The sequence below is a fragment of the Canis lupus genome, chromosome 27 (assembly GCF_003254725.2).
Source record: "Canis lupus dingo isolate Sandy chromosome 27, ASM325472v2, whole genome shotgun sequence".
In the NCBI taxonomy this organism is placed as follows: Eukaryota; Metazoa; Chordata; class Mammalia; order Carnivora; family Canidae; genus Canis; species Canis lupus.
The window spans coordinates 31,840,776-31,958,182 of record NC_064269.1 but is presented as its reverse complement, the minus strand read 5'-3'; the positions used below and the strand labels follow the sequence as shown (position 1 = coordinate 31,958,182).

Genomic DNA, 117,407 nt, shown 5'->3' with positions numbered 1-117,407 from the left:
ATATGCAAAAAAGATATATATATATTGATATATAAAAATATATATATATTGATATATAAAAGATATATATATATATATTGCAAAAAAGAAAAATAGAAAGGAATCAAACCATATCAAGACAAAAATACATATATAAACATATACCTATAAAATATATATAAACATATGTATCGCATGTATATGATATATATGATATATATCTATATCAACACAAAAAAGACAGCAACAGAGGAAAAGACAGACAAAAGAACTGTAAAATTAAGAGAAAATATTTTAAAAATGCCAGTAGTCAATCCTTCTCTATTAATATTTACTTTAAAAGTAAATGATTTAAACACTGTCCTAGTCTATTTGGGCTGATATAACAAAATATCTCAGAACAGGTATACATTTTAATTTAACAGAAATTTATTTCTCAGAGTTCTGGAGTCTATGATGTCTGAGATCAAAGTGCTAGCATAGTCACATTCTTGTGAAGTTTTCTTTCTGAGTCATAGCCAGCATTTTCTTGCTGTGTCCTCAGACAGCAAGGGGCTAAAGATCTGTCTGGGACCTCTTTTATAAGGCACCAACCTCCATTCATGAAGTCTCCACCCTTATGATTTATGCAGTTCTCAAAGAGTACTTACTAATACCATCACCTTTGGGAATTAGGATTTTGACATATGGATCTATGGGAGAGGACACCTTCAGATGATAGTACTCCTAAATCAAAAGGCATGGAATGACAAATGAATCAAAAAATCCCAACTATATATCCTGTCTGTAAGAAACTCTCTTTAGATTTAAGGACATATATATAAGCTGAAAATGAAGGATGGGAAATGATAATCCAAGCAAATAGTACCCAAAAGAGAGCAGGAGTGTCTATACTTATATCAGACAAAGGATACTTTAGGTCAAAAACTGTCAAAAGAGATAAAGAAGGACATTACATAGTAACAAAAGGGCCAATTCAACAGGAAGATATAACAATTATAAATTTATATGCACCTAATATCAGAGGACCTAAATTTATAAAGCAAACAGTGACAGAACTGAGAGAAGAAATAGACAGCAATGCAATCATAGTAGGAGACTTGAATACTCCACTTCAATAATGGACAGAACATCCAGGCAGAAGATTAATAAAAAAACAAAGGACTTAAATAATGTGATAGACCAACTAGACCTAATATACTTGTACAGAATATCCCACCCAATAGCAGTGGAATACACATCCTTCTCAAGCATATATGGAACTTTCTTCAAGATATTAGTTCATAAAACATATTCGGTCATAAAATAAGAACTAATTTAAGACAAATGAATTGACAGATTAATGGATGAAGAAAAAGTGGTATATACATACAATGGAATATTTGACCTTAAAAAGGAAGAAAATTCTTCAATGTGCACATGGGTGAATCTTGTGATATTATGCTAAGTGAAATAAGCCAGTCATAGAAAAATATCACATTATTCTACTTATATAGGGTATCTGAAAATAGTCAAATTCATATAATTGAAGAGAAGATAGTGATTGCCAAGGGTTAGGGGGGTTGGTTTGAGGAGTTATAAATCCAGGGTACAAAGTTTCTATTAAGCAAGATGAATAAGCTCTACAGATCTGCTGTACAACATTGAACCTATAGACAACAAGACACTTAAAAAATTAAGAGGGTAGATCTTATGTTAAGTGTGCTTACTACAGTAAAATAAAATAATAAAAAGGAATTTTATAGCTTTTCTGTCCTAGACTCATGGTAAATGGAACATATAACAGTGGATTATTTTTGGCATTAACACAGAAGAAATATTTGAATTGGTAAGTGAAATAGACCCCCATTCCTGAGAGTTGTGACTTCCTGGTCACCATGTAGTTCTCAGACCATGGCTGACGTACCAGGTTAGCATGCTCATGATTAGAAAAGTTTATTTTACAAATGAATGAAACAAAGTGTTTCTGTTTGCTAAAGAAAAAGAGGGGGGGGGAATAGAAGAGATGCATAGAAGTGTGAATGTGTCTGAGCAGCTTATTAAATGTAGAAGTTTGAAAAGAAAAAACGAGAAATGAGGCAATTGAATATATGCATATATATGTACTCCGTTTTATTCTAGAGAGAATTAATACCAAAATGTTCAAATTGATTCGATATAAGAAAATTTTCTTTTTTTAAAAAATATTTTTATTTTAGACAGACAGAAACAGAGACTGCTATATATTTCATATAAATAAATATATATACTTTAAAAAGAGGTTATGTAAAAGCAATAGATTATGCAAAAAAATAGAAATTGTTTGAGTATAAAACAACTTTTGGCAAGACATTGACTGGAACATCGTTCTTTAAGAATACTTGTTTGGGAAGCGCTAAATTTGCTTCATTTTTTCTTCTGACTCTTAATTCCTTTTATGTTTTCAAAGAGATGGGTGCTACTAGCCCTTATACTTCTACTAAACTTCATAATTCTAGCCACCTTTTCCTGGATAGCATGTGTGTGTATAGAAATGTGTGTACCAGTTTAGAAACTTTATCTCCTCTTTCTCAGCTCTATGGCGACTTCTTTGCTCTCACTTTTGAGGTCTAGTTCACTCTTAGGGGTAAGTCATAGCACTTATGATTTTCCCTCAATATTTTTATAATACAAAATCACTATCTTTAGGAACTTTTTCCAAGACTTCTTGTAAGGAGGAAACTTCTCTCTCAGAATGTTTAAAAACTGTATCTAAAGGCAGAATGCAGATTATTTTTCTATTATGTTTGTGGTCAGAAGTGGTGGGCATTATCCTTAGATGAAATGGGTAGAGACAAATTTTGTGTATTGCTTTCTCCAAAGTAAAGGAATCAGAGTGTTTCTAGGCAAGCACCATAAAAATCTTCTGTATTAACTGTGAAAAGAGCACATTTCTTGAACAGTATTTTTCAAAGCTTAACCTCATGTTTTAACAACCCCAGATGACTTCTGTTCCTGGCTTTCTTGTTTGTTGGTTAGCTTTCAATGCCTGAATTCAGAGAAATGAGAGATGGAAAAACCCCCAACAGGTTACCTAGTTTATTTCTCTAGAGAAATTAATAGATGAGTCTCATAATGTAGTCCCTAGCATCAACCTAAGGATAACTTGAGGGGTGGGGGGTTACATTTTTAAATCAGAAAAGGTTGGGGCCAATTTCAATCTCAGGATGAATTTAGAGTCCACCAAAAGATTTCCATATCCTACCTCTGCTGTATTTGTGTGTGTGTGTATGCATATAATCATAACCTGAGCAATTAAGCCAAGCACATCCTGACATTTTAATATTGAGCTTGCAAGGGGAAGGGAAGATAAGAAAGAAGGAGTCACAAGACTGGAAGAGACCAGCGTCAGGGGAAAGGGTTGGCCCTTGGGTTAGTCAGTTTTGAGATGTGGGCTGTTTCATGACTTGGAGTGAGCTGTTCTCTTCAGCTGAGGGCAATTTTGGGAGAGGGACTCAGCCCACTGAAAGCTCTCAGCTGCTGGTATATGCGGGATTGAATGCCTCAGTCCTTGAAAGGATCTGAGCAAAGCACCATAAAATCAATTTCAATCCACACTTGCCCTGTTACATCTACTTGTTTCATACAAAATGTTCCAGAATTCTACTGAATTCCAGTTGGTCTCCTTTTCAGGAAAAAATTACAATCTAGTCACTTTTTCCTAGATGCTGTGGCTGTTTTATAGAAATGTATTTCCAAGTTTTAGTGTAACAATGATCTCTTTCTCAGCTCTATAATTTCTCCTTTAGTATATTCTCATGTCTGAAATTTAGTTCAGTACTGGAGCAAGATAGAATACTTATAAAGGTTAGTAGGACAAGCTATAGCCCCTGTTACTGCAGATGGTTGTAAGGTCACTATTAAGATTCCTTTCACTCTTCAACTACTCTTAGTTAACACATATACTGGTCTATGTGTTTAATTTACTAAATGAAATTGATCCCCATTCCTGAGAGTTGTGAACTCATCACCGTGCCCTCCTCAGACCTCGCTGGTGTATTTGTCCCTTTGCTATAACAATTGGGCAGAGAAATGCCAAGAGATATTCCAATAGATTACCTAGATATCCGATGTACTCTCCCCTTCTTACAATTAGAAGCCCTATCTTCTGTTGATAAACATATTCAATTACCCCCTTGAGAAAAGATGACCCTGTTACTTGCTAACTGTTCTTTTCTCATGAAGAGACTGATGTGAACAGCATCTAGAGTTTTTTTTTTTTTTTTTTTTTATTTATGATAGTCACAGAGAGAGAGAGAGAGGCAGAGACACAGGCAGAGGGAGAAGCAGGCTCCATGCACCGGGAGCCCGATGTGGGATTCGATCCCGGGTCTCCAGGATCACGCCCTGGGCCAAAGGCAGGCGCCAAACCGCTGCGCCACCCAGGGATCCCGCATCTAGAGTTTAAATGGGACTTTTTCAATGTCTTGCGGTAAAATTGTTCTCTCTGTATGAATCAGGATTTCCAACCCACAGATACTAAAATTATAAGAAGGGAAAGTATAAATTCTTCATGTGGGTTACAAAAACGACAAATAGAGACACTCCTGCTTCTTTATCTTGGTTCTCAGACCCAAGTAGTCTTCCTACTATGGACATACCTCTGCATAATGTTGGTAGTTCAGAGTGTTTAACACATCATGGATAAAGATACCTCATTCTGCAGAGAAAATGGAGTGGATTAATATGTTCTGTTCTGAATTAGCACCAATCGCCAAGGATTCTTATTGCTGTGGTGGTGGGGGGGTGGGCATAGCAGAAGATATATCCAGTAGTCAGAGAGGTAGCCATGTCTGGACTCCAGAGGAGGGCCATTTAGGATGAAATAGAACCCTAGGTCATGAATAAAAAAACAGAGGCAATCTAGGCAAAGTTTCAGGGTTCAAAATCAAAATAAATTCAGTATAGAATTTTCTTCCATTAGAATTCTATTTCTAATAGAACTGGGCTAGAGCATTAGAATTTAAGAAGTGAAAGAAAGGCTAGAAATGATGGAAAATCAAGGTACTCAAGAACTCAGAGGTAGAGCAACAGATTACTTGCAGATTTTCTTTATTGAAAAGGTAATCATAGGGATTTAAATAGTGCTTAAATATGCCACTAGTACTACTATTTAAGTATATAATTTTAACTCTTCTAATATGTGTGATTTTATGACTATGTAAAAATACAGCTGCATGAGTTCTAAACCCAGTTAAACATAAAAGCTGAGATAATGAATTTTCTTTATGTAAAAATGAACTTCCCTGGCTTATTATTTTGAAACTACATGTTTCATCAGCACAGGTATATATAGCACAGGGAGAATTGAGGAAGAGTGGAATAGGTACAAGCTGGCTGGTGCTATCAGCAGTTTTTGGCTGTAAGTCCTGCTGGCTGCTTTCTAAGTATAAGTGAGAATCCTCAAAGAAGAATTGTCTTGCCATTTCTTAATATGCAGAGTGTAGTACATTGCAATAATAGTAATAGTCCAATAGACAATAACAGTAGAAATAGCTAACATTTATTAAACACTTGTTCTATGCCAGACAGTGCTTTGTGTACTTCACACATATTTCACTTATTTAATATTTACAACAATATTAAGATGGATACTAGAATAATCTTATTTTACAGATAGGGAAATTGGGGCCCAGTGAGATTAATTATCTTTCCCAAGAATTTCAGTTCTAAGTGGTGAAGCTAGGAGTTCCAAAGTTCTTATTCTTAAACACTATGCTAAAATGTAAGATGGCTTTAATGGGGTGTAAGAAGAGTACTCTGCCCGTGTTTAAGCATTTTTGGTTCCCAGGATATACTACTCCATGAAAGGCCTTACTTACCAAGCACATAAAAGGGGAAGAAAATAAGGCTTGTGACCTGTCACTTCATGTGTCCTAGCTCTGAAAAACAAAAGTATCTCAAAAAAAGAAATGGAACAGAGAAGGTGGAGAGATAAAAATTTTGACTGACTTGAAACTACATTAAGACTAGCTTCATCAGGTTGGAAAGTGTGACTCTATACAATGAAAGGTTGGTACAATATAGGGACCATTTGTACATAACCCTTTCTGAAAACTGGCTGTTATGAGGTCAGTACAAGTGTATTTCTCAAGAGAATAAAATTACCTGCCCTTGGAATAGTCATTTAGTCTCTGAGCTCTCAAATTGCTCAGCATAAAATGAGGAGGTTGAATTAGGTTATTGCTGAGCATCTTGACAGCTCAAAAACTATTGTATAGTTGAAAAAATAAGAAGTCTGGATCTGGAAGACCCTGGTCCCCCTATTTACCAACTAAATGACTGTCACAGATCTGATTCCTGGTAAACAGACTCTAAGACTTGGAGATTTGTGTGCAGATGGTTTATAGGGAAGTACTTTTGTGTCCAACATGAGAGAGATGAGGAACATAGTTCTAGGCATGGTGAACATTTGAGCTTTTGTACAATTCCAATCAATATGTCAGTCAATTCTAGGAGGAAACTTTGAGGCTGAGATGACCATTCGGAGTAGTCTGATAGTGAGCTTTTAGACAATATCTCAAATGGGATTTACTCTTTTTTTTTTTTTTTAGAAATAACTAAAGAAAACAGATAATACATATGAAACAATGATTTTCAAGACCCTGTACATCAAGCAATGAAAGATGATGGTGATCCCTAAGGGATGAGAAACAAGCAAATTGAGTCCCGTGATTGGCTCAGTTTATTGCCTTAAGAGAGCTTCCAGGGCATGGCTCAGGGAGCAGGGAACCAAGGTGAAATATGGTGGACATTTTAAGTCAAGGTGAATTGAAAGTCCTAGGAGAATATGGGGGTTACAATTTACATGGAAAATTGCTGGAGAGGAGAGAGTTACTGAGAGGGGGATCTCTAGATATCTGGCTATGCAGAAGAGAACTGATTGGCACATAAATATAAGAAAATAGTCATCCAAGAGGAATAGAGGGAACAGCAGCTGGCACTAACTCAGTGTTGGTATTGTTGCCTATTCCTACCACCCAGTAATGGGATATTGGGTGCAGCACTCAGAAAGTCTTTCCTCAGTGTGGAGGAAGCAATTAGCCCTAGACTAAATACTGAGTTGGTCTCATTTTAAAAGCAAAATTTAAAATGATGAAGCTTTTCCCAGGTGATTTAACCGCATCCCACAAAGCTTAAGAATACTTACAGAAATACAAGATTATCCAGAAACAAAAAATAAAATAAAATTTACAATGTCTTGTGATTACCCAGAATTCAAAGAAGTAGGAAATTATGATCCATAACAAGTAGAATGATCAACCAATCAAAACCAATATGGAAGTAACACAGATATTAGAATTAGCAAACAAGGACATTAAAATAGTTATCCTAACTATATCTGAAATGTTAAAAAAGTTAAGACATGGAAAATATGAAAACACCCAAATCAAACTTCTATAGGTGAAAATTATGTCTGAAGTGAAAAATGCACTAGATGGGATTAACAGTAAATTAGATTATTGAAGATTAAGTTAGCAAGCCTGTAGACACATTAAAAGAAACTGTCAATAATTAAATACACAGAGAAAAAGCAACTTATAAAAATGAAAGTATTTCCAAGCACATGGATGGAAGTAGAGGGCATTATGCTAAGCGAAATGTCAGTCAGAGAAAGATAAATATACGATTTCACTTATTGTAGAATTTAAGAAACAAAACAGATGAACATAGAGGAAGGGAAGGAAAAACAAAATAAGGCAAAATCAGAGAGGGAGACAAACAATAAGAGATGTTTGACTATAGGAAACAAACTAAGGGTTGTTGGAGGGGAGATAGGGTAACTGGGTGATGGGCATTAAGGAGGGCATGTGATGTAATGAGCACTGGATGTTACATGCTACTGATGAATCACTAAATCCTACCTCAAAAACAAGACAAATAAGGAAAAGCATAACAAGGGACATTATAATAACTTTGGTCAAAACCAGTGATAAAGAGAAAAACTTTAAAAGCTGCAAGACCTAAAAGACACAGTACATACAGATGAATAAAGAAAAGAATGACGACAGATTTATAGCAAAAATAATGCAAACTATAAGACAGTGGAACATCTTAAAAGAGAAACAATTTACAACATAGGATTTGATATGCTGTGAAGACATATTTCAAATATGAAGGCAAAGTTTCAAAACAGAAAGAATCCAGACGACCTTCACTATAACTAATGTTAAAGGAAGTCTATCTGGCAGATGAAAAATGGGACCAGATGGAAATCTAGATGCATACAGAAGAATGAGGAGCTGCGGAAATGGAAACTACTATGGCTAAATGCATGAGATGTTCTTTTGTATTATCTAAGCCTTTTAAAAAATAATTGATTGTTTAAAGCAAAAATAATAAAAAATAACCAATAAGATCTGTACTATATGTAAAGCCAAAAAATAACTGGACTGTTTAGACTATATATAATGAGATTACTGTGATAGGTTTAAGTCTATCATTTTGCCCTTTGTTTTCAATGTCCCATTGGTTTTTTTTTGTTGTTGTTGTTGTTCCCCTGTTCCCCCATTTCATGCCTTCCTTTGTATTCCTTGACACTGATGCAAATGAGGATGAGTCCTATAGGTACCTCAATGTATTGGAAAGTTTACAGGCCGTAGGATAGAAAATAGAACCCAGTAGAACTTTATGGTCTTTCTAAATTGAAAGAGCAGAGAGTAAAGAGAAGTGGCTGATGATCACAGAGAAGAGTACAAGAGGGGAGAGAGATGCACACAAGAGAGCTCTAGAGATCTGTAGAGAATTGCACGCATGTCCTTAGCTGGGAATCATCAGCTGTCAATATATCTGGTGGCCAGGGGAATAATATCTTAGCCTGAGTGATACACCACTGCATTTACTAAAATGTCTTCAGAAAGTTACCTCTCTGAGTCTCAATTTTACCATCTAATAAATATCATCTATCTTCTAGTCTGTTGTAAGACCCAATGAGTTATCACATGAAAAATAACTCAGAAAATGATAAAACACTCATCATTATATTAATATGATGATGGTTTAAATTAAATAACACATGCTATTATGATGAATGTAACAGTTTCAAAACTGGGTGATCACTCCCAGGGATGACTAGCCAGTCTTTTTTTATTCAGCTTTCATTGAAAATCCTTTGTGAACAGAATAAGGTACCAACCAATAATTGCCATTTCTCACCATAATGTTAGTCAAAGAAATATACATAAAAAGAAACTTTAATTAAACTATGAATTGGGACGCCTGGGTGGCTCAGCAGTTGAGCATCTACCTTTGGCTCAGGCATGATCCCAGAGTCTCGGGATCGAGTCCCACATTAGGCTCCCTGCATGGAGTCTGCTCTCTCTCTGCCTATATCTCTGCCTCTCTCTCTCTGTGTCTCTCATAAATAAATAAATAAAAATCTTAAAAAAAATATAATCTGAATTGAGGGCACCTGGGTGGCTCAGTGTTTTAGCATCTGCCTTTGACTCGCATCATGATCCTGGGGTCCTGGGATCAAGTCCCACATCAGGCTCCCAACGGGGAGCCTGCTTCTCCCTCTGCCTACGTCTCTACCTCTCTCTCTCATGAATAAATAAATAAAATCTTTAAAAAATATATGAATTGAATAATATAATTGTAACTCGACTCTTTATATGTATCCTTGTAAACTAGATACTGGCTTGGGTAGTGTGATAGGAGGTGGGCAGATTTAATCATTACTAATTCCATAAAGTACTTGAGTTTTGAGCTGGATTTTGAGGAATAAAAAAGATCATTCACTAAGGAAATGAAGGCAGTGGGCCTACCAAAAGGAATGGATGTAAAAGTTGGGCATGCACAGTTGCTCTTCTCATGGCATAGAAGAGCAAAATCTGAAGTGGGATTGAGATGTCCTGGGCTCTGTCTCAAGCTACCAAGCAGGGGACTCTTGGGCTTCATTTCCTCATTGGCAAACCAGGCATAAGGGAGTTATAGAATCTTGTCCAGCTCCAAAATTCCACTATTGAATTGTTAAAAAATCTCTGGCGATTGTGAAAACAGACATTTTCTTGGCCCAAGTGAGCTGTGACATCTTAGGAAATGATGGTATTCAAGAAACTGTGATGAGAGTGCTGAACCAGGATAGAGCCTGGAATCTACACAGAAAGAATTTAGGACCATTTAAAGTTTGGGAGCAGGAAAATCATATGATTAATCATCTATGCTGTTTGAAAAGCCTGGAAAACAAGAAATAGGAGGCAGTCATTCACCAGTCCCAAGGTAGAATCTAGACAAATTATGGCTGAGTGTCTTCTGAGTTTCATTCTTCTATGTAGTTAGGTTTCTAATCATCACTAGGATATGATTAAGAGAATGTGCTATTCTGGATTAGGTGGGCCATGACTGAAATATCTCAGCATTTTTTTTTTCCACGAGAAATCAGACTCACAAAATGAAAGTATCCATCCAAGAGTTTATTATGTAATAATAATCACACATCTTAATTCTCTTTTGACCTTTCACCACATTGCACTTTCACTGCTTATTGATCTGGGGGGCAGGAAGGAGGGCAACAGCCAGACAAGAACATTTAAGAAATAAGCAATTTGTATGTGTTTATGTAGTTCGATGATGCTACTGTAAAGGAATACAAAACCAGGCACCAGGCTCTGGAAGGAAAGAGACTTTTTTCAATCTCATTTGCCTCCTCGGCGATGCCGGAAATAGCGATTGTAGGCAGCATTGTATCCATAAACCATGGCGTAGCGTTCGCAAAGCTTGAAGTCATCACAGGCTTCCCGGTTGAGCTCATAGGCGGGCTTGGTGGTTTCTCTGATCCTAGAAAGTAGGGAAGAAAAAAAGAGGTCCAAAATGAGAAGCATAAATAGAGTAAGAAAAAAAAAAAAAAAAAGAAGGGGGGCGGGGAGAAAGAATAAGAAAATATAGGAGAGAGATCCTATTCAGCCCCCAATATTGGAGATACTTAACAGGGGGAAAGGTGGAACAGGGGGATATATTTTTTTTTTTTTAACAAAAATAGAAATTTTCTTTCTGTCCTTCTTTCCCTCCTCTCTACCTCTGCTTTCTGGGTCTTTCACAAGCTAGTCATTTTGAAATTCAGTTGTCTGTATACTGTTTTTAAATTCTTTGATTTTGGGACACAATTAGAAATAATATGTATGATTAAAACCTGTTTCTCATTCCGTTCAGATCCAGGATGCTGGATCAATGTGGAACAATTATCTCCCCTCATCAAGTTTTGTTACCCACCTCTCCTGGGCTTTAGCTCTCCATCTCTGTTGCGGAGATATAAATGTATTGGCATTTCTCCTGTTAATGAAGGGATCTGAAAAGAAAAAATAAGTAGTTGCAGTTTTAGGGGAGCAGTAGTTGAAAATATTTCCATAAATATTACCTGACGTAAATATATTTGGAAACTCATTCATTCATGCATTTTAGTTAGGTAACTAGAGATCTACAAAAGTTAGAGGGAAAGATAAAGCAGATTGCACAAACTGCCTGATTAAAAGAGATGAGCATATGTTTTTTAGGGACTTGTTACATAGGCCACAGCAATTTTTGTTTGCTTATTTCACCTCAGGCAATCGCTTTGCCTTTCTCAATTTGGTATTCCTAGTCGGTGTTTTTAATTCCTGTAAGGAGAAATTCTCTCTGTCCTGAGGACTTAGAAAGCATAACTTTAGATTACCAGAAATGGACTATGTAAATATTATGACAATAATGAACAAATTGAAAATGAGAGTGATATGTTACTTCTTCCTATACTCAGTCTTTGTAAGTCCGGATATTCAACAACATTCAACATAATGCTGACGGCTGCGGTTTCCCAACTGACTAGGCCTCTAATTCCATACTTTGCCATTTGTCATTACTTCTTGTTTTCCATCCATGTGGTTGATGTGATGCCAGCTTAAAATGTCCAAATGCCTCCAACTCTGATGAATGCAGTTTTAATGCCACATTACACTATTTCAAGCTTAAACAATTGCTCATCTGGTGATGTTTACAGCCATAAGATTTTAAAATTTATTTTAATTTTCTAAAAGAGGCCCTCATTCCCTTCCCTATATTAGCTCCATATATTACCATTTTGTCTATTTAAGAATAGGAAGAGGGATTCTTTGATACATGAGGTTTAAATAAAGAAATCAGATATTCACTTACTAATTTCATAGGATTCCATACTTTCATGAGATTCTGGAATAAAAAACGAAAGATTCCCATGATTATTATTTATCACACATGGCAATGGCCTAAATCTGGGGAAGGAAGGAGAGAAAAGAGCCAAAAAGATGTAAAGAATATATTTAGCAGTGTGGTTATTACAAATTTCAGGCATTTAGGATTTATGAGTTGTTTTTCTAGCTCTGTCCTTCATGTGAGTATCTCTACATTTTAGTTATTTTCTGATGTTGAAGGAGCTAGTGGCTATGGTCTTGGCTAAAATTTCCCAGAACTCTGAGGTCTTCAGGCTAGCGCAAGAAGATAATTTAAGCGCTATATACAAATTTCCAGAGAGACTTCTCTGATTAATTTGGGACCTGTCCAAGAGCAGGGTTGAGAAAGGGACAGAAGTGTCCAAAAAATAGCACAGGTCCTCCAGCCAGTGTGGGGAGATGGTCAGCCGGGCTCTACCAAGATAGGTTTCTAAGAGGTTCCTACAGCCTCTTAAGAACCTGTGTTAACCTGGCAGCCACAGAAACCACTGGCTCCAGCTGACAACTCACACTGGGCCTGATGCCAATTGGAGAAAACTGAGATGACGCCAAAGCAAGTTTTCTTCTTTCTACCACTTTCCTGTGCACATTAGGTAAATTTGGCAATCGGAGGTTTCTATTTGTAAGCAAGTGATTTTATTTAAAAAGTTAAAAAGGAGACGAAGAAGCCAAATCCTCTGCTACTGAAAGCATGTGAATAATTTCAAGAGTCCAAAGCACAATACAAATGGTTGTTAATGTAATTGAGGTTTAAGGACATCTAAATATCCAGATAATTGAAACATAAGATTGACCAAAAATAATCTTGCTTCAGATTTTCTTTCATAAGCCTTGAACAGACACAAATATAATTGACAACACAGAGAAACATAGAGACAACATAGAGAAACTATAGAATTTATCTTTTGACAATCAAAATTATACCATCTATTTTTCTCTGAGATTCTTTAAATGCAAACTTTGTTTCTAAATTAATTCACTGAACACATGTAGTAAGTTTAGGAGATTGTCCTGTCCCTGCTGAGGGCTAAACTTAATACCTCCTGTGAAAACTAATTTCCTTAAAGGTGAGTGATTTAACAAATATCTTTAACCAATTGTTACCAAAGTATAAATAAACATCCCTAAAAATGAGAACTCGGGGGCTGGGAATTTGATACCTTCTTTCCCAAACAGCAAAGTTTCTAGGTGTACAATGACTTACTATAGACAGGACGTGCCTGTTATGTTGCCTACCAAAGTCTGGATATTTAGGATGTAAAAAATACTTGATGGAACAAATCAGTGTCCACAGAGCTTGGGAAAAATGTTAAATTAATGGTACTTTAAGATTATATTAGCAAAAGAGGGAAGAAGAAGAGGAGGGAGAGGAAAAAATTGAAATAAATGGAAATCAGAGGCAGAAAAGAAAAACCAGAGAAAGGCTTCTCACCGTAGCACAAAGCTGCCACGGCCAAGGCAGCCAGAATGGAGAGAAGGAGCAGGCTCTTCATGGTCTCTCCGTGGTCCTGTGGGTTGGTCTCACTGGCTTGTGCAGTAGCAGAGGGGAGAGAGGCTCCTGTAGGCTGTTAGTGAAAGGTTGTGGAGTTTTTATAAGAACTGGAGCCGCAGAAAGGGGAGGAACCAGTGGGAGGGGGCCAGAGAAGGTGGAGACTGGCTGGCCCTAAACTAGCACTGGGACTTTTCCCAAATACTCATTCCTTCCAGATATTATCTACTCTGGGTGGGCAGTTTTCCCTCACTCCTGGACCTGGCTGTGTATAGCAGGATGCTGTCCTGGTACAGAAGTTGTGGCCGCCCTGTGTTTGGGGCCAGCCCCGGGCACAGGTCCGCAGAGAAGGGAGTTGCCACAAACACGTGTTTGCCTCTCTAATTCCTTCTCTACTCTCCTGGCCCTGATTACAAGTCTGGTCTGCAGACAGAGCTGTAGTGTTCTGCTTGTTCCCCTGATGGATGGACGAGAGGTTATGGGGGCAAAGGACTTCACCTCATAAATTGGTTCTAATATCAACTTATTTTCCCAGCAGGGTTGAACTAACAATCCTGCATCAATTGGATATGTGTCTGGTGATAGGCACCTTTTGCATTTTTCAAGTGCTGAGCAGGGCATCAATGCCTACCGACGCCACGAGTTCTGTTCCCTCAATTGGCTTCATTGTAACTTGCTCTTCCAGTTTTGTGACTGGAGTACAATCCTGTGCCCCAGGGCTCTCTTCGGCTGGATATCACTGATCTAAAGTGCAACAAGGATAAGAGGGTACCCATCCCTCATTTTCTGAAGGCATTGTCCTGGTAATGAACTAATCCAATATGCTCTTAGCCAGTGACAGTTGAGAGGCAAGGAACTGTGCTAGGTGCTGTGAGAGATCTAGAGACAAACAAGACACATCCCTAAGGAGTTAAGTAATAGCTACTTACTATATTCATGTTGTGCTTTGGCTGTCATGTATCCTCAAACATAGATTGTCACAAACACATACTTCCATTATACCCTCAGTAGAAGTGCTGTTTCTTTTCTTATGGGAGGAGGATTGTAATTTGGTGCCTCTGGTTATCTTGTAGACAGAGCTGTTTTTGTTTTTTTTTTCCCCTTCCTCTTGGACAATCAATCAGAAAACCTTTTCTATCAAGATGTGTCTATGCTGTCTGGTACCCAAGAGTCCTCTTGGCAGACAGAGAGATTTCAGTCATAGAGCTGCAGATTGTGTATGAGCTAAAGTAGCAGGACCTCTCCCTTGGGTTGGAACAGCAAAAGGATTGGGATGGGAGTGGGTGGATACAGTTTTCAATAATAATTTGTTTCAAGGAGCAGTGATGAGTAACAAAGTGAACTGTAATGAGCCAACAACATGGCTCATTCTTTTTGTCTTATTGGGATGGATTTTCTCCCAGATTCCACCTTCTGAAGAGCTTTTGTAAATACCAAAGCATTCCCTGTTAAAGGAAATAGTTGGGAATCCTTGTGATCTGAAGGATTTGTGAGTTGTGAAGGACCAATAAAAGGTAGGGTTTCCCTCCAGATTTTTTTTTTGGTATTAAGAGATAATATTCTTTATGATAAAATCTTAAAGAAGACCTCAAAAAGAAGACAATGTATGTTCATCCCTGACAAATTCATCCATCATGATTCTCAGTCCCAAGATTGGTGGTTGTTTCCCTCTTTAAATCACAAACTTGCTCTCAGGTTTGGCTTCAGTGCCCTTTTTCCAAGATAAATCATCCAAATTGTTATATTTGCAAAAGCCAGTTTACTACATTGCATTTACTACATTTACTACGTTGCTTGTTTTGGGAAAACAAGCTAGCTGTGGCTTGTTCATGTAGCATTTTATATGTATTCAACTCAGTTGCTAACCCCCAATTTATATGAAATGAAGCAAATTTGGTTTCAATGTTTCATCCCTAAAATCAGTACAGTAATTCACCTCCCCCTACCCTATCTCCAGAATTAGAGAATTCTCTTTTTCCAGTACAAACATGTGCTTCACAATGTATACTAATTTGGTCTTTTCTGGCCAGATTCCACGTCTCCTCCACTCCCAAGTTCAAATGGTAACAGTGCTCAGTTCAGCCCTCTGACATCACAATTGTTTATTTTACACTCTCTGAATCCAAGTGTGAAAATCTTATGCTTCTCTTTCCAGTGTAAGATTCACATTTTTTCACAAGTTGTTTTCATTTCTGCTTCCACTGGCTTTCCTAAACTTTTAAGCATTTTTCCTTATCATCTTGCTTTTTTGCAAGGCTAATACTTTCTGTTGGAAACTATATCTCTCTCTCACCAGTCACTTATCTTCCCTTTCCACTCTTTTCCATTTATTTATGGGTTTTCTTATGCTAAAAACCATTTTTATATAATTTGTAAAACTTAATAATGTGTGAAAATTCAGAGCCCTTCTCCCTGTCTCAAAGATAATTTTGTATGTACCAACTCCAGTCATGTGTTTTTATGAAGAGGATCAGACTAACTCAATGGGGACTTTGTATTGGAAAGGATTGAGATTGACTCATCAGAAAAAAGAGAGAGAGAGAGAAAATGAAGGTAGACAAAAGTGGAAGGAGAGAAATGAGAAGAGCCTTAGAGACTTGGTTTGCTGGATGGGAGAGGTTTAGGTAGAGATTGAGCTGTAGAGAGAAAAGCTCTGAGGCAGCTGTAAGACTGAGATGTTAAAAGTGAGACATGGGAAAAGACAAATCAGAGGTGTTTGATTATGATTAGGCTTGTCTGAGACTGTAAAAGATTGTTTGAAAAAAATAGAAGATTGAGAATTGCGAGAAAATATAAAAAAATTTTAAATTAATGTTGGCTGCTAGTTTTTTGTTTTGTTTTTTTTGGGGGGGGGTTTGAAGCAGAGAGACAGAGCACCTGTGCACACACATGAGTGAGTGGGGGTGGAGGGGGCAGAAGGAGAGGGAGAGAGAGAATCTTAAGCAGACCCCATGCACAGTACAGAGCTGGAGGCCAGGCTCGATCTCCCGACCCTGATATCATGACTTGAGCCGAAATTAAGCATTGGACGCTTTATGGACTGACCCACCCAGGTGCCCCTAATTTGTATTTTCTTAATTGCAATATCTTGTAAAGACTAGACCACATGACGCTCCAATTTATATTTGGGTGAAATACAAGTTTCTTATAAATGAAAGACATTTATGTAGATATTTCTCCCTAAATAAAGAGGAGTATTCTTTAGCAGAGAGACTATTTGCAGATACTTCCAGGAGTGACAACAAAGGGAGTAGAGATAGTGATATGTTTGGCAGCATTTTTAGATTGTACAGGAATCTTCACAGGTGAGATTGGCAGTGTGGTATAACACAGACCACAGAAGCCACAGAGCAATATAAGATTTCCTATTCCACCTGCCCTCACGAGAAAAAGAAAAGTGTGAGCATGCCCTCCACAGCCAGAAGTAGCCTCATATTTTAGTCAATATTTCATCCATCCATCCATCCATCTATCCATCCATCCATCCATCCATCCATCCATTTAACAAATGTATGGAGTATCTTCTATATGCCAACTCTAAACTGTAAATATAATGGAGAAAAATATAGATATGGACCCTATTCTCATGAATCAAGTGTGATCTTAGATCACAAATTTAATTAGTGGTTCCTCTTTTTTAAATATTTGCTTAGGCAGCCAACTGGCCCTAGAGAAGTCTAAGCGATAGGCTTTATCATTGCACTGACTTTTTATGGGTACTCAAGAGCATTTATTTGCAGAACGTTGCAGAAGGCACTGATGATGAGATCAGATAATTCTGAATTCAGGGAAAGAAAGGAGGAGAGGAAAGGCTGGCAGACCTGCCAGGAACTATTATTGTTGGGAGAAGCTTTTCAGAAAAGTATTTACTGGAGGACGTGCTAAAAGAGTTATCCCCTTTCCTATAGTGTTTCTGTGACTCAAATCATGACATTGTAATAAAAAAGCAACTATTTCCTACCAATTCTACTTCCTTGGGTCCGCCGTCCTTTCTTATCCATTCTTTCTTTTTTCACACTAGTAGGTATTTTGTCTCCTTAAGGAATTTTCTTGGCTCCACACCACCCCCCCTTTTTTTTCTGTTCCATGAGATTCAGCTTTATTTTCAGAATGTTGGTTTTATGAGTTCACAGTACTATTTTACTGGCAGCACTAAAGCCCTTAGTCTTGCCAGTAAAGGAAAAAGGCAAAGAGGAGGAGAGTTAGGAAGCGCCATCCCTGAAAATAAAAAAAATCACTTTCTAGGATAACAAAAGGCAATGAAATGAGAGACAGAAAAGTAGGCAGTTTCCTAGGACATCGCTGACCTCTTAATTGTGTTCTTTTATGGAAAATCCCTTGAGTCTTCATATCATCAGTTAAGGAATCTGATATAAAGATCTTAGATTCCTTAACTGACAGAGCTTTCCAAGCACCAAATCCCTAAGTCCTTTCCTTAATTTGTCTCAGCTGAACTAAGTGAAAAAAAATGTTTGTTAAACTCAGGTATGGGAGGGACATCTAGGGAATCTGGGGAAAGGCAGAGAAGCCTGGATATTAAATAAACTGGGCTTCTAGCTGGAAACAACTGTCACATTTTGTTTTCTCCCCACATAGATCATCTCTTCTACCCTTTTCCTTCCCATTAAAAGCTTCAATTTTTAAATAAGATAGCAGATGTGAAATAATAATTATATAACTATCCAAGTAGAATTATCATATGTCATAGAGGTACTATGATAAATTTTTTATTCATTATGTTATTTACTTCTCATAATAATCCTACAAATTTAGTATAATTAATTAATTATACTAAATTAATTAAGTTATAAATGAGAAAATTAGGGCTCAAGAGGTAATATATTCTTTCCAAAGTCACATTGTAACTAAATGGCAAAGAGCTATTTGATTTCAAGAGTTATCAGGGGATAACTCTTTTAGCACGTCCTCCAGGAACACAGGGCTGTATGATTTCAAAGAACATGTCTTGAATCATTGATACAACCATGCCCTATTTCCCAAGGTCTGACACTTGCTAGAGGATTCTGTGATTGTGTCTACAGGGATTGTTGAGTCTAAAGTATCAGAGATAAAGTTATAAAAAAATACATATTTAAAATGCTAATTTCTTCAATGTCTTTTGAAATAGGACAACAGGAATTAAAGATTTGCATATGGCAAAAAAAAAAAAAAAAAAAAAAAAAAAAAAAAAAAAAAAAAAAAGATTTGCATATGGCCAATTACACCCAGATAGTTTAATGACTTACAAAATCAAAGAAAGAGATGACTCTGGTATTCAAAATCAAGTCCCCCATTTCTCTGTTCAGTACTCTGCACAATAACTTGTCTGTCCAAAGAAGCTCTAACTCAAGTATGTTGCTTTCCAAGCCTTTCAGCTTACTTTAGAAATCACCACATCTGTGAACACTCATGTTTGCTGTCTACTGACACTAATAACTCTGGTTTGGTATGAGAAGAATACAGTCTCTGCAGTATCTGCAAAGTCCATCCTTACTGTTATTTAGACTCCAAGCAAAACCAGAATCTAGGCTCAATTTACAACCTGCTCCTTCAACTCAAAGTAAAACAGAGAAAGCTTCTATGTCTCCCATCTTGGCTGGACATGAAGTTGAGAAAGGTTGGCCATTTACTCATTAGGCTCTCACTGCTGCTTTTGAGTGAGATGTGAAGTTAGACTGTGGGGACTTTCTCCCCACAAATGATGGCAAGGTGTCCTTTTTGACCTTTTGACTTTTTTGGGTGATTTTTCCATTTTAAAAATAAGTCTCCATTCTCCCAAAGACTTTTAAAAATACAGTATGTTTGAATTAAAATAATGAACAGAATCCTGCATTTTGTTACTGCATAGCTGTTAAATAGCCCAGTGGTCACTGGGAAGGTATATTCAAAGCAAAGGCAGTTTTAATTTTAAAGGCAAAAATCTTCATAGGAATCTATTTGTAATCTGAAATTGCTGCTATAAAAGTTTCTGGTCTGTGAATAAATCAATCCCCTTTCATGACTGATGATGGTCAACATTTCCTAATGCTGGGAGCCATTCCCTCCAATTTAGGAATCAGTGTGGCTGCTATTGCACACTCATTCAATTGCACACTCATCAGTTCCTCTGTGGATCTGGAACTAATTATCTTCACCCCACCTACCGCCCCTTTTTGAGGAGGGAAAGGAGACCTTTCAGATCTCTTCTGCTATCATCCCATACTTGCCACATCCTTGTATTCACCTTTCATTATTCCAGCTCACCAACAGAAAATACCCCTTCCTATATTCAGGAACTTTATGACAGCAAGCAATGGACTCAAATAATGTGTAGGAGTTGAAGAAGATGTTGGTGACTTGCAGGAACAGGAGACTCAAAGGTAGAACTGGCGAGCTGGGATAGGACATGAATGAACCCATGTCTGCATGAGTGAGGTGGACACAGAACAGGAGTATAGTTAACATTTGTCAAGACGGGATGGGAAGAAAGAGGATGATAGCTTTGCTCATCAATCATGGTATAGAAGAACTTGAGAGGACAGTTATAAATTGTAACAAGTAGTTTGGAGGAAGATTAGACAATAGCTTCAAACAACAGCCAGTGATTTAATAGAAATTTAGCAAACACAATAACAATAACATTATTTATTAAGAGAATTAAAAAAAATCTGATGTGAGAAATGAAAATATACTCTTTGAAATCCTTCAGTTAGAGATAGATGTCTGGATGGATCTTGTATAATCCAAAGGTATTTCAATTAAATGAGGATTTAAATCATTCTGGAAGTGATTTTAACTTTAAGTAACTGACTAGAAGAAGATCTGGTGGCTAGCTGCATGAATCAAATCCACCAAATTCCTTTGTACTCTAGCACATTTTCGCCTGCTTTTCCACTGATCTCTCAAACAAAACAAACACCATATTGGGTGGGTCTTCCAGCCTAGGGATGTGCTTTTTGGAATAAGAAAGCCTATGAACACAAGTGTTTGTTGACAGATAAATGGATAAAGATAATATGATGTAGACACAATGGAAAATGATTCAGCATTAAAAACTATTTGCAACCATGTGAATGAAACTGGAGGACATTGTAATAAATGAATAAGCCAGACACAGAAAGACAAATATTGCATGATCTCACTTATATGTGGAACCTAAAAAAGTTAAGACAATGGAATGGTAAGGGCCAGGGGTAGAAAATGGGGAGATGTTGTTCAAAAGGTACAAATGTTAGTTATGAGATAAATAAGTTTTAAGGATCTAATGTATAACATGGTAAGTATAGTTAACAATATTGTACACTTGAACTTTGCTAAGAGATCTTTAAAAGTGTTCTTACTGCCCTAAAAAAAGAGATAGCTCAAAAAAAAAAAAAAAAAAAAAAAAAAAAAAAAAAAAAAGGAGATAGCTCTGAGCGGTGATGGATATGTTAATTAACTTGATCATAGTAATCATTTCACAAGGTATTTGCATATCAAACCATCACACCTCAAATATATACAAGTTTTATTTGCCAATTATATCTCAGTAAAACCAACCAAGACAAACAAACAAACCAAACCAAACCAAACCAAAACAACAGCAACAAAAGCCTGGATTTGAATTCTGGTTCTGCCACTTACCCCTTGTGTGACATTCCACAGGTTAAAATTCCTGAGCCTCACATTTTTCAGTGACACAATTAAGGAGTATAAAACCTGACTCACAGGACTGTTGGATGGATTAAATAAGACAATAAGAGTAAAAAACCAAAAAAACAAAAAAGAAGACAGCAAATGTAGAGCTCCTTGAGTAATGGCCGACATGTAATGCTACCGAAGTATACACATTTAATAAATGTGATTTCAAAAAGATTGGCTTAACTCCATTGGTTTACTTTCATGATTTCCCCAGCAGTTGCAGACTAGATCACAAAGGATGGACAAAGCAGAGGAGTGAATGCAGAGTGGGAGTGACTCAATCAGCAAGTTTTCCTCCAAAGGAAACCAAATTAGGAGCTGGGAAAGCTCAGTTTAATTCTGACACCACCATGTAATGCCTCTGTGATTTTTGAGCAGATAATTTAATTCTCTTTTCAAGCATAAATTGTAATAGACTTGTATAATTTTGTACTTCCAGATTATTTCATCCTTGAAGAAGATAAACAAGATAGAAAATTATCCTATAATTCGGCATTTGAAGGAACACTATGTTCTTAATGCTATTTTACCAGTAGTGCTTCCAGGGCTGACTGGTGTTTGGATGTCAACATTTGGGCCTGAAAACCGCCAGCAAGATGTCTTGCAAAAGTTCCATTCAAATCACTGTCTGCTAGGAGGCCCTGGCAACCGTTGTTTCCCAGTGTAGTCAAATATCTTCATACATTTGTATCAGATGTGGATATGCTTTGAAATCTTTGGGACAAAAAATATTTTTAGTTTTTTTTCAGCCCGGGTTTGGTCAGCAAGAGAAAAATCTCATCAAAGAGATATGTAATTCTGCAATTTCTCTCCTTTGTTTCATGATCTAGTCATTGCCAACCTCAGAAATAATTGGATGAAATTCAGAAAAATGGTATTTAGAGAGAACACAAAGGAAAAATTTCCAGGTTACTATTAGGGAGAGCATAGTGCAGAACATGCCTTTGCTGATCAAGCTACGAAGTGAACAGGCTATGAAATAAGAGATTGTTTCCACATCCGATTTCTCCCTGAAAGAACCATTATGGAAAATCATGCAATGAAATGTGGGTTGGGATGACCTTAGGAAATCCAACTTGGTTCTGCCTGCTGGGGCATTCACTTAACCATTCAATAACCAGTGCTTATCTGAATTTCGGTGACCTCATCCCTACTCTGTCCCTTCCAGTTTATCATTCTCTGTGTTTCCTGTCTTTCTCATAATCTTAGATTATTTATTTCCTGTCCCTATGGAATTTGGAAAGAAACTTTTATATTGTTGAGGGAGTGAAAGGACTTTTCACTGGAGTTCTTCCTCTGGTGTTCGACAGGAGAAAATGAGTGGGTGTAGGAATGGGATACAAAGGAAAGGAAGATAAACTTTTAATAAAACAAGATGTAATGCAGTTTTTGTTTTGTTTTGCTTTGTTTTGTTTTGGGAGAGCCGTAGAAGGGTAGGGGAAATGAACATGGGCTGGGGTGTGGGATTAGTAATGATGAGAGATCGGTGTGAACACTTGTTTGTCTTGCTCGTTCTCCAGACTTCTAGGTCTTTGAGGTTAGCCTCTGCATCTTATTCATCTTTAGAACATACAACTGTGGCTGTGCACTGCTTGAATTAAGCAAATTTCCCTCTCACAAGTATCCCCAGTTCTCTGGTGACATAAAACAGTGGATAAGAGCATGGGCTTTGGAGTCAATGGAAAAGAATGTAGATTCTGCTCTGTCACTTAGGGATCTCTTGCCATTTCCCTAAGTCTCATTTTCTTTATCTAAAAAAAAAAAAAATAGAAGTGATAACAGAAAACTTAGACAGTTGTAGCTTAGATAGTTGTAATGAGGATTAAATGAGATAATGCATGTGAACATCTAGCTGGCATAGTGCTGGCATATAGTAAATATACCATGAAAGTAACTATTATTATTATTATTATTTCAAACTAGCTATGTGACCCTGGATAAGTCATTTTCTTACTGTAGCATGTGAGGGGTGACAATTGTTACACACACTTTCATAAAGATTTAATGAGATAATACTTGTAAAATACTCAGTGTCTGGTTGGTCATAAAATATTAGTTCCCTTCCCACTACTCCTGGTTGTCTTTTCTGTTCTTTTCATTTACTCTTTCCCCGCATGTAACTAATATGCTAGCTAAATGGAGCAACTGGTTCCTGAGATGCCGCTTAATGTTTGCTATCACACCTTTGCTCGTTTTATGGTTTACTCTCTTTTTTGGCATTTCTGTCTTTGTCCCTAGAAACCTTAGGCATCTTTGGAAGCTTATCTCAAAAACCTCTGACTTCAGGAGATGGATTACTTGAGTTAGTTTCCAACTGGGTTATTTTTCTTCCCGTTAAACACTCCCTTAATACTCTGTTTTATTTCTCTACTACTATGTATCTTCCTTTTTGAGTTACAGGCATTTCTGTTCTCCATCTTGCCTCTTACCCTCTCCCCAGCTGTTGAGGGTACAATCACTAGTATCCAGACACATTCATTCACCAGACTCTAGCTCGTTATCTAGGAAACAACCATTTCTAGAAGACTGAAACCTTTCCATCTGGAAGAAGAAAGAATTCTCTTGCTGAAGTCACGTATTGAGTTAAACGTCTCTTGTATGCTCTCACAGTAACCCGAGTAACATTTCATAGATTTTTTCGGATTCAGTTACAGAAAACTGAAAATGTTTGTTCACATGACTGCATTCTACACTGAACTTTAGACTTCTCAAGGGAAGTCAGGGCTTGTATTTTATTCATCTTTGTAGCTCTTCCTAGTCCCATACATGTCATCTTATCTGCAAACCTAGTACAGTGCTTGAAAACCACAAGAGCTCAGTCAAGTTGTCCTTAACAAGCCACTCCAACAGTCATAACACATACTCAGAATATCTCTGGCCTTTAATTAAAATAGGAATTTAATTCTTGTGAAGACAAGGAATTGATATAATTTGAAACATGAAATAATTATATAGCATGCTAAAAAAAGGAAAATGCTCTTTTAATCATATTTTTTCTATCTTTGCATTATGCAGCAATCTAAGTATTGAATTAGCTGATTATCTTCATTATGAAATAGAAGTATTCCTGAATGGTTTCCAGATAATAACATGGTAAAATTAAATTACAGCATAAATACATGAAAAAGTATATTCTATCTTCAAGGGAAGTCACTTGAAATGCAAGAATTCCTCGGGAAGAATAAAATAAATAATGTACCCTTGCTGTGTGTGAAATGTAAGTTTTGCCCTTATGTGCTTTTTCTTTTAAATTTTTACGCATTAATCTATTGGAGTAGACCTGTACTTGGAACATGAGATAAAGAAACTGACTCCTTGGTACAGCACCAAATGTTTGCCAATTATAGGTGTGAGAAAATTCAATGGAAGGAAAACAAGAATATGTGAAAGGTTGCCAAAGGCAGAATTAATTAATTAGTTAATTAAGTGACAATTTCCACTAAATTAGAAGTGAATAATATTTTTAAAATAGTTATTTCATTTCTTTCCTTTCTCCATTTTTTTTCTGGTTTGCCAAAACAAGCCTCTCATCTATGCCAAATAGCTTAAAACAAAGCATAATTTTTAGTTTGAAAAAGAAAAAGATGACTGACTTATCTATAATTAATACACAGAGAGTTAATTCTAAAAGAGAGAGAGTTGGGTGACCCAAAAGCTCCTCCTTTACCTCGATAATGAAATTTTTTTTTTTATATTCACTGAACATTTTACTGAATAGCTGAGAGGAAGACACTTTTATATCATTTTCCCTTTTCCCAGAAGTTGTGCTGTATTTATTGGAATGAATTTCAGCACTTTCTTCCTATTTTCAGATGACTATGACATATGAACTTTCTCACAAGGTCAGCAGCCAGAGCTGGAGGATTTGTGGGGATTTGTATTTTGAGGCCAAAGATTCTTGGGAACAAAAAGAAACTTAGATAGAGATATTGGCTGTTCTCTAATGCTGCAGACTCTCCAGAAAAGCAGTTTTTAAAATACTTAATATTTTTTGTGCCAGAAAAAAATGGACAATGGCGCAAAAGTAAAAAATGTTCCTGGAACAACTGGAAGCCTTTGACCTTAGCAAGTCTGGCAACTTTAAGTTGGATTCTTCAGCCCCCACATTTGGTCTTCATATTGGGCTTTGTACCTGGACTCACCCCTTCCCAGGCCAGGCACAGTTCATCTGGCTGTGCTTTTTCCTGTGTGGGCTCAAAGATAAGTAACTAAGTGGACTCACTGCTCTTCTTGCCAGTGTATTTCTCTGCTGCCCAAAAGAAAAGCAACAACATAGGCTGTCATGAGTAGATTTCGCAAGTCTTACTTGAAACAATGATTTCCATATGGTGTAAGATTAATTACTTAGACACGGGGCAGTTGAAGGACCCTAAGGGATCTTAAGTGTCCTGAAAGAAAAGGTCAAGAAAGGAAAGGATGTGGAGATGTTTCAATGAGCTGCTAAATAAATCTATGCAGGTCATGACATGTAGCCTATTATTTAAACTACCTAGACCTTAAATTATTTTTTAAGGAGAAAACATTTCCACTAATGGTGTGCATTAAAATTGACCAAAAAAAAAAAAAAAAAAAAAAACGAGAGAGAGAAGAAAAGAAAAGAAAGAAAACATGCATAAAAAAGAGACAGTTCTTACTATTCTTTAGAGAGGATCAGGAATAAAGGGTATGCAAACAAGTGAACAAATCTATAATAAAATTCACATATGCCTGTAAATAAAAAATATGGCCTAAAATATTATCTTGGTATAGGAAATATAATTTATTTGTTTTTATAAAGTTCTTATGGGGAGATGAAGGCTTAGAACTCTCCACTGACTTGTCTAAAGGGCTTGTATGCCTTGGGCTTTATCTGACTTAGAACAATTCCCTGTGTGTGTATTTATATGTCTGTGCAAGTACCATTGTGTTAAATTATATGTCACTTATATTAGATTGTAGATATCTAAAGAGCAAAGATTATACTTAACTTATATCTGTATTATAATGTAACATATGGCAGGTGGCCTGGCTAATAGTAAGCCCTTAATAATTATTATATGTAAAGCAGGTTAACGTAGTGACAGGTTTTTAAGTACAATAATGATAATTTGTTCATTTATTCTACAAATCTTATAAACTGCCTACTCTATTCTAGATACTATATTAATTAAAATCCATATCTCTTCTCAAGACAATTACTGTCTATAGAGGGATAGGAGATACATAAACAGATAATTAAAAATACTGAAAATCTTTAATCAGTTGTATAAAAAATTATACTGTAGGAAATAATCCTAGTATGGTGACAATTTTAGTTAGTGTAATGGGCCAAGATCATCAATTAAGGTACAGACTATCAGAATAGATTTTTATTTTATTATTATTTATTATTATTTTACAGAATTTCAGGGATAAACAAATTCTAAAACTAGATATTTAACACACCCTTGTTTTTTTAATACACCCTTCTTTGAAACTCAGAAATTGCCCACCAAAGAATGCTTGTTGTTTTTCTACCATATTTTCAAAAATATTATATTTCATTACACAAAGGAAGCTTTAGTACCAGAGTACTGATATTATATAGGTTACATTTTCTGATTATGATCTAGTAAAATTAGAATTTAATGTCAAAATGATAGCTAAATAAAGTCAAACACTTGGAAATTAAAGATATATTATCAAATAATCCTTAGAAAAAATGAAATAAAAGATTAAAGGAAATAAAGCAATGCTTCGATTTGAATAATAATGAGAGCACTAATACCAAAATTTGTGAGAGCCAATCAAATTGGTGCTAAGAGGGAAATGCATAGCTTTACATACATTAATCAGAAAAAAATAAAAAAGAAAAGTTGAAAACAGGTGAGCTAAGCATGCAACCCAAGTTGGAAAAAGAGCAAGAGAAACAACCCAAGAAGAAAAGAAGGAACAAGATAATACAGATAAAATAAGAAATCAATGAAATATAGAACAAAATGTTATATAGTAGATATTTATATAAACTTACTATTTGAAAGATAAATAAAGGAAATATCTCTGCAAACACAAAAGTAGTAAACCCAAAACTGGCACAAGAAGAAATAGAAAATGTGAACATCAAAGAAATGAAAATGGCAGTCAAATACCTCTCTTCCAAAATACTCCCTGTCCAGATGGCTTTCTAGTTCAGACATACAAATCTTTTGAGAAATAGTTTCTATCTTATACAAGCTGTTCTACAAAATTTTTTAAATGTTAAAGATATGTAGCTCACTTTATGAGACTAGTGAGCTCTTCATTGTAAAACCAGATAAGAACTACAAGAAAACAAAATTATTAGGCCTATTTTATGAGTATGGATACTAGAATCCTAAATAAAATATTAGTTAACATTGAGAAAATATTTAAAAAGTCTACATACTGATCAAGTAGCTTTGGACCAGGAATGCAAGCATTTTTAACATTAGAAAATATATCAATGTTATCCACCATAACAGATCAAAAGACAAAAATTATGGAATTATCTCACTCGATGCAGAAAAAGCAACTGGTGATGTGCTTCTTTTGATTTCACATATATATTTTTTATATATTTATTTTGTATTTATATATTTAGAAATAGAAATATAATATAAATCTTACATATAATTATATATATTCTTCCTAATTAGGGATAGATGGGAAATTCCTTCAATTGGTAAAAGTTACATGCCAAAACCCCAAAGCGAACATTCTTCTTAATGGAGAAAGTTAAAATGCATTTCCTTTACAACTAGGGATAAGAAAAACATGTTTACACTTATCATTATTATTTTTCATAGGACTGATAGGCCTGACCAATGTTATACAGAAAGAAACAAAGTGAAACAAAGGCTAATAAAAAGGGAAGAGAAAGAGAAAGAACATTGTTTTGAGACAGTGCTATATGAAAAACACAAAAATAACCATACATTCAACAAACTGTTACAATCAGTGAGAGTTTAGCAAACTTGCCTATAAAAGATCATCTGAGCAAGTACCATTTTTTACATTAGCAATAATTGAAAAATATACTGAAACTAGAATACATTTCACAATACCAACAAGAACTGTTGGGTATCTTTGAATTAATTTAATTAAGAATATATAGACTCTATGAAGAAAACTCTATGACTCCAACAAGAGTGATGGAAGACAATCTGAATAGATGTAAATCTCTTCTATGCCTATGGATAGGGTGATTTCCTACTATAAAGATATCAACTTTCCTGAACTTTCCCTATAAACTCAATGCAATCCAAATAAAATTTTCAGTTGTAAATTTTGAGATGTCATAATCTCTCATAGATTTTACTTTTTATTTTTCACATTTAGATCTTTAATCCATCTGGAAATGTTCTTGTTCTGGCTCCATCTTTTCTCATTGGTTTGCAATGTTCTCAAGTTCCCATCAGGGAGGAACTCTTTCTAGTTTCTGTATTCTTTAATATCACTGTTTTTCCTGTGCCATAACAATTCTCCCAATTTCCCAGGACATCTAGTAATTTTGCTAAATGGAAGAAAGACTAATTTTTCTCCTTTCCTTAAAATTATTTTGGCTATGTGTGGCTCTTTGGCTTCTCATCTGCTTTTTTTGATTAGCTTGCCAGATTTTATTTAAAATCTTCTTGGGATTTCATTTAAATTTATCGAAGAATTTGGGAAGAAATGACATCTTTAGAAAATTGAACCTCTTCATCCATGGCCATGATATGTTTTAAAATTTCTTTAGTTGGTTTATATTTATTATAAACATTCTACTTTTTTTTTCCTGCAAAGATCTTACATTTTCTTTGTTTGATTTATTATGACTTTCAGTGTTTTTGTGAATGGCATTTTAAAAGTTACATTTAAGTATAATTTCTACTGGTATACTTAGGAATATGGAGGATTTAAAACAATCTTTATTTTATAACATGGTAATCTTATAGAAGTCTCATATTAGTTAAAAAACTTTTTTTCTTTAAATTTTTTTTTCTAAAGATTCCTTCAATTTTCTGCATAGGCAAATATATTGACAATGCTATTTTTGTATATTTCTTTCAAAAATATATAAAATATATTTTATAAATCTGAAAGATTTTTTGGTTGTTTGCTTTATCACCCTGCTAAGAATAAGGTAGATAGTGGATATCCTTACCTTGTTCTTAACTTAGAAGGAGATCCTTCTTGTGTTGCTCTTGATTATAATGTGATATATTTATAGATTTTTTGTGAGTATCCTTTAACAGGAGACAACCATTCTCTTTTAACCTTAACTTTCTGAGAGTTATTATTTTTAAAACCAAGGGGGTGTTAAATTATATCTAATGTTTTTTCATCTGTTGTAGTACCACTGTTTTTCTCTCCATTAACCTCTTAATATGGTGAGTTACAATAATAGATTTTCTAATGTTGGCCTTATTAAATTATTTTGATTTCCTTGATTATTAAACGGTTTTAATGCCAATTAAGTTATTCCCATAATTAGCCACTGTTACCATTAACGTTTTAGACAGCCATTGCTTGTTTTGACTTACACATTTGTTTACCAATCCCCTTGCATTCAATTTCTTCTCTTTGTGCAATTTTCTGAAGTAAATCCATTACCAACAAGTTACAGTATTTGTCTAAAAATATATTTATTTTGGGGCGCCTGAGTGGCTCAGTTGGTTAAGTGATTAACTCTTGATTTTGGCTCAAGTGATGATCTTGGGGTGGGAAGATCGAGCGCTACGTGGATCCTGCTTGTCCCTCTCTCTCTCTGCTTGTCCTCCACCCTGGCTTTTCTCTCTCAAATAAATAAATAAAATCTAAAAATATATTTATTTTGTCCTTTCTCTGAAGTGATAGTTTACTGAGAAATAAAAATTTTAGTTTGAAATTTGCTTTCCCTAGTACTTTCAAAATATTTTCACACTATCTTCTGGCTTCTTCTGATACTGTTTCAAAATCTGAGGTCAGTCTAACAGTTGCCTTTTCATGTCAGTGATTTTAAGATTTTTCGCTTAATTCTTTGGTGATCCATTTTCTGCTATGATATAGGTAGCTGTGGCTCTGTTTCTATCATATGGCTCAGGACTGCTTCTGTAATGTGATGAATTCATGTCTTTCTCCAATTCATGCATTTTTAAAGACATTATTTCTTCAAATATCGCCTCTGCCACACTTTCTTTAATGCCTTTTCAACTTTTGCTAATTCATAGTGGATCTTCTTATTTTATCCTCCATAAAATCTATCTATTATTTATTTATTTATTCATTCATTCATGAGAGACACAGAGAGACGCACAGACACAGGCAGAGGGAATAAGCAGACTCCATGCAGGCAGCCTGGCGTGGGACTTGATCCTGGGACTCGATCCTGGCTCTTCAGGACCGCACCCTGGGCTGAAAGGGGGCGCTAAACGCTGAACCACCCGGGCTGCTGTTTCCTCCGTGTGTCTTAATACTCCTTTATACTGAATTCTGAGTAGTTTGCTAAACTATTTCCTCCTATTTGCTAATTTCCTTTCCTTAATTTTTATGTCTGTTGATGAGTTCCCTCATATATTTTGTGTCTCTAGATAATGAGTTTATTTTATTTGAGCTATTTATGGGAGTCCTAATCAACCAAGTCATTAGATTATCTTTCCAGAATTGTTCTACTTTTTATGCAAGTGCCCAAGGGAGCAGAATTTTGTGCTTATTTATCAACTTGAGAGTTCTCAGATACAAAATAGGGATATATTTAGAGTTCAAACCCATCTTTGTTTGTTTGTTTATTTTAGTGTATAAACAACAGAATTTTATTTCTCTGAGCGCCTGGGTGGCTTAGTTAGTTGAGTGTTTCTTTCTTTCTTTCTTTTTTAATCAAACCCATCTTTGGAATAGGCCTAACTTTTTGATTTCTCATGGGAGGGTTTTTTGTTTTTCTTTTCGTTTTAAATACTCAGATACCAACAAGCATCTATGTAATCTTTCTGTGCTGCTGGATTGCTGGATGAATTTCTTTCTGGCCATTTACTGACTCATTTATGCAACAATATATATTACATATTAACTCTGTGCCACACACAGTGCTAGATGCTGGCTGCTTGCAATACAAAAGTGTACCTGATACAGTTCTCAAAAAAACCCAGAATGAAAAGTGGCTTAGTTAGTCACTCAGGTGTCATGGTAGCAAAAATGTAGGCACTCCTGCATTTTGGGACAGCAGAGCCTCCTCAGGAGTTAGCCAGGTTCAGTCTGTGCCAGGGCATAGATGCTACACTTCCTACTTCAGATTCCAGAATCAGGAAGTTTTGTTGGTTTGTTTTTTAACACTTCTCAATGGAAAGAATGAATGACTCATTGGCATGAGTCACCATGGTTAGTCTGTACTGCTCATTTCTGGAGCCTCTGAAAAGCCTCAAAGCTCAACCAAGGCTAGAATAGTAGCCTCAACACTTTCTCCTAGTTCATGGGTCTGCCATAGTGGGGTTTCAAAATTCAGATTGCTTAGAATATATAAAAAGGGGAGAACCGATATTAGAGGCTCATTCTTCACTGAAGTGGTTAAATGGGGTAAATACGAGATTAATTAGCTCCTTCCTCTCTCTACTAGTTATAAGTCTTGCCCCTTATTAAAATTGCAACAGTGCCTGGGTGGCTAGGACAGCTGAGCAGCCATTCTTGATTTCAGCTCAGGGCACGATCATAGGATCCTGGGACCCAGGCCTGAGATGCACCCTGTAAGGCACTCCAGGCTCAGTGGAAAGTCAGCTTCAGGATTGTCTCTCTCCCTCTGCCCCTCTCCCCTGCTTGCTTTCTAAAATAAAATAAAATAAAATAAAATAAAATAAAATAAAATAATCTATAAACAATAACAATATAAACAGAGGTTTACAAAGATGTATTCAACAACTGTAATAATGTAACCACATATCTCACAGCCACTTCCCATGTCTGGTGCTCTCTCTGTAGCTACTTTTCTGGGTATTCATTCTCACTTTTCAGTCATACATATTATTCTTAGACATTGACCACCCTGATACATTTATACTGATTTCTAATTGTAGACATAGTTTCCTTCTTCTCTGGGGCACAAACTCATTTTTATGGCATGGGTTATTTCTTTTGAACTGACTGATTAACTTTTTTCATTTCAATGTGTTACTTTTGTTCATTTTTCAAACTACCTATTTATCAAACTGATACTATGTGTTGCTACTGATTGCAGAGAGGACAAGCAAAAAACTCAGGAAAACAAATAAATAATTTCATAGGAGATAGCGGTAGATGCTAAGAAGAAATGGAAAGATTATAGGAATTGCTTTGAGGGTCTGCACCTCTATACCACACGATCTGCAGCTCACTTATTCACATTTGAATGTTCCTTTGGATTAGCTCACCCTCATCTACTCCCTACACGTGCATATCACAGTATGGTGCTATGCTTGTGAGCTAGATGGATAAATCTCTACCCTATGGAACATATAGTCTTGTTGAATGAGATAATCATGAAAATGCATAATTATAAACTTCAATAAATATAATGAAGGAAAAGTACTTCAAGTTAAGAAAGTATGTGACAATAGATCCAGACTTGATTTAGGAGGTAAGGAAAAAATTTATTGAAGAAGAATGTTTGGGCTGCAATTTGAGATATAAGTAAGAGTTAAATGTATACAGGAGGCAGTGAAAACAGGAAGAGAAAAACTGATACAGTAACTGTATACGCTGTAAGGTGGAATGAGGCTTTGTGTGTTCAAAGGCACAAGATCTTAAGTGTTCTCACTGCACACATGCACACCACATGCACACAAAGGTAGCTGTGTGAGGTGATGGGTGAGTTCATTGACTATGGTAATCATTTCACAATGTATATTTAAGTCATTATTTTGGACAACTTAAAAACACATTGTACAAACCAAATATATACAATTTTTTACTTGTCCATCATACCTCAATAAAACTGGGGGAGAAAAGACACAAGGCTTGGGAATTAGGCAGGATCATGTGAAAATGCCAAAGATACAACACTTTTAAATATTTTTTAAAGGTTTATTTATTTATTTGAGAGGCAGAGAGAGAGAGAGAGAGAGAGAAAGAGAGAATATGGTGTGGAGAGGCAGAGGGAGAGAGAATCTCAAGCAGACTCCACGCCCCCTACAGAGCCTGATGTGGGGCTCAATCTCAAGACCCTGAGATCATGACCTGAACTGAAACCAACAAGTGGACATTTAACCAACTGTGCCACCCAGGTGTCCCTTTAAATCTTAAAGCTAATTGAAAATCACTGAAGAACTTTAAGAAGGAGGAGGGAGACATAGTAAGATATTGTTTTAAAAACATGAGTCTGGCTGCCGTGTAGAGAATAGTCTGAGAAGGGGCAGGAGTTAATGCAGGAAGATCAGTGTAGGGGGCTATTGTAATAGCCCAGTGCCAGGTGATGGTCGCTTAATCTAGGATGATGTTGAAAAGAAGGAAAGGAGGAGGGGTATAAAAATTACTTAAAAGGTAATGTTGAACCAATAAATGGAGAGGTAAAGGTGTGGCGTCAAAGACAGATCCTTTGTTTCTAGATGATTACAAGTGTTGCTGATCTAAAACAGTTCACAGTTTTAGGGAGAAATGAGAATGAGTTGAGATGTTTTTGTGATATCTAGATAGAAATGTGGAACATGTTGTTGTGTTTAGTGTCTGATCTGAATTGGAAAAGCAAATTTAGGAGTCAGTAGCCCATACAAACGAAACACATTTATTTTTCAAAATAAACGAAAATATACCTTTCCCTAAATGGGTTCCCACCTGTTTTCCTCTATAAAATGAGCTGTTTTTTACTCAGGGTTGAATGGAGGAGATGAGTCCTGACAAATCCCTTTGCTTACCATATCCTAACTCCTTCATGAGTGATAATAATAAAAACCAAACAATAAATATACTGTGCAATATCAACAAAACAGAGTTACCCAGAGAGAGTTTAAACACACAAGTTCATTGGGAAGATTTGCTCCGAGTAGGCGATCAATACATATTTGTTGTTTGACCAAGTCACACTGAAAATATTGCTAAATCACTTTTTAAATGACAGCTTATAATTGGGTTTGTTGTAAAAAACATGACTGTGACCATAAATATTCCCCTGTAGGAAGACAAGAGAAAGCTCTTCCTACTCTGGGGAGGCTGACTTTGGCCACACAGTTCAAGTGACCTGGGATAACCTAAGACCCAGAGTTTCAGTCTGTCACTTAGTCTTTGGTGGGCCATGGGCCTTCTCAGCTAATATAATTTGACAAACACAAAGTGTTTTATGAGAGAGGCAGTGTGGAAAGAACTCTATAATTTTGTAAAAGATTTTGCCAACGTTTTTAAACACTCATCTTCTCAAATGCTCTGCCTCAGTCAAATTAATTTACAAATATCTCCTATTTTCCATGCCTTTTTCCATTCCCTCTCTAGAGACCATGTAGTCAGCATGAATTCTGGCTGTAATACCCTCTTGGGATCAGGCTGAGGAATTGTCTGGAGGGACAGGAAAAGACGCCATTTAAGGTTCAAATTCAAGTTACTATTAAGGAAAGAGAGAAAAGGGTCAGAATCAGAAGAACAATGTTAAATGTTGGGTCCTATGATAGAGTTCTGGGCATACAGGGAAAATGTAGCAAGAAGTCGAGGGATCAGCTGAAGTTTCTCCCACTGGGGCTGGTGTGTGGCTATTTAAAGGCTCAGCATCATCTCAGACATCTGTGTCCCTGTACTGCACACCACTCCCCTTTTTTAGGATACTTTCCTCTCCTTTTGTCTACCTAACTCCAGCCCATTTCCTTTGGACCAGCTCAAGTCTTATGTGGCATGGGGTCACTGATATAGTACTTAATTGGCCTGGGAATAACTGGACAAAAATCTATTTACAATAAAAATGCCACATCACTGTAGTCTGTTTGTTTTAGGTGGTAGATTTTGCAACCTTTTATGTGTCTATGCATTTTGCTCTTTCTCCCAACATTTTCAGAAAATTTTTCTAAAGTTTTTTTTTCTGGTTTTATGGCTTATAAGCCTGAGAGTGAGCATCATGTTTTACTTGTATTGTTTTATATACTTTGGAATAATAATGATAATAGGGGCACCTGGCTGGCTTGGTTGGTTGAGCATATGATACTTTTTTTTTTTTTTTTTAAGAGCATGAGACTCTTGATCTTTCAGTAGTGGGTTTGAGTCCCACATTGGGTGTAGAGTTTACTTAAAATAATAATAATGATGATAATAATAATATCTATTATTTATCCAGTCCCAATTATATTCAAAGCTCTTCACCTATATTATTTCTAATTTTCATAGAAACCCTTTCAGTTATGCATCTTATCCCCATTTTGGGTTTGGAAAGGCTTACCTGCTCAAGGATAGAACCTGTAAATGTTAGAGTTGAGACCAATACTCAGATTTGAGTTTTCCATTATTCCAGGCTGTATTTGAATATCTGTTGAATTGATTAACCCAAATTGTTTGTTACAGAGTTTATGTCACCCGTCTCCAAGAGCTTCTGTGGCCATCTCTAGAGCTGGTATATACAGGAATCAGAGAGAGAGAGAGAGAGAGAAATGATAGATAGATAGATAGATAGATAGATAGATAGATAGATAGATGATAGATAGATAGAAATATGGGGAAGGAAGAGGCCCACATTTTGTGCCTCCTTGTTTCACATGGGAAAGGCTCCAGTTTCATTTTTCATTGTTGGTTATCACCTTTCTTTGTTTTTATCTTGACTGTTCTTATTCCTTTTCTTATTCACAAACATTTACTTAAAAAAAGAAAAAAAAGTTTTCTTACATAACACTTTGACACTTCCTCCCACTTTCTGGATTTCATTTTCCATCAGTAAAATGTCTAATTTATACATACAGTTTCCCAAAAGCTCTTTAGGTAAATAGCTAAATTCCAAAAATAGTTAATTTGTCCAGCAGGGGCTAATTTGTTTCATCTTCCTCAGGGGGAGAGGGGTGGAGGAAAAGAGGAATGGAGAGTTTCTAAGAGGAGAAAATCAACAAGTTCCAGCAAATTTATTCTTGGAGGCAACTTAGCTAGTTTTCTATACTAAAAAGACAAACTCCATGGAATCTCTTTCTGAGTGGTCACTGTCATATGCTCATATATTTTCAGATTAGCATAGATGTGGTGGAAAGAAATGATTGACCACCAGTTTTTGGATGTATCCCAGAGATTTCTAAACTATTTATTGAATTCTCAATGAATGCTACATGATTTTATTTTTATTTATTTGAGAGAGGGAGAGAGAGACAGAGAGAACGTGAGTGGGAGGAGAAGGGGGAGAAGAGGAGAAAATCTCAAGAAGATTTTGTGGTGAGTGTGAAGTCCAACTCGGAGCTCGATCTTAAGACCCTGAGATCAGGACCTGAGCTGAAACCAAGAGTCTGACGCTTAGCTGACTGCACCACCCAGGTGCCCCTATGCTATACGCTTTTAAAAGAAAGTTAGACACATATGTAAATTAATAGTGGCAATAAGATATGATCACTGCTGTATTGGTTGATACACCCCTGTATCATGTACTAGGGGAGTCCAAGGCCCGAAGGAACTTCCAGAGAGACCCATTTGAGTGTGGCCCTTGGTGGCTAATGAGGAGCTGCCAACTAGGGAAGGTGCGGTAATATTCTATGTAGAATGACTAGCTAGTACCTTAGTACAAACTGGGGGGAGGGGAGAGGCAAAGAAAGCTTGTGAAGTGCATGTCTCCCCACTTCAGGATATTCTTCAGGGATCGTAACTGACGCTTGCTCTGTGCCAATGATGTTTTAAGTCCTTAACTTGTGCTATTTCACTTGGTCTTCACAATAAACCTATGAGGCTAGTCTATTATTATTCTTATTTTGCATCGTGGAGACTGAGAGACAGAGGAATTAGGAAACTCATAAATGCTCACACAGTTCATATGTCGTAGAAGCAGACTGACTCCAGAGCCTATATGTGTAACTGCCGTGATGTATTGCCTCCTACCAGGCTCTTCCAAGTGTTTGTTGAAGAACTAGAAATAATTGTTAGTGAGATTTCTTTTGCAGGTCACTTGTGAACCTCGCTAATCATAAACCCCTATATCTTAATAGCACTTTACAAAATCCATGAGGAGAAAAGGAAGAGGCAGATTCACATGGAAAGGAAAACTCCTAAAAGGTGGAAGGGAGAGGACTGAATGCAAACTCAGCCCTAGATCTTGTTATAGAACCGAAGGCCCCGTAGGGACAGTAAGTGATAAAGACCATCATCCTTAGTCAAAGCCAGGAGGGCAGTGAGTGCCAAAAAACATGGAGCGCAAAATGAAGATTAAAAATGGATCTCACTCACTGGGATTATTGTGCCAGATTTTTTTTAAAGATTTTATTTATTTATTTGAGAGATAGAGACAGGGGGTGTGAGCAGGGGAGAGAGGGTCAGAGGGAGAAGCAGGGAGCCCAATGTGGGGCTGGATCCCAGGACCCTGAGATCAGGACCCCAGCCAATGATGGAGGCTTAACTGTCTGAGCCATCCAGATGCCTCAATGTGCCAGTTTTTATAAAAGGAAGATAAACGATCCTACCAGGGTTCATTTAATTTTTGTCACGTCCAAATTGTATTACTGTTAACTTCCCTTAAGAACTTCTTGTATTCTTGGCATTGTTATTCCTAAAGCAGTCAGGCATTCTTCAAGGATCTGGGGCAATAATTATACAGTGGAGCCCCGGATTCCAAGGGTTTTGGGGAGCAGATTTGTGAGACAAGAGTGAAAAGGAAACAAGAAGGAGGATGTTTATTTTTAATAAAGAGACCCTGCCCTAACTTCCTGAACTCAGACCAGTCTAGACTTGTTTTTTCCATTTTACACAATGTCCGCAACAACAGAATAAATTTATTAAAACCAAACAAACTGGGGGTTGAGTTCTGGCACCAAAAGTAAGACAGAAATAGAATCAGCTGCTTTTGAGTTGAGTCTAATGACTGATTTTCAAACCAGTGGGAGATTTAGGCTGCACTGGCCTTAACTGAACCAAAGTTATTTTCATTATGAGGAGACAATGAGGAGGTAGAATGTCTGGCCTGGCGCCCAGGACGTGAACAAGTCAGTTCTGCACTCCCTTTTCTCTAATTTTCAAAACCCAGAATGCTGGAGTTGAAAAGAACCTTTTCATCGGTCATTTTCTTCAACATCTTATTTTGTGTGGAGGAAACTGAGACTCTGAGAAGTCAGATGTCCTCCTGTTCCCCCAATTGCACTAGATTAGAACAGTGTGTCGGTCGGTACACTACCGAACGGTACCTACACATGAGGAGATTCCATTTTGGCTCTTCTGTGAAGATAAATGTGGAAACAGTTCAGTTTTCACACACTTGAGCGTGAATTCACATAGTCAACTGTATTCATTGACAGATTCTGTGTGGGAGGGTGTCCGGCTTCCTCTTCTCTTCTTGGCCTTTGGAGGCTGTCATTACAATGCTTTGGCATCAGGACACAGGTGTGTGTGTGTGTGTGTGTGTGTGTGTGTGTGTGCATGTGTTCATAGTGTGCTTGCTTAGAGGAGTTTCTGAGTCCAGGCCAAAGTCAGTGCATATTTCTACATTTCCGAATGCCTTCCCATTCCTTACTTCATTTTTTCTTTGCTATAGATTTGTGAGGAGATAGAAAGTTAAAATTAACTCCATTTCTCATGTTAATGGAGTGGGATAGCCAGGGAAAATGATGGGAAAGGGAAAATGAGGCACAGTGGCATTCCCAAGGGGACCTGCTGCATTTAATGAAGAGGTCAGAACTGTTTCAGTTTCCTAATAGTAGGGCCACACTCTCCCACCACTCCCTCCATCAGTATGATTTAGAGAAGTTGTATGATAAATGGATGCTGGAAGGTACATGCGCTCCTAAGCTCTTTTTTTTTTTTTTTTTGAAAAGATGCTTCTAGTTAATTTGCTTCAACATGTTGGGCTGATTTTGAAGAGACATGTAACATTTGGGACCCATGTGCCACTTTTTTTCTAGATCTCATTAATTTAAAACTTAACTCGCCCTTTCTAAAGACGCAGATCCTTTCATGGGCCTCTTTGTGATGAACAGTACTCCATGCCAGAGTCCTCTCATGGACAATATTTTTTCCTATGACACATTATAAAAGTTTAGTTGTCTTAAATAAATGAAACCTTATAAGTTTCTTAAGTGCAGCGTAAAGAACTGATGGAAGAGATACTTAGAGAAGTGTTTTTTTTTCCTTAGATTTCCCATTCCCTCAGAATTTCTTCCCTTTCATACAAATGAAAATGTATGATGGCCACTTTGCTCCAATCTTAGAGGTTTGGTCTCTCCAGAGGAAAAAAAAAATGAAGCCTCTAATCTTGATGGATTTTTTGGTATCTGTTTATTTAAGGGGTGTGTCCTTTACAGAAACATGGTGAAGAATTCGTAGAAGTGCATGAGAAATTAATATGATCTCTGCAAACACAACAGTGGTTGCTGTGGTTTGGGTCTAATTCTGTTTTTGGTGACTAAGAACTGTAACTAATATATGGTCTCTTCTGAATGCATCCCTTTTAAGATCCTGCTTGATGGTTATCACAGCTTCCCTCATCCGTTCAATAGTTATCTAGTAACAAAGTGCTTTTAAGTTTATCCCTGAAATTTCTCTCTCTTCCTGGAACTTGAAAACATGTGCTTAAAACCAGACATTTGAGAACTATGTGGAAATTGTGTTTTATGACTTGAGCTTTCCAGAAATCATTATGCTAAGATACTAAGATATAATTAAACTCACACAGATTGGAAAATGGTGAATTTCTCCTTCAGGAAACCCTGATGAACCTGAATCTTCTATAATTTAGCAAATTGGAAAATGAGAAGGTTGAAGGGGAACTAGGAGGTCATAAGCTGATGACAGTTCTAAAACTGTAGCTCTTAGTAAATTGTCATTTTAACACTTGGTCTGGCTTCCATAATTATAACCAGCCTTAACCTCACTGGCTACCGTTCTTTCCCAAACAGCAGCTGGCCCCAAGAGAGCAGTGGCTGTTTGACCTTCAGCCCTCATCTTACAAATCAACATCATATCATCACATTATTGGCTATTACCATTCTTACGTTTCACAATTGTAAATACCTTCCCACAAACTACCTGCCTGCTGTGAACACCCAACATTTCCACTTGTTGACTGTGGAAGTCTTCCTTGTCTTCCCTTCTGCAGCCCTGGCATATCATTTGTGGTGTTAAAGGAAAAGAACATGTGGAGTGACCAGAATGAGTCAATCGAGAGAGGTTGCAGGTCTAAGGGGTTAGATCACAAATAATTATTTCCTATCTTCATTCTGTGACATGTTTGCCCAAGTGTGGTGGAGTGAGGGTTACTCATTCTGTAGCATGTTTGCCCAAGTGTGGCAGAGTGCCCTTTGGGACCAGTGAGATTCTTATGATCCTGACGTAGAATGTAGAGATTTCAGGACACTGCTAGGACTTTCAATATGCTGTTCAATGTATACCACTTCCCTCCAGATACTTCCTCCCCTGACCATACTCCTTTGTGCTCAGTCCTGATGTTAACTCAACCTGATTCAACCTCTGCCCCATGTAGTGACCTGGAGCAGCATCCTAGGATGAGGTGAAGATGGTAGAAGAGGCAGTGTCAGAAGTCATGAGTTGGTAGGAAAGTAATAAAGAATAGACCACAGGGTGGTAATTATTAGCAAGAGGTTGATGGGCCAGAGGGAGGGAAGAGCAGGAAGTGGAGGTAACAGGATGAGGGCATAAAGCCCTGGCCCCCATTCTCCAGTTTAGGACAACTCTGCAAGGACATCCCAGCATTAAGTATCCTTAGGGGTAATCTGAGTCCTTGTGGTCATAGCCTAACTTTTCCTTCTGCCCAATCCTACTTTCTTCATTGCCCCACAGGTCCTAAGAGTATACTATTCAATAAACTTCCTGCAAGGAAATTTAGTCTCAGAGTCTTCTTCCTGGGAAACAAAACTATGACACAACATATTTGTTAATTTTAAAATTCCTACTTCACCACAGCTAGAATTATGTCACATCTTGTCTATTTTTTCTTCCTCAAGCTTAGGCTAACACCGTGTTCCCATATTAAGACCAGTGGGCCTAATGGAGAAATTGAATCCTGCTATTAAGGCTTAGTGCAACCAAAATAACAAATGTTGGCGAGGATGTGGAGAAAAGGGAACCTTCATGCTCTGTTGGTGGGAATGCAAGTTGGTGTGGTCACTCTGGAAAACAGTATGGAGTTTCCTCAAAAAATTAAAAATAAAATTACCATACAATCTAGCAATTCTACTTCTAGGTATTAATCTGAAGAAAATAAAAACTAATTTGAAAAGACATGTATCCTTATATTTACTGCAACGTTGTTTGCAAAAGCCAAGACAAGATATGGAAGCAGCCCAAGTGTCTATGGATAGATGAATGGTTAAGAAGATGTGGTATGTATATATAATGGAACGTTACTCAGCCATGAAAAAAGAATGAAATCTTGCCATTTACAATAGCATGGATAGACCTAATGGGTATTGTACAAGTGAAATAAGTCAGGCAGAGAAAAACAAATACTATTCGATTTCACTTCTATAAATCTAAAGGATGGAGTAGATTTAGAGGATGGACAAGATAGGTGAAGGGAATTATAAGGTGCAATCTTCTAGTTAGAAAATAAATAAGACATGAGATATAAGGCACTGCATAGGGAATACAGTTAATAATATTGTGATCACTCTATATGGTGACAGATGATAACTAGATTTATTATGGTAACCATTTTATAATGTAAATGAATATCAAATCATTATGTGGTATGCCTGAAACTGATACAATATTGTATGTCAATTATTCTTCAATTAAAAAAAAAAAAGACTATTGCAGCTATTTGGACAATGAAACATTAAAGTCTGGATTTCAGGCAGTCTGGGTAGCTCAGAGGTTTAGCGCCACCTTCGGCCCAGGGCATGATCCTGGAGACCCGGGATCAAGTTCCACATTGGAAGGAGCCTCGGTGTCATCAAAAGATGAATGGATAAAGAAGATGTGGTTTATGTGTACAATGGAATATTCCTCAGCCATTAGAGACGACAAATACCCATCATTTGCTTCAACGTGGATGGAACTGGAGGGTATTATGCTGAGTGAAGTAAGTCAATTGAAGAAGGACAAACAGTGTATGTTCTCATTCATTTGGGGAATATAAATAATAGTGAAAGGGAATAGAAGGGAAGGGAGAAGAAATGTGTGGGAAATATCAGAAAGGGAGACAGAACATAAAGACTCCTAACTCTGGGAAACGAACTAGGGGTGGTGGAAGGGGAGGAGGGCGGGGGGTGGGGGTGAGTGGGTGACGGGCACTGAGGGGGACACTTGATGGGATGAGCACTAGGTGTTATTCTGTATGTTGATAAATTGAACACCAATAAAAATTATTTTATTAAAAAAAAAAAAGTTCCACGTCGGGTTCCCTGCATGGAGCCTGCTTCTCCCTCTGCCTGTGTCTCTACCTCTCTTTCTCTGTTTCTCATGAATAAATAATAAATAAATAAAATCTTTTAAAAAATAAAGTCTGTATTTCACACTTTTTATAACCTATAAAAGTAACTTCACCCCTTTGCCCCCATTCTCCTCTCCTTACCTTTACTTCTGATCTAACTGTTCTCTAGATGTGTAAAAGTACTGTAATTAGGGGCATGGGTCAGATACATCCCACTCCCTGTTTTATTTTCCTTTGCTTAGAAAACCAGATATTTTCAGAAAGGTAAAATAAATAGGGCTGGTTCCAAACTCATTGTGAAATAGTTTGTTCATGATGAGCCTCTTCCCCTTGCATGCACTATTTTTCTTTGTGGCTACTCTTCCCCTAACTTTGAGACTTCCTTGGTTTATTGCCAGCCTTCTGTCCCTCCCTCTCCAGAGCATCCCTCTTCTTCATTCAGCTTTCTCTGTTCTGTTGTTCTTGTCCATAACCCACAGTCAGTCTGTTCATGGCCTCCATGCTGCTCATTGTCACTATAACTGAAACATCCCTGTTCTACAGCTCCTCCTCCAAGGCTAACTTTGTGCTTTTAGGAGGCAATTTTACTTGGCACACTTATAATTGATCGGTAAGTATTTAAATAAATGGCTGAGAATATGAATCAATAAACGGTTCCTTCATGGTACATCACTTAGCACCCACCCTGCGCCCACCCACCCAAGGCAAACGTGTTTTATCAGGGGCCTGAAGAAAACATCATGCCTTCCTTTGTAGCAGGATCAAATGAGGTGAGTCAGGAGAGGAGCCCTGTGACAGATGGCTGTTGGAGTATTATGTTAACCATGTGTTTCTGATGCCTTAACAACATCTGGGGCTTACTGACCCTAGAGAAATTGCTCTTCCTAAGGCTGGCCAGCTCCAATCAAGCCAGGGCCCATATCCCAAAAACCTTCTTTAGCTAAGTTCTCACTGGGCTCTCACATTCTGATCCACTAACCACCTGCTCTAATCACTCTAGGGCCAGGTTCCAGACAACTAAGGACAGCTCCTATACTCCAGAGCCTGCTGAAATTGTTCAAAGTAGCCAATCTAAGTCTTGTCTGTTCTTTCAGGTAGAAAGCACAATAAATTTACATTTTTGTGTATATTTTGTTTATATTTTCCCCTTGCTCCTTCTGCCTCCTGACCAATCTTGGTGCTTCCCCATGGTATGACATGTTCCCTCCTCTTAAAAACTGTAACAAACTATCCTTTCAATGTCTGTCTCCTCCTGATCTGTTGGCTTCACCAATGTCTGAAGGATAATAAAACCTACATGTTAAAATAGTTATTTCCAATTATTTCTCTAATCCCAAGTATGAAGCCTCCCATGCTGATTCTTTTACTTCTGAGGGAGGCCTCTCTTTTTCTAAACGTTCTGACAATTTGGAGAAATAACTATTACCTGGAGAAGGCAGTGTAGTATTAAGTTAAAAAAATAAAAGTAATGACAGGCTTTACTTCATATGTATTATCAACCTAGGATCTCAAAAGTCCTGTGAATTATTTTATTATGCTAAATGAACTGAAATTTAAAGAGTGTTTTCCAAGGTCCCAGAGCCACATACACAAAGAGATGAGACGCAAACACAAATTTTCCTGGCGCTTCTCTGAAACATGCTCTGTTTCTACTAATTCTATCAAAGTCTTCCAAATCCTCCGATATCTTTTACAAAGTTTGTTGTGTAACATCACCACTTCCTTCATACTTTAAAGAAAAGTATGGCAATTTCTTCATACTTTAAAGAGTGAGTCCATAATGAAAAGTAGCTAAGATTTATCTAGATTCTTCAACAACAACATGGCCTTGGAGAAATGAATGTAGAGTCTTAGGAATATATTACCCAAAGATAGAGAAGATCTAGAAATTAAAGAACTTTACAATACTAAGTCTGATATCTAGTGAATGACTGAGAAACTTTAGAAATCTCTTCTTTCTGAAAGAGTTCCATTCTTTGGTCATGAGTCATCAGAGCGACAAAGAACAGATCAGCTGTGAAGAAGACAGGCAAAAATATCTTGCAGTTTTGGGGAACCAGAAATTGAAGGAAAACTCAATTCAATAGTAGGGATGAAAATAAGCATAAAAAGGCAATATATAATAAAATTGCTACCAAATGTCATCAAGCAGCAAAATGCACAATAAAGATGTGGTCAGTGTCGACCGCAGTTATTGGAGGAAACACTTCAAGTGAAATATTTGACAAGTTAACTCAACATGGAACAAAATATATCTCATGGGAATTTATCTTTTAACGTTTACCAAATTTGTACAGTGGTTTGGAATTCTCTATTTTAAGGAAAAAAAAAAGAGGGAAACTTGAGAAAGAGGAAAGAGAGAAAGACAATAAAGCTATTCAAGTGACCTGGAGATAAAACAAATTGATTGAAGAATTGGACTGTAGGTATGGAGAAAAGAAGACTGGATAAGGAGGTTAAGAGCAACCAGCAAGAATTGGAGGTGCCACTTGGAGATGGTGATTGGCAGCTGTTAAGAATTTCCATGGACTGTAGGTAAGAAGAAATGAGTTTGTGTGGCCAGAGGACCTCAGCTGGATATCAGGAAGAATTTCCTGACTGGAAATGTCAAGAGTTCTGGTTTACAGGATCAAAGGGAGGCTTCTGGGATGTGCCTACCCTAGGAATATTTTTTAGCCTCAAGCAAGAGACTGGGTGGTTTCCTGCAACCCCGAGGATGGACTGGACGGCCTCCTCACAATCCATCAGTCTCATGTTGCTGAGAGGCGTGCCATTCACACTGCTGCTTTCCTAGTGTCCTTGCCAGCTGCCCACTCCCAGCTCAGAGGCTGTGGAGTGTTCCCCACAGAGAGAAACAACTAAGTCTTTCACTCCCTGTTCCTCACTTGGGCCAGTCCTTGAGGTGTACACTGTGGTTTTTCAGCTCTTCAGCACTTAGGCCCTTTCCTTCTGAGCCAAGGGCCTCCTGGGAACAATGTAGCATCTGTGTGTTGACAGTAACAGTCTAGGGGCCAGAGACACTTTACCAAACTCCCTCTGTTTCACATAAACTGGATTGCATACCCCGCCTACAGTAATCTGCACCTATTAGCCCCAGCGTGCCCCAGCACCAGGTGGACCCCTCCTTACCTATTCCCCAACCTTTTACCTAATTTGATTCCTAGCTTTTATTGCCACATTTATGCCGATCCTCATGCAAGATGGTCTCTACCACCTCCTATCCCACCCATAGAGTTAACAATAACACATTAGTGGCTCGTGGCCTGACACTAAACAGTGGGCACTGAAGGGTGAGGTACCTACTGCTTATTTGGGCATCTGGGTATTTATAAAAGGTTTGGCCTGCAAAGAGATGCCAGCCTTTTCCTATAACATTATTGCTTTTTATTTATTGTGTGGTTGTTGATTTACATAGGAGTTAGGAACGCTAAACAAGCATAGTTTTTACATAGTCTGTTTCTGCTGAGTTTAGAGACTTGGAAACATCATTTGACTGGCAAAAAGACAATTCCAGAAAGGTGTCTCAAACCTTCCCTTTATTCCTGACTGAGTTAGAGAGGGACACGTGCTTGTGAAGAAAGTAGAGTTTCAACTCTTCAGGACTAGAAAAGAGCAGAAATTATGTTGCATGGGAGTCCTGTGGAATGTACAGATTCAACAGGAAATGACAAATCAAAACAACCTCTCTCCCTTCAAAGAGATCACAGAATTTCTCTTTAAGGCTCCATTGAGCGGCGTGTATTGCAGTGTATGGGGCTACGCAGTATGACTGTATAGAAGATTGGATGGGTAGTAAGAGTGTAGACAATTTAAAAGAAAGGATAAGGAAAGTAAATGAGATTTTAAGGAACAAAGTGGAGAGCTCTGTGAGTGTGTGTGTGTGTGTGTGTGTGTGTGTGTTTATAAGGCCTGGTGATCCTGTTTACTGTCTCTGAGATTTCAGTTGCCCTTTTTACATTTCATGTAAATACTTAGTAGTATGTAGAAGTATCAGGAGAAATCAGAGTTCCACCTTTGGAGTTTTTTCTTCTGATTCATGGTTTTCTCTCTGAAAAACATCATGACACTGTTACTTAGATTTGGAACCCACTCTTGGTTTTGAGCTCTGAGATTAGCAAACAGCTATTTAATTACTCCTGGAAGTCCTAAACCCATTCTTCATTTTTATTTCATGAACTTTTATATATAGGAATTTGGTTTGTTTCCCATTAATAATGTAAACAGAATGGTAAAACCCCAAATTCAGTTCCTTTGAATATGCAAGACATTTCCAAAGGTGCCCGTGTAGTTTTATTCTCACGACTCTATCCTAAGAAGCATTCTTTTTTTTTAAATAATAAATTTATTTTTATAGAAAGCCACCTTCCAATGGGGCAGCGTTGCTAGGCTTTATCTTTGAAATCAATCTAAACATTTCTAATATTGTTAAGAGACACATATTATTATTTGATGGCCATTTTAACAATAGTATCATACTTTTAAAATTCATTCTATTTTTTTTATTGGAGTTCAATCTGCCAACATATAGCATAATACCGAGTGCTCATCCCGTCAAGTGCCCCCCCCCAATGCCCGTCACCCATTCACCCCCACCCTCCGCCCTCCTCCCCTTTCACCACCCCTAGTTCGTTTCCCAGAGTTAGGAGTCTTCCATGTTCTGTCTCCCTTTCTGATATTTCCTACTCATTTCTTCTCCCTTCCCTTCTATTCCCTTTCACTATTATTTATATTCCCCAAATGAATGAGAACATACACTGTTTGTCCTTCTCCGATTGACTTATTTCACTCAGCATAATACCCTCCAGTTCCATCCACATCGAAGCAAATGGTGGATATTTGTTGTTACCTAAGAAGCATTCTGATCCTCTCTACCATACCCTTGTTAACTTTTGTTCTTAATCAAATCCAGGAGAGCTCAAAGAATTTTTATTCAACAGGACATAGAGAGGAAAACTCAACTTGTTATACTGGAGGCTCCTACATACCAGCCGTTTCCCTTTTAGGAATCCATCACAAAAGTTTTGCACATGCTCCACAGAAACTTCTGCCATGGGCAGTGTATCCCACTCTTCATCTACAGTACGGTAAATTGCCAAAGCAGGCAGTTGAGACTTCTTTAGTTTGAAAAATGAGATCACCTTCCCATTTGCCTCCACGCCACTGTCCACCAGAACAAAAAGAATCTGCAGTTGGAGAGGTTTGAAAGGGAAAAAAAAATCTATCTGAGGTCCAGAGGAGAAAGAGACGTCTCATAATTGTTGCAGTTTACACTAATTAACTTGTGGTCTGTGCCATATAATATAATGAATTTCTTATTTTTCTCTGCTTTGGTATTTTATCCCTTTTCATCAGATTTAAGATTAAGAACACAGAATTGGAAATAACTTTAGTGATTAGTTAAATAAACAAGTATGGCCTAATGGTTAAAAGCAGATAATACATTTTACATTTTGTTTCTGGTACTTTCTAGCTGTGTGACTTTGGCACATTACTCAGCCTCTCTGAGACTCAATATTCTCATTGGCAAAATAGGCTTTTGCCCGGAAAGATTAAATGAGCGGATCCATTTAATATGTCCAGTACAGTTTTTGGCATATGGTAAATGCTTGATAAATGTCGATTATTTTATATTATTAAATCAAACCTTCTACTCAAAGTAGAAACCTTTATAATGTTCTTGTTAGGGGATCATTTAGATTCAGAAATTTTGAAAACATCCAGTGTTAAGGAAATAGCCGCCCGAAAGTTGGCTTATGTTATTACCAGACAATTGTCAACATCAAAAAGGTCTAGTTTAATGCAGTAGCGTTGAAGTGGTTGGAGTTTTATTATTTCAGTGATACCAAACAGAGCTGCATGAAGTAGAGAGGGACAGGACTAAATATTTATTGGACATCTAGTAGGCACCAGGTACGTGAGAATTACTTTATATAAGTAAGTCCTGAGTCTAAAATTTTAAGAGGTTATGGCAAGGACTAATTAAATTGTGACTAATAGGGGATTTTTATTTTCAACATCTTTGGATCTCTATTTTTCTCTCCACTTCTTAATGTAGAAAAAAATGGAATACACTTCCAGCCAAGGGAAGATATGGTTATACAGGACTTTAATAGTATAAAATACAGCATCTTTAATTTTAAATCAGGGTAATGTGATTTATTAGGTCCTAGTTCTTACTTTGTTATCTCTTAACCTTTTTTTTCAGATCTTATTTTTAATTAATTATTTATTTATTTTTGTTTTCAAGAATTTTTTAAATAATAAATTTATTTTTTATTGGTGTTCAATTTGCCAACATACAGAATAACACCCAGTGCTCATCCCGTCAAGTGCCCCCCTCAGTGCTCGTCACCCATTCACCCCCACCCCCTGCCCTCCTCCCCATCCACCACCCCTAGTTCGTTTCCCAGAGTTAGGAGTCTTCATGTTCTGTCTCCCTTTCTGATATTTCCTACCCTTCCCTTCTATTCCCTTTTGTTATCTCTTAACCTTACTCACTTTCCTTATTTACCTAATCTCCCTGGATCCATCTCCCTGTTTTTTAGTGTCCTGCTACTGAGTATTCAAAAGAGTATCTCCCATTTCAGACTTACTTTCCCCTGGAAGAGCTTGGCTGCCTTCTGGTATCTGGACATGCTTTCTTCATACTCTGGAGAGGCCTTGTTCATCATCAGTAGAAGATGAATCTGGATCATGCTATTAAATAGGCCAATCACAGTCTGGCAAATTGAAGTATTTTATAGTAGAATGAAAGAGACAAGGAGCAAAACAAAACAAAACAAACAAAAAGCCCCATTAGTGGCAACACAGTAAATAAATAGGCTTAAATATGAATGAGAACTGTCCATCCATAACATAAATGGTAACTAGCCTTCAGTTTGACCCTCAATAAGTCTCACCCTTGGGCTGTCATGAAACTGTGTAGATCCCTATTGCCCACGCTAGATAAGGGTGAGCCAAGTAACCACTGGGATATTGCAGAAATGATGGAGTGTGACTTCCAAGATGAAGTCATAAATGACATAGTGGCTTATGCTTGGTCTCTTCTATCACTCACTCTGGGGAAAGCCAGTACCAGTGTTGGACAGTCATGCAGCCTTATGAAGAGATTCACACAGCTCTATGCTCAGCATAGAGTCTGCTTAAGACTCTTTTGTCCTCTCTCTCTGCCTCTGTCCCCCCATCAAATAAATAAAAAATCTTAAAAAAAAAAAAAGAGTATACAAACAGCCTAATACATGATTGTGGGTTTCCACTTCCTTGTTGTCACTGGTGCAAACCTCTGCATCAGGAGCAGGTGAGACATAACTATAGTGGTGGGGGCAGGTCTCCAAATGGGAAAAATATCACTTTTGGGAAACAGAAAGGTCACAATGAAAGTTAAACTTGCTTCTCTAAAGTTATTCTTACCTAATTTCTTCTTGGTACGATCTACCTTCACTACTAATGTGGAACTTAAAAATTGTGTCAGTATTTTGTAAGAAAAGGGATTGCCCAGGCCTAGAATTCAGGAAGACCAATCCTTGTCCCTGCCTTCATTAGCCTGAAGAACTCCAGGACCCTGGGTACATGAAATAGGGACTCTAAGATCACCTTTTCTGCTCCCACATGCACTCCTGACCTCTATAGACATAATCATGAGAATGATGATGGCCTAGGAGAAAGATGCCTTTTTTATTATTGCTGCTGACACCCACCCCTGGGGTGCATGTGTTTGGAATCTTTGTAAGAGTGGAAATGGAGTCACCACTCCACGAAGACAAACGTGGTGTGAGAGGTGGACAGGAATTTAGTCAACAGGAAAAAGGGTGTTTCCTATTGAAGCCTGAGTGGGGCAATGGAAAAACCACAAGATTCAGTCAGACAGACTAGTCATGAAAAAAAGCAGAGACAAGTGCAGAAGGCTGTTTCTGAGGCTCAAATTGCTAGGCATATGGCCTTGAGGAAGTTACTCCACTTTTCTGAACCCTCTTTTCTCCTGCAAAATGGAAATAGACAGTGAATGAATGCCTCAGCAGTAAACTTCCTGCCTTCTACTCTGCCTTTCCTGCTTTATATGGGATCTCAGATAAGTCACTTGGATCTTAAATGTGCTCCTCTATAAAATGGGCATAATACTTTTCTCTCTCCTACCTCAAAAAATCAACGTGAAGATTAAATGAGAAAATGGGTGTGAAATGACTTGGTGAGTTCTAAAAATCAAGATGTGCATCTAAAGTCATGTTATTAGAGAATGCAGAGCATTTCTGACCTGAGGAAATCACTGGAAATTAATACTCTATCACTTTATGATCTACATCAGGGAAAATAAAAGCATATAGAAGGCACTTGTAGAAGCTGTAGAGTGTTAGAAGATTATCAGAACAGGTGGATCAGCACCTTCACTCGGGTTGCATGCAGCATGCAACGCCAAAAGGAGACAAATCCCGACAGAAAGCTGATCACTGCGAGGGTCTAGGCATGTGCAGGGGAAGCCAGACCAAGAATTGTTGGTTACTGGTCCATAAGGAGGTAGGGAGAAGTTTTAAAAATTTTATAGAAATTTTGCTTAGCTGTAACATCCAAATATGTGATCAGTGGGCCTTTTAAAATTTTTTTTCCATTTGTCTGTTAATTTACTTGCCTTGTATTTTGCAAAAGTATTGGTCACTAATGCTTTTGGGGAAAAAATGGACTCCGGCTAAGATTGTGATTTTGTTTGAAAAGTGTGGTTTAGAGGGTGGCTCAGACGAGTTGCCTATAGTGAACGGTTTCAGGCAGCAAAACTCAGAAGTTTTCGACTCACTCATCTTTGACTTGCATTCTGGCTCTTTTTCTTACCAGTCATCTGATGGGTATTTAAGAGCTCTTTCTTTTTTTCTTTTTTTCTTTTTTAAGATTTATTTATTTATTTGAGATAAAGATCATGAGTGGGAGAGGCAGAGAAAGGAGAGAGAATCCAAAGCAGACTCCATGCCCTATGTGGGGCCCAATTCCATGACCCATGACATCATAACCTGAGTTGAAACCAAGAGTTGGATATTCAGCTGACTGAACCACCCAAGCCCCACTGATGGATATTTAAATTCTCTGTTTTTTTTTTTTTTCTGAATAGGGACAAACATCAAATTTAAAGGGTTGTAGTAAGGATAGCAAAATAAATGACAATAATGGCAGCTGCTGTTATTAATGGTTAAGGTTAGAATTCCTAGATGAAGGGATCTCTGCTATGGAGACAAGTACCCTCCCTGACACAGGGCTTAAGGGTCTGGAGACAAGGACTATTGTTTACCGCAGGGTTGTACTCTGTCACCAAGTGGAGACTGTTGATCTCAATGAAATGGCTTAATTTGGTGGCATCAATGCTTTCAATGTATTTGCTCTCTAAATCCAGTTTTTTGTTGTCCACCTGGGTAACACAAAAAGGATAAAATAGTCACTATTCTGTTTTTATTCATTCATTGATAAATGTTTCTGGACTATCTACCACATATCAGGCATTGACTAAAGCTCAAAAGACATAAAGGTAAGTAGGAAATATTCTCTGCTTTCGAGGAACACACTGTCCAGTGGGATACAAAGAAGTTAACAGAAATGTCATCACTGAGGAATCACAGGCCCATATACCACCTAAAGGAAGAGCAGGAAAGCTTCCAGGAAGAAGCAACTCTTGAAAAGTAGCTAGAACTTGGTCAAGTGAATGAGGATGGGGAGGGAATTATAAAAAAAAAAAACAACAACAACAGTATTTGCAAAAGGCAAAAAGATGAGAGATGTCATGTTCTGGTAGCTGCATTTAGTTTGCTATGACTATAACAGTAGATGTTAAGTGTGAGTAGGAGAGAGACAGGTTAGTGGGGTAGGCTGGGGCAAACTTCCAAAGGACCTTGAAGCTGAAGTAAATAGATAAAACTCTAACCTGAAGGCAAGAGGATCATTTACATAATCAGATTTATGTGTGTATATATGTACCCTTTAATGTGAAATGATACATATAGAGAAAAGCATGAAATGGAGAATATAAAATTCAGTTTTTTTCACTTTGTAATGAATGCTTAGATTCTTGATTTTTATTGTTATCCTTTTCTAAAATATATGTTAAAATCTATGCATTTCCCCCTTTCAGGGCTATAAATGCATCCATAAATTTTATATGTAGATTTCATTATCATTTAGTCCAAAATGTTTTCCAATTTCTGTTCTTATTTCTTCTCTAACCTATTGGCTATTTAGAAGTGTGCTTTTTTAAATTTAATCTTGTTATTCTAGCTTAATTTCTACATTTTATTATATCATTTGTCAACTTCTATATATGCTATATATGTCCTTTAAATCATGTATATTCTGCAGTTTTCAAATACAGTATTCTGAATATACTAACAGCTCACTTGGTTAATTTCGTAGTTCAGATTTTCTATATTCTTACTGATTTGTTTAACCAATTTATTCTACCAAGAGAGTAGTATTAAAATCTCCCACCATGATTGTGAATTTAATCATTTTTTCTTACAATTCTGTCAGTTTCTGCTTATATATTCTCAGGCCATGTATTAGATGAATGCGAATTTAGAATTGTTACATATCTGGCCAAGTTGAAACATGTATCATTATGAAACATCATTCCTTTACTTATTTATTTTTTTAAAGATTTTATTTATTCATGAGAGACACACACAGAGAGAGAGGCAGAGAAATAGGTAGAGAGAGAAGCAGGCTCCCTGCGGGGAGCCCGGTGTGGGACTCAGTCCCAGGACCCCCGGATCACGCCCTGAGCCAAAGGCTCAGAGTCCCATGAAACATCATTCTTTATCTCTAGGTATTCTTGTTGCCTAAAAGACGACTTTGTCTGACATTAATATGCCTGAATCAGCTTTCTTTTGGAAGTATTTGTATGGTATAGCTCTATCCATTTACTTTTTTTTTCTTTAGGTAGGAATTCCTTCTTTAAAAATTTTTTATTTAATTTTTGGTTAGCATACAGTGCAATATATGTTTCAGGAGTAGAATTTAGTGATTCATCACTCACATATAATATCCAGGGCTCATCACAAGTGGCCTCCTTAACACCCATCACCTATTTAGCCCATTCCCCACCCATCTCCCTCCACCAACCCTCTGTTTGTTCTCTATCACTAAGACTCTCTAATGGTTTGTTTCCCTCTCTCTTTCTCTTTTTTCCCCTCCTTTTTCTTCCTTCCCATATGTTCATATGTTTTGTTTCCTAAATTCCACAAATAGTGAAGTCATATGGTTTGTCTTTCTCTGTCTGACTTATTTTGCTTAGCATAATATATTTAGCTCCATCCACGTCATTGCAAATGACAAGATTTCATTCTTTTTGAGGCTGAGTAATATTCCATGGTGTGTGTGTGTGTGTGTGTGTGTGTGTGTGTATCACATCTCCTTTATTCATTCATCAGTCCATGGACATTTAGGCTCACTCCATATGGCTATGGTTGATAATGCTGCTATAAACATCAGGGTGCATGTACTCCTTCAAGTCTGTAGTTTTGCATCCTTTGTGTGTATACCTAGTAGTACAATTGCTGGATCATAGAGTATGTCTTTTTACTTTTAACCTATATTTATACATTACATATATCCCTATGTTTTAAAATGACGTCTTTGGTAAAAAAGCACAGAGTTGTATTTTTTTAATATAGTCTGCTATTTTTGTCTGCTATATTATTTTTATATAATGTAATGTATTTTTATATAATATAATGTAATATAAAGTAATCATGAATACAGTTAATCCCATATGCATTGCACTTGTTACTGGTTCTGACTGTTCCAAATCCCACTTTCTTTCATTTTGGGATTACTTTCGATTGATTGACCACTTTATATTATTCCTTCCTTCCCTTGATTGGCTTAGAAGTTACATGTGCTATAATCACTCTCTTGAGGATTACCAAGCATGCATTATACACCATGCATTCTTTAGTTATCCAAATCTAACTTAGTCTGGCAGTTTTGTCTCTTCTTGGATAATGCAGGCATTAGTTTTCCTCTTTCCAACTCTATTCCTTGACCCCACACTGAAGACTTACAGGTGATCATTATTGTGTATTTTAATTCTAAATTTCACAAGATATTATTGATATATAGTCAATATACATTCACATTTATACAATTTTAGTTTCTTTTCATTTCTTCCTGCACTTATGAGCTTCCATCTGGGATGTTTTGCCCTCTGCCCAGAGAACACATTTTAGTATGAGTAAGACCTGTTGGGTGATATAATCTCTCAGTTTGGTTGCTTAAAATATCTTTATTTCAGCTTTATTTTTGAAGGCTATTTTTGCTGGAGGTAGAATCCTAAGGTTACTGTTATTTTCTTTCAGTTTTTACAGGACATAATTCTTTATATGTAACATTCCAGTCTGTAGAAAGTCACTGAGAAGTCATCTGTGAAACTTAGTATTAGCCCTTTGAGATTACTTTGAGGGAAATCTCTTCTCTGATTTAAAATTGTTCTCTTTTTCTTTGAGTTTGAGCTATTATATTATGGCATGGCTAAGGGTAGATTATATAAATGATACATGTGTGTAATTAAGTATGTGTAGAGGTACATGTGTGTTTGTATGCATGTATGCATGGGTGTATATATACTTATATATCCACATAGGATCATCTTAATCCCATTTCAGGGACTGAAATGATTTAAATCTGTTGCAGCCTTTGGGAGGGCTGATATACTTATTGCACATCCTTGTTTTTAGGGTACTGCTCTTTAGGGTCAAAGTGGGGCAAAGGGTGTTTTACTAAATCTACTTTGTACTTCTGCTTCTGGGCCCTGGATTTCAACATTTACTTTTCTGGCTCCTTGAGGTTCTCAAAAAAGATAATAAACTTCTCAGCCTCTTGACTTCTTCAAGAACTGGCAGGAAAAGCCCCTCAGACAAAAAACAGTCCCAATGAAGGGTTTTCCTTTTGGATTTTCTTCTTCCTCTAGATCTTAGTCTAGAAATTTCTTCCTCTTTTACTACTTCTCCAAGCCCCACCCCTCCACCCCCTTTTCTGCTTACCTGGCTTTTAAAATAAATTATTTTTGACAGAAGGGCTATCTAGTTACCTAGTCCAGCTTCCCATATTTGCATTTTAAAGCTGTCTTTCCACCATACTCAGATATATTAAAAGATAGGACTTCATACTGTCAATCATTGTCCCAGGGTTTTCCATCCCCCTCCCCCAATCTACTCATGCCCATAGAGGCACAAGATAACGCTTCTAACACCCATGGCAACTATGCCTACAGACAAATGCTAGCTCCTGAAGGGTTACGTTTCCTTAAATACCTTGAATCTTCGAATCACTTTTGAGATGCTTGGGCCGCTACCCCTTGGACATCTCAACCCCTTTACCTTACATTTGCTATCTCATAGAGGTCCTACCCAATCCAATCTTGCCCTGGATCAGAACCATCTTTTTGACCCCTGGATACTTTTTCCCAGTATACCCAGCAAAGTCAGAATTATGTCTCATTGTAGTTTATGCAGGAGGGAATTCAGGCAAAGATAAAGTCTCTAAACAGTAGGAATCTAAGATTGTTCATTATTGTCATTTCCATGGTGACTCCCATTGCCTATTTTTCTCCTCTTTTTTTTCAAGGTGGTCTCCCATTGGGTTAGTTGAAAGCAATATGCACCTTTAAGAAGCCCATGGTTCTCTATGGTTAATATTGTTAATTCTAGATATGCCCAGTCATTCTCTTCTAATACCTTTGCAAATGAATTATTTTTTGAGTGCCTGCAGTATGTTAGGCGCTGAGGCACAGGAATGCCTGACATTCCTTCAGATAGCAATTTAATCACTTTATTTTATGACTGTTTTTCACAACTCAAATTTATAAAACAGATACATGCAGAGGTACAAAAAATGTATTTCAAAATAAGAATTTCGAAAAAAATCGTCAAAACCATAGGATATTTTAAACTGTGAACTCCCTTTGTATATTTAGTTGTTTCAATATTCACAAATTCTGAGCAGAAGGCTTGAGGCAGAAATATCAAAGCAAGAGAAAAAGTCTTTCTAGAGGGGAGTTCTTACTGGGCCCCTCCCACCCACCTCTCCAAGTCAGTAAGAGTCAGGAGAAAAAGAAAATGAGCACACAGGCTCTTTGCTGTTGCTTAAAGAATGCTTTGCCAGCTGGCATGTCTCCTCCACACTTAAGGCTTTGCTAATTGCAAACATCAAAATCATCAGTATTATAATCACAACTGGGGCCCTTTTAATATTTCATGTGTCTAAATACTTCCTGATTATTTGTCTAGGAACTTGCAGGCCTGGTGGCCGCGCCTCAGCTAACAGAGATGTGCTGTGGCCAGGAGCCCCTCCCTCTCTGCTCTTCCAGGCAGTCCCTCACCATTTCCCAGAACAGGGAGAACAGGAAGCCCAGTTACTCCAGGTGTTTCTGGACTTAAGGAATGCAGTATGTTGGAGGCAGAGGATGTTAAGTGGTGATAACATTCTCTAAGTAGCAAAGAGTTTTAATAAAAACCACTCTCCTGAAGTCTCTCCAGTTTGTAGTGCTTCTTTTAACGAAACATGGTGGATTGGTTCAATATTTCTTGAACTAATAAACTCTGGAACATTCATATGTAGCATTCCTGGAAATATTTGAACAGGAAATCTCCCTTCTGTAAAGGGAATTATTTGCATAATGCACTGGGCAGAAAATAACCCTGAAACCAAGAGTTGGGGAAAATTTTTTTTTATATATATTTTTCCAGTTTTTGGAAAGAATTTTACTCGAGATATCATATCATTTTTCTCCCCCCAAAAAAAGGCACCAGAAGAAAAACAGAAACAGAAACAGTAAACCAGGATTGCCACCTTACAATATAATTTTGAGTCTTCCCAAGAGTATTTGAAGTGGATGATTTTGTTTTATGATTTTTTATACCAACAGATTAGTTTTTCCCTATAGATTAAGACTTCAGCAATATTTCTTTGAATTCCTATGTGTCTCTCTAATTAAGAACCCAGTTTTTCATAAAGCGTATTAAAGTTGTCTTAGTTTACCCCACAGTTACAGTATTAAATGTCCTGACTAGCCCTGAGAACTCATTTGTTAAACAAATATCCTCATGTCCCTGGGTTTGTTTTTATAAACTCCCTAGCTTGCCATATATTTGGTAAATATATACTTTAGAAAAAATACCTAATAATTTGACATATCTCCCTTCTTGCATTTATTAGTTTATTTTTATGCACTAGTTCCTTTTGATTCTCTTTGTTTGGTAAGGTGCATTCCTTATAATAGGAACCCAGCACACAACTGTCCAAGGAATGAAAGAATGCCTTCACTGTGTTTCCATTACTGTCCTACTGGGTCAAAGTTAGGCTAATTATATTTCTTAAAATAGAGATGATTGAGGAAAACCAAAGCAGGACAAACATTCAAATAATATCTGAAATTCCATTTTAGAACAGGCTTATGGTTTATTCAACCTAGGATTATATCTCCATTAGGGAAACAACAAGAGTGCTGTCAGAGAGTGTAGAGGGTCTCCTTGCAGTCACACTCAAAAAAGACAAGCTGTCATACACACCAAACAGGTTGTCATATACAACTTATTGTTTCACTTACTTAAATTCATCCTCATCACATTTATATAGTTGGCCTGCACTATTTTTGGAGGGAGATGTGCTCCATGAATACAGCATTTGCTGGCTTCTTGTTGCGCCAGCATTTCAAAGCCTCCATCCAGTAATGTCAACTCATTACAGACTTGCTATTTCTCCACTTATTATTCCAGCTTATCTCTAAATATGTTCTTACAATAGAAAATTCTCTGGGTCTAAATTCTGAGATTTCTTTGCCAAAATACGATTAAATCTTGAGTAATAATCCTAGGGTTTGATTAAGTAGTGCCAGGGGGATAGATAAATGTTTTAAAAGGTTAAAATAAGTAGGCTTGAGAATGAAGGCATTAGAGTAGATGGAATCTAGGAGTAAAAACAAAGATTTTTGCAGGGTTAAGTAATTTAGAAAGTCACTGTAGTAATATAAAAATGGAATGTTTTAGAGACAGCAATGTGTGTGAAGCAGACATCGGTTATTCTATAGTTGTGAAACTATAGAATATGGAGCTGTAGTGTTCTCACTGATAATAAGCATTATTTCATCAGATTCTTGTGAGAATTAAATGGTAGAACACGGAAAACACTTAACAGTGTCTATCATAAATTAGGCACTAAAAACAAACAACCAAACAAACAAGCAAACAGAATGAACTATACATTTAAGATGAGGGTAGATACCCAAAATTTCGCAACAGGTTCACATTTCCAAATTTAAAAAAGAATAGTCTTGGATGATGTTCTTTAAAGAAAAAGAAAAAGGCATTCCGAACTCCTAAATAATTCTATTAAAATATAGGGCTAAGCCTTTGAAAGTATTAACTGAGAGAAATATGTTTATTTAAAAGCTGGCATGGGTGTAAGTTGAACCTCTGTGAGACCTGCTAACAGAGTAGGGCAGGAACCCATGTGTTTGTTTTTGGTATGGTACATCAATAATCTCATCCAGGGTTCCCAGGAGTTCATTCAGAGTAGGTCTTTTTTTTTTTTTTTTTTTTTTTTTTTTTTTCAGAGTAGGTCTGCCACTAGTGGTAAACAAAAAAAAAGATGCTAAAGAACCGCAAACAGCTCTGGGAAGTCTCAACAGGGCTTTATAAAGAATAAATTGTAAGCAAGCCTAATGCATCCATTAGAAGTCATAGAGCCTGTAGACACACTGGAAGCAACAACACTAGTTTTTCTTCCCCAATATGTATCTTGGGAGCACTACGACTTATTTATTTATTTATTTATTTATTTATTTATTTATTTATTTATTACATTTAAAATATTTTTTAGTGTTGAGAGTGTTAAATCAGGTCTTGAGGTACTTGTGGACAAGTAGCTGATTAGAATTTTTCTACTGGGGCAGCCCCGGTGGCATAGCGGTTTAGCGCCGCCTGCAGCTCAGGGTGTGATCCTAGAGACGTGGGATCCAGTCCCACATCAGGCTCCTACATGGAGCCTGCTTCTCCCTCCTCCTGTGTCTCTGCCTCTCTCTCTCTATGTCTATCATAAATAAATAAATAAATCGTAAAAAAAAGATATCTCTAATATACATTTATTTAAAAAAAAAGAATTCTTCTACTGAAGGTTTGCCACTAGTGGTTCAACAGTCACATGATTAGCCCAATCTTCCATATCTTTCTTCCAAAGCTTGTCACAGAAGAGTTTGATTGAAACCTATTTTACTATGGTGAAAATACAAACCTGCAACTACTGTCCAGGTGGGTAAAGCATTTTTGAAGGGACTCAGAGTTACTTTTGGGGGTGAGTCAGTTTCTCAAGCACTTCTGAGTGTCTTTGTGACCAGAGGCATACCTTAGAGCTTTGGACTGCAAATGCATATAAGTCATGGTTCCTGCCCTTGAATAGCTCATGGTCTTAATGGACTGTTAAGTGAAACAGACACAGAGATACATGACATGTGCTATAAAGTGGTAAATGTAACTAGAGATATGGAAGTATAGAGGCATAGGTAAGGCTGATTTGAAGATCCATGGAGGCTCTGTGAAGGATACAATACTGGAACTGATTCACTGGAATATGAGGAGTTAACTGGGTGAGGCTAAATGACAGAGGTCTTTAAGGGTGGTGGCTTTAAAGGCAGGGGGGACTGTACAAAACCATGAAATTGTATCATCGCACTGTGTATATCTGGGTAGTGAGAGAGTAAAGCCGATGGTGGGAATGTGCTAGAAAAGGAACTAGAGAAGCAGGTAGCAGCCAGGTCATTGAAGACTAGATGTAATATTAAACATCTTGGTTTTTATCTTAAAAGAAATGGGGAATATTGAAGAGTTTTTAAGAAGGGAGTGTGATGGTCAACTTTCCATTTTAAATACATCATTGTGATACCAATCTAGAAACTGGGCATGAAGTAGCAAAGGGAGACAAATTAAGAAGCTATTAAAATTGTTTATGCCAAAGAAGCTAGGAGCCTAAATGAGGAATGAAGTAAAAAGAGTGAAGGGGAATATAGATTCAATCAGTGTTGAGGTTTAATTGGCAAAACTTAGACTAAATGAACATAGCCATTCAATAAACGTGTTTTAGAGGAAAGAGCATAACATAGCAGGTGCAGATGATAAATTCAGTTTTGAACATGTTAAGACTGTAGTGCTTATGAAGGTATCCAAATGCATTTTATTTATTTTTTATTTTTTTAAAATTTTTTTATTTATTTATGATAGTCACAGAGAGAGAGAGAGAGAGAGAGAGAGAGAGAGAGAGAGGCAGAGACACAGGCAGAGGGAGAAGCAGGCTCCATGCCCCGGGAGCCCGACGTGGGATTCGATCCCGGGTCTCCAGGATTGCGCCCTGGGCCAAAGGCAGGCGCCAAACCGCTGAGCCACCCAGGGATCCCCTCCAAATGCATTTTAATCATGAGAGAAGTCCAGGCTAGAGATGAAACATTTCAGATCCTCAGCAGGCACATGATAGCCAAACAAACAAACAAAAAAATTGTATTACCTAAGGAAAACACATTCATTCAATAAATACTTAATGGGCATCTGCTCCATTACTGACATTTTTTTAGGCTCTATAATCAAAGTAGTGAACAAAACAGTGTCTACTTATACAGAATGTGAATTCTATGCTCAGGTTGGGAAGAGCATTGGGATCAGGAAGCAGTGTAGATGGAGACAGAGAAGGTCTCAAATAGATTAAGAAAAGAAGAACAGGAATAGAAGAAGGCCCCTAGGAATTAAGGAAAGAAATAGTGTTAAAGAGATAGTCAACAATGTCAAATATGGCATGTGAACTGGTACAGCCACTCTGGAAAACTGTGTGGAGGTTCCTCAAAGAGTTAAAAATAGAGCCACCCTATGACCCAGCATTTGCACTACTGGGGATTTACCCTAAAGATACAGGTTAGTGAAAAGCCAAGACACTTGCATCCAATGTTTATGGCAGCAATGTCTACAATAGCCACACTGTAGAAGGAGCCTCGGTCAGTGTCCATCGAAAGATGAATGGATAAAGAAGATGTGGTCTATGTATACAATGGAATATTCCTCAGCCATCAGAAATGATGAATACCCATCATTTGCTTTGACGTGGATGGAACTGGAGAGTATTATGCTGAGTGAAGATAAGTCAATCAGAGAAGGACAATCATTATATGGTTTCACTCATACGGGGAATATAAAAAATAGTGAAAGGGATTATGGGGGAAAGGAAAGAAAATGAGGGGGAAAATTAGAGATAGTGACAAAACATGGAGACTCCTAACTCTGGAAAATGAATAAAAGGTAGTGGAAGGGGAGGTAGGTGGGGGTATGAGGTGACTGGGTGACAGGCACTGAGGGGGCACTTGATGGAATGAGCACTAGGTGTTATACTATATATTGGCAAATTGACTTTAAATTTTTAAAAAATGTAATAAAAATAAAACAAAAATATGGCATAGATGTTCACTTAAATAAGACCTCAAGAGTGTTCACTGGGTTGGGAAATATGGAAGCCATGCTGACCTGGATGAAAGCAGTTTTAATGGAGTGTGGAGCATGGATCAGATAGCAGAATATTTAAGAACTTGAAGAAAATTGGAGACATGGATATAAAATACATTTAAAAGGGATTTGGATGAGAAGTGAAATATGTAGGTTGGAGACTAGAGGGGGAAGGACATTTATCTTTTGCCCCAAATTTGCATTTTCAGTAGATTCTATACATCTTTATCTTGATATTCCATCAACAATACGAACTCAACAACAACTAACTAAAGCATCAGAAATCACTATTTTTGTATATGCCCTCACTATCCCTACATACCCTGGCTTTAAACTTTGTCTCCTCTCCAGAATTTTTATATTTAATCATTAGCAAGACCTGCCTTTTCTTCACTTTCTTTTACCACTTCTCTATTGCAGACTCCTCTCTGCAATATGATTGGTTATGTCAACCTAACAAAAGTCCTCTCTACTCTTGTGTTTTTGCTTAACAATCCATCCTAGCCATCACTGCCAAAATAATCTTGCTAAAAACACATTCCTGTTCCTGTTACTCCCCTGATCTAAGGGCTTTAAGTGCATTGCAGTGCCAACCAACTTAAGTGCAAACCCACTAACCTGGCATTCAAATTTTTCCATGATATGGTTTCAATCAAACTTCTCTATCTTATATTTATTTTCTCTAAACATGTGCCCTGAGATCCAGTCAAATTGGCTTGCTTGATCACTGTTTCCGAAATTTGATATTCCTCCCACCCTGGACATGAATTCTCCTCTACGTTGTCCAAATTTTATCTATCCCTTAAATACCAGCTCAGTTGTATCCTTAATCATTTTTTTTTTTTGCCAAAACTCCTACATTGCATTTATCCTCTTAATCATCATAATACTTTATCCATAGTGATGCTTTTTGCATTCTAGATACTTGTAAATTATATTTATATTCTCTACTATATTTTAAGATCTATGAGAGCAGAGGCCCTACTTAACATGTTTTTATTATCATATCTTGCAGAGGACACAGTAGTTGTTTCATACATGTTTGGTAAATGTAAGCGAACTCCCAAGGATATAGAACATTTTATATAACATTTTGGAGCTCAAAATGACCTTAGAGATGACACAAACTCTTTTATTTTATAGCAGAAGGAATTGAAGCTAAAAAAAATGTCAAGTGATTTGCTCAAGTCACATGACTGGCCCAATGACAAAGCAGTTCTACAATTCTACCTCTTGACTCTCAGTCCGATCCTCTTTCCATCCCGTGACAGCACCTGTTTGGGAAGCTTGAGCTGAACTGCCATTCTTGTCATCATTGTCTTTGACTCCTTGGTCCCTGGCACCATCATTTGTATTAAAGGCATAGAGCCCTTTCTAGTCTTAGAAGTTTGTAAATCCATAACCAACCGGAAGAAGCCTCAAGCAGTCCACCCGACTTACCAGGCGAAAGAGAGAAATGGTGTTCCCAGTGATGTTGTAGTGGCCCAGAACCTCAGAATCCGTGCTGATTCCAAATGACACATCTTGGAATTTTTGCACCATGCTATGGAATAGGGACACTGCTGGTATTTCTAAATCCTAAAGACAAGAGGAAAAAAAAAAAACCCACAGAGACTATGTTGGAGATGAGACACATCAACAGAATAGGAGATAGAAATATGCTTACTCATGAAAAAATCATAGACTTGATTTAGTACTGGGTGAAACAACATTCTAAGAATGTAGCCTAAACCTGCAGCATTGTTGAATTTTCCAGGCTGGGTGGGCTAATAGGTAACTACAAAATTGTGGCTAAGCTTGAAACTCCTGTCTGGCCTTCTCATAAAACTTGCAGTTTATTAACAGAGAGGGGCCTCAAAATCATAGAGGCCTGCAGAGTTTGGCTGCACTGTTACTGACCTACCCGAGGAGGCAAATGTTTTGGAAATAGGTGCTGCCAAAGTGCCAAAAAAGAAAAAACAGAAGAATAAAGGAAATTAAATTAGAAGCTTAGAAGTTTTATTAACAAAGGTTTGTGCAGGACGAAGAACAGTCTTCTTCCCTGCATTAAGTCTAAAGTATTGCCCATGAAGAAACTGTTCTTGTGTTGTTCCAACTCTAGAACCCAGGCCTGCAGGAAGGAGAAGGGAAGCCACATATAAGTAATGATTCCAGTCCTTCTGCAGCAAGCAGGCATCATTTCCCCAGCTGTCACAGGACCTTTGCCCAGAGAGGCTCCAGGCGATCAACTGGAGGGAGCATATTCTCTTCTGACATCTTTCTGGGCTAGAAGGAACAATGTGCAAAAAGAAAAGCAGCTGACTAGCCTTGTCTCTGGGGTCAAGCAGAGGGAGCTCGTATCTTGTTCATTGGAAGAGTGTGTGGAGTTCATTTGAGGCTACAAACAATTGCTAATCTCTGCTTCCCCCTTTTTAATTCTCCTTAGAGGGGAATTACTCATGGATCAAATGACAGACGGCATCTGGTGGCTGCTTAACTTATTGCAAATTCCTCCATTCCCGCTTTCTTGCCTCTCCCTGCCTTTCTGAGATGGCTGTTTTGGTCTCCAGCTCAGATTTCTTTCATCACTGAGAAACGTGCTCCCTTGTCTTCCTTCCCCACTCGCATCTCATTGTAGCCATTTCCAGCTATGTTCACAGAATCAACTGGGTGATGATGAGTTGTAACTAATTAATGGAAATAGGAAGGTCTGCGATTAGAGTAGGGGCTTGATCTGTGAGAATAACCTGACATCACCTTCAAAGAAAGATAAAAATGCTGGAATGGTGCCCTTTTATGGTGGCTGCTTTCATTAGCCAGGCAGCAAATCTGGAAGGTGGAGGTTAACACCTTCAATATTCAAATGGTCATCCTTTTCAACATTTCAGAACAGAGAGAAAACAGAATAAGGGACTTCCTGCACCGTAAGGCTTTAGATAGAGATGAACTATTGGCTACTGTGTTGCCTGGATGATAGAAGTTGGGCTTACTCTGGCTCCTGCCCCAGCAATCTGGATACTGACTTAAAATTCAAAGCACTCATAGATGAGGAGACTCAGAACTCTTGAAGCAAGGATCAGAAAGACATAATTCAGGGATCCCTGGGTGGCGCAGTGGTTTGGTGCCTGCCTTTGGCCCAGGGCGCAATCCTGGAGACCCGGGATCAAATCCCATGTCGGGCTCCTGGTGCATGGAGCCTGCTTCTCCCTCTGCCTGTGTCTCTGCCTCTCTCTCTCTCTCTCTCTCTGTGACTATCATAAATAAATAAAAATTTAAAAAAAAGAAAGACATAATTCAGAGACTTGGAATGTCTTGAAATTGATATGTCTTGATTAATAAGCTGAAAGCAGACTCTGTGCTCCTTGACTTAAATACAGTGTCATCTGGCCAGTAGGTGACTGTCATGGCTGCTCTGGGCTGGAATGTTAATGGTTCTTTAGGGGAACAGAAACAGGGTATCTAGACAAACCTGAAAGAAACCTATAACAGCCACCTCAGCAACAGCAATGAATTCCATGGTAGCTTGGACATCTGTGAGCATCACGGGTTTCTGGGAAGCACCAGAACCATCTAGAGAGAGAGAGAGAAAGAGAGAAGCAGAAGGCATCGGGGTATCAAATGGAGAAGCAGCAGTTCTAAATGCTGAGGGCATGTATACTTTTTCTCTCTCTACTATGGCTAAAGAAACCATAGTCTCTAGAGGTACCATCATCATTCCAAGGCCTTATTGTTTTACTGACATATGGTGGATGACTCCACCTTATGGTTTCTCTCTGAAGGACAATGCTAGACTTTTCTTTTCTCCACTAGGCAACATGGGTCTTTATCTTTTTTCCGTTTCCTGGAAAATATTCTCCATTTGGAGGAAAATTATCCAGAGCACTGCCATGTTCCCATCCCCTTCCCTAACAACAATTTCACAGTACAATCACCCAAGTGCTTTTTTCTTTTACCTGACGATTCCTGAACGTCTGCAGCAACTTCTGGAGATAGTCGCCATGTGAAAAGAAATAATAGAAACAAGAGTCTGGATTGGCCAGCTTCCATTGTTCTTTTCCTGCTCCTTCTCCGAGCCCTGGACTTTGTATTTTGGGGTGCTGGTTCAGGGCAGCCCACTCCAGTTAATTGGCCGTGGCGTTGTTAGTGTTCTGGGAACTGTGCAGCTGGCTCTATGGGAACCTTCAACATGTGAGATAAAAGACCAAATTCCATGACAGGTCCCAGAACATAACCAGCCAGAAGAAAGTTGAGTCTGTTCATTTGGATTAAAAAAAAAAAAAGGAAATGTTCTCTGAAGATATTGATCTAAGCATGAGGGATACAAAGATAAGTAAGATCTGATCCAGACTTTCCCAGTTTAGATTGTTAGTGTGAGAAATGGACAAATGTATCATTTAAGCACAAAATGGGAAGTGATACAAAATTGAGAAACTCATAGGATACTATGAGAATAAGACTTAAGGACATTTAAGACAATGGTGGAGTTCAGTGAAAGTTCTCTTCCTCCAGCAGATGCTTAAGCAGAGTCCTTTGTAAGTAGGATGTTGCCAGGCAACAAAGGTGGAAAGAGAGTTTCATGTAGAGCCAAACATGGAGATGCAAATGTATGGGAGAATTATGATTAATTGAATTTAGTCCAGATTGTAGGGGGCATTTGACAATAAGTGTAGGATCTTATTCTTTAGGTGATAGGATTACATTGAAAAATCATAAGCAGGAGAAGGGTAGTATGTGATTTGGCCCACAAGTGCCCTCAGAAATCCAAGATAGGATTCCCAGAGGCAGTGAGATATATATAGGTCTCAAGCTCAGGAGGAAGTTCCAAATGTACTACTATAGAGTAAAATAATTCCAGATTTCTACCACTCAGATTCTGAATATTCATTGCTCATCACACTAGAACAGGGAGACAAAACCTTCTCTGCTGTGTCCAGCCCACATGCCCTCTGAGGAAACTCATGAATATAAATGATTTAGTTATCATATTTGTTCAAAGGAAGAAAGCAGGGAAATGAAGGTCTCAGTCAGATCATACAACTGTTTTATTTACTCTCTTGTGCTCTTTACAGTGTCTCCCAGAAAAGAAGAACCCCAACTGGTAGGGAATGTGATTAGGGACCTTCATTGAGCCAGCAGCAACCACAGAAGAATCCAGGGTTGGGAATGAGCTACTGGAACCCAAGGCAAAAGGACTGTTAGTGATAGTTTGCCTATTTCCTGGCCTCTAGTTGCTCAAATGGGAAAAATAGAAGGAACTATTAAATGACTGGGTATTGAAATGAAGAATTTTGAAGATCTGGTCATGATGGGGGACCAGAAGGAATGGGCAGGATTAAAGTCTGGGTTTTAAGCATCTTGTGCTAGTGAACACTTTGAGAGACATGGTGCCTTAAGATACATTGATAACAGAAAGTGGGGAGCATTGAGGAAGGGATCCAGCTGTGAATGGGGGGAGGGATGGGGTAGTGAACATGACTGAGAAGGTACTTCTGGGTGGCAGGGTAGGGAAAGGGATGGGCAGATGCACTCATTCTGTCCACTCCTTCTTAATGGACAGGTTCCACTCCCAAGTAAGGTGGTCATGCTTGTCATCATCAGTGAAGAAGGACTTGTTGTGGTAAGTGCCTCGAGCCAGCATGCCCTTGGGAGCCTCCTCAGCTGGAGTCAGGAACTCATACTCTTCTGGCCGAGGCCCGTAGCTGCCAACCATAAATGTTGCTTTATCCACTAGGAAGAAAGAAAAGTTCATTAGGGGAAGAGTCAGACAGAAGAAAAGCAAACACAGAAAACTGGAACATTTGGAGTACAGCCTACGGCGATCAAACCCAAAAGCCATAGTTTCCAAGCCTGGCTAAACATCAGATTTACCTGGGGTATTTTTTTTTTCCTTTAAAATATTTTTTTATTGGAGTGTCTTTTAATAATACAGTTTCACTTTCAGGGACTATGGATCAGTAATCTGCTATGAGCAGTGCCAAGAATCAGTGCATTTATTTATTTATTCATTCATTCATTTATATATTTATTTATTTAAAAGATTTTATTTGAGAAAGTGAATGAGAAAGAGCACAAGAAAGGGGAGGGTCAGAGGAAGAGGGAGAAGCAGACTCCTTGTTGGGCAGGGAGCCTGACCCCAGGACCCTGAGATCAGTACCTGAGACAAGGGCAGACGCTTAACCGACTGAGCCACCCAGGCACCCCAAGAATCAATGTTTTTAAAAAACATCACAGCTGATGCTGTCAGGAAAGTTGGGAAATCAGCACCTTAAATCCATGGGGATCAAGACCCTTCTTTTATGGAGATATAGCAGATTATACCATTAAAAGTCCCTCATTAATTGGGATCTGAGTTCTGGTCTCAGCTTTGCAATCACTTACAGCACATAACATTTCTGGGACTCTGCTTCTTTTTATATACAGTGAGCCTCAAGGGTCTTCTACCTACAACTCTCATTCTATGAACATATTAGTTGGGGGGGGTAAGGTAACAGCTGGTGATCGGAATGAACAGAACTCATGAATGGAAATACCAGATGGAAGGGGGAAGTCAATAATTTGGTTAAAAAAAAGTGAAGAACTGGTTCAAATGTTGAAAATAGCGAACCAAAGTTATTAATAGGTGAATAACGGGGATATATATTTAAAAAGGTAGGGCATTAGAAAGAATAACTAAAGGTCAGTAGGTACACAGGCAGGCAATGTGTACTTAGATGTTCAGTGTTGTCAATAAGTTTGGAGGAACAGCTACAGGCATATCATCATCCTCTTGCCTAAGTGAGGCAACATAATCTCTATACCCAAAGGAAAATAGGAAACTGAACTATTTTTTTCATGAGACTCGGTACTGGAAAGACCAGTTAAGATCTTCCAGGTCAACAATCTTCTGTGGGATTTGGATAGTGGAGTGGTCGTCTATGTCATGAAAATTTGTCAAACAATTTTTCCCCTAATCCTTTGTTTAGTAATTTGGTGGAACTGACTTGTGCCTTACTGCTTCACACCCCTGGAAGAAGAGAGCACCCAAGGTAAAAGGGAACTGTATAAGTACTTCTATCACCTTTCCAAATTTCATTTCTCCCTGCCGATAATAATGGAAGGAAACTGAAGACAGTTCCCCAAGGCAGCTACAGTTTAGGTACAATTTGTCAAGTGCAACTGCAGATCATATGTCATATTATGTCTCAATCATAGCTTTTCTTAATTTAGAAAGAATTCTATTTCTTTGTTTTAAAAATTAAGTGCTGCCCCCCCACCCCCACTCCACACCTGCCCACATGCTACTGCCAACTCCTATTCCCAAAAAACACGCCACTGGATAGATCCTTCCAGTCTTGGATTTCTCTGACACTTAGGTTTATACCTGTGAACTGCTTCTTTTAAAAGATTTTTTTTTAATTTTTCTTTTTCTTTTTTTTTCTTTCTTTCTTTTTTTTTTTTTTAACTTTTGAGGGTATTTTAATATAGTCCATTTTTATTCAAACTTATCTTGGTTACACTTCTTCTTTATGAATAATAAGCTTAAATCACGGAAGCTGAATGCTGAAGGTTAGTGGTTGATCGAGTCTAAACTCGGTCTCTGAATGTAGGCTTTGCCATTAATGTCTAGGTTAGAGGTATATGTGTGCTCCTTCCTGGGAGAGTGTCCAAAGCTTTTTGTCAGATTTTTAAATGAGTCTATGACTACAATTATTAATAAGCAGAAGTTTAAGTATCAGCAGGGAGCAGAGTTTGGGAAAGCGTGAAGTGCGGGTCCCTTACCTTTCACCCCAGTCCGATAGGTATGTTGAACGTATTTCAGGCCTGACACAATATCCCTGTTCACCTGTAGGCAGGAAGGATCCAAGCAACTCAGATTAAAAATGGTCTTCATTTTTCCTTATCTTTCATGCTTATCCTACCTAGCTGAGTCTTCTTTGAAGCTGAAGGAAGGTTAAGATTTCGTTCAGAGTAAGTGTTATTATTTTCATTTAGTGTGGTGGTGAGGCAGAGATTGGAGAGGAGATCACAAGACTCGACATTGCCAATTTGGTTTTAATCATCAAATACTGTGCTATTCGGTTTGGGAGTGGGGTGTGTTTAATTAGAACATTGTCTCAATATTCTTCATTACATTTTTCCTTCCTCTAAAAGTCCAAAGAATGATCTTGAGCTCTCCCTCCCTGATACTGCTGGCCAGAAGACCATCCTTGTCTCAGCAAAGGCTACAAAGGTACCAATGGAAAATGTTATATAAATACCTGAAAACCCTAACCTCAGAAATGATCCACCTAGCATGAAAAACAAACAACAAGGAAAAAAGCTATAATGAAAATTGAGTCTAGAAGATGGTTGCACCCATAATTTCCCTGAGATTGGAGTCTAATGATGAGAAGATGGGCCCCCAGAAACATCTTCCCTACATATAAATAATGGGTGAAATCCACTCATGTCTGGCAAGCATTTTGGATGTCTGTCCTTTTCAGATGTTGTCAGAGATGTCACCACTTCCCCAGGCCTTTCAAAGAAAGGTCACTAAAACAGGATGAAAATATACAGAGCACAAGCACTTTGTTTTTCCATGATTCATTTTACTTAGGATTGAACTGGGCTGTCCATTAATTTTATACAGCACTCATGTTTATACAAACAAAACGGAGGTTGCGTCAGAACTGGAGAGCTTAGTTAATTGTTTGCCAAGATGAAGAATGAAAGCATCTTCAAATAATTTCTCCCAATAGTAATTATGGCTGCCTATTTGTTTTGGTCAGAGTAATTAAACCAATTTTTCAGTGCTACATTTTGTTTCATTGGTGATGAGCTAGCACAGCAGCAAACACTGCTGGCTTAGGTTCTAGACTGTCACTCGGTAAAATCTATAGTATAAATCTATCAAAAGCAGACAGAATGGAAACAGCTTCATCAAAGAAATTGTGCTAAAATGACACCCAAACATTCTGATTACTCTGCCAGATGTGGCTCATACAAATAGGAAAAAAGGGAATGCATTTTCTAGAAGTCTCTCAGCTAGTCCTTTGGGCCTCATGGGAGATGTGGTCTGGTGGCAAAAAGACTAAAAAACAGGAATGGCAATCGTTATTCAGCAATAAGGACTTCAAAGCAGAATCCTCTGTTTTTCTACTGCTCCATAGAGGGTTCGTTCTATCTATCTATCTATCTATCTATCTATCTATCTATCTATCTATCTATCATCTATCTATCTGACAGGGTGGGAGGGGCAGAGGGAGAGGGAGTGAATCTTAAGTGGGCTCCATGCCTAGGACAGGCCTAATATGGGGCTCGATCTCAGAACCTTAAGATCATGACCTGAGCTGAAATCAAGAGTTGGATGCTTAACCACTTAACTGACTTAGCCACCCGGGTGCCCCAAGGGATCTTTTAATATAAATATGTTTGAGATGAGTAAGAGAAAAGTATGAATATTCATAGTATTCTCTTCTTCCATCTGCGTGCCCCGCTATATTGCTCTCTTTCTTCCCAGAAGGAAGAAGCCTTAGTGACATGACAGCTATGGAAGTCAGAGAGAATGTACTGCATTTCCTTGGGAAGCAGGAGGAAAAGGCAAAGAAATTAAAAGAAACATCCCAGGCCAAGTTTTAGAGAGAGCCATGAAGTTTGCGGGGAATAAAGAGAACACCGAGTGCAATTAGGAGAAAGATAATGCAAGAGGGTTTTAGGATGTGTTGCTGGTGTTATAAATGCAAATTGTCTTAGATATTTTTCAACAGATGTCAGTAAAGATTTAAATTGGTTCTCAATTATTTCCAATTTTAAGCTGGTGTTTCTTCTAACGGTTGCTTCACACTAGGACTGGCCACAGATTGGTTCAACTTTGTGTGGGTCACACACAGAGAGTGGTTTTTCTCTTAAGAAAATGCTAAGCCTCTGAAGCAGATGGGACTTGAAAACTCCTTTCTGTACCCTCTTCTTCCATCACCTTAATGCATAATACCGACTACTACATTCTCTTCTGCCTTCCCAACCATAGCTGAAGCCCATACCCCAGACTTTTCCTTCTGATCTTATTCCCATCAAAATTTACCTGTCCTGTTTCATTTGGTACAAACTGGCTTACTAAATTGACAAATTAAGATAGTAGCACTAATGATTAAAAATTCAACCAGTGTGTAACCCATCCTAAGACTATTTGGATATAATGCCTTGGATATAATTCTAGGCATATTTGGATATAATATCAGACTCTCAGGTACTACAATAATAAATAATACTATAGGAAACAAGCAAGTGAACCATAGCTCAGTGCATATTATAGAGTAGGTGTCAACAAATATTTTCAGAATGAAATTATTTTGAGGCATATTTATATATGGTACTCAGTGATTGTTCACAGACCCTGAATGAGGGGGGAAAAAAGAGCCCAGTGTTCAAACACAGAGAGCAGATGGGATCTTCCTTGGTGGCCCTAAAGAATATGCTGAGAAGGGCAACCAAGGCAAATATAAGCAACTAAGAGCAAATAGTACATTTCTGACTTATTTGTTTTCAGCCAAGATTATTTTCCTTTTTTGCTTTTGCTGTTCACTGGGGGAATATGTCTATTCATTATATGTCAATTTATCTCCTGTTTAGTATTTGCTCTTACCTATTTGCTTGCTCCACAACTATAATTGTAATTTCCAGTTATTTACCAAGGTCCACACTCCCTGGATTTATATAATCCTTGAGCAATTAGAACTAAGACTCTCTATCTGTTCCATTTCTTACTATTAATTGATTCATACATTTATTGATTCCTCAATACATATTCACTAAATATGTAAAAAGTTAAATTTTACATATTTACATAAATTACATAGTTTTGTGTAAAACATTGGAAAAATGAGATATATAATCTCTCCTTTCTCAGGGTGCTTGGGCTGTACAGGGAAGAAATGGCACAAATGGTACAAGATAAAGCAGGGAGTACTTCATGGATGGGAGCATCCAGAGTTCCCAGTGGGTGAAGTGATCAGCAGAGATTTCAAGGAGAAGGTTCTGGTAGGGCAAAGGTGTGAAGTAATGGTGGGCCTCAACAGGTCGAGCTCAGAATTGGGGAGAGTACAGTCCAGATCCAGGGGAAAAAACCACAAAAACTATGACAACATAATGCAAGACATTTGATTTTTTCTTTCTCTGATTATAGGAAGAATGCAGACTTTATAAATACATGCAGGGCAAGATACTTACTTTGAAGTGAATTTTGACTCTGTATTCAACACCTTCCTTTAGCACAAAAGTTTCTTTTTTGAGGGCTTCAAGATCCCCTGTAGAACAGATTAAGAGTTTATTCTCCTCAGAAGGAGAAACACAAGGAGATGATTGAAGTTTAAACCCCAGAGCTGTTTGCTGGGCCCATCACAACATGGTGCACGTGAACCTCAACTTGAAGAATATTTGAGATTACACACGTACATGCACACACATAGGCACATAGGCACCTGCCCTTGAAATGGCTGAAATCTTACAGCTAGATATGAAAAAAATGTGATAGCACTCCCCCCCCAAGTTTGATGATAATGCTAAAATATACAAGGTATTGTCATCAAAGAGTTATGTACAACAATGTCTTTTTTTTTTCTTTTTTAAAGTAGGCTCCATGCCCAATGTGGGGCTTGAATTCATGACCTCATGATTGAGGGATGCATACTCTACCAACTGAGCCAAATAGCTGCCCTGACAATGTCTTTCTAATTGTAAGTAATAAAAACAGATTTCAATCAGTCATCCCAGAGGAAAGCCTGAATTACCCTTTTATTTTCTCTATTGAAAATGATATTGTATATGTGGCCAAACAAAGAGATGATTAAAGAATATGTCCCTGCCCTTCAAATAAATAAATAAAAGAAAAATATAAGAGTATCAGCTATTTGGTTTTGTAGATTTGGTGACATCTGTGGCATTTTCTAGCTTTAAAAAATTTACTTGTTTGGCTCCTTTTTATTGTTCTAAACATACATTCACTTTTGTACTTAACTTTGCATTTGCATTTGTAATCTCACATTATTTTTCTTCAGGAAAGTCACTTAAGTGATAAAAACTTTGGCCCCATAAAACCAGGATCTGACTCTGATTCTGGTACTCTGGTTAGAGACGTAAGCACTCTCTGTTCTTCTCCCAGTGTGATCCTGTACCATCTGACTTCGGGGGTGAGTGTATGTGTGCATGTGTCTCTCTCTGTGTGTGTTTTATTTAGTTCTGTGCATGTGCTTCATACCATGTATATGTGTGCACATGTGTATATATACACACACTATGTGTATATAGTATGTATATAATAAATATACTATATGTTTTGTATATATACTATATATCATGCGTATTATATGTATATGTGATGTATATATAATGTATATATGTATATATATTTACACACTATGTATATGTAGTATATATATTATTTGTATATAATAAATATATTATATATTTTTATATATTCTATACATTATATATGTATATACACATACACACTATGTGTGTACTGCATATATGTATTATATGTATATAATATACTATGTATTTTGTATATATACTATATATATTATGTGTATTATATATATGTGTATGTGTGTGTGCATATATATACACACACATATATATGCACACACACGCTAGGCTTCAACTCAGCAGCTTCTTGGTGACAGAAAACCATATTTGGGCATCCCGATGCTAAGAAAGTGAAAGAAATTGAGTTTTCCCTGCAATGTCATCAGGCCCATTGATTTCCTTAGTGCTAATTCAGACCTTATCTCACAAACTGACGGTTATACCTGGTAATGTTACACAATTTCACACAGGAAGAGGCCTGAGTCCTGGTGAGAGAGCGAGAGAGAGCGAGAGAGAGAGATTGTCCTAGAGAGATACTAGAAGGTGGGGGTAGTTGAATTTATGTCTGCTGTAATGATTTCAGTTGAAGGGGAAGTGTGTCTTCTCAGCCTCTGATTTCCTCCTTCAGACAAATAAGCCCATATAAGGTCAAGAGTGGATATGTCCTGTGAGAGGGGAATCACCTAGCTGCTAAGGAGTCATGCTTTCCTCTGTCTCATGAGACCACCTTTTGATTCTGGGAATAATGTTCTTTTTCCCTGAAGATCTGCCTCAGATGCCTCCAACCTCCTGGCTCTGTGGCCCTTCCCTCATTCCTCTCAGATGCACATTGCCTCCAAAATACCCACCTTCTCAGCCTCTATCTCCATAAGATTTAAGTATCAGGCAAGGACTTGACCCTTGTCACAATAAGAGGAAAGGAAATAACACCTTAATTTGTACATCTTTAGTGGGGGAAGTTGCTTATACAAGAATCAGAGCTTTAAGCTAAAATGGTACTTAACCGTGGAATTCCCAGCACTAATTGAAAGGTTTTAGATTGCTCCTTGCTTTCAGGTAAGTTCTTGAGTTGATATAAGATCAATATTCTCTGATATTTAGATTGTATGAATATTACTTTTCAGAAGCATACAGCTTGATTCTTAATATTTCCATCATCAGTCTTTTTATGTGAATAGTAAGTCATTCCCATGCTGCTGTGTGGAGATAAAAATCTGAAGTAAATATAATGATACAAGTAAATATATCCAATACTTATGACTGTACTGTCTGTCTTCCATTACATAGAGACAGAGATTGGATTTTTCATTAAGCACGGTAAATACTGTGTACTGTGAGAGCAATGATTTGTGAACTGGTCCTAGCATATGTTTCTTTGGGATTCACCTTAGTGGCGCTTCCTTTTACTGGGAGGGGGACAGAGAGTAAATGTTCCCAGAGATTAAGTTTCCCCTATCACTGGGCCCCTTTGAGCAGAACAGATGTGTCCACTTACCAGTGAGGTCCATGGTGATCGGTCCTGGGGCACTCTCACAAACCAGGGTAAGCCGGGTGACCGTGACATTGGGGGCTGTTGGGTCTGCAGGATTCAAAAAAGAATGTAAACATAGAGAAAAGACATGTGTGTACAGTGTATGTGTATCTTTTGAGTAGAAGAGAGGGAACATAAAAAGAAAAGTGATATCTCTATCCGGAGTGGCAACAGAAATGGAAGGGGCAGGTTCATCATGTCAGTCGTAATGACCTTATAAATTAGAGCAGTGCTATTTCTGCTTCAGACACTTGTAGGTCTGCCTTAGTTACCAACAGCAAACATTTCCTGGGTGGCTGTGGGCAAGTTCCTCTGCTAGGGCACTGCCCATCTACATCTTTTTCTGCTGTTGTGTCTGTGAAAGAGATGAATGGTTAGGAAAGGAAGGAGTGAGAAAGAGAAGGAGAGAAAATGTGAGAGGATGGAGAGAATACAATTTTAAGTGGTAGTCTGGAATTCTTTCTAAATCCCCCTCATGTGTAATTTTTGCTTCTTTCAATGCTGACTTGCATTTTCTCTCCAAAAAAAAACGTCATCCGATAGCCCATAACTTTATGTAGCACATATAGATTGTGCCTCACTCACTTAGCTCTGGTAACATTTGGTACTCTGTCTTCTGCAGCTGCTCCTGAGTTCCTGAAATCTATGCCTTATAGGGCTCCTTCCACCTGTCCCCCATCCCCCCCCACCCCACATATACCTGCCACCACAGGGCCGTCCCCCAGGAGTGTTTTCTTGTATTTGATTAGACTTTCATCATCTTTGTCCATCTCCTGTAGCTCTTTCAGGGATTTCTGGGGTGGAGGCTTATAGTTGAGCTTGCTGTCCAGCTCATCGACATCCTCCTCCAGGTGTGCTTCTGGGGCCTTTTCAGTCATTTTGATCTATTTCAGAGAGAGAGAGAGAGAGAGAGAGAATGATAGTCCATTATCCAAAAGTCAGTGGATATGAAAAATGTCTTTGGGCCTTCTGGTAGCACCAACCTTGACCTAACTGACTTCTGTAGTCATCAGTGATTTTCCAGGGCATTTTTCCCCCTAGTTTAATCTCACTACTTTTTATGCAATAAGCATAGAAAGCATTTGGTCTTTTCTCTGACCTTCCTGAATTTCTCTGTACTGTGACCAATGTCTCCTATTCATTGAGTAGAACTGACAAGAATGAAATAGCTCATTTGTGAATAATGTACAAGTGAAACAACATAACACAAGTGATCCCAACTAATGAGCAGATAGCCCCAGTTCAAACAATTCTAGAAATAACCACAGTCCTCTAAATCCAGCCACTACTTTAGTGTCAGAGCTCTTAGCATTGTATAATCTCTGTGATGATGATTTCAAAACACAGGGAGCTAAAGTAATGGTTGGCTTCTTCCCGTTATTGAATTTTTCTCTGAACTCCTGAAATACTTCAAAGGTAAGTCATGCAGCATTGTAGGCCCCCGTGACACCTGCCTGAGGTGTCTGAATGGTTTCCATCCAACACCGCTAATAACTCCCTGAAGGCAGATACCAGGTTCTGTGTTTCTCCTGAATCTCTCATAATAATTGAATAGTTTAGACAATTTATCAACCCCCATTGTTTGATATATTTGGATCTACACCTAAGGATCTTCTGTTCTTTTGAAATGACATAAAATACCAAAAGACTCTTTAAGTTCCTCCAGACAAGATGGTAAAGATTAGCATGTCTTTATTTTACTTTTACCTTTCATTGATCTCTCTTTTTTAGATCCCCTTCCCTTTGAGTATCTCCCTTACCTCACCAGATTGCTAGTGACTTTATGCTCTAAGACCTCACCTGGGCAAATCCTGGAGTCTCCTTCCCTTATCACCTCCACTTATTTGCTATGTGTTAAAATATTGAGGGGGAGATTCTAATAGGATTATTCACCCTTAATTGTTAGTGACTGAATAATAGATTTAAAAATTAATTTGTTTTAACATATGTATAGTCAGAGATTTTCAGAGCAGAAAAGACCCCTAAAGGTGAGATATTCCAACCTGCCATGCAATCATTGAGAAAACTGCAATTTAGAGGTTAAGAGAAATGCCCAAATTTCCATAGCTGGATGAACTGCAGAGTCCTAATAAACTAGAAGAATTTCAGGCCTGTGGCTGGCAGCAATGGAGCTATTTAGGGAAACACGGGAGGGATTTGGGCAAGGAGATAATTTCCTGATTTCCTGTAATCTTCCCCCAAGAGTAAGTGTCTTCCCTGCCTGTGGTTAAAGACTACATTGATCCTAAGTGGCACAACTCTAGACAATATCCAGCACATCTCATCCTGAGTGACTTTGCAAACCTCTGTAAAGTTCCTCAGGGGGTGAAGCTATCTCTGGCCAAAATCAGCTGAGGTTTTGAGTTTCAATGTCTCCATCATTGGCATTAGAAAGGAAAATAATTTGGAAGTGAAATCAAGCAAAAACAATTTTAGCAGAAAAAGAAGAAAAAAAACAGAATAAAAAGAAATGCTATCTCTCAGTGCGTCAATCCTCTTCTAGCAAAATAGCAGGCCAAGCACCATCAGCTTGATCAAGTCTGCAAACAGCATTGCAATGCCCAGGTCTACTTCTCGTGCAGGAAGGAAACATGCAGGCTTGTTCCTATGGCAACTCTTGCCTCAGCTGAAGACTCAGCACCACTCATAGCTAAGCCTCTTGAGAACAGCGTAATAAAGATTGTGACCAGGTCAACTGGTATTCCAAACAACACTCAGGGAAAGTGAATGGACTGCTTGGAAAAATAATAAGGATGCAGTGGGTGGATATTGGAGGTTCTGGGGCATTTGAGGACAATCACTAAGGGGCAGATGAAGAGCAGTCCAGATGAGATTAATCAGGAGAGAGAGGTTCTCCTCTGGTGATATCCAGGACCCTGACAAGATACCCAGAGTGGAAGTCACATGACAAATAGGTGGACAGATCATCAGGAAGCCTTTCTACAGATGAGGATGTCTTGGATCTCTTGGACAGGCCTTTCTGGAATATATTGCTTGGTTCTAACAAGTCACCTGCAGAAGGTAACAACATCACACCCACCCACTAACTAGCTCCAGGTGATTTCCATAACCTGCAGGGAATTACTATTCTGCACCCTGAAATCTCAATTTTGAAAGGAGAATGAGAGAGAGAGAGAGAGAGAGAAGGGGAGAGAAAAAGACAAAGACATGATCTAGGACAGGATTTGACCACATCTGTGTGATCATTGGCAAGTCAATTTATTAGTCTTCTAGATCTTGAGATTTTTATTAGTACTTCTGAGACTTATGTCAATTCTAAATTTCCTTGATTCATTGCAAACAGATAGATAATAATTGCTTCATAAAAATGAAACACAAATTTATTTGAAAGGCGTATAATAGCAGAAGATAACTTGAGATTCTGTATTGCTGCAGTAAAGAGGAGGAAATTCAGGACCACACTGAGATAATGTTAATTATATAGCATGCGAAAAAGAGATATAAAGCCAGATGAGTCCAAACCAGCTCAAATCTGATTAGAAAAAGATAAAAACATAATAATACAGCAAATAAAGAACTAGAAAAACAATTCTCCAGGAAAGCTTCTTTAAAACATAATATTTGATGATCACCACATACTCTCCAAAGTGGAGAAGGAGTTGGAAGATGGACAACTACTATGGACTGATTGATGGTTCTTAATCTTTTTGGAAATTACAGGTCTTTTAAAAAATCTGATGAAAGTCACAATCCTCATAAAAGGACAAAAAGGATATGCCCATGAGATGGTGTATGCAGTCCAGAGACATTACTGGAGTCCAAGTTTAGAAACATGACCTTGAAACTGTGATTTCTTGGAAACATGAAGCAGAGAGTTGAACGTTAAAGAGGAAGCTTGCTTCTTTCGGAAGCCTGGCCAAATCAGCGACCCAACCTAGCTTCCAGGCAAGAATCATGTTTATCAAACCCCAAATGCTGGATATGTAGAAGCAGAAGGAGAAATCAGATAACGTCTGTATTTGAAAGAATATGAACCCAAGCCCGGTTGGGGAGCAAATGTGCCTGGGGTGCAGCTCTTTAGGGGAAGATTTTCATGGTCAATCTAGTTGATTTTGGATAATTATCTCTTCATTGAACTACATCTCATCATGCATGGGTGTTGGCTCTGGCTTTGATACTAATCTGCTGTAACACCTTGAGCAAATAGTTCAACCACTGTGGGTCTTATTCTCCTCTTGAGGTTTGGGGGGTTGGAGCAGACCACCTCTAGGTGTGTTCTTTTTCGAAGCTCTCCACCTGTAGATTTGTCCTGCCCTGCAGCCCTGAGTCAGGGACAGATGAAGAGCAACCCAGATGAGATTAATCGTTAGAGAGAGCTTCAGACATTCAGTTACCTTATTTCACTTGTGTACATAAGAGACTTAGCCAATCTCGGTTTGAATATCTCAAATTTGCGTGAACTCTCCAAAGAAACTGCATTTTTAAAAAAGATTTTATTTATTTATTCATGAGAGACACAGAGAGAGAGGCAGAGACACAGGCAGAGGGAGAAGCAGGCTCCACGCAGGAAGCCCAATTCAGGACTCGATCCCGGGACTCCAGGATCATGTCCTGGGCTGAAGGCTGGCCCTAAGCCGTGGAGCCACCCAGGGTCCCCAGGAACTGCATTTTTAATTCCACAATTCACCTCTGGGAAACCTCAGATTCTGCTGAAGCCTCAGCCATAATGGCTTATGTAGTTAGTAGATAATAATTTCCCAAACTCTGTGTACATACTGAGTCACACACATCAGTCTTCTCTCTTTATCCCCCTCATTTTTCTGTGGGCTATGCCTGTGAAAGGGAGACTAGGCATTTTACAGAAATTCTACAACTACCTTCAAGTATCCAAAGAACACCTGTCTTTATCATTGATGATGATAATTATATTAGTTATCATACACAGTGCTAAATGCTTTCTTGAGGATTATCTCATTGGTCCTTACTACAGTCTCGAGGGTGGGTATTATCATCATTCTCTTACAGGTTAGGAAACTAAAGCTCAGTTAAGTAACTTGCCCAAGCTGACCTGTTGTGTGAGGAGCAGAATTACCATCTGAGCCAGGTTGTCTGGCTTGCAGGTGCTATGTCTGTTGCTCTAGCTGTCTCCAGTAAGAAGTAAAAATGAAATTGTAGAACCCATTAGTCATCTTGGGACCCTATCCTGAGAGTGCCCAGGCAGAGGGAAATGTGCTTCTTTGCAAAACTCTGCAGGCTTTACCGAGACAGAGAGGCATCACATAAAGAGGATTTCAGGGCAACTCTGTCCCGTGTCACCTTGCACAAGTCCCTGAACCTCTCTGCACTCCAGTTTTGCCCTCTGCAAAATGAAATCATTGCATTTGGGTGGTGATACGAGAGCGAAGTGGGGGGGGGGGCTCTGGAGAACCTCCCTTTGGGCTAGTCCAAGGATGATGGCATTGGCTCTTTATTTGTTTTCTGGTCCACAATGTCTGGTTGGTTGTTTCGAATGGGCAGTTTTCTACAAAATGAGTACAGAATAAATAAAGAAGTTTCAGAGTGGTAGGACAAGAAAAAAGAAAAAAAGAAAAAAAAATCATTGCATCAGAAGGATCTCTGAAGCCTCTTCCTACTTCAGTGACTTGAATGCTCCTTAATTTAAAGAAGCCTCTGAAATGAGAAAAGAAAAGAGGAAGTGGAGGTGGGGTTGGGGAGAACCCAGTCCATCTGTGTAGAACTTTCTGGCTGGCCTTTTCTCACCTTCCTCTGCAGCTCACCCACTGTCCTACAAAGAGCAGAGGTGTTTTGTTTCTTTGGAGGTCATTTTGAGTTTGGTTTTTTACACAGTGAAAGTGAAATGGAGAATGAACAATTACATGTTTAACGAGGTTAGTTAGTATGGAATCTGTCAGGCCCCAAAACACATATTTTGTGTGTGTGTGTGTATGTGTGAGTATGTGTGTGTGTTTGGTACTCATTACCTTTGTTTTTTACTTCACAGGTGCCTCCACAGATGAATTTTCACAGCGAAGCCCTCACACACTCATGTTTGCTATGCAGTGAAGCAGTGTAAGAGATAGGCGTGCTGAGATAGGAACTTAATCCTCTCAGGCCCAATTAAAATGCCACATTAAGTTAGGATGGTTACTCATGGCATGACTATGTCGAGCACAAATTGGTGGTTTTGCTTGCAAGTCCAGTGAAATGTCCAAAATACTGAAAGTGAAATACACTTGAAATACACTCTGTCCTGACATTACATTGCAGCAATGTCAGGACAGAGAACACTTGTCTGGTTCATTAATGCAGTTCCAAATAAGCAGAGGGCAAGAAAAGGTGAAACTCTTGAGTTCAGATGAAACAGATCATCTGGTTAATGCAAAGAAAGGTGATCTTCAATGCCTACTAGGATATGGACTTTGAATCCAGTGGCCAGAGATTCAAAATGTGGTTCTGTGTTGACTTATTGCAGGACTGAAGCAAATTATCAGCCACAGTGAGCCCCAGGTTTTCCACCAGTAGTGTGGGAATAATGATCTTGCTTTATGGAGTTGAAGAGTTGGAGAAAACACATGAAAATTTCTCAGACGATCCTGGCAATAGTAGATGTTCAATAAACTACCCATTCTCTTCCTCTGCTCCCTGCCCTGTGGGGCTATCTGTTCTGTTGCACAACTTCTGTGAAGCAAGGTAACTGACGCCCTAGGCACCCAATGCTTGCTCTTGGATCTGCAGTGTTGACAATGTCCACTCCTTCCATCTTAAAAATAGAATTTGTTTCTTTGAGGAGTACGGAAGAGACAAGAAGTTCTGGGAATTGCCAGGATTGTTTATTAACTGAATCAACCTTAGAATGGGACTGTCACTTTATATTTCTTTTAAAAGCTCCCATATGAACAATTTAATTTTAGATTCTATTTATTGCTCCCTTTTATAATTGAAGCCAGAGTTCACTCTGTGGATGATGAGAAATGATAAAAGACACAGGCACAGCCAGTGGACAGAATTTCCTTTGGCCCTGCAGAGATTTAACCCATGTTCCAAAGTGGCCTGATTATGCATCTAGATGTATTGGTCATGAATATGAGATAGAAAAAGGGAGATGAGAGAGAGACAGAGAAATATGTAAGTACCAGAAGTAGGGGGATTTCCATCAGAGAAGTACCTATGCAAACATCAGCATTCTCTGTCACCCTGTCACATCCTCTCCCTGCTGACTAGGATACATCTCATTTTCTCCAAACCTGGGGCTGCAGCTCTAGAAGAGGCCATGGAGAGTTGGGCCATCCCTGAAGGACTGCTGACATGGTAGAGCCAGTCAAGGATTTGGGTCTGCTTTGCTGCCTGCCTGGTGATTTAGCTTATTTGGGGAATCCAAGTTTACCCCTTGGGGCACCAGAAGCTGTCTTGGTCCTAGAGTCCTCCATGGTTTCTGAGTATGTCTTAGCAACATAGAAGGATTGGTGACTCCTGGGTTCCTCAGTGCTGCTCTCTACCATCTTATCCCTATGGAGAACATCTGAAATAGTAAAGCTGAATGAGGAGAACCAACTTGGTGTCTGAGAGGACAGTGTCTTGTTAGATACAATAAACATTAAAATCAATCATGGAGACACCTGGGTGGCTCAGTGGTTGAGCATCTGCCTTCCCCTCAGGGTGGGATCCTGGGGTCCTGGGATTGAGTCCCGCATCGGGCTCTCTGAAGGGAACCTGCTGCTCCCTCTCCCTATGTCTCTGCCTCTCTCTCTTTCTCTGTGTGTGTTTCTTATGAATAAATAAATAAAAATTAAAAAAATCAATCCAGAGAAGGGTACAGATTATTAGAAGCAGAATTCTTTAACATTTCCCTCTGTGAGAGAAATGATACACTCTTTCTCCCCTGGATATTCACAGGATACTCTCCCAACCCCAACTCCTATGCAAAAGGAAGGAGAACTCAGTGGACCCATTCAATTTGGCCGAGCATCTACCCTGTGAAGTTATTTACTATGCTCAGGATTCTCACAAATCTTTCTTTCAAATAATCCTTGATGGCAACTGCATCAAGTCAGCCATTATTGGGCAAAAGACTGTCCTGCCATAATTCCATACAGTCACTGAAGTTTTAAATCAAGTATGAAAATAAGTAAAGACATTATCACTTATGCTGAGAATATCAGCCCCTTTTAGAAAGCTCAAGTGAATTTTTACTAGCTCTGGCTATGGAAACCACAGCCCAGAGCTATTCGATCAGTGCTCACACAAGGGATGAACATTGAAGTTGTGGGAGCAACATGAGAGTCATCCCTAGGTATGCCAGTGGGGACTTTAATCCAGGGTCCTGGACAGCGCAATGCTGCCTACGAAAAAGGATGCCCAGAATGTGGGGTTAAAGAAAATTCCCCCCCAAGGGACATTTCCTAAAATGTCCTTCTAAGGCATTGTAGCTATTGGTTCTTCCTCTTTTTTTTTTTTTTTCCTGTGACTTTAGTCAAATAATTTAACACTTACTATCCTCTCAGGATTCAAATTTGAAAGTTTCTACCACCAGGCTTGACAAAGAAAAGGCACTTAACAGATGTTGGTTCTCTTCCTCTATCTGCCTAGTTTGTAGTCTCTGGGGCTTCTCTCTTCCTGCTAGCTGAAATCTGTAATATATCATGTTCCCATAAATTGGCCCAAGCCAATCTTTCCATCAGAATGACTCTGCTTGCTGAGCTTCCACTGAAAACCAAACCTCAATGTTGCTCCCAGCATACTTCCCTGGGGACAAATTCATGCTCTCCCAAACAAGGAAGAACTAAATCCCAGTTTCTGGAACATGCCAGTCAGTTTTTGCTCATCTGTAACATGGTTATTTCACGTGTGCTGGGTCTGGGCGGCACGAATGGAGAATGAACCCTTCTCTCAGACCTCTACACCTCTCACGAAAGAGTAAGATGATCTTATTACTACGCTTATGTCATGTTTGGATTGGGGAAGGATATTTTCTTGTAACCTTAACGAAACAAAGCAGTGGCAAACATCAGTGATGTCTGCCTGTGGCCAAACCTCTTGATTTCCCTGGCTCCTTCAGTCCTGCAGGGAGGACCCAACATGTTAGCCCTGATACCAGTGGCTTCACAGGAAAGGGTGACTCTGGGACCTCTCTGGGAGAGCAGTCAGCCTTCCTTGCTTGACCTTGAAGGAAGGAACAGCCCGGGGTTTATCAGACCCAGGTCACAAGTAACCCTATGTCTAGAGTTTAATGACACACCAGGTTGATAAAACGTGCTGACGGGAGCATCCTCTACAGGGAAGAAAGAATTTCAGATCATGCCTAAAGCGCTTCTAATGGTCACCAAATTCAGTCCTTTACGTTTTGAAGGCTCAGGGATCAGGTGTCCTAGCGGGGCTAACTGGATGTAGAACCCATCTCTTAATAAATTATTTGGTGTCTTCTATATTTGCTTTTAGTTCTCTCAGATGTAAAGAGCTATTATTATTTATATTATTATTAGTATTATTATTATTAACCTTTTTTTTTTAAAGCAACAACAGCAACTACCTTTCTGCCCATCTGACCGCAGGGATTTACTAAGTGGCCTTTGTTAATGGTAGAAATCAATCCCTCTATGACTGATGAGTAAATAACACTGTCCTACCATTCCTCCCCCTTGATGGTTAAACCCCACAGTACCCTAAGGGAAGCTTTCCTTATGCATTTCTCCTATATCACCAGAAAAATTCTTTAGTGAAAAACAGTTTTATGCTTGACAGCTTTGAGTCTTTATCTTTTTTCTTTTCAATCAGTCTCTTTTCTCTTTACATCTACCTAAAAACAGGAAACCACATATCTCCACCCCAGCAGCAACCCCTCATCTACTAGCATGTTCCACACCAGTGTGGGTCTACAGTCTTTTTGCTTCTGAATTTGGCTGGATGCCCACTCCTACCTTGTAGGAAACCCCTCCGGGCACTGCCCAGTAATTGCACTCATAGTCCTTTTTCCAGACACTCAGGATCTCTTTCCCAGGACTGCAGGGCACACCCTCCTCTCCCTCACTGAGCTCTCTCCCCTGAGTCATTGCTAAGATTCCCTGCTCTGACTTCCCCTTCTCTGCAGAACTGTACTTTCTTATCATAAAGTTTGTTTCAGAGATAATCTAAAGAAAGTAAGCTGGAGAGGGTCCTAGGCTAGCTGAGAGCTTGCCTCCCTTTCTCCCTGTGCCCGCCTATAGCCTCCCCAACCTCGACCTCGAGGTATTTCAACTTACATTCAGTGGCTCACAGCTCTCTGGGGTGCCTCTGTCTCTCACTCTGCCTTCTGAGTACTGGCAGTTAGAACAGGAAGGAAGTTAGTGAGGAAAAAAAATGTTTTAAACCTACTAGAAGAGGAAACCCTGGGCTGTCTCAAATCCTGTTCCTTTGCACTGCGTATCTCTTGATCAGTCAACTGAACAGTGTTCTTGTCAATTAATGGCACATGTCGGAACACGACTGCCCATATGAGTGTGGACACAGACATGCATGAGTGTTCATGCAAGGGGATTGAGGCCATAACCTTTGAGTGCTATGGATAATTGTGTGGATATGTCTAAAAATCGAGTCATTGCTGTGCATAAGCTTACTGAGGCAAGTAGCCTAAAACCAGTAGCAATAGATTCACATCAGCTTTACTTCATACCACTGACTTCTGTTCCTATCTGGTCTCTGCCAGCTTTCTTACCAGCCAGATATCTTGAAAGTTTGCTGGCAGCGAATGCAGAGTGGCAAGGAATTACAAATGTTAACTGTGTTTACGTGGCCTTAAACTTAAAAAAATTGCCCTCAAATAGGTTTTTGGTTTTGCTAGTTATAATTTCAAAATGTAGCTTTTTACTGCAGCACAATCAAATGTTACTTGCTGTAGTTTTCACTAATTTATTTAATTAATAAAAAAGTAAGGCACTGCTTTTGATTAAACCTAGGAATGCGGATTACAAAATAGCTTAAAACTTCATTTAATTCATAGTCTTCTAACTCAGAATATGTGGTAATTTAACAAGTACTAAAATGGACTTCATACCATATTTAAGGAAATGGTTTGTGAAGTAATTTAAATGGGAACAAGTTGCCATATTTAAACCATTTAAAGGATCATTGTTTAAACATTGAAGCCACATTTATTCCATACACTACGGATGCTGCTGTCAATAAAAAATGCTTATTTATGCTAACATTTCAATATTCAATATTTACATTGTTTCAATATGTGTAGAGCTGACTAATAAAGCAAGTATATTTGGAGAAATTGGCATTTATTTTGCTGTCGTTTAAACATGGTGCATTTTGTTCCACTTATTTTGTAAATTGAGGCTACCAGATAGATTGTTATCTTTAGTCACCGGAACCGAAACAGTCAAGATGGTGGTCATTTGGTGGGAGAAAAAAATATTAATATAGAAAAATAGAAAAAGGAAAACAGTATATAATTAAAATTAGCAAAAGTACTGAAAACCGAATACAAACTTAGTTTGTAAATTTCAAAATGATATGGATAGAAACTAGCCCTTGAAAGTATCTGACTGAATTATAAATCGAAGCAAATATTAATTCACATGGAAGAGAGTAAATTTTGTAGCTCAGTACTCTCAAGAGGGGACACATTTCTTCTTTCAATAATATTTGTGGAGCACCTTACCACCCCCCCCCCCCCGCCAGCTACTGTTGTAAGTACCAGTGAAACAGCAGTAGACACCAGACAAACTCTCTGTTCTCTTGTGGAAATTATGTTCTAGGGGTGACAGATAATTAAAAAATAACCCAGATAGAATAAATTATTTAGAACAAGAAGGATTTAAAAATTGGGAATGGTAGATTCATAGTCTACATGCCACTCCCTATTTCTCACGTTATTAAGGAAGACAGAACTAGTCAAACAGGGTTTTTTTGTGTGTGCAGTGTGTGTGTATTTAATGGGGTGGGAGACAGCATTCATAACTTTCAGCAAATTCTCAGTCCATTATCTCAAAAGGATTAAGAATTGCTAATTTAAAGCCCTTTCTTGATGATATAGCAATGGGCTTTCAGTAGCTTAGAGGACAACTGTCATGTTTTCCTAAAATACCTCCTGACGTCACTTCAGGGCAGGGATCTCTCTGAAATTCCCATTTCTCATTTTTCATAGTTCACTATTGACCTGTGTTTATCAGTTGGGAAAAGAGGCAAAGAGACTCTTTGAAGAGGCCTACCATGGGAGGCGTTCTCCCTCGAGCAGTAAGGATGCTCTTCCTTTAAGGATCTTAGCTGCTACCAAATGAAATCAACAGGACTTGGAAACCTGCTTAAGAATTTCCAGAAAAATGACCAAACCGGGCAGCCCGGGTGGCTCAGCGGTTTAGCGCTGCCTTTGGCCCAGGTGTGATCCTGGAGACCCGGGATCGACTCCCACGTTGGGCTCCCTGCATGGGATGGGGGTTGGGCTCCCTGCATGGAGCCTGCTTCTGTCTCTCTCTCTCTCTGTTTCTGTGTCTCTCATGAATAAATAAATAAAAAATCTTTTAAAAAATTACCAAACCATTAAAGTATTTTCCATCTTTTCTTTGTTGTTACAAGCATATGACTGAAAGGTAAATTCTAGACAAATCTTCCATGGGTCATGAGCCTCAAAAAGTGGCAAAAGGCTACGGCAGACTGTTAAAACTGTTAAAACTTTCTCTTTTTTGCACAGACCTATTTCTTTGTGGCTCCATGTTGAGACAATAAATTCTCAGAGATGACTTTCAACCCTGAAAGCTGTCCATTCAGAAATGTGTCCACAAGGCACTGTTAGCAGGCTGGCTAGGGGGCGGAAGTGGGGCATTGCAGTTAGATGGATGTCCTGGCTCTGTGTCTTCCCATCAATGTATCTCCGGCCATGGTTTCGTTTCTTCAAGCCTCAGTTTACCCACCTGTAAAAGAGGAATGATATCAAAATCCAACATTGCAGGAAGTGTTGGAAATAATGTGTGAGGAAGCATCCAGCAGGGTGCGTACTATAGAGTAACTGCTCAATACTCAATAAATGATTGAGGCTAAAAAAATCATCACCATCATCATTTCCACATTACATTTTGATGCTTATTATTGCAGACTACATATGAGATTGACTGGGAGAGAGTCTTTTTCATCTAAGTGCTCACCATCAGCCAACACACATCTATTTCGTATATATTACCTTCTTCTTCTTTGAAGATTTCCAGCTTTGATCTTATCCTAGATCCTAGATTATATTTTTTTCTGAATTAGAGTGTGAACTGTTTATACAATTTAATTTAGGACTTTGCTTTGTGTTAAGTAATTATTTTCTGAATAGTAGAGTTATTTCTACATCAAAATATAAAATGTGTAAGGAAGGGGCTGTGTCTTACATGTCTTGTATTATGTAGAATGGCTATCATAATATTTACCTGAATTATGCAAAAAACTGAGCAAAGTTCCTTAGTAGATATGTATCTTTCTAAATTAGATAGAAATACCTACATTCTACACTCCTGCTCCTTTTCTTTCCTCTGGTTAGAGTGTTGCCTTGGGGAAGAACAAATATGAATGTGAGTATAGTCATGTGTCCATAGGAGTCACGGAGACCAATCTGTATTCTGCAGGGGCTCATGGCCTTGGTATAAAGATTCATTTCCAAATTCAACAAGTCCTTAAGAATTCCCAGCTATATCCCAGCAACTGTGCATAGCAGCAGAGATAAACCCACTCCTAAGTCACAGTCCTAGATCTTTTGTTGCTAATAATGTAATGAGAAAGACAGAAATAAACAAATTAATTTTGGGGGGTGAGCTTGGGAAAAGAAATGTACACAGTGTATTATGAGAGAAGTTAGCAAGGACATCAAGGAATACATCTTGGAGGAAGTGACTACAGTGCCAAGTCTACCAAGTGAGTAGACATTGGGTACTTGACATGGGAAGTGTTGGAAGTGGAGGAGAAGGCATTTGAGGAAAGGGAAACCGTGAGAAAGGTGTGGCATCCTAAAATGTATGTGCGGGAATTATAAAGAAGCAGCTCGAGGTTGCTGGACTTCAAAATGAACATCATATAATGATGATAAATGTGCCTGGAGTGGGGCAGGTGGAGGGTCACATCCTAATGGACCTCTTATGCTATGCGAATAAGGAACTTGGTCTTGATCCTGCCAGTGATGGAGAACCACAAAAAAATAAAGGAGTCCCCTGAACAGTTTTGTGTTTTACCCTGTAGTTTTCTCTGGTAGCTGTGTTGATGGGTTTGATGGGAACAAAACCAGGTTGGAGACTATTTAAGCCTTAACTAAAGTACTCACAGTGGGAATAGACAGAGGTGGTCAGGTGCAAGAAATACTTAGGTGACATTGGCATGACTTGGTCTTTGGAGGGATGTGAAGGATGATGATGAAGAGGGACAAGGACTTACAGGTTTCTTTCAAGAATGACAGGGTTCTTGGTGGTACTATCAATTGATATAGAAAAGAAAAAAGAAAAATCAGATGTGTTGGGGGAGATTATGACTTGAGTTTGGACATGTTGAATTTGAAAACAACTGTGCCATGGATGCCTGGGTGGCTCAGTGGTTGAATGTCTGTCTTTGGTTCAGGTCATGATCCTGGGGTCCTGGGATCGAGTTCCACATGGGGCTCCCCGCAGGCGGCCTACTTCTCCCTCTGGCTATGTCTCTGCCTCTCTTTCTGTGTTTCTCATGAATAAATAAATAAAATCTTAAGAGAAAAAAGAAAACAACTGTACCATTTCAACTGTACTTTTTCTATAGACAGAAAGATATATAAGCCTAGATTTCAACTGTAGACTAATGATTCATACTTCATCAGGCTATGGATAGTGGTTTCAACCAAGTTACCCAAAGTGTGGTCTGTGGATCAGCAGATGGGCATCATCCAGGAATTTGTTAGAAATGCAAATTATTAGGCCAAATCCAGACCCATGATATCAGAATCTCTAGGGTTGGAGCCAGGAATCTGTTTTAAAAAACTCTGCAGGTAAATTGTGACATTTGAGAAACACCGGTTTAAACCATAGAAATGGATAAGACAATGCTGAGAAAGTATAAAAAGAAAAGTTGGCCACATCTAGGAATATCCTGTTTTATGCAAACTCTGCTTTCAGTATATAACCTGCTGGCTACTTTTCATCTCCTCTGCTAACAGCCTAGCTGTACTTCATCATGCCTCCGGTGGACTTTTAAGATAGCTTCCTTGTATTTTTTCCACTTCCATAACAGCCTAATGCTTTATTCTCAGAGTAGCCAGAGTAAGAAGCACACTCATGACTAGATCATTCCTTCCATCTGAAACTTCTAGGGACCTCTTACCCATTTGCAATAAAATGGAAGCACTTACCATGGTCTGCAGGTTTGCTCATTGTGGTGAGCCGTCTCCAAGATGGCCCCAATGATCCTGGTTATCATCCTTGATCACGTTGTATCAGGCTTGGTCTGTGTGACCAATAGAGCATGGCAAAAGTGATGCTACAATCAGTTTTGAAGCTATGTTATAAAAGACATTGTACTTTCTTTCTTGATCTCTTAGATCATTTGTTCTGGGGGAAGCTAGGTGCCGTGTCATAAGGATACTGAAGTGACATGTGAGTGACATATAGAGTGATCTACATGGTGAGAAACTGGGGATTTCTGCTGACAGCCATACGAGTGAGCTATGTGGGAAGTGAATCTTCCAGCTCCAGATGACTGCAGTCCCAGCAGCCTGACTCCCCCTCATGAAAGACAGCGCAGGAACCCCCCAGTTACACTACTCCTGAATAGACCTTCAGAAACCATGAAATATAATAAATTTTTATTGTTATGAGCTGCCAAATTCTGAGGTAATTTTTATGTTATTAGATAACTCATGCTCTCATGATCTGGCCCCTTGCACCACTCCAGACTCCTCTTTTCTCCATTCTAGTCTCCTGCTCCCTTGATAATCGTTACATGAGAAGTGAGTTCCCATTTCAGGAGTTATTCTCTCTGAGGAATGCTCTTCTTCCAGATAGCCTTACCTGATTCATTTCCTCATTGCGGTTTTAATTTACATTTCCCTAATGGATGATTACGGTGAACATCTATTTATGTGCTTATTGCCATCTGTATAATTATCAGTGAAATGTTTATTTGTATTTTTTGTCCATTTTCTAATTAGCACGTTTGCCTTTTTAATATTGAGTTTTGACAGTTCTTTGTATATTCTAGATGTAAATCCTTTGTTGGATGTGTAATTTGCAAATATTTGCTCCCAGCATGAAGTTTGTTTTTTTTATTCTCTTAAAAGAGTTTTTCAAAGAACAAAAGTTGTAATTTCTTTCTTTCTTTCTCTTTCTTTCTTTCTTTCTTTCTTTCTTTCTTTCTTTCTTTCTTTCTTTCTTTCTTTCTTTTTCTTTTGGAGTTCAATTTGCCAACATATAGCATATCACCCAGTACTCATCCCATCAAGTGCCCCCCTCAGAAAAGTTTTAATTTCGATGAGGCCAAATACATTAGATTTTCCCGTTAAGTACATTTGCTGGCAAGTCTAAGACCTCATTGCTTATTACAAGGCCCTGAAAATTTTCTCCTATTTCTTTTCTAAATCTTTATAGATTTACATTGTACATGTAAGTCTGTGATACACATTGAACTAGTTTTTATACAAGGTGTGGCAGTTAGGTGTGGAATTTTAGGTGCTTAAAGTGTGAAATTTAGGTTAAAATTCACTGTTTTTGTTTGTTTCCTTATGGATGTCCATGGATAAAGTGTCAATGCTCAGCACCATTTGTCCAGGACTTAGACGTTCATTCTCCAGCACCATTTGTTGAACAGAGTTTCCTCCTTCCATTGAGTTGCTTTTGCACCTTTATCAAAAATTAATTGGGTATGTTTGTGTAGGTATACACTTGTGTTCTTTACTGTTCCACTGATCTGTGTATCTATCACTCTGTCCATACCACATTGTCTTGACTACTGTAGCTATATAGTAAGCCTTAACAATAGGAAGAGTGATTCCTTCCCACCCTACTTTCTTCTTTTTCAAAATTGGTCTTGGCTATAAATTTTGGAATAAATTTATCTGTGTCTATTGAAAGCTTTGCTGAGATTTTGAAAGGAATTGCAATAAAAAGAGATCAATTTAGTGAGAATTGACGTCTTTACTATGTTGAGTTTTCTCATCCATAAGCATGGTATGTTTTTTCAACTATTTAGGTTGTTTTGAGTTCTTTTAAATTAGATTTTGTAGTTTTTAATCATACGAATCTTGTGCATGCTTTGTTAGATTTATACCTAAGCTTTCATTTTCTTTAGAGCAATTGTGAATTATGTTACTTTTTAAATGTCAGTTTCCATTTATTCATTGTTACATATAAATGCAATAGATTTTTCTATATTAATTTAGTATGCTTCTGGGATGTCTGGGTGGCTCAGCGGTTGAGCATCCGCCTTTGGCTCAGGGTGTGATTCCAGTTTACGGACTGAGTCTCACATCAGGATCCCTGTGAGGAGCCTGCTTCTCCCTCTGCCTATGTCTCTGCCTTTCTCTGTGTCTCTGATGAATAAATAAATAAAATCTTAAAAAATTATAGGCTTCAACATTACTGAACTCACTTATTAGTTTATAGGATAGTTTTAAAATGCAGATTCCTTAGGATTTTCTATGTAAACAATCATGTCATTTGTAAATAGAAACAGCCTCATTTCTTCATTTCCTAACTATATTCTTTGTATTTTTTCATTCCTGATTGCATTGGCCAGACCTTTCAGTATCACGTTGAAGAAAGGTGATGAGAGCATACATCCTTGACTTGTCCCTGATCTTAGAGAAAAAAACATTCAATCTTTCACAAATAATATGAGGTTAGTTGTAGGATTTTTTTTTAAGATGGTCTTTATGAGTTCCCTTCTATTTATAGTTTCCTGGGAGTCATCGTAAATGGGTACTAGGTTATGCCAAATGCATTTTTTGTGCATTTGTGTCAATTGATATGATTGTATGATTTTTCTTCTTTAAACTGTTGCTGTAGCACATTATGTCAATTGATTAGGCTTTAAATAGTCTTGCATACATGGAATAAATTTCACTTGGTCATGGTGCATTATTTTTATATAGTCCCGTATTTGACTTGCTATTATTTTGTTAAGGATTTTTACAGCTAAATTCTTGAGAAAGATTGATCAGTATTTTTCCTTTTTACTCTCTTTGGTTTTAGTGTTAAAAAGTCTTATGAAGGTAAAACTGGCCTCATGAAATTAGCTGAGAACTATTCCCTCTTCCCTATTTTCTGAAAGAGAGTATTGTATTACTATTTAATAAGTTATTTCTTTCAAGATTAACAATGTTGTCCTGGAAAATGCATAAATATGATGGGGTATTAAGAGAAGATAGGGACAATCTTGTATCTTCCTTCTTCACATTTAGGGTATTCCTCTCTGGAATCTGCTGTGTATTAATCACAGTGGGAATCTCAGTTGAGGAGGATCCAAATGCAGAGGAAATGTATCTTTGATGTGTGTCTTCCTACTCAAAGATATTTTAAGTAACACTAAAGAAGGATTAGAGATTAGTGCTTGTGTAAGGAGCTTGTAGGACAGCTAAAATTTTAATTACTTTTAATTACTAAGTAAGTGCCCTTTAACTCTCTTTCTGTATATGACTAATGATACTTTCCCATCTGTCAGAAAATATCAAGAACCAAGGATTATTGAGCTATGGAACGTAATTTTTTACAGTATTTTTATGATATTTAGGTTTTTTTTTTAAAAAAAGATTTTGTTTATTCATGCGAGACACTCAGAGAGAAGCAAAGTCATAGGCAGAGGGAGAAACAGGCTCCCTGTGGGGAACCTGATGCCTGACTCAATCCTAGGACCCTGGGATCAAGACCTCAGCCAAAGGCAGATGCTCAACCACTGAGCCACCCAGGTGCTTCTGATATTTAGCTTTTAAATTTGCAAACTCATTCTCATTCTCTGTAGTGTGCTGTTCTATGTGTTTTGACAAATGCATGGAGTTGTAGATTCACCACTATAATCAAGATACAGAGTAATTCCATTACCCTTTAAAATCTACTGCATTGTCCCTTTCATGCCATCAACTTTTCTCAATCCCTGGCAGCCACCTATTAGTTCTGCAACCTTATAGTTTTGCTTTTTCTGAATGTCATTAATGAAATCAGACAGCATAGAGCCATTCAACTCTGGATTCTTTCACTTTGTAAAAGGTGCTTCATATTCATTGATGTCATTACATATACCAATAATTCTTCTTTTCCAAGCAAAGATTTCTTGTCTTTGAAAATTTAGAGTATCCAGACAGCCAAGGTTCTTCCAGAGAAATTTCTTGGTCATCAATCACCTTGTTTAGAGCCATGTGACCCCATTACCTGGTTGATAAGATCAGAGATAGATAACTGATCAAAAGCCAGCCATGATGAGTCTAGCCAATGATCAATGAAGTAACCTAGGAGAATTGTTCTGTGTCATGGAGGCAGTATGTATTTACTGCTGATTGGCCAGGGTACTCAAACCTTCTAAGACTCAGCAGCAGCAGCAGCAGCAGTAGTAGAGGAACAGGTAGAAAGAACAGCCTTGGAACAGAGAACAATGGATACAGTTCCTGAAGATACAAAATGACCAGATCTTTAGAACTTCACAGTGTCTTGAACAGTGTTTCAGTTTCCATAAGGCCCTGCTGATGTGATTGAATTTCCTGTCTTCCACACTTCCCTTTGTATCCCACACTTTCTCTTTTTTTGTTGTTCTTTCTTCCTATATGTTCAATATTTTCCTTTTTCCCTAATATGTCCTTTCTGTTTAAAGAGATTCCTTTATCATTCCTTTAGTGTAGGTCTTCTGGTGATAGATTGTCTTAGTCTTTCTTTATTAAGATGCTTTTTCTCCCCTTTTCATTCCTGAAGGATAAATTCACAGACAGAGGCGATAGTTCTATGATCAGGACTTGAAAAATATTGTGCTACTTTCTTCTGGCCCTCTGGTTTCTGATGAGAAATCTTCTGTCATTCTATGTTTTCACCTCTAGGTAAGGTGATATACATATATTTTTTGATTGTTTTCAAAATTTGTTTTGTCTTTAGTTTTGTGGTTTGATTATGATGTGCTTTGGCATAGATTTCTTTGGATTTATCCCATTGGGGTTTGATAGCTTCTTGATTCCGTAGGCTTATGCTTTTCATCAAATTTAGGAAATTTTCAGCCATTATTTTTTCAAGTACTTGTTTTAGCCTCATCTTTCTCTTCTGTCCTGCAACTCTAATGATGTGAATATTAGATCTTTTAGTTTCCGAGGTCTCTGAGCTGCTTCCCCCTCCTCCTCCTCCTCCTCCTCTTCTTATTTTTTCTTCTTCTTCTCTATTTATTTTCTCTCTTTTGATCAGATGGGATAATTTCTATTGTTCTAGCTTCAAGTTCACTGATTCTTTCTTTTGTCTTCTCTTTTCTGTTGTCAAGCCCATCCAATGAATTTTTATGCTGATAATTGCATTTTTCAGCTCTAAAATTTTCATTTTGTTCTTCTTTAGGTACCTTGTTACTGTTGAATAGTGGTGACAATTCGGATTCCCCACATGGGCCCCTTAACACCATTCTAGTAGGAAGGAAGACGGTGCCTTATTATCACTGGTTGTAGATGAAAGTCTAAGATCTCCAGGTGGCCTTCTCTGATACTACTCGGGGGGGTGGAGCAGGGTTACATAAGTATAGCTGGACCAGGATGGAAGTCTCTTTACTCAACCTGTGCTGATGAGGTTGATGTGGCCATTTTTTTTCCCCTCCATAATATTGTATTTGTTGATGTTGGATTTATTTCCATGGCATAGGATAATTTTTGTCTAATTGTTTTTTGCCTAACTAGAATACTTCTTTTCTGGTCATTTGTCTACAAAGAGTAGGTTTTTTTGAGAAGATTTTTTTTTTTTTTTGTCTGCTCCTGTTTGTGTTTCTGGGTTGCTGTCTCTCTTGCCTCTAGTTCAGAATATACAAAATAAAAAGAGAACTCAAGGAATTTACTGCCACATTATTCCTAAGGCCCTAAATTCCCTATTTGGTCTCTCTTTTTCTCTTGACCTTTTAAAATACTCTTGTGTTTGTTCTATGTATAATATCTAGGAATTTTAGCTGTACTTTGCAGGAGAAATGGGGGGAGGAGTATATCTGTTCCATCTTGGCTCAGAGCTGGATGGAAAATAAATTTTTAAGTCTTTAAAGCAATTTAAGAATTTTATAATCATAAATCCTTGAGAGCTAAATTAGAACCACTTTAGAAGAGTTTTTCAAACTATATAGTTGGTCATATATCACACTCCTCACTCTCCATTCTTCTGGGTCTCCATTTTGCCGGGAGGGCAAAGAGTCACAGTACAACAACCCTCCCCCTTCCTCCAAAATTGAGAATCACTGGTTACAAATCCTGCTACTGATCAATGTGGTTTATCTTTCTCAAGTGTTTTGGGATGGAAAAAATTGAGAACCTTGGCACATTATGACATATGACATGAAGAAATTGAAACTTGAAGAAGGGGCAATCTTGTCACACAGCAGAGATGTGGTGAAACTAAGCTTGCACGTGAATCTACAGTGGTACTATGCCAACAAATTATGTTGGTACCTTGTTAAAATGCAGCTTCTGGTTCAGTTAAGTCTGGAGCAGTGCCTGATGTCCTGTATTTCTAACAAATGCCCAAGTGGTGTGGCTGCTGTTACACTTTGAGTAGCAACACTCTAGAACATTCAGCTTATTTTTCTTTTCACTATCTGCATGAATTGCAGTTGTTTAACAAAGAAATACAGAATGGGTGGGTTTCACAGATAAGAATCTCAATATCGGATCCCTGGGTGGCGGAGCGGTTTGGCGCCTGCCTTTGGCCCAGGGCGCGATCCTGGAGACCCGGGATCGAATCCCACATCAGGCTCCCGGTGCATGGAGCCTGCTTCTCCCTCTGCCTGTGTCTCTGCCTCTCTCTCTCTCTCTCTCTCTCTCTGTGACTATCATAAATAAATAAAAAAATTAAAAAAAAAAGAATCTCAATATCTATGTGCCTGGTGTGTAAGAATAGAGGAAGGTCTGAATGGTAATGGAGACACAGATGTGGGAGTAGAAAGACTCATTCAAACACCAAACACTCTGCTGGCTCTGCAATGCATTTGCTGCTTCAAAACTCCTCTAATTTTGGTGAAGACCAAAGGAAAGCTTATCAAAAAAACCCCATAAGCTGTTGAGCAGCCCATGTAATCTGCTTGGGGCTGTCAGTTAAGAATCTTTCCCCTCCTGGGAAGGATAAATTGACCTTCTCTCTATATAATCTTATGGAGTACAATTCTCCAACAGGTAACAATTTAGGGAATGCACATTACAATTCACTAACAAGGCATGAGAGAGATCAGCAACACATGCATCTTGGTCTATTCTGCTTTGCTGTTGTATAATAGAAAGGAAGCAGAATATGCAGAGCGTTCCAAGATTTGGGCCTTGGTCCTGGCTTCACTACTAACTTATTATATGCAGTTGAATAAATCACATCATTTCTCTATGATAAATTTGTCAAAAGAACTTACTGATACTAGCATATGAGCTAAGGTCTATATATAGTGTTGTACAAGTTAATACTAGTGGCTCAATATAACCGAAAAACTGAAGTCAAGTGTGCCAATGAATTGGTTTGTAGCCTGAGCCTCATACTCTGAAGCCTTTGATATTGAAGATCCAGCAATCAATTTTCAAATAAATGGCATCAGTTATTAGTTATCAGCTACCACTTGGGCTTTTTCTCTGTCAAGTATCACTGCATTTTGTGTCATTTTTGGTTTGTGGTTCTATCTTACTGAGGAAATGTATACATTACCTGTTAGGGAGAGATATCGTATACTTTTCAATGTCATTGCTCACATGATTAGCATCCCAGTGTCTCCACTGCAGCAAGGGACATTATGATTCACTCCCTTCTTCTCAGTTACCTAGAGTCTTATAATAATTATGACATGATGTGTGTGTGGTGGGGATTGATTTATGATTGGGTGTGTGTGTGTCAGAGAAAGGGAAAAAATGAGGGGTAGCAAGTACTAACAGTGGGAATGGAGGAGCACAAGAGATATTGAATCACAAATTATGAATATGTCCCTGGATATCAACACTTTGTGTGTGTTTGTGGATTTAATACCTACTTATTGACAGGAGAGAGCCCAAGTCAGTTTCGCGAGAGTATTCAATCATCAGAAAATTCCTAAGCCTGTCCCAGTCTAACCCCTTATTCTTCCAACTTCTTTGCACCTGGGTTGGTGCTTTAATCTCATAAGAGTGGGATTAAGAAGCATGTGGGTATTACAGGGAGATAAATCAGGACGCAAAGGTCCTTTATTCATCTGCTGTGAAGAGGGCAACTAGACAGTTTATAGGAGCAACATTCAACTCTGTGAGTATTTCTCAACTTCTGATGTTTAAGAAAGGCTTTGTGGGTGGTGAAGGGTTGATGTGGCTCTAAAATAAAGAGATGGAAGAAGAGAACTTTGAATCTGAGCCTGGACTGGGGCCAGGAATGAAACTAGGGAAAACATGAAGGAAGTACACCACAATGGCCTTATAATATCATGCAGCAGGCTAATAAGTGAAACTTGATTATTACAAGGTCGCTGCAAAAATTTATTACTAAATTCATTTTGAAAGAACTCCAAACTGATTCCTTCCTTTTTGTGGCTCCCAGTTTTCTGGGAAAGGAGGGATGTGGGGCATTAAATGACCACAGAACAAACAGTTCTTTACACCCAAGACGTGCTAAAAAAGACCAAAACACAAGAGGAAGACATGAAAGAGTGAGGATAAGGAGAAACAGAGTCAAGAGCCAGCCAGGAATAACCTCAATGCAGTACAGATGGCTTAGCCTTCTTCCTCTAAGGTCAAAGTATTTGTTTGTTCCAATCTGAAGGAAAGTACTCACTGGACTTTTGTTCTTGTCTTTTCATGGCTTTGGTTTGAGTCTTCCTTGGCTCTCCAAATTATTTGATTTTCTCTGCTTCAGCAGGACCCTGGTAACATTTAGGGACAACTCCACCAGTGCAAAGAGAGCACTTCTACATCTATCTCCTCCTGACCCCTCTTTCCCTTAGTCCTTCAACAATAGAATTGTCTATTTGCTTATATCTTTTCCAAGAAAGAAAGAAAGACCTGGAAGTCTGGGATGATGATAGCAGCATCAGAGATCTGAGTCAAGAACCTTCTGAAATCGCTCTTCCTTAGCTGGGATTTATGGATGATCATCCTCTGTAGCTTTCTACAACTGAACTCTGCTGCCTTGGGTCCAAGGTGACACTAACCTTGGTTCCTCATAAAACCATGCCTTGACATATTACTTTGCTGCATCCACTTCTTTCTGTAGGACAACAGTTCATAGTCTCCAAAAGGGGAAGGGCTAATATTGCTTTAAAAAGAGAAAACCATTCTGCGTCACAAAGGAATGAATTACTTGACACTTCTGGGAGGCAAAAATGTGAAACATCTTCTTAGAGCTAAAATCAAGTCTGAGACTAGATTGAGGATTGTTTAGCCTGAGGGATGCCCTTTTAATTCACAAGAAAGCATGGCCAGGATAAGTTTAGCCTTTGGTGATATCTGTGGTGGACAAGACTAACTTCCAAGGCTGGAAATGGTCATATTTGTTCTGCTCCTTCCAAAGGTTTTAAAGAGAGAACTGGGGGCACATCTAACACTCTAGGAGTTAGTTGATTGTCCTACATACTCAAAAATGAAATATTATACATGAAAGACACAATAAAAATAAAATTCTTACCCATTGTGCAAACTCTGAGTGTCATGAGGATCCATGGATTAGCCAGGAACCTATTATAGAACTCTTTCTGAAGAATTCCTTTACATAATGCATCACACCTACAAAGGAACTCTGTCTGAGCCTAGAGGTGTAACTTCAAAATTTTATAGGTAAATATGCAAAAGAAACTTATAAGAAAAAAGGAGAAGTACAATCAGGGAAAGATGGAAGTCAAGTGTGATTTTTAAGTTCTTTGGGGCTGCTTTTGGGGATGTCAAGGAATCCAAAGAGAGCTTAAGACAGAATTTTAAGGCCAGGCATAAATTAAAAGGGTGTTGGAGGGATGCAGAAGATTACTCAGCAAGTGCTGATGACAGTCACCTCTCTGGTACATAACAAGAGCTCTTCAACAGTTCACCCAGGAGAAAGGGTGTAGGTAGGGCAGGTGAACCTGTGTCACAATCATAGATTTGTTTGCCTGGCTTCCTTGATTCCTAAGGTCTATTACATAGTTACTGTTTTTCTGAGCATTCTACATTGAACACTTGTTTACATTATTCCCTTTACTTTTCCCCATCACTCTAAAAATAAGATATATTTGAATCATTTTATAGATGGAATGAGATCCAGAGAAGTTATGTGATTTGTCCAAGGTCACATAAACAGTTCTTGTGGAGCAGGAATTTGAGAATATATCTATTTGATTCTAAAGCACAGAAATTTTACATTGCATTGCCCCCAAAGGGTAACTGATTAGTTTATGTTAGGGCTTCATATTATAGGCTCTGGATCTAACCCAGTGGGATCCTAGTTAGAACTTCTAGATAAAAATAAAAGATGCCCAGTGAAATTAGAATTTTGGATAAACAAAAAATAATCTTTTGAATAAGTATGTATCATGATATATTTGGGATATCCTTATCCTAAAAAAAACCCATTTGTTGTTTACCTGAAATTCAAATTTAACTGGGTGTCCTCCATTTTTATTTGTTAAATCTGGTAATACTAATGCTAGTAAACTCTCCAGATGAGCTAAAGGAAAGTTTGTGCTTTCTTACTATTTTGAAAGAATTGAGAAGTCCAAAAAACTTGATCTGAGAGAAATTCGCTAGTTTTCCTCTATAGCTTTGTCAGAGCTGGGATGTGTCAGTCACTGGTGGTAAACTCTGAGAATAATGTTGCTCTTGGCTGCCCACCAGCAGTTTCCACAGTCCCAACCATACTTGGACACAAACTGTGCCTGTTTACCAGGGCAAAAGAGGGTCCATAGCACAAGAACTGGATTCAGTAAACAGATGAACTGGCAGCCCATTTCTGAAAACCACTGAGAGGTTTGTGAGGAGAAGACCAATTGTTGCCTTCTTTATGGTTTAGTGGAGAATTCACAGGGTCAGAATCTCATGACCCAGTGTTCAAGATATTAGTTCAACTTCTCCATTTATTTATTCACCCATTGGATAAATATATATGGCACCCCTGCTATGTGCCAGGCCTTTTTCTAGGTTTTGAGGTCGCAGAAATGAACAAAAATGGAAAAAGCAGCCTTATGGAGCACATTCCAGTGGGGAATTAAGATAAGATCCATGGCATGAACAAATGATCCAGAGCCCTGGCCAGATTGACCATCCTTGATACCTGCTCACAGGTTAGTCAATGTATTTCTGTTGAAGAAGTTGAGAACTAGAAGGAGAAAATTAAAATAGTAATTGGGGAAAAGAAGGTAAGGAAAAATATCTTTTACGCAAGGATGATAATTTAAACTGATTTTGAAAGTAATAAGAAAAAGTTGGTGAACTTGAAGTTATAAAATATAAGATTTGAGGCATGGTCCATGTGGCAGAGAAAGAGAAAGAAGATTTGCATGGGCCAAAGATAGCCAGGAAGAGTCGGAGCTAAGAATATTAGCATAAATCAATAATTTATAGATTATATAAATAAATCTTCTAGGTAGCAGGGTACGGAAAGGACTGGTTCAGGGTAAGAGATTAAGGCTACTTAGCAGTTCTTTGGAGCCTTTTAGAATCTTCCTTCCCAGGATAAGTGTTACCAACTTTTGTGATAGAAAAGGAGATTTAGATTACTTTAGATTACTTTAGATTAGCAGACTTACTTTTAAAATTTATCTTATTAATGCATTTTTGTACTTGAAGAAGACAATGTACAATTCTTCCTTTTTAAAAAAAAAGGATCTTATTTATTCATGATAGACACACAGAAAGAGGCAGACAGAGGCAGAGGGAGAAGCAGGCTCCCTATAGGGAGCCTGATGTGGGACCCAATCCCAGGACCCTGGGATCACAACCTGAGCCAAAGTCAGATGCTCAACCACTGAGCCACCAGGCATCCTGACAATGTCTATTTCTGTAGTTAAAGTAAAAGTCTGTGAAAATCATATTGGGGGGCAGCCTGGGTGGCTTGGTGGTTTGGTGCCGCCTTCGGCCCGGGACGTGGTCCTGGAGACCTGGGATCAAGTCCCACGTCAGGCTCCTTGCATGGGGCCTGCTTCTCCCCCTGCCTATGTCTCTGCCTCTCTCTCTCTTTCTCTCTCCCTGTCTCTCATGAATGGATAAATAAAATCCTTTAAAAAAATCATATTGGGTAAGTCCATGATTTGGATAATGGGAGAAAATGTTGAATATTTCGGAGAGGTCTGTGGCTAAAGAACCTCATGTCTGGATATGGAGTTAAAGCATAAACTTACTACTTAATCATATTCCATTGCGTTCCTGTGTGTGTGTGTGTGTGTGTGTGTGTGTGTACTGAGATGTATCAAATACCGCACGGGTTAGTGTCTCTGGTTCAGAGCTCCCCTGTCCAGATGACTATATTGTTATCCCCCAGAACTAGGAGAGAAGTATCTTGATCACATGAGGTTTAAGCAAAATAAGGACTGGAAGGTAAAAAGCCCATAAAATGTGAGGCAATAAACATTAAGAGTCAGGTTATTATGTAGTTGGGTGGGAAAATATATAAAGCTTAAAGAACATACCAGTTCTGTGAAGACCGTAGGTAGCATTTAGTCCATTTCCCTCTCTTCACAGAGAGTGGAACTGGTGATCACAGAGGGGAGGTACATATCATAATAAATTTACATAGAAAGCTCATGACAATTCATTGAAGCAACATATCTACCTAGATTTTTGGTTTGTAAATCTCTCTGTTGTGAAAATCTCTTTCTTGAAAATCTCTTTAAAAGATGGTAAGTTCTTCCCTTTTGTTTTAACAAAAAGTCCTGAGCTTTTCTGGAACTTCCAGTGAGGGTCTAAGAAGCAATGGTCTCTGTAGCCTGAAGGGTCTTTTTTTCCCCTCCTCTCACTATCTAAGGAACCTGAAAGAGAACCATCAGACACCCAGGGACATCAGGATGAGTGACAACACTACTTTGGCTCCTCCAGCTTCAAACCAGGGTCCCACCACCCCCCGCAAGGGGCCCCCCAAGTTCAAGCAGAGACAGACACGCCAATTCAAGAGCAAACCTCCTAAGAAAGGTGTGAAAGGGTAAGACCAAAATGAAAAGCAAGATTTGCTATTATTTTTTCCATCACAAGCTTGCTTTGGTTTTTGAGAAATTAATGCTCCCAATATTAAACAGACTTACAAAGATTTCCACAATCTTTGCTGAATCACGTTGTTAGCCCTGGAAGGTTTTCTCTCAGTCCCCAGGTCTGTGTTCACATTTAACATGGTAAATGGGGCCTGTAGCAACCTTTGACTTACCTTACCAGACTTTTTTGACCACTCCTTTTTACCAGTAAACCCTGTGGTTTAATTTGGAGTACTAAAACACTGGCCATTTCCAGAACGCAGAGTTGATTTTTATGGCTGCAAAAGTTATGTCTTCAGTTCTTTATTTTTCTTTCTCTTCTTGGCAACACCCTATTTATTCTTTAACATACACCCATATGTTAATTTCTCTTGTGAAGCCATTCCTGACTCTCTTGGACAAATGTGATCATTACTTCCATGTTTGCATCTTGTACATTCAACTATCATAACTTGAATTGTTTTACACTAAATTTGTTTATTTACATCTGTTCTCTGAGATTGAAGTTCCTCGGAGAAAATTAGCTTTTCCTTAATTCCCTATGCTTAATACACTGCCCGCCACATTGTAAATGCTTGATAAGTGCTTTTGAGTAACTAACCAAATGGATGAATTAATCATTTTAATATCTTTCGTACTGTGCTTTATTCCAATTTCTATTTTTTTAAAAATGGAGCTTGACTAAATTGCCCCAGTGAGAGTTCTCTTTGGCTCTCAGTTGTTTTAGGCTAAATTTTTACGAGGGGAAAATCTCTCTCCACTGGGACACACTGTCTGAAACCAGCCTGAGTGATATTGTCTTTGCCCCAGGTCAACGCAAATAAAAATATTTCTCAAAGACAAAAACTTAAACCTCTTCTTCCCCCTTAGGAAGCTTTCTCAATGAGTCATTTTGAGATCTTTTCACTCTGATGTCAGCTAATTTTTCTTTTTTTCCCCCATAGGTTTGGAGATGACATTCCAGGCATGGAGGGGCTAGGAACAGGTGAGCCACACAGGAGTGTGGACTTTCACCACTCTACATACGTTAGGCCTCAAAGGGCTGTGAAAAATTATAGAAATAGCTAAGGCAGCAGATATTGGAAGACATAGAAGTGTGGGGCTTAGTTGAACCTCCTAAGTAAGTACACGTGTGCCCAGAGCCAAACATTCACAGAAATCAAGCTAAGCCCCGGAGATACAAAATCTTGTTGTATTAACCAATGCTTGAGGACATATGGTGATTTGTCGACTTTCATGGTAGAGAGATTCTCAGGGTTAGTCTATCCCAACTTCATCACTTCTTCAGAAGAGAAACCTGAGACAGAGGGGAATTGAGTGACAATCTGAGGCCACAGAGTGAGGTATTGGAAACAAGGGAGGGGCTTGGAGACTTTTTTCAACCCAGGCAAACCCCTCCCTAACCAACTTCCTCTTTTTACATATTCTCTGGCACCTAGAACAGGGCCCACACACTGAATGTCTCCAATACAATATTTTTTAGTTGGCTAGAATAATTTGAAATGGTGGATAATGAATGCAGATTACTGGACATTCTTTTAAAAATATTAAACTTTATTCTTTATAGCAGTTTTACGTTTACAGAAAACTTAAGCAGAAAGTATGGAGCTCTTAATACCCTTGTACAAAGCTTCCCCTATTATTTGCATCTTTCATTAGTATGGTATATTTGTTATAATTGTTGAGCCAATGTTGGTAACATTAGTATTAACTAGCATTCATAGCTTATATTAGAATTCATTCTTGGTGTTGTCCAGGTTCTGACAAATACACAATGTTGCATATCCACCGTTACAGGCATATACAGAATATATGCCCTAAAAATCCCCTGGGCTTCCCCTGTTCATCCCTTCTCCCACCCTCCACAAACTCTTGACAATCATGAACTTTTTTACTCTCAAAACTTTTGCCTTTTCCGGATTGTCATGTAGTTAGAATCATACCGTATATAGATTTTTCCAGACTGGCTTCTTTCACTTAGCAGTATTTATTCATTTAAGATTCCTTTATGCCCCATATGGCTTGATAGTTCATTTCTTTTTTGCCACAGAATAATATTTCATTATATGGCTGTATCACAATTTGCTTATCCTATTAAAAGACATTTTCTTGCTTCCAAATTTTCACAATTACAAATAATACTGCTACAAACACCATTGTGCAGGTTTTTGTGGACATGTTTTCAACTCATCCAATACACTTTTGATAAATGCTGTAATCAGTAATCAGTGTCCTCACCAAGCAATTCTCAGTGTATTTGCTTTTTACAGTCAAATGCCACTTCTGGGATCTCAAATACATTTTCTGGCTACTTTATAAAGCTCATTTGCTATTCTGCTAAATCAACTGCTTCTGTATTCTGGCCAGGTGTATATAAGAGCAGCAGATTTGCTTTGGGCTCTGGAGGATATGCTTAACTCTGCCAACATATTTGGAATACAGGAGAGAGCTTTATACTGCGGGGAGATCTGACATCTTTGGCTTGGTTCCAGTCCCATCTCTATAACTCAGATTTTTTTTGTAGGCACTTAATCTCTTTGGGTTCCATTCAGCTTCTCTGTAATTCAGGGATTATAATATTTTATATTTTTTAAGCAAAAAATTGAATTAGTAGATGCCTTGAGATTACCTCTCAGTAGGTGACTAGATATAGCAGGCATTTCAAAATGTAAAGGAACTAAAGAGTGAGTCAGAGAAGCCCAAGGAATGCATCTGAACGAATAAGGAGTAAGAAGACAGTGGATTTCCAGATCATGGGAATTTAAAATGCTTCTATTTCTCATTTTAATCCTTGGCCTGACTAGAATTCCCCTATATTCCTTCCATAGTGGTTGTGCTTTGAGGAGACCCCATTTGATCAGTGACTTGCACCCTCTCAGGCTAGCTGTAGTCAATACCTTGGGTCACCTCGCCAAAGCCTTGCAGAATGAAACCAGTGAAGATGCCCACCTAGTGACGCCTGTTCTGGGGGCATCAGAACCCTGTAAGGGATTAATGAAGCAATCAGTCTAATCCTTCCAGGGCTGTAGGGCCACTCTAGATAACTTCCTGGTTACTGAGACAGCGAATAGGAGGAGTGAGGTGTCTCTGCCTGAAGGGTGTCTTTTTTTTTTTAAGATTTTTATTTATTATTTATTTTAGTGAGAGAAAGAGAGAGAGAGAGAGAGAGAGGAAGCACAAGTGGGGGGAGGGAGGAGAGGCACCAGCAGACTCCCTACTGAGCACATAGCCTGATATGGAGCTCAATCCCACCACCCTGAGATCTTGACCTGAGCTGAAATCAAGAGTCAGATGCTTAACCCATTGAACCATCCAGGCACCCCTGAAGAATGACTTTTCTGTGAATAGAAGAAGCTCTAGGGGGGTGGGGTCGGCTTACAAGTTCTTCCCTTTCTTGCAGATATCACGGTGATTTGTCCCTGGGAAGCGTTTAGCCACCTGGAGTTGCATGAGCTTGCTCAGTTTGGGATCATCTGATGCACCACAGGTTCTGTCGCTCTCAACAGCATCGGCTGTAATTTTGATTACTTTTGCCCTATTGATCTGCCGGAGTCTTGAAATTCAGCTGTTCGGAAGTGGTTTCTTCAGCTTACACAGTCATTTCCCCTCCATTGCTATGAAGAGTTCTCATAGTGTCAGATCCTCTCTTGCCATACAGTTCAGCTCAGAATAGTGGATGCAAATTGTCTTTTATTAGGGCATTTCAAACTTTACCATCTTCCCCCATCAGCTGGTTGGAAATCATTGATAGTTTTCTAGATTTTGTTTATTTGTTAAATCTTTCAAATCTATTTGGACTAGGCAATCCCAATAATTGGTAGTAGCTTTTAAGAGAACATTTATGTCATTCCCTTCCTCTTCTCATTTAATAAAGAAGATATTTACCTTCAATCTAATGATGCGGTTGTATTAAATGCTGTATCCAAATATCTGATGCCCTGACCTGAACGACAATTAAACACAGAAGTCACAGTCCTACAGGAAATAAGCACAGTGCATGTGAAAGATCATAGGAATAAGAGTCAAACCCTGTTTCTACTTTGTAACTTTGTATATCAAGTACTTTCCGGGTCTAAATTTTATTGAACTGGGATATCCCTGAGGGCCTCTGCAGCTTGTACAAGTTAGACAGGCTTATGTTGATGGAAGACTAAAGATTTAAACTCAGGAATCTGATCATTTGGGTCTTCTTTGCGGTGCCTTGGCTCAGTTGATTGAAAATATTTAGATGTGATAAAGTTTAGACTCCAATGCAAAGGAGAGGTAGTTGAACTCTCTGAATAAAATGATGGGTTGCTTCACCCTTGAGGTTGTGTCAAATGTAATGTGCACATAGCTATCTTTCCCCAATACTTTCAAGGCAATTGTGTAATTCAAAGGCTGCTTCTGTGTGACTTGGATGCTTTGGATACCAGCAGTATTAATTTCTTCATTTCAATTTTGTAATCTGTGGTAAAAGAATGAAGTAAATTAACTGAAAAGAGAGGCAGAATTATAGAGAGGAAAGAGATCTGGGTTCTAATCCTAGCCTGACCAGTAAATTACTCTGTAATTTGGGACAAAGATTTCTCTCTTTGGATCCTCTAGTTTGCCTGAATAAGGTAATGTAAGGCTCATAGTAGTGATAATTCCATGACTTTGAGGCCCATGGAGTCTGAGAATTCAAGTTGCTCAGCACTCAAGAAAATATCTTGTGCTGCAGGCTCTGCACTATTTTGCACAAATGACTTACTTGCCATTGGCCAGAAGACTAGAAGCCCAAGGAAAGCATCTGGTAAGGGGGTAAGGAGACTGTGGATTTCCAGACCAGGGGAATTTAAAACACTCCTATTTTTTATTTTAATTCTTGGCCTGACTAGAATTCCATTTCAGTTCCCCCCTTAGTAGAAAAGAAAAAGTACAAAAGAAAAAATAAATAAATCCAAGGGTAGAACTGTGACATGGAAGAAATGTAGTGGTGGAGTGTGCTTCTCCCTCCAGTAGGGACTCTTGCCTCTACTCATGCATCTGTTTTCCAGCTAGCAGCTCCATTTGATAGCCAGAGCCTCAGGCTGCACTTGTTCATTCTTGTATGCCTCTCAGTTATGGATGTCTAGGTTCTTCTCCAGCTGGGTGAGACTCTGGTCCACATTTGACCTACTTTGCAAATGTTTCTCTAAACATTTTAAGAATGCACCCAGAAGAACATACTCAATGGTCAGGCTGGAGAAGGATCCAGAAACCATGCTACATGAAGAATTGTTGAAGGAATTGATAACATTTAGCCTAGATGGGAAAATGATGATTGCCAGCAAGTATTTGCAAAATTGTAATGAACAAGATGAAGCAGATCTATTTTATGAAGTATTCTAGCTTTTAGTGGTAAGCTAGAAGAGATAAATTGAAAGCCATTCAAATCCTAGAATTCTGTTATTTCCATTTCTAATTCTACCTCTACCATTTCTACTATTTCTAATAAGAAACAAGGAAGCCCTTCTTATATAAATAGCACATATAGTTAAAGGTAAGTCATGGTCCTCATCAAAGTCCTGGCAGCAGAAATCCAGACTCGGAGTAACTGAGAAAGTTTAATCAAAGGGACTATTTAGAAAGGCTTGAGGTGGAAGAGCCTAGCTGGCTCAGTCAGTAGAACATGTAACTCTTGACTTCAGGGTCTTAAGTTCAAGCCCCATATTGGGTGTAGGGCTTATTTTGAAAAAAAAAAAAAAAAAAAAAAAAAAAAAAGAATACAGTAAAAAAGGCCTGGAAAGGATTAAGGAGCCTCTATGAACCGTAAGACAGTAACTTGGGGCTAGCAAAGTTTCCAGTCCTACACCTGAAGGAATCCCAGTAAGTCTTCTCTATACAAAAGGCCTCCAAGAGGGCTGTAGAAGGACCCGGCCACCCCACAGGAGCTTAACCTCCTCTCCTCTTGATTACTTGATGGATTACTGTGAGGTGGCTTCCTCCTTCTACAGCCCTCTTGGAGACCTTTTGTATAGAGAAGACTTACTGGGATTCCCTCAGGTGTAGGACTGGAAACTTTGCTAGCCCCAAGTTACTGTCTTACAATGGAATATTCCTCAGCCATTAGAAATGACCAATACCCGCCATTTGCTTCAACATGGATGGAACTGGAGGGTATTATGCTGAGTGAAATAAGTCAATTGGAGAAGGACAAACATTATATGGTCTCATTCATTTGGGGAATATTAAAAATAGTGAAAGGGAATAAAGGGGAAAGGAGAAAAAAATGAGTGGGAAATATCAGAAAAGGAGACAGAACATGAAAGACTCCTAACTCTGGGAAACGAACTAAGGGTGGTGGAAGGGGAGGTGGGCGGGGGGTGGGGTGACTGACTGGGTGATGGGCACTGAGGTGGGCACTTGACGGGATGAGCACTGGGTGTTATTCTATATGTTGGCAAATTGAACACCAATAAAAAATAAATTTATAAAAAAAAAAGAGGAGAGAAGTTTAAGCTAATAAGTAACTCAATGTTATTCTTTCTCATTCTCTACCCTTCTGTTGATACCTCCCATTGGATAACCCCAATTGGAAGTCAGAAGACAAAAGAGTTCACTGATGTGGTTCACTGTGTAAAGTTCACTTCCAAGAGCAGAGATCAGGTGAAGAGTGGAGAGTGGATGTGGAGGGGCAAATAGATGTGGAGGGGAGTTAGCCAGTGGGTCACAGTATGAAAGAATAGAAACCAACTGTCCACCAGCAATTGTTAGTTGAAGTTGGGAAATAAGCCTGGGTAGGTGTAAAATCTGTGAAGGTGAAGGAAGGACCACGTCAAATAGAATAACACAATCGGCAAAAGAGAACAATAGCAAGAGGAAGTTATCACAGCATTTAAGGGTTTGGAGAATTTTTGGAAATGTTCTGACACTTTCTTGATAATAACAATCATTGTGGCTTTCTTTTTAGATACACGAAATTTGGGCCCCATTCCAGATTTTCTGAATAAAAGTCTCCAGGAGTAAGATCTCGGAAACTTTTATTTTCAAGAGGGGCTCCAGGGGATCCTTGTATTTGTGTCAGTTTGAAAACACTGATGTAGTCCAAGCCTACACTGTAAGTATTAGGAATTGGAGGATTCTTGTTACCACCCAGGCAACTGATTAGCTGGGTCCACTTGCCCCTAATAACATATATAATACATGTGAGAACAGGGGTTAACATTCTGGTGTCTTGACTCTTATATTGATCAAACAGACATGTCTCATGACACTAACTCAGTTAATGCTTCTCAAATTGCACAGAATGTCAGAGAGTTTAGAAAGTGTTAGACTGAAGCAGTTCCAAGAAATGTAGGACCAAACAGTCACCAATACTCCCAGGGTGGACAGCTTGCCGTTGTCTCACATGGCTTCCCTTACTCTGTAGTCTATGTCATTTGCTGCCCTCATCTTCCTCCTCTGACTGGAGTAGTGGTGACCACGGAGGGAGAAAGCTTTGTCTCAGCAGGTGGAGGCAGTGACCTTCACTTAGCCTCCACCCCTTTCCTATTTGTTTACATTATTGGGTAGAAGTTGGGGTCGATGGTGCTGGTGATGTAGGCACCAGCCTCCATGCTAGAGCTCAGTAGCATCATGTCAGAGCAGAAACAGTGTGTTAGGAGAAAATGCTCCTCTGGAGTGTCCCCCCCGCCCCCGCATGAGCAAATAAACACAGTTGTTATTAAACATTTGGAACTGTGCAACTGACCTCTATTTTTTTTTTTGAATACTGAGAGAAACAAGAATCACCATAAACTGAGAAAAGGAGGGAAAGTATTGTCTCAGCAACTAAAGAAGTGAGGAGAAAACATACATAGACAAGAATAATTAGTGAGACTAATATTTTGAAGAAGAGGAAAACCAATCCCTCAAGACTGACCAACTCAACAAATATTATGACAACCAAGCATATATGACAATAAATTGTTTTAAAGAGAGAAACAGGAAAGGACTTTTATTTGATGTAAGACTAGAGGGAAAAGGCTTATACAGGCCACAGAAATTGTGTGCTTATAGAAACTAGCCTAGTGCTTTCTGCAACTTGAAATGAGTTATTTGACTTTGTTTTTTACTTTTTTAAGGGCAGTCAGACTGATGAAAACTAGAATTTAAAACAAGATTCATAAACCTCTTATCCACATCAGTCACACCCTTACGGCCAATCAGGAGGCATGGGTTCTGTCCGGCTGTCTGCATAGGATTTGCTAGACATCTTTTGGGGCTCAGTGTTTGAAAATAAAGCATGGATATTGGACTAAGTAATTGCCAAGGCCCCTTGCAGTATAAGATTCTAAAAACCAAGTAATAAATCTAAGCATATTTCAAACATGAACTAGCCATACCCTTTCTGGCCAGAAGTCCTAAGGCACGGAGTTTTGAGCTCTTTTCATATGTAATACTGCCACCTGCTGTAATGAATGACCACTTCATGAACATTTGGAAGACCCTATCAATTGGAAAACTTTCAATTCCACGGAGCTAGTTCTGAATTTGTTCCCACTCACTGACCAATTTCAATTGTTATGCTATGTGGCTATTTATGTTTATCAAGTGCATGTTTATTCCATATTTATAATATTTATAAATATTTAATATTTATACTTTTTAAATAATAAATTTATTTTTTATTGGTGTTCAATTTGCCAACATACAGAATAACACCCTGTGCTCATCACGTCAAGCGCCCCCCTCAGTGCCCGTCACCCATTCACCCCCACCCCCCGCCCTCCTCCCCTTCCACCACCCCTAGTTCGTTTCCCAGAGTTAGGAGTCTTTATGTTCTGTCTCCCTTTCTGATATTCCCACCCATTTCTTCTCCCTTCCCTTCTGTTCCCTTTCACCATTATTTATATTCCCCAAATGAGTGAGAACATATAATGTTTGTCCTTCTCCGACTGACTTACTTCACTCAGCATAATACCCTCCAGTTCCATCCACGTTGAAGCAAATGGTGGGTATTTGTCGTTTCTAATGGCTGAGGAATATTCCATTGTATACATAGACCACATCTTCTTTATCCATTCATCTTTCGATGGACACTGAGGCTCCTTCCACAGTTTGGCTATTGTGGACATTGCTGCTAGGAACATCGGGGTGCAGGTGTCCCGGCATTTCATTGCATCTGAATATTTGGGGTAAATCCCCAGCAGTGCAATTGCTGGGTCGTAGGGCAGGTCTATTTTTAACTCTTTGAGGAACCTCCACACAGTTTTCCAGAGTGGCTGCACCATTGCACATTCCCATCAACAGTGTAAGAAGGTTCCCTTTTCTCCACATCCTCTCCAACGTTTGTGGTTTCTGTAATGTGTGCATGGTTTTCGTCTGTGTCTGATAGCAGTGTCTGCCTGTGTATTTATAATACTTCTAAACATTAAAGGAGTAATACAGGTGAACAAGGTAAGTTTTGTTTTCATCCAATGCCCTCTGTCTCCCACCCATTCTCAGGCAATCCCTGTTACTAGTTTGTTCTAAATACTTCCAGAGACTGTATTATGTGTTTACATCTTTTCCTTTCTTTTTTTTTTAAAGATTTTATTTATTTATTCATGAAAGACACACACAGAGAGAGAGAGGCAGAGACACAGGCAGAAGGAGAAGCAGGACACTCCCCCCACCCCCTGCCCCCGCTGAGCAGAGAGTTCAATTTAGGGCTGGATCCAGGATCCAGGACCCTGAGATCATGACCTGAGCTGAAGGCAGACATTTAACAGATTGAGCCATGCAGGGGTCCCTTTGTCTGTAAATTTTCATGTACCTCATAGGTTCTATTTATATGATTGAAGTCTAATTCACTTTTCCAGTCTCACATTGATGGTCATTTTGGGTTTTTAGTCTAGTACATCTTTCTTTAACTGTCTGCACCTGTATGACACTTTTGCACAGGTCTATCTAGGGTAAATTCTTGGTAGTAGAACAGATGGATTTTGAAGGAAAAAGATGGCCAAATTAGCCTCCAAATAATTTTTAATCATTAACACAAAATACACAATTAAATATACTTTTCCTAACACTTTTGCCTAAAGTATTAATAAATTTTTATTTTGTCTGAGTTTGAGCAAGTTTTCATGTTTAAAAATCACTTTTATGTCTTTATGAATTGTCTTATGTGCTCTACCTGTTTTCTGATAAAATGATTGATCTTTGTACTTAATTGTAAGATATTAATTTCTATTTGACTACCAGTCTATCTGAAAGGAAATATTTGTCTTTTATGTGTAGTAATTTTTTTTCTATTTGGTTTCTTATTTTATATTTTATAATAATTTATATTATTTTTCACCATGTAGATCTTTTATACTTTATATAGTCATATTTATAAATTTTAGTGACTGCTTTTTTTGTTTATTTTTGTTTCACTTAGATTTTTTCCATTCCAAATTTGAAAAAAATAACTTTCATATTTTCTCCCAATTTTTTCTTTCATTTTTTACTTTAAATCTTGGATTCATCTGAAAGTTATTGCAGAGAATATTTTTCCCAGGTAAAGAGACATATATCCTAATAGAATTTATTTTACAATCCATATTCCCATTACTTTATTGAATTGCTATGTTTATCACAGTGTCTCTATTTCTGTTATGTTATACCTGCTCTATTTTTAAATAGCTACAGGGATCCCTGGGTGGTTCAGCGATGGGGCGCCTGCCTTCTGCCCAGGGTGTGATTCTGGAGTCCTCGGACTGAGTCCCATGTCGGGCTTCCTGCATGGAGCCTGCTTCTCCCTCTGCCTATGTCTCTGCCTCCCTCCCCATGCCTTTCATGAACAAATAAATAAAATCTTTAAAAAAATAAAAATTAAAAAATTAAATAGCTACAAACATTAGACCATGTTGTAAGATCTGAGAAAACTCATTGTCTCATTATGATTCTTTTCCACACATTTTCTGGATATTATTGCATGTTTATTTTTTTCATTTGTAATTTAGAATCAGCTTGTCTAACTCCTTCCACTTCCATCTTGCACATGAACAAACCCCCAAAAAAGTTATCTTTATTTTTATTGTGGTAAAGAATAAATATAAAATTTACCTTCGTAAATTTTTGTGTGCAATATCGTTAACTCTAAGAGCAATGTTGTACAGTGGATCCCTAGAAATGTTTCACCTTGTGTGACTGAAATTCTATACGTATTAAATAGCAGCTTCCCATTCTCCCCTTCTCCTAGCCCCTGGCAATCACCAATTCTATTTAATGAAAATGGAACCATGCAGTATTTGTCTTTCCATGACTGATCTAATATGACTTAGCATAATAACCTCAAATTTCATCCGTATTGTAGCATATGAGAATATCTCCCTCTTTCTAATGGCTGAATAATAATATTTCATTGTGTATATGCGCAACATTTTCTTTATTCATTCATCTATCAATAGACATTTAGTTCCTTTCTATCTCCTTGCTATTGTGAATAATGCTGCAAATAAACTTGGGGCTGTAAATATCTCTTTGAGACCCTAATTCACATATTTTGGGTATATTTGAAGTGGAATCGCTGGATCATGTGGTAGGTCCATTTTTTATTTTTTGAGGAACCTCCGTATTATTTTCCATGGGAGCTGCACCATTTTACATTCCCATGAATAGTGTACAAAGCTTCCATTTTTTCCACATCCTTGCCAACACTGATTTTCTGGGTTTTGTTTATTTGTTTGTTTATTTTTTTTTAAAGATTTTATTTATTTATTCCTGAGAGACACAAGAGAGAAGCAGAAACATACAGAGGGGGAAGCAGGTTCCTCACAGGGAGCTCGATGTGGGACTCGATCCTGGGACTCCGGGATCACACCATGAGCCAAAGGCAGACTCTCAACCACTGAGCCACCCCGGCGTCCCTGGTTGTTTATTTTTTATAATGGTTATTCTAACAGGTATGAGGTAATATCTCGTTTGCGGTTTTGATTTGCGTTTCCCTCGTGGTTAGTGATGTTGAGTATCTTTTCATGCACCAGTTGGCCATTCGTATGCCTTCTTTGGGGAAATTTGTATTCAAGTCCTTTGTCCATTCTTTAATCAAGTTGTCTGGGATTTTTTTTGTTATTGAATTTTAAGAATTCATTATTTATTTTTGGGTAGTAAACCCTTATCAGATATATGGTTTGCAAATATTTTCTCCGATTCTCTATATTGCCTCTTCACGCTGGTGGATTATTTCCTTTGCTGAGCAGAAGCATTTTGTTTTGATACATTCCCACTTGTCTATTTTGATTTTTGTTGCCTGTTCTTTGGGTATCATACCCATGAAATCACTGCCAAGACCAATGCTATGAAAGGTGTCCCCTATGTTTTCTTCTAGAAATGTAATGGTTTTAGGTCTTTAAGTCTTGATAGCCATTTTATGTTGATTTTTACGTATGGTGTGATATAGGGTCTGCTTTCATACTTTTCCATGTGGTTTTCCCATCGCCATTTGTCGAAGAGACTATCTTTTCCCCATTGTGTAGCATGGCACCCTTTTTGATCATTTGACTGTACATGTATGAGTTTACTTTTGGGCATTCTACTCTGTTCCATTGATCCTATATGTTTGTGATTATGCCAATACCATGCTTTTTTGAATTCTGTGGCTTTGTAATATGTTTTCAAATCAGGAAGTCTGGGGTCTCCAGCTTTGCCCTTTGTCAAGATCATTTTGGCTACTCAGGGACCTTTGTGATTTTATATGAATTTTGAGATTTTTAAAATATTTTTGTCAAAAGCACTATTGAGATTTTGATAAAGATTGCATTGAATTTATAGATTACTTTGATTGTATGGACTTTTTAACAACATTAAGTCTTCCAATCCATGAACATTGGATAATTAAAATTTTTTTTTTTACCCATTTAGTCATTCTACATCTTTTGACTGGAGAATTTTATCCATTTTCATTATTGATAAGGAAGGAGTTACTATTGCTTTTTTGTTAAATGTTTTCTGGCCATCTTGTAGCTCTTTTGCTCTTATTTTCTTCTCTTGCTGCCTTCGTTTGTATTTCATTGATTTTATGTAGCAGTATGTTTTGATTTCTTTCTCATTTTCTTCTGCATATCTTCTATAGGTATTTTTTTTTCTGGTTACCATGGGATTTTCATAAAACATCTTATAGTTGTAACAATTTATTTTAAGC

The 117,407-nt window shown here is 38.2% G+C and overlaps 4 protein-coding genes across 7 annotated transcripts; 1 reads left to right on the top strand and 3 right to left on the bottom strand.

The window, feature by feature from the left end:
• Nucleotides 1–10,391: 10,391 nt before the first annotated feature.
• LOC112665436 (matrix Gla protein) lies at nucleotides 10,392–13,847 on the bottom strand. Its single transcript, XM_025455188.3, has 4 exons — nucleotides 13,609–13,847; nucleotides 12,124–12,156; nucleotides 11,209–11,284; nucleotides 10,392–10,776 (listed from the first exon to the last, which is right to left on the bottom strand). The coding sequence occupies exons 1-4, from the start codon at nucleotides 13,667–13,669 to the stop codon at nucleotides 10,635–10,637; spliced, it is 312 nt and encodes a 103-aa protein (XP_025310973.1). The 5' UTR covers nucleotides 13,670–13,847; the 3' UTR covers nucleotides 10,392–10,634.
• A 32,271-nt stretch (nucleotides 13,848–46,118) lies between these two features.
• On the bottom strand, nucleotides 46,119–66,513 carry ERP27 (endoplasmic reticulum protein 27). Of its 2 annotated transcripts, none has more exons than XM_025455190.3 (7): nucleotides 66,192–66,513; nucleotides 65,708–65,808; nucleotides 63,700–63,837; nucleotides 52,029–52,145; nucleotides 49,351–49,476; nucleotides 47,743–47,940; nucleotides 46,119–46,805 (listed from the first exon to the last, which is right to left on the bottom strand). In XM_025455190.3, the coding sequence occupies exons 1-7, from the start codon at nucleotides 66,283–66,285 to the stop codon at nucleotides 46,758–46,760; spliced, it is 822 nt and encodes a 273-aa protein (XP_025310975.3). In that variant the 5' UTR covers nucleotides 66,286–66,513; the 3' UTR covers nucleotides 46,119–46,757. The 2 variants fall into 2 exon arrangements, with proteins under 2 accessions (XP_025310975.3, XP_025310974.3); XM_025455189.3 differs by having other exon boundaries at nucleotides 47,717–47,940; nucleotides 66,192–66,486.
• A 749-nt stretch (nucleotides 66,514–67,262) lies between these two features.
• Nucleotides 67,263–86,444, bottom strand: ARHGDIB (Rho GDP dissociation inhibitor beta). Its single transcript, XM_025455191.3, has 6 exons — nucleotides 86,287–86,444; nucleotides 76,791–76,974; nucleotides 76,055–76,138; nucleotides 73,423–73,499; nucleotides 69,997–70,060; nucleotides 67,263–67,965 (listed from the first exon to the last, which is right to left on the bottom strand). The coding sequence occupies exons 2-6, from the start codon at nucleotides 76,966–76,968 to the stop codon at nucleotides 67,766–67,768; spliced, it is 603 nt and encodes a 200-aa protein (XP_025310976.1). The 5' UTR covers nucleotides 76,969–76,974; nucleotides 86,287–86,444; the 3' UTR covers nucleotides 67,263–67,765.
• On the top strand, nucleotides 84,803–108,208 carry PDE6H (phosphodiesterase 6H). 3 transcript variants are annotated; one of them, XM_025455192.3, is made up of 4 exons: nucleotides 84,803–84,964; nucleotides 104,098–104,271; nucleotides 105,262–105,302; nucleotides 107,718–108,208. In XM_025455192.3, exons 1-4 carry the CDS (start codon nucleotides 84,852–84,854, stop codon nucleotides 107,792–107,794), a joined length of 405 nt encoding a protein of 134 aa, XP_025310977.1. In that variant the 5' UTR covers nucleotides 84,803–84,851; the 3' UTR covers nucleotides 107,795–108,208. The 3 variants fall into 3 exon arrangements, with proteins under 3 accessions (XP_025310977.1, XP_025310980.1, XP_025310979.1); XM_025455195.3 differs by lacking the exon at nucleotides 84,803–84,964 and adding an exon at nucleotides 102,061–102,493; XM_025455194.3 differs by lacking the exon at nucleotides 84,803–84,964 and adding an exon at nucleotides 102,066–102,418.
• The last annotated feature ends 9,199 nt before the right edge of the window (nucleotides 108,209–117,407 follow it).

Excerpts from the sequence above, each read along its gene's own strand:
- ARHGDIB (XM_025455191.3), bottom strand. The coding sequence starts at position 76,968 with ATGACTGAAAAGGCCCCAGAAGCACACCTGGAGGAGGATGTCGATGAG. Across the intron at positions 76,139-76,790 it reads GGACGGCCCTGTGGTGGCAG|ACCCAACAGCCCCCAATGTC; the intron begins GTATATGTGGGG and ends TGAATCCTGCAG. Across the intron at positions 67,966-69,996 it reads CTATCGGACTGGGGTGAAAG|TGGATAAAGCAACATTTATG; the intron begins GTAAGGGACCCG and ends CTTTCTTCCTAG.
- ERP27 (XM_025455189.3), bottom strand. The coding sequence starts at position 66,285 with ATGGAAGCTGGCCAATCCAGACTCTTGTTTCTATTATTTCTTTTCACA. Across the intron at positions 47,941-49,350 it reads CCAAGCTCTTCCAGGGGAAA|ATTCTTTTTGTTCTGGTGGA; the intron begins GTAAGTCTGAAA and ends CTCCAACTGCAG. Across the intron at positions 46,806-47,716 it reads AGGAGCCTCCAGTATAACAA|AGAGAAAACCATGAATCAGA; the intron begins GTTGAGTTTTCC and ends GATGTTTTTCAG.
- PDE6H (XM_025455192.3), top strand. The coding sequence starts at position 84,852 with ATGCCAGTCAGTTTTTGCTCATCTGTAACATGGTTATTTCACGTGTGC. Across the intron at positions 84,965-104,097 it reads TCTACACCTCTCACGAAAGA|GAACCTGAAAGAGAACCATC; the intron begins GTAAGATGATCT and ends TCACTATCTAAG. Across the intron at positions 104,272-105,261 it reads CCTAAGAAAGGTGTGAAAGG|GTTTGGAGATGACATTCCAG; the intron begins GTAAGACCAAAA and ends TTTCCCCCATAG.
- LOC112665436 (XM_025455188.3), bottom strand. The coding sequence starts at position 13,669 with ATGAAGAGCCTGCTCCTTCTCTCCATTCTGGCTGCCTTGGCCGTGGCA. Across the intron at positions 12,157-13,608 it reads CGTGGCAGCTTTGTGCTACG|AATCTCATGAAAGTATGGAA; the intron begins GTGAGAAGCCTT and ends TTTTTATTCCAG. Across the intron at positions 10,777-11,208 it reads AGAGCTAAAGCCCAGGAGAG|GATCAGAGAAACCACCAAGC; the intron begins GTGGGTAACAAA and ends CCTACTTTCTAG.